This window comes from Saccopteryx leptura, chromosome X, assembly GCF_036850995.1.
Source record: "Saccopteryx leptura isolate mSacLep1 chromosome X, mSacLep1_pri_phased_curated, whole genome shotgun sequence".
Classification (NCBI taxonomy): Eukaryota; Metazoa; Chordata; class Mammalia; order Chiroptera; family Emballonuridae; genus Saccopteryx; species Saccopteryx leptura.
In genome coordinates, this window is record NC_089516.1 from 132125217 (window position 1) to 132232924 (window position 107708).

At 41.8% G+C, this 107708-nt stretch overlaps 1 protein-coding gene across 5 annotated transcripts; it reads left to right on the forward strand.

The window, feature by feature from the left end:
* The first annotated feature begins 29259 nt into the window (after window positions 1–29259).
* Window positions 29260–102562, forward strand: FHL1 (four and a half LIM domains 1). 5 transcript variants are annotated; one of them, XM_066357399.1, is made up of 8 exons: window positions 29260–29399; window positions 60310–60384; window positions 97703–97884; window positions 98325–98499; window positions 99101–99270; window positions 99739–99925; window positions 100492–100691; window positions 101074–102562. In XM_066357399.1, the coding sequence occupies exons 3-8, from the start codon at window positions 97729–97731 to the stop codon at window positions 101155–101157; spliced, it is 972 nt and encodes a 323-aa protein (XP_066213496.1). In that variant the 5' UTR covers window positions 29260–29399; window positions 60310–60384; window positions 97703–97728; the 3' UTR covers window positions 101158–102562. The 5 variants fall into 5 exon arrangements, with proteins under 5 accessions (XP_066213496.1, XP_066213497.1, XP_066213495.1 ...); XM_066357400.1 differs by lacking the exon at window positions 29260–29399 and adding an exon at window positions 46513–46530; XM_066357398.1 differs by lacking the exons at window positions 29260–29399; window positions 60310–60384 and adding an exon at window positions 90231–90378.
* The last annotated feature ends 5146 nt before the right edge of the window (window positions 102563–107708 follow it).

The window sequence follows — 107708 nt, forward strand, 5'->3', positions numbered from 1 at the left end:
AGACATCTACAGGACACTTCATCCCAAAGCGACAGAGTATACATTTTTCTCTAGTGTACATGGAACATTCTCAAAAATTGACCATATGTTGGGCCACAAAGACAATATCAGCAAATTTAGAATAATTGAAATTGTACCAAGCATATTCTCTGATCATAAAGCCTTGAAACTAGAATTCAACTGTAAAAAAGAGGGGGAAAAACCCACAAAATTGTGGAAACTAAACAACATACTTTTAAAAAATGAATGGGTCAAAGAAGAAATAAGTGCAGAGATCAAAAGATATATACAGACAAATGAAAATGAAAATACGACATATCAGAATCTCTGGGATGCAGCAAAGGCAGTAATAAGAGGAAAGTTCATATCACTTCAGGCCTATATGAACAAACAAGAGAGAGCCGAAGTAAACCACTTAACTTCACACCTTAAGGAGCTAGAAAAAGAAGAACAAAGACAACCCAAAACCAGCCGAAGAAAGGAGATAATAAAAATCAGAGCAGAAATAAACGAAATAGAGAACAGAAAAACTATAGAAAAAATCAATAAAACAAGGAGCTGGTTCTTTGAAAAGATCAACAAAATCAACAAACCCTTGGCAAGACTCACCAAGGAAAAAAGACACAGGACTCAAATAAATAAAATCCAAAATGAAAGAGGAGAAATCACCACAGACATCATAGATATACAAAGAATTATTGTAGAATACTATGAAAAACTATATGCCACCAAATACAACAATCTAGAAGAAATGGATAAATTCCTAGAAAAATACAACCTTCCTAAACTTTAGTCATGAAGAAGCAGAAAGACTAAACAGACCAATCAGCAGGGAAGAAATAGAAAAAACTATTAAAAACCTCCCCAAAAATAAAAGTCCAGGCCCAGACGGTTATACTAGTGAATTCTATCAAACATTCAAAGAAGACTTGGTTCCTATTCTACTCAAAGTCTTCCAAAAAATTGAAGAAGAAGCAATACTTCCAAACACATTTTATGAGGCCAACATAACCCTCATACCAAAACCAGGCAAGGATGGCACAAAGAAAGAAAACTACAGACCAATATCTCTAATGAATACAGATGATAAAATACTAAACAGAATACGAGCAAATCGAATACAACAACATATTAAAAAAATAATACATCATGATCAAGTGGGATTCATCCCAGAATCTCAAGGATGGCTCAACATACGTAAAACGGTTAACGTAATACACCATATCAACAAAACAAAGAACGAAAACCACATGATCTTATCAATAGACGCAGAAAAGGCTTTTGATAAAATACAACACAATTTTATGTTTAAGACTCTCAACAAAATGGGTATAGAAGGAAAATATCTCAACATGATAACGGCCATATATGATAAACCATCAGCCAACATCATATTAAATGGCGTAAAACTGAGGACTTTCCACCTTAAATCAGGAACACGACAGGGTTGTCCACTCTCTCCACTCTTATTTAACGTGGTGCTAGAAGTTCTGGCCAGAGCAATCAGACAAGACAAAGAAATAAAAGGCATCCATATCAGAAAAGAAGAAGTAAAGGTATCACTTTTTGCTGATGATATGATCCTATACATCAAAAATCCAAAGGACTCCACAAAAAGATTACTAGAAACAATAAACCAATACAATAAGGTCGCAGGATACAAAATTAACATACAAAAGTCCATAGCCTTTCTATATGCCAACAATGAAATATTAGAAAACGAACTCAAAAAAATAATCCCCTTCACGATTGCAACAAAAGAAATAAAATACCTGGGAATAAACATAACAAAGAATGTAAAGGACCTATATAACGAAAACTACAAGGCTTTATTAAGAGAAATAGAAAAAGACACAATGAGATGGAAAAACATTCCTTGTTCTTGGATAGGAAGAATAAATATAATTAAAATGGCCATATTACCCAAAGCAATATATAAATTTAATGCAATTCCCATCAAAATTCCTATGATATTTTTTAAAGAAATGGAACAAAAAATCATCAGATTTATATGGAACTATAAAAATCCCTGAATAGCCAAAGCAATCCTAAGGAAAAAGAATGAAGCTGGGGGCATTACAATACCTGACTTTAAACTATATTATAGGGCCATGATAATCAAAACAGCATGGTATTGGCAGAAAAATAGACGCTCAGACCAATGGAACAGAATAGAAAGCCCAGAAATAACACCACATATATATGGTCAAATAATCTTTGATAAAGGGGCCAACAACACAAAATGGAGAAAAGAAAGCCTCTTCAACAAATGGTGTTGGGAAAGCTGGAAAGCCACATGCAAAAGAATGAAACTCGACTACAGCCTGTCCCCGTGTACTAAAATTAATTCAAAATGGATCAAAGACCTAAATATAAGGTCTGAAACAATAAAGTACATAGAAGAAGACATAGGTACTCAACTCATGGACCTGGGTTTTAAAGAACATTTTATGAACTTGACTCCAATGGCAAGAGAAGTGAAGGCAAAGATAAATGAATGGGACTACATCAGAATAAAAAGTTTTTGCTCAGCAAGAGAAACTGATATCAAAATAAACAGACAGCCAACTAAATGGGAACTGATATTTTCAAACAACAGCTCAGATAAGGGCCTAATATCCAAAATTTACAAAGAACTCATAAAACTCAACAACAAACAAACAAACAATCCAATAAAAAAATGGGAAGAGGACATGAACAGACACTTCTCCCAGGAAGAAATACAAATGGCCAACAGATATATGAAAAGATGCTCAGCTTCATTAGTTATTAGAGAAATGCAAATCAAAACTACAATGAGATACCACCTCACCCCTGTTAGATTAGCTATTATCAACAAGACGGGTAATAGCAAATGTTGGAGAGGCTGTGGAGAAAAAGGAACCCTCATACACTGTTGGTGGGAATGTAAAGTAGTACAACCATTATGGAGGAAAGTATGGTGGTTTCTCAAAAAAACTGCAAATAGAACTACCTTATGACCCAGCAATCCTTCTACTGGGTATATACCCCAAAACCTCAGAATCATTGATACGTAAAGACACATGTAGCCCCATGTTCATTGCAGCACTGTTCACAGTGGCCAAGACATGGAAACAACCAAAAAACCCTTCAATAGAAGACTGGATAAAGAAGATGTGGCACATATACACTATGGAATACTACTCAGCCATAAGAAATGATGACATCAGATCATTTACAGCAAAATGGTGGGATCTTGATAACATTATACAGAGTGAAATAAGTAAATCAGAAAAAAACAAGAACTACATGATTCCATACATTGGTGGAACATAAAAACGAGACTAAGAGACATGGACAAGAGTGTGGTGGTTACCAGAGGTGGGGGGAGGGAGGACGCAGGAGGGAGGGAGGGAGAGAGTTAGGGGGAGGGGGTAGGGCACAGAGAAAACTAGACAGAGGGTGACGGAGGACAATCTGACTCTGGGTGAGGGGTATGCAACATAATTTAATAACAAGATAACCTAGACATGTTTTCTTTGAATATATGTACCCTGAATTATTAATGTCATCCCATTAACATTAATAAAAATTTATAAAAAAGAAAAAAGAAAAAAAAATTAAAAAGTGGAAAAAAACCCATAAATACAAACAAGAAAAATCTTAAAATTTCAAGAGCTATAAAAGAGAGAGTAACATATACAAAATTGTAATAATAGATTATAAAATCAGAATATAAACTAAGAAATTATTTCTAAAAAATAAGAAACCAGTTGGATGAAGAAGAGAGATAATACAACAAAACAAAAGAAGTTTCTTTGAAAAGATCAACAAAAATGAAAAGCTTTAGTTAGAGACAGTAAAGATGGCAATGGTGTAGGAGGACGTTCAAACTGCCACCTCCCAAGACCAAATTGAATTACAACTTAATTTAACAACAGTCTTCTTCTTTTTTTTTTTTTTTTTTTTTTTTTTGTACTTTTCTGAAGCTGGATACGGGGAGTCAGTCAGACAGACTCCCGCATGCGCCCCACTGGGATCCACCTGGCACGCCCACCAAGGGGCGATGCTCTTCCCATCCGGGGCGTCGCTCTGTCGCGACCAGAGCCACTCTAGCACCTGGGGCAGAGGCCAAGGAGCCATCCCCAGCTCCCGGGCCATCTTTTTGCTCCAATGGAGCTTCGGCTGCGGAAGGGGAAGAGAGAGACAGAGAGGAAGGAGAGGGGGAGGAGTGGAGAAGCAGATGGGCGCCTCTCCTGTGTGCCCTGGCCGGAAATCGAACCCGGGACTTCCACACGCCAGGCCGATGCTCTACCACTGAGCCAACCAGCCAGGGCCTAGAACAATCTTTTTAAAAAACCAACTTGTGACTAAACTAAGAGGAGTCTATAACCAAGGTTCACAGAAGAAGCCACACTAAGACAGGTATGAAAGGCAGAGACGCGGAAAGGGCTGCCCCGCTCCAAGAAGTGAGTGGTGGCCTGGAGGGACTCTCACAGCGGAGTGGGTTGCCCTGAGAGGTGTGGGTCCTCAGCCCCAGTCCCAGAGCCCTAGCCTAGAGCCCCAGAACCTAGAAGTGGTGCCCAGAGAGCATTTAGCTGTGAAAAGAGCCATGTTTCTCTTCGTGAGAAAGAGACAAAGTTCTCAGATGCAGGCTCCATCTTAGAGGACCCAGGCAGACAGGGAAGAGCTGAGAGGACTGGAGTTCTGTGAGGAGAGTGTAAAGTTGGAGACCCAGGAAGAGACTCTGTGGGGAGTGGAAACTGGAACCCCTGTGCTGAGTCATTCTCCAGTACTGCAGTCACCATCTTTCTTGGGTGGAGCAAGCCCCTCTGAGTGTCATCAGCCTGGGGAAAGCAGCTGCTCCATCCTCAGGAGTCTCTCTTACCCCAGTCATGGAGACTGGTAGTTCTGAGAGGCCAGGAAGCAGGGGATGTGTCAATGACTTAGTTTTTTGGTGTTAAGTCGGGAGTACCCCCCCACACACTCTCCCAAGTCTATGACTGGTGCTTCCACCTCACAGGAGACTCAGTTGAAACTGTGAGCAGGCAGACCACACCTCTGGGTCTCAGAGGCCACACCCACCACACTCCTGGGCCTCACTCCACTGAAATCTGTGACAAAAGTCTGGACAGACTGACAAGGGGGCGAGGGGCAGAGCCACCCATCACCATTCCTAATCCCTGAATTGCCACAGGCTCTAGATTCTAGCAGAGGCTTTTTCAGTGGCTGAGCCCAACAAGCAGACAGAGCCTGCAAGAGGCAGGACTCAGGGAAACTTCGCTGTTTGAGCAGACTTTCCCCCAGGACCAGAGTAGATAAAAGCCAGCCTAGGTGTGGAGGTTGGTATTTCCATGTACACCTGGGCCCAGCAGAGGTGGCCAAAAACTCTAAATTGCTTGTAACTCCAAGAAGGTTGCTGAGGGCCAGTCAAGGTCAGTGTCTCCCACTGGTCTACACTGGGCTTCTGCTAGGGAGGCCCAGGGCTGGCACATCCAAGTGCCAGCTGCAGAGAGCATTGGTTCAGGACCCTTGCTAAAGTGATATCCTGAGGAAAAGCACCTCACAACTGTCCCAGCTGAGGCGAGTTCAAGTCTCTGTGATCACCAGCAGAGCAGCTCATGTGCATTGGATAGGGTGGAGCTTTATAGTCAGCCAGCCTGGGCACTGGATATTCTGTCTAGCTAAACTAGACTCCACAGGAGGGAGAGACAGAGGCTTGGAACATAAACAGTTAAAGTGTGGGTCCCTGTGAGTCTATTGATGCATCTGGTCAAGGGGCTGAGTCACCTTCAGGAGGGGGACACAATCAGCCCCAGGAGAGGACTCTCTCAGGCTTTCTCCCTGAGAACCAGGGTCTCAACAGCTGAAAGAACTTCTGCAGAGGGGACTGTCGGCCACACTCGGTCTGAATCTGCTGCTCACCTTGTTCGGAAGAAATAAAATTTGAGTATCCAGCAGTGGCTGAGGATCAAGCTCTGGAATAGGGGCCACATTCCCAGTACTGAACTCCTGATCAAGAGACCCCTGAAGTAAGGGGTCCCACAAATATTATATTCACCTCAACTGCCTTAACCCACCAACTGTACAACCTGTAGAGGGGTTGGTTGGGGGAGGCCAATCTGAGCCTACATGATAGTCTTTCTACAGGAGACTCTGTGAGAAGACCAGGCAGCTGCAAGAGGAGGAGGAGCAGCTGAAAAGTGGAGACAAATCTTACAGAGCTTGGGGCTTTTACAGAGCTTCTGTCATCATTAAGCAGGAGGAATCTGATATTTATAAAAAAGGTTGGCCCCTCCCACAGTACTGAGGGACAGAAAACTCAGACATAAACAGCAGAAAGTGCAGTAGCTGCAGACAGGTAGCCCACAGCAGGTTACAAACAACTGCTGACACCATCCCAAGAAGAATCAGAGACAATACTACTGGAAGTGGGTGGCAAACAACACCAACCTTATATACAGCTACCTACACAAGCAACGTGCACAAAGGAGTCTAGCAGGCACCAGATACTGTAGAAAATAAATATGTCCAACAGGACATTGAACAATGGGTAATACATATGATCAAGGTTAACCCTTAGAGCCAGCCAGCCTGAAGTGATAACCATACCCACGAAAGGACCAACTGCATCTAATACTCACATACAACAAAAGGGAAAATAGTACCTTCAAGAAGCATGCCTAGAACAAGGAAAACAAGTGGACTTGAGGACAGTACCACCAAGCCCATCTTTATAAAGACACCACAAAAATTACAAAGTCAGACAGTGCTACCTAATACACAGATAAAATGGGCACAGAAGTGTGACCCAAATGAATCAACAAAAGAAATCCTCAGAAAAAGAACTGAATGAGATGGAAGTAACCAAAATACCAAATGCACAGATTAAAACAATGATTTTTAGGATGCTCAAGGATCTTAGAGCAACAATGAATGGACATAATGAGCACATAAATAAAGAGATAGCAAGTATCAAAAAATACATTGAAATCCTAAAAAAGAACCAGTCAGAAATGACAAATACAATATAAAAATGAAGACTACACTAGAAGGAATTAACAGCAGGCTAGATGAAGCAGAGTATTGAATCAGAGATTTAGAGGACAAGATAAACAAAGCACAGAGTAGAGCAGCAAGAAGAAAAGAGGCTCCTGACCAGGAGGTGGTGCAGTGAATAGAGTGTCAGACTGGGATGTGGAGGACCCAGGTTCAAGACCTCGAGGTCACCAGCTTGAGCGTGGGCTCATCAGGTTTGAGCAAAGCTTACCAGCTTGGAACCAAAGTCACTGGCTTGAGCAAGGGGTCACTTGGTCTGCTGTAGCCCTACAGTCAAGGTACATATGAGAAATCAATCAATGAACAACTAAGGAACTGAAATGAAAAATTGATGTTTCTCATCTCTCTCCCTTCCTGTCTGTCTGTCCCTATCTGTCCCTCTCTCTGACTCTCTGTTTCTGCCACAAAAAGAAAAAGAAAAAGAAAAAAGGATCAAAAAGTCTGAGGAAACTCTAAGAGAACTCTGTGATCACATGAAGAGAAACAACATCCAAATCATAGGGGTTCCTGAAGGAGAAGAGAAAGAACAAGGGATAGAGAATCTATTTGAAGAAATCATACCTGAAAAATTCCCTAAGTTGATGAAGGAAAAAGTCACACAGGTTCAAGGAGCACAGAGAGTCCCATTAAAGAGGAATTCAAAGAGGTCTACAGCAAGATACATCATAATTAAAGTGTCAAAATTAAGACACAAAAAAAAAGAATACAAAAAGCTGCAAGAGAAAAGCAGTTAATCACCTACAGAGGAGCCCCCATAAGGATAACATCTGACTTCTCAAGAGAAACACTTGAAGTCAGAAGGGATTGGCAAGAAATATTCAAAATGATGCAAAACAAGAACCTACAACCAAGACTTCTTTATCTAGCAAGGCTATTGTTTAAAATTGAAGGAGAAATAAAGAGCTTTTCAGACCAAAAAAAAAAAAAAAAAACCCTCAAGGAATTCATTACAACCAAACCAGTACTGCAAGAAATGTTAAGGGGCCTGCTGTAAAAAGAGCAAAGGAAAAAAAATTAAGAAAAAGAGGATTGTAGATTTAAAGAATAAAATGTCAATAAACAACAACATATCAATAATAACCATAAATGTAAATGGATTAAATGCTCCAATCAAAAGACATAGAGTAGCTGCATGGATAAGAAAACAGGACCCATACATATGCTGTCTACAGGAGACATACCTCAGAACAAAAGATACACATAGACTGAAAGTGAAGGGATGGAAAAAAAGTATTTCATGCAAATGGAAATGAAAAAAAAGCTGGGGTAACAATACTTATATCTGACAAAATAGACTTTAAAACAATGGCTATAGTAAGGGATAAGAAGGTCACTACATAATGACAAAGGGAGCAATCCAACAGGAGGATATAACCATTGTAAATATCTATGTGCCTAATATAGGAGCATCTAATTAAAGAAAGCAGATTTTGATGGACATAAAGGGCGAGATCAACAGCAAAATGATAATAGTAGGGGATTCTAATACCCCACTAACATCAATGGATAGATCCTCCAGACAGAAAATTAACAAAGAGCCTGACCAGGCAATGGCACAGTGGATAGAGCGTCGGACTGGGATGCGGAGGACCCAGGTTCGAGACCCCAAGGTCACCAGTTTTAGCGTGGGCTCATCTAGCTTGAGAAGAAAAAAGTTCACCAGCTTGGACCCAAGGTCACTGGCTCGAGCAAGCTGTTACTTGGTCTGCTGAAGGCCCGTGGTCAAGGCACATATGAGAAAGCAATCAATGAACAACTAAGGTGTCACAATGAAAAACTGATGATTTATGCTTCTCATCTCTCTCCATTCCTGTCTGTCTGTCCCTATCTATCCCTCTCTCTGACTCTCTCTGTCCCTGTAAAAAGAAAATTAACAAAGAAACAGTGGTCTTAATGACAAATTAAATCAACTGGATTTAATAGGTACCTTCAGAATCTTTTACCCCAAAAAAGCAGAATATACATTCTTTTCAAGTGGTCATGGTACATTCTCTACAATAGACCACATGTTAGGGCACCAAATGAGTCTCAATAAATTTAAGAAGATTGAAATCATATCAAGCATCTTCTCTGATCACAATGGCATGAAACTAGAAATCAACTACAATAGAAAAAGTGAAAGACATTCAAACACTTGGAGGCTAAATAGCATGTTATTAAATCATGAATGGGTTGACAAGATCAAGGAAGAAATCTAAAATTTCCTTGAGATAGATGAAAATGAACATACAAGAACTCAAAATTTATGGGACACAGCAAAAGCAGTCCTGAAAGAGAAGTTCATAGTATTATAGGCATACCGTAGGAAGCAAAAAAAGCTTAAATAAAAAACTTAATCCTGCATTTAAAGAACTAGAAAAAGAACAACAAATAAAATACAGAGGAAGTAGAAGGAAGGAAATAATAAAGATTGGAGCTGGAATAAATTACACAGAGGCTAAAAAAATAGAGAAGATCAATGAAACCAAGAGCTGGTTTTTTCAAAAGGTAAACAAGATTGATGAACCTTTAACCAGACCCATCAAGATAAAAAAAAGAGAGAAGACTCAAATAAATAAAATTAGAAATGAAAGTGGAGAAGTAACAACTGACATCACAGAAATACAAAGGATTGTAAGAACATACTATGAAGATTTCTATGCCAAAAAATTGGACCACCTAGGTAAAATGGATAAATTCCTAGAAACATATAATCTTCTAAAAATCAATCTGAAAAAATCAAAAAACCTAAACAGACTGATTACAACAAATGAAATTGAAACAGTTATCAAAAAATCTTCCAAAGCCTGACCGGGCGGTGGAGCAATGGATAGAGCGTCAGATTGGGATGCAGAGGACCCAGGTTCCAGACCCCAAGGTCGCCAGTTTGAGCGTGGGCTCATCTAGTTTGAGCAAAAACTGACCAGCTTGGACCCAAGGTTACTGACTCGAGCAAGGGGTTACTTGGTCTGCTGTAGCCCCACGGTCAAGGCACATATGAGAAAGCAATCAATGAACAACTAAAGTGTCACAACGAAAAACTGATGATTGATGCTTCTCATCTCTCTCCGTTCCTGTCTGTCTATCCCTCTCTCTGACTCTCGCTTTGTCTCTGAAAAAAAACAAAAACACAAAAAACAAAAAAAAACCTTCCAGCAAACAAAGGTCCTGGACCAGATGACTTCACACACTAATTTTACCAACCATTCTAAGAAGAACTAACTCCTATCCTTCTCAAGCTACTTCAAAAAATTCAAGGGGAAGGAAGACTTCCAAACTACTTATATGAAGCGAGCATAATTCTGATTCCAAAACCAGGCAAAGACAATACAAAGAAAGAAAATTATAGGCCAATATCCCTGATGAATTTAGATGCTAAAATACTCAACAAAATATTAGCAAGCCGGATCCAGCAATACATGAAACAAATCATATATCAAGTGGGATTTATTCTGGGGAGGAAGGCTGGTACAATATTCACAAATCAATCAATGTGATTCTTCACATAAACAAAAGGAAGGAGAAAAATCACATGATTATATCAATAGATGCAGAAAGAGTATTTGATAAAATACAACACCCATTCATGATCAAAACTCTCAACAAAGGAGAATACAGGGAACATACCTCAACATCAAAGGCCATCTATGACAAACCCACAGCCAACATCATACTCAATGAGCAAAAATTAAAAGCAATCCCCTTAAGATCAGGAACAAGGCAGGGGTGGCCCCTTTCACCACCCTTATTCAACATAGTTCTGGAAGTCCTAGCCACAGCAATCAGAAAAGAAGTATAAATAAAAGGCATCAAAATTGGAAAAGAATAAGTAAAACTATCATTATTTGTTGATGACATGATACTGTACATAGAAAACCCTACAGACTCAGTCCAAAAACTACTAGACCTGATAAATGAATTTGGCAAGGTGGCAGGATATAAAATTAATATTAAAAAATCAGTGGCATTTTTATACACCAACAATAAGCTGTCTGTTGGGTAAAGTGTCTACCTGGAATGCTGAGGTTGCTGGTTTGAAACCCTGGGCTTGCCTAATCAAGGCAGAATATGGGAGTTGATACTTTCTGCTCCTTTCTCCCATCTATCTGTCTCCTACCTCTAAAATGAATAAATAATATTTAAAATAAAAAACAACAAGCTGTCTGAAAGAGAAATTAAAGAAACAGTCTCCTTCACTATTGCAACAGAAAAAATAAAGTACCTAGGAGTAAATTTAACCAAAGAAGTAAAGGACTTGTACTCAGAAAATTATAAAACCTTGATAAAAGAAATCAAGGAAGATACAAACAAGTGGAAGCATATTCCATGTTCATGGATAGGAAGAATAAACATCATTAAAATGTCTCTATTATCCAAAGCAATCTATAAATTCAATGCAATTCCTATTAAAATACCAATGTCATACTTCAAATATATAGAACAAATATTCCAAAAATTTATATGGAACCAAAAAAGAACACAAATAGCCTCAGCAGTCTTGAAAATGAAGAATAAAGTGGGAGGTATGACACTTCCTGATATCAAGTTATATTACAAGGCCATTGTACTAAAAACAGCCTGGTACTGGCATAAGAACAGGCATATAGATCAATGGAGCAGAACAGAGAACCCAGAAAAAACCCCACACCTATATGGACAATTGATATTTGACAAAGGAGGGAAGAGCATACAGTGGAGTAAAGACAGTCTCTTTAACAAATGGTGTTGTGCCTGACACACAATATGAGGAGCCAATTCTTATCTTGATCGCCAAGGGGAACTTGAAAATAGGCAATATATGCACAGGTCACGAATAATGAAATATTGCACCTTTGACGTTGAAGTGTGTAACAACCACATATACAACAGAAGATGTCAGGACTGTTCTTACATTTACGCCTACTAGAATAAGCCATTATTCAATCTTAAAACAAAATAAGAGGGTGTTTTTATCAGGTAATAATTTTTTACATTTAAAAACAACTACAGCCTGACCAGGCGGTGGTGCAGTGGGTAGAGTGTTGGACTGGGATGCGGAGGACCCAGGTTCGAGACCCCAAGGTCGCCAGCTTGAGCGTGGGCTCATCTGGTTTAAGCAAAAGTTCACCAGCTTGGACCCAAGGTTGCTGGCTTGAGCAAGGAGTTACTTGGTCTGCTGAAGGCCCGCGGTCAAGGCACATATGAGAAAGCAGTCAATGAACAACTAAGGTATCGCAATGCGCAACGAAAAACTGATGATTGATGCTTCTCATCTCTCCGTTCCTGTCTGTCTGTCCCTGTCTATCCCTCTCTCTGTCTCTGTAAAAAAGAAAATAAAATAAAAACAACTACAATTATGTAAAAGTGATGTTTGTAAAACAGTAATTGCCTTGTGGTTATGTTCAATCTAAGAGTCATTGCCCTTTAACTCCAATTTAAAAACCAATGCATGCCATTAACTGTAACAAAAAGAAATTAAAATTGCATAAAAACTGGAGCATGCACCAAAAAATGGATTTCAGATTTGGAATCAGTGATGCAGAAATATATAGAAACAGTTCTAAGACCTCATGCAACAGAAAATGAAAAAAAAATTTCCCCAGTGTAATGCATAATCAAAATTTATAAAGAGCTTCTAAATCTCAACACCAGGAAGGTAAATAATCCAATAAAAAATGGGTAAAAGAAAAAAAGTGGGTAAAAGAACTGAATAGACATTTTTCCAAAGAGGATATACAGATGGCCAATAGGCATATGAAAAAATGTTCAACATCACTAATCATTCGAGAAATGCAAATTAAAACCACAATGAGATACCACCTCACACCAGTCAGAATGGCATTCGTTAACAAAACAAAATACAATAAATGCTGGCAAGGGTGTGGAGAAAAGGGAACCCTCCTGCACTGCTGGTGGAATGCAGACTTTTGCAGCCACTGTGGAGAAATGTATGGGGTTTCCGCAAAAATTAAAAATGGAACTGCCTTTTGACCTAGCTGTCCCACATTTTGGAATATATCCTAACAGTACCAGATCACTGATTCAAAAGAAGAAATGCACCCCCCCATGTTTATGGCAGCATTGTTCACAATAGCCAAGATCTGGAAACAGCCCAAGTCTCCATCAGTGGAGAGTGGATTAGAAAGCCACAGTACATATACACAATGGAATACTACACGGCTGTGAAAAGCAAGGAAATCTTACCTTTTGTGACAGCATGAATGGACCTGGAGATTATTATGCTAAGTGAAATAAGCCAGGCAGAGAAAGACAAATATCATATGACCTCACACATATGTGGAATCTAATGAACAAAGTGAACTGAGGAATGAAATAGAGGCAGAGGACGGGTCACAGGGAGCAGAGGGACAGCTGTCAGAGGGAAGGGAGATGAGGGGATGGGATCAGAGAAGATGAAGGGATTAGTGAAACTATATACACAACACAGAGATACAGATAACAGGACAGCAAATCCTAGAGGGAAGGGGGGAGGGAGTTAGTGGGAGGAGGTAAAGGGGGTATAAGAAGGGACACAGGGGTGGGGAGTAAGGGAGTTCTGTTCAGTGGGACATTTGAATCCATGTAAACATAATAAATTAAAATTAATAAAAATTTTTTTAAAAAGAAAAGCTTTAGCAGAAAAATACAAAAAAGAAAAAAAAGAAAAGCTTTAGTTAAACTGACCAAGGGAAAAATAGAGACGAGTCAAATTAATAAATCAGTATTGAAAGAAGGTACATAACTACTGACCTTACAGAAATTAAAAGAATTGTAAGTGAATACTATGAACAGATATATGCCAACAAATTAGATAACCTAGAGGAAATAGAAAAATTCCTAGTAAGACACAAACTACTGAAACTGACTAAAACACTAAATAAAAATAAATAAATAAAGGAAACCCCGAATAGAACTATAATAAACAAAGAAATTGAATTAGTAATTTAAAAATTTTACACAAAGAAAACCCCAAAACTAGATGTCTTCACTGGTGAAATTTATCAAACATTTAAAGAAGAATTAATATCAATTCTTCATAAACTCTTCCAAAAAAATAGAAGAGTAGGAAACACTAAGTCATTCTATAAGGCTAGTATTACCCTGATACCGAAGCCAAATAAAGACATCAAAATAAAATAAAACCATACACTGATATCTCAGATAAATATAGATGAAATAAATCCTCAGCAAAATACTAGTAACCTTAATCCAGCAACATATTAAAAGTATTATACATCTGATCAGCTGGGATTTATCCCAGGGATGCAAAGTTAATTTAACATAAGGAAAAACAATGCAATATAATAAATCAATAGAATCTATGGAATTGATAGAGAATGCCTATATTAATAGAACAAAAGACACACAATCATCTCAGTACATTCAGAAAAAGTTTTTAACAAGATCTGATATCCACCTAACCTGTGTGTGGCGCAGTGGATAAAACGTTGAGCTGGATCGCTGAGGTTGCCTGTTTGAAACCCTGGGCTTGCCTGGTCAAGGCAAATATGAGAAACTATCAGTACCAGTTGATGCTTCCTGCTCTTGCCCCCCTCCTCTCTTTCTCTTTTTCCTCTCTCTAAAATAAATAAATAAAATCACAAATACAAAGCAATCTCTATCAAATTCCCAGCTGGGTCTTTTTTGCAGAAACTAACAAACATAATAGTCACCAGGGGAATTCAAATCAAAACCACAATGAGATACCACTTTACACACACCAGCATGGCTATACTAAAAACAAAACAAAACAACCCCCCCCCCCAACAAACAGAAGATAGCAAGTGTTGGTGAGAATGTGGAGAAATTGAAACATTCATACATTCCTATGAGGAGTGTAGAATGGTACAGCTGCCTCAGGAAACAGTTTAGTAGTTTCCCAAAGCTTAAACATAGAGTTGCCATTTGATTCAGCAATTCCACTCCTTAGTATATATCCAAGAGAATTGAAAACATATGTCCATATAAAAACTTGTGCATAAATATTCACAACAGCATTATTCATAACAGCCCCAAAAGGGAAACAACACAAATGCCCTTCAACTGACGAATGGATAAATAAAATGAAATGGACAAAGTATCCAGACAATGGTCTATTATTCATAAGGTGACCAATCATCCTCCTTTAGGGAGGACAGTCCTTCTTTCGTAAGTTCCGTCCTCCCTCAAAAAGTGTCCTCCTGCATGTCCTCCTTTTTGATATTGGAAGACTAATCTATAAATGTCCGTATTTGATCGATGCAGAGTCGATCCATTGCATGTAATGTGACATATTTGTATTTGACATGACAATTCATCAAGGATCAGTACAGTGCGGGGAGATGGGATTAAGAGATACATGCGGTCTGCACGGGAGACCTTGAGAGAGTGTGCAATATACCGAGCGCAAAAATGGCTTTGTGTACTTCTTACTGAAACACAACACGGCACATACAACATTGTAGACTCACGATTATTTCTTTCTCAGTGAATACTCAATCATAGACAGATAAACACAATTCACATTTTATTAATTTATTATCTAATAATTTCCAAATACATATAATTTTATTTATAAATATTTTCCCAAAATTCAAGTTTTAAAGTGGAAATCTAACCTCAAACCATATCTATTAATACACATTTTGATTAAATAGCTGCATAAAACAGACTTTTTTAATTAGAAAGTGATAAATACACCTGAATATCACTCCAAATTAGTGGTTTTGTTTGATATTTAGTTCTACTGAGTACTTTTTTCTTACAACTATTATTAAAAATTAATAGGCGGCCCTGGCCGGTTGGCTCAGCGGTGGAGCATCGGCCTGGCGTGCGGGGGACCCGGGTTCGATTCCCGGCCAGGGCACATAAGGAGAAGCGCCCATTTGCTTCTCCACCCCACCCCCCTCCTTCCTCTCTGTCTCTCTCTTCCCCTCCCGCAGCCAGGGCTCCATTGGAGCAGGGATGGCCCGGGCGCTGGGGATGGCTCCTTGGCCTCTGCCCCAGGCGCTAGAGTGGCTCTGGTCGTGGCAGAGCGACCCCCCGGAGGGGCAGAGCATTGCCCCCCGGTGGGCAGAGCGTTGCCCCTGGTGGGCGTGCTGGGTGGATCCCGGTCGGGCGCATGCGGGAGTCTGTCTGACTGTCTCTCCCCGTTTCCAGCTTCGGAAAAATACAAAAAAAAAAAAATTAATAGGCATCTAACATAGTTACAACATAAATTATTACAAATGTTTTTATTACGCATTTATCACATTATAGTGTATTACTGTTGCAATGAATAAAATGTTTCTTTTATTTATGATATTGTTTTCTTCCATTTATTTTAGTCCTCCTTTTCATTGTAAAAAAGTTGGTCACCTTATCATTCAGCAATATAGAGGAAGAACCTTAAAAACTTTAGGCTGAATGAGAGGAACCAGACGCAAAGGCAACATATTATATAATTTTATTGACATGAAATATTCAGAATTGGCAAGCACATGGAGAAAGAAAGTAGATCAGTGATTGGCAGGAGCTGGAGAGTGGGGAGAATGGGAAATGGCTAGGGTGGGGGTGTAGCTACTAGAGGGGCTTGTTTTTGCATGATGAAAATGTCCTGGATAGTGGTAATGGTTGTACAGTACTAAATGTGCTACAGACCAATGAATCATACATGTTAAGATTCAACATTTGTTGAATCTTATGGTAGGTGAATTATATCTTAATCTAAAACAAACAAGTGTCAGCTAAGGCTATAATGGCAATTGTATCACAATATATAAGTGTATCAATTCAACCTACAGAAAACAAAACAAAACAAAAAAGTGGAACTAAAACCATAAACAACAAAAACACCTGAGTTTGGGTTGTGGTGGAAGAAATTGCTTGGGGAAAGACTAGAGATATTCATTACATTGGCATAAATGATATAAATAGAATCTATGACTTCTAAAATGGTGGGGGGAGTAGGGGGTTAAATAAAGCCATGATGTTGAGTCAAACAGATAAAAATAAGTTGTAGAAAGACATATACTAATGGTACCACTAATGTACATTAAACATAAAATTATAGAAGAAAATCAACTCATAATAATGGTTGACTCAGGAGAGTGAAGTAGGTAGGACTGAAGTCATTGGCCAATATTATATACACTGCTCGCAAAAGTTAGGGGATATTTCAAAATAAATATGAAGCAATAAAATATCCCCTAACTTTTGTGAGCAGTGTATTTATCTGCAATATTTCAATTTTTATTTTCCGAAAAGAAAGACTTAAAATAAATATAAACTGTTAACAGCTGTTAATTCTGAGTGGTGGGAACTTGAGTGTTTGTTAAAATATTTTTTGTACTTTTCGTTCATAAAAAGTCTGAGAGTTTAAAAAAAAAACAAACACAGGAAAATGCCCTGAATTTGATTTTCATCCCATTTTTATAATATAATTCTGGTAAAGTCATAACCTTTATTTAACATGCTTTCTAGACTGTAAAAAAAAGTTGTACTTGGGTAAAAATGGGCACATCAAGGCAGAAAGGTGGAGAGGGAATCTAATATTTGCTGAATACCTACTATCTGCCTGATAGTGTACCAGGTGCTTTACATGTAGTATATAATTTAATTCCATCCTCATATTAATGCTGTGATTTAGAGATTGCAAGTTTCAAACTGTAGATGTGGAAACTGAGATGAGGTAAATTAAGTCAAACTAAGTTTTGAATACTATTGGGAATACATGAAGAATGGCCAGGAATTGGTGGGCAAACTCAGTTGTAAAGAAATCAATTTCTAGACTATCAACTTTCTAAACACTAAGTCTTGGCAGGTGGTTCTCCCTCCCCACCTCCTCATTCTAAATAGCCCTTATTTCACTTTAAGGAAAGATTCTCCCACCCGCCTTCCCTAATCTGACTTTGGGCATTGCCCCCCAGGGGTGGAGTGGAGGCAGGACAGTAACCTCAGGGTTCCAAACAAAGGGACTTGCCTAAATGAGGGTAATGATGTGGAAAAAATGAATGAGCCTAATCACTGCTTAACAAGACCTTTTGCTTTTCTTTCAAGAAAATTGCTGAAGAATCTAATGGAATTGCCAGCTAAAAAATCATCAAAAATAATTTTTAATGACAGATTATGATCAGATTTTTGATACACAATGCGAGAAAAAAAAATTTAAAACACATGGAATCTTATAGTGATAGGAAATTTTAAATATTAATTTTAATTGCTATGGCTATTGGTAGGGCTGTAGAATGGTACAGCCACTATGGAAAATAGTATGGACGTTCCTCAAAAAATAAAAAATAGAACTACCATTTGACCCAGCTCTCCCACTTCTGGGTATTTATCCAAAGAAACCCAAAACACTGATTCAAAAGAATATATGCACCCCTATGCTCACTGTAGCATTATTTACAAAAGCCAAGCTATGGAAACAAACTAAGTATCCATCCACAAATGATTGGATAAAGATGTGAGAGACATATATACACAATAGAATATTATTCAGCCACTAAAAAGGATGAAGTCCTGCCCTTTGTGGCAACAATGGATGGACCTTGAAGGCATTATGCTAAGTGAAGTAAGTCAAACCGAAAGAGACAAATCTCTCTTGTGTGTGGAATCTAAATCAATCAAAACCAAGCTCATAAGGCCCTGGCCGGTTGGCTCAGCGGTAGAGTGTCGGCCTGGCGTGCGGGGGACTCGGGTTCGATTCCCGGCCAGGGCACATAGGAGAAGCACCCATTTGCTTCTCCACCCCCCCTCCTTCCTCTCTGTCTCTCTCTTCCCCTCCCGCAGCCAAGGCTCCATTGGAGCAAAGATGGCCCGGGCGCTGGGGATGGCTCCTTGGCCTCTGCCCCAGGCTCTAGAGTGGCTCTGGTTGCGGCAGAGTGATGCCCCGGAGGGGCAGAGCATTGCCCCCTGGTGGGCGTGCCGGGTGGATCCCGGTTGGGCGCATGCGGGAATCTGTCTGTCTCTCCCCATTTCCAGCTTCAGAAAAATACAAAAAAAAAAAAAAAACCAAGCTCATAGAGAACGATTAGGTGGTTGCCAGAAGTAGGGAGTGTGGGAGAAATATGTGAAGGGGGTCAAAAAAAATTTATGTTTATACTTTTATTGCAAAGAAGTATATAGAGTGATCAAAAACAGACTACAAAGTTCTGTGGGAGAATTGGAATGGACATGAATTTAGAAAGGAAAAAGAAGTGATGTAAAATTTCCAACTCTTAAAGATATATTAATCTTGTATTTTTTAAATAGCTGATGGTACAGTAGATGAGTGGATAAAAAAAAGCTGTGGCTTATTTACACAATGGAATACTACTTGGCCCTAAAGAAAAGAAGGAAATCTTATCTTTTGCAATGGCATGGACAGATCTGGACATTATTAGGCTAAGTGAAATAAGCCAGGCAGAGAAAGACAATTACCGTATCATCTCAATTTTATGTGGAAACTATATTGTCATGATAAACTATTTAGTGGGTTATAATTAAATTATAGCTGGGTTCATTAGGTAATTCATGATGTAAAATGAAAGTAATTAGGAGTCAATTGAATACTCAAAGACACTCATAGCAAGCTAAATAACACAGACTTTAATTCACTCATGGTTAAGATGAGTGGCTGGCTAAGTTTAGGTCCTCGCTTCAGTGGGGCCCCAAACGCACTTGCTTGGAGAGGCAGAGTGCTTCATGGTTGCTGGCAACGGGTCTCGGTGGGTGATGTGGAGTCTGTGTTGGAGTCTCAGGAGACTGCCTTGATCATCATCACAGCTACTTTTATCTGGTTTAGCCACTCATCATGTCATAGAGTTACATTATCACACTTCAAACATAAGTCACATATGGGCTTGGTAATATGGACAAGTGGAGTTATCAGAAAAGCGAATAAACTCATTACAACTCAGTAATCGGGTCTTACATAGTGGACTTTTAAGTAAAATATAGTTAATCACATTACTTCAAATATGGTATTGGCATGCAATTAAAAGATAAGGAGTTATTTCAAAATAGCATAAACTGATTACACCTAAATCTCTCTTAGTTTCCTTTTTACATTTTATATTAATTTGATTTTATGTTTAGTATAACATTAATGAACAAATTAAACTGATGAACCAAATAGAAACTGCAGCATGGATACATGGAACAGTGTGGTGAGAGCGGGAAAGGAGATAGGGATAGGTGGAGGTGGGCAAATGGGTAGGGGATGGTGATGAAAGAGGCTTTGCTTGCAGCACGGGCGCACAATGCAGTGTGCTGACGATGTTTTGTTGAGAGGCACACCTAAACCTGTACCCCAATAAATTCAATTAAAAACTAAATATCAAAAATAATGAGCCTAATCAGATGGTGGCACAGTGGATAGAGCGTTGGACTGGGATGCAGTGGACCCAGGTTCGGAACCCCAAGGTTGCTAGCTTGAGTGTGGGCTCATCTGGTTTGAGCATGAGCTCACCAGCTTGAGCGTGGGGTCACTGGCTTGAGTGTAGGATCATAGACATGACCCTATGGTCGCTGGCTTGAGCCCAAAGGTTACTGGTTTGAACGATGGCTTGAGGAAGGGGTCACTCGTTCTGCTTAGGCCCCCCACTCCCCCTTCAAGGCACATGTGAGAAAGCAATCAATGAACAACTACAGTGTCAGAACAAAGAATTGATGCTTCTCATCTCATCCTTTCTGTCTGTCTGTCCCTATCTGTCCCTCTCTCTGTCTCTGTCACACACACAAAAATAATCAATTTAACTATGGTCAAAAATAAATAAATAGTTGATGGTGGACATGTAAAGGCTATTGTATTCATATTCAACTGTACAGAGTCAAAAAAGTGATGTAATCATTTTATTTTAAAATGTCAGCCCTGGCCGTTTGGCTTAGTGGTAGAGCATTGACCTGGCATGTGGATTTGCCAGGTTTAGATTCTGGCCAAGACACAATGGAGAACTGACCATCTGCTTCTCCTCCCCTCTCCCTGTCTCTCTCTCTTCTCCTCCAACAGCCACGGCTGGATTGATTTGAATACATTGGCCCCAGGCACTGAGGATGGCTCCTTAGAGCCTCTGCCTCGGGCACTAAAAATAGCTCAGTTGTAAGCATGAGCCACAGACGGGCAGAGCATCGGCTCCAGACTGGGGTGGTTGGATGCATCCCAGTCAGGGCACATGTGGGAGTTTGTCTCTCTATCTCTCCTCCTCTCACCTAAAATAAAAAATACAAATAAAAAAAATGTTAGTATTTATTGTATATGAAAAATAAGTTCTTTTATGACTATTTAATCATGGGATGAAAATGCTTAGTTATCAACTTATAATATGTGAAAGGGAAAACCGGTTTTCAAAATTTATTTTAGAGATCATGTGATCAAACACTTTTTTGGGTTTTTTTAATCTTTTACAAAAACTTTTTCCTCCCTTTTTACTATAGTCGCCAGCAAAAAGTTTGAAGACACTTGAGTTTATAATTCATCCTGGGTCACATAACCAATAAGTGGCCAAGCTCAAACTTGACCCATGTCTGCAGAATTCCAAAGCCCATGGTCCTTTGAAAATGCCCAGGGGAGACAAAGGATTCTATGATTCATATTTGGTTTCAAGGGTGCTTTAAATTCTGTTGAAATCTAAAATTCTTCTCCTCATGCCTGTTTTCTTACTCAAATAGGAATAAAAGAAGATCAGATCTGAGATCTTACCATCTGAATTTAGTCATCCTGAAAGAAATTAAACAAATTTATTTTTGCTTCTTAGTGCTGAAAACATTATCAGAATGTAACACACAAGTTCACAATTTGGGCGGGCTCTTTCCTTTTATATGTTTTGCTTATTCTGCAACATAGTCCCTCACATATTTTCAATGGAACAATGTGTTCCCATGACCCGCATAAGTTGAGTGCAAATCCAAGGAGACGAAATGTTAAGAGGCAGGAAGGACTGACCTTCGTGTACCAGGCGTCCCCAAACTACAGCCCACAGGCCATATGTGGCCCCCTGAGGCCATTTATCCAGCCCCCCCCCCGCACTTCCAGACGGGGCACCTCTTTCATTGGTGGTCAGTGAGAGGAGCATTGTATGTGGCGGCCCTCCAACGGTCTGAGGGACAGTGAACTGGCCCCCTGTGTAAAACGTTTGGGGACCCCTGGTGGTCCGACCAAGCCCAAGCAATGTGGGACCTAACAGGAGAACATCATGAATATCTGAAGAAGGGAGGAAGGGTGGGAAGAAGTGGAGCAGGTGAGAAAGAAAATGGGAGGGGAAAGGAGGGGAAAGGAAAGATGGAGAATGAAAGGGGGGAGGAAGAAAGGGGTCTTGTGAGAAATGACCCACAACTAAAACTGATTGAGTGCCAGAGGATGGCCAGAAGGTTCCCTGACAGAAGGGCTTTCATCTGGAGGCTTCCAGCTTGGGTGCCTTTTGGCCACTTTGGGTTGCAGGTTGGGCTGATATTCTATTTGAGGAGTCTTTCTGGAACTAATTGTTCTCAGGGTCAGGGTGGAGCAGATCAGCTTCTTCTTTTCCCAACAAGTGTGAAGGATCACTTCTATTACCATCTAGCAAGATCAAACTTCAGGGCTTCTGAAGGCTTGAAATGGGAAAAGGAAGTGTCTAGGTCCCTGGCACCAGGAAGAGAGAACACAACTTTGCAAGGGCTTATACTCTCTCCTATAGGAGGCCAGTGCCCAGTTCATGAACCCCAGGGGTGGGGGTGGGGGAATAGGAGTTATCAGACTGGATTTGCTTGATTCGTACATACACAGTTGTACATACACAGCCGACTGCCCCCTACTCCATCCCCTGATCCCCATGTACCTTCATAGTCTTTACAGAGGAGAGCACCCTTCAGAAAGTGGAGAGCCCATCTTCCGCATCCAATCCAGCTCCCATTTCAGGTCACCTAGGCAGGGACTCCTTCCTTAAGTCTTTCTCTCTCATCAGCAATCCCGCCCTACTGATTTATTCATTGTAAGTCCAGTAGCTGTGGCCACCATCACAGCCGCCTGGCCCGTGCAGGTTCTCATTGAATTTGGACAGACGGTAATGAAACAATAGAGCCAAGAACTTGTGGGCCATCTTTTATTCTAGACTGGTACCAGCCAATGAGTAAAAAACAAACGCACGGGCCACCAAAACCCACCCACATGTTCTCCTGTTCTGCAACCAGGAGAATCTGTTTTTTCCTAGGATCAAAGGCTTTCACCTCACCAGTTCAGCAGAGCTTACAAAGTCCCTCACCTCTGTTCCCCTTCAGCTCCCCACCATCTTGCTTGCCCCTCTCCCTGCAACAATGTGGTCTTCTCTCAAAATGGCCTCCTAGCTCCTCCTTTTAAAACTTTTCAATGCAAAAGTCCCTCCTCCAGCACACAGTAGCATAACCAAGTCCCTTCCCAAACATGAAGGTAATCAACGGCCTCATGTGGGCAGCGCCATTTTTAACAATAAAAGTGAGCAAAACCAAATAACACAAATTTTACAAACTTATTTGCTCAACATTCCTAAACACACTCTCATCTTTTAAATTCAAAAAGGAGAAAGAGGACTTATTTTGTCCCTACTTGTCCCTCCTATTCTACCCTACTTCTGCTCCCCTTTATAGTGAAAGGTCTCAAAACAAATGTCTACACTATACTGTGTCTACTCCAACTGCAATTTCCTCTTCAAACCTATTCCATCACTTCCTACATAGGCACCATCTTAAACTAAACCACCATCAGTTTTGACAGGACTTCTGGGAAAGTTTTCTAACTAGTAAGGAAGGAGAAGTCAGGCTCCCTACCCCTCGTCCCTGAGGAGGAACAAACAAGAGGAACTCAAGGGAAGGTAGCCTGCAGGGGTAGCTGAGTCAACCAGTTATGGATAACTATTTCCTATAGTTCAGGGGTAGTCAACCTTTTTATACCTACCGCCCACTTTTGTATCTCTGTTAGTAATAAAATTTTCTAACCATCCACTGGTTCCACAGTCATGGTGATTTATAAAGTAGGGAAGTAACTTTACTTTATAAAATTTATAAAGCAGAGTTACAGCAAGTTAAAGCATATAATAATAATTACTTACCAAGTACTTTATGTCTGATTTTCACTAAGTTTAGCAGAATAAATCTTTATAAAACAACTTACTATAGTTAAATCTGTCTTTTTATTTATACTTTGGTTGCTCTGCTACCGCCCAGCATGAAAGCTGGAATGCCCAGTAGTGAATGGTAGGGACCAGGTTGACTACCACTGCTATAGTTCTCTGAAAGGGTGCCTGGGACCAGTTGCTACACAGAGTACAGAAGATAGAAGTTATCTGAAAACCCCTTCCCCTTTTCCTTTCTTAAAAGCTTTTAAGAAACAATGTTTACATGCCTTAATTTAAAAATGCCAACGCTTATCCTCTGAACCCACCTAAACTCACCCTCCCATCCTGAAGTCATGAGAGTGATGTATATCATGAAAACATGTATTCTGCAAAAGGTATATAACCTGTAAGAAAATCAACTTCGGAGAGAATGTGTCTTTGGAGCTACTAGTCCAGTGTGCTTCACCAGCTTTTAATAAATTCTCTTTTCCTCTAATAAAGTTGTCTGACTGTCTATTCTCCATTGGGTTGCTTCCTGCTACACTAGTCTCTTTGATTCTCAATTCCTCTGAACCTTTCTCTACATGATAATCAATGTGGTTTTGAAAAATGTAAGTCAGACCTGGAATACTATTCAGCAATAAAAAAAAGCTGAGTGTAAAAAGCCAATCCCTAAAGGTTACATACTATATGATTCATTTATACAACATTCTTGAAATGACAAAACTGTAGAAATAGAGGATGTAAGGGCAGTGGCTGCTGCCATGGCCATACAAATGCAAGTTCCCATTGGATTCCAGTAGAAGGTAAAGGAACAGTGGGGCCAGAAAATGATGGGCCATTCTGTTTGTTACAGTCTCCTAAGGGCAGATGAGCAAACAGGCAGGAAAGACTGCTTCCCCAGACTCAGACCCCCACCAGCCTCAGCAGGGCACCCAAGCCCCTCAGCACTGTCTGCCTCTCTCTGCACTCTAGCCAAAATGGGCTGAGGGGAAAGACTGTCCAGCAAACAAGAGCAAACAAGAGCCCCTCCCCTCAGCAGCAGGCAATCTGCAATTTGCAATCTGCTGCCCTGAAGGCAAGCACCCACAGCCTTCCACAGACTATACACACATGGGGCTGCCCCAACCTGCCCCAACACAAGCAAGTAAACGTAAAACAAAAGAAAACATGTGTTTACCCAACAAGAGATAAATTAATGGTTACCAATGGCAAGGGCCTGGGGGGACTGGGGAAGTGGTTGTGGCTATAAAAGAGCAACAGGATGGATTCTTGTAATGATCAAACTATTTTATATCTTGACTGTGGTGGTGGATACATGAGCCTACACGTGATAAAACTGTATAGAATTAAATCTACACATGTTGGGTAAACAAATGTTTTTAGGTATGCTCATCTGTACTGGGGCAGTGCCCTGTGTGTATAGTCTGTGGAAGGCTGCGGGTGCTTGCCCTCAGGGAGGCAGATTGCAAATTGAGGACTGCCTTCAGCCATGGGGAGAGGGGACTGTTTGCTATTGTTTGCTGGAGAAGGTTCTCCCCCAGCCTGTTTTGCTCAACAGTGGAGAAAGAGAGAGAAAGAGAGAGAGAAAGAGAGAAAGCGAGAGCGAGAGCGAGAGAGAGAGTGCTGAGGGGTTTGGGAGCCCTGGGATTTCAGTCCTGCTTATTTGGCTGGGGACTGCTGAGGCTGGTGGGGGACCTAGGATTCCAGAGGGAGAGTCTGGAGAAAAAATTAAGGTTTTGGGAGCCCTGAGTGAGAGGGAAGCAGTCTTCCCAGCCTGTTTGCTCGTCAGTCCACCGCCATTAGGAAACTTTAATAAGTAAAATGGCCCAGCCTCTTCTAGCTCCACTGTTCCTTTACCATCTGCTTGAATTCAATGCAAATCTGCATGGTCACTGGCCATACATCTGGTGTAGCCAGCAGAATTTAGATCAGATTGGTATGGAGCCGCAGCCACCCTTGAGGGGTGGGGTAGGGGAGTGGCCGTTGCTCCCCAGTGTATGGTTCCCCATGGCACTTCTTTTGGGGACCATGGGCTGGCTGTTTCTCACAGCCCTGTGAGAGGCTACCCAAAATCATAAGCTTCAGCATGACCTGCACACACAGTAGCAGCAATGGCTTGAACTGGAGAAGGAGGACGACTGGGTTTGAGAGCTGCAGATGCAGGCTGAGCACCAATGGTACCTGGAACTGAAAAGATCTCTGAAGAAGAACTCTCAAACAAGTTCTCAAGTTGCAGTTCCTCCTGGAAGTTGAACATTGGCAACGGCAGTTGTTGGAGGCACAACGGTGGATTCAGCTTCAGGCTGAGAGGCAGCAGCCACAGGAGCTAAAGATGGAGTTGTGCCAGCAGAGGGGCTCTGAGTTGGCAGGAGCAGGCATTTCCCACTCCTCTTCTGAGGATGAGGAGGCTTGGGTAGAAGCTGCCATCCACACACTCAGAGCCCGGCCAGTGGTTGTCCAGAAGATAAAAACCTAGCAGCAAAGAGTTCCTACTGAGCCCCTGGTAGGCTTGCTGCAATTGTGGGGCACAGGGGTGGATGGCATCATGCTCTCCAGAGCAGAGATGGAAAGGCTGACCATTGTTGGCATGTGCTACTCCTTCGGGCAGTGTCTTCAGAGTTGCCATGAAGGCGGGAATGAAGGGGGAGGCCTGAGGCCCTTTGTAAACCTAATTGCTTATAATGGACCTTTACCTTGGTGATTTGCACAGACAGCTGGGCTGTCTATCGTGAACTGACTCTTGGACTGCAACCAGAGGGGGACACTGGCTCCCTTGTTGGATGGACATGCTGCTTTTGGACAGTAGGAGAGGCCCTGATGGGGGGCCTAGGTCTGGTGGAGGCCCTCCTGCACTGGGAAGCTTTTCATCCAGTGGAGAGCTGCACCAAGGACACTTTAAGGTTTCCATAGACACAGCCTTGAGGCCCTCCCACCTACGGTGGAGTAGAGGGCTAGAGATGAGCCTCCAGTTTGCACCTTAGGCAGAGTGCTTGCTAAGGGAGACATTGTGAAAAGCACCTTTGTAATTGTTGCAATTGTATAACTTATGCTGTTGCTATGGGGTTTTTTTATATAATGTACACTCATTCCTGGCACAGCGATACCTGTGGTTTAGATTGTGAAGTGAGCAAAAGGGGTGGAATGTTGGGTAAACAAATGTTTTTAGGTTTGCTCGCTTGTATTGGGGCACTGCCATGAGTGTCTAGTCTATGCTGATTGCCTGCTGCCATGGGGAGGGGTGATTGTTTGCTACTGTTTGCTGGAGAATGTCCCCCCCCCCCAACCTGTTTTGTGCAAAGAGAGAGAGAAAGTGCTGAGGGGCTTGGGAGCCCTGGGATTTCAGCCCTGCCTATTTGGCTGGGGACTGCTGAGGCTAGTGGGGGGCCTAAGAGTTTAGAGCAAGAGCCTGGAGAATGAGTCAGGACTTTGGGAGCCCTAAGTGAGAGAAAAGCAGTCTTCCCTGCCTGTTTGTTCATCTGCCATTACGAGACTTTAATTACAGAATGGTCCACCATCCTCTGACTTCACTGTTCCTTTACCATCTGCCTGAATCCACTGAGAACCTGTATCTTCATGGCCACGACGGCAATGGCCACTGGCCCTACAACACACATACACACAAGTACAGTACAAGTAAATGTTGGGTAATCTGAACAAGATTGATAGTTTGTACATCAACATTCAGGTTGTGATCTTATATTCAAGTTATGCATTGGGGGAAAATAAGTCAGGGGTACCTGGGATCTCTATTTTACGTCTTACAAATGTCCCTGGGGTAAAGCCATTCATTCATTCAGTGGCCTCTTATTTTTTGGAATAAAATGGTTGGCCCATTGACTAGAATGGCCATAGTTCATGAACTCATGGTCCCTGCCAACCTGTCTAACCTTTTATTTGTTTTTAATTTTTTAAATTTATTTTTCTTAGGTGAGAGGAGGGGAGATAGTGAGGCAGATTCCCACATGTACCTCAACCGGGATCCACCCAGGCAACCCCCAGTCTGGGACCCCCAGTATCCATCTATTTTTAGCGCCTGAGGCTGATGTCCTCCAATGGAACTATCCTCATTGTCAGGGGCCACAGTTGAACCAATTTAGCCACTGGCTGTGGGAGGGGAAGAGGGAAAGAAGAGGAAGAGGGAGAGGGGGAGAAGCATATGGTTGCTTCTCCTGTGTGCCCTGACCAAGAATCAACAGGGGAAGTCCATATGGCAGGCTGATGCTCTATCCACTGAGCAATCAGCCAGGGATGTCCAAATTTTTATGATCTCACCAGTCTTCTGGTGCCCATCATAATCATCACCTTAGATCCAAGCCATCAAGATTTGCCCCCTCTTTCTGGCTTTCATGCATCTGTTCTCTATTTCTGAAAGGCTTTGCCCTGGCTGTTCTTATAGTTGCTCCTTTCATAACTTTCAGGGCTCAAATGCCAGATCCTCCTTCTAACCACACAATTTGCATCCTCTTTGTTCCTGCAGTTCTTATCCCAGGTTTGATTATTTTCCTAACTTTGTTTTTATTATCCGTCTGCCCTACTAGATCGCAAGCTCCCTAGGCAGGTTGGAGAGTGTTCTGTAGGACTTCGCGCTGTCTCCCAGCGCCTGACACCGTGCTTGGCACAGAAAGAGGCTCAGCTCAGTAAACTTAATGTTGAGTGAATGAACGAGGAGCCACATGCCATCAGTGTTTTTCTAAGTGATGTAAAGCCCTCTGGATGATGGCTTCGGACTTATGGATAGGGCTCTTTTCGCTTTCTCTTTTGCTTGCTGGGAAGGGTCGAGGGTGGGTCCCTTGGCGCCACTCCAAACCACAGGTTGTGCAGTCGCGGGCGAAATGCGGTAGGTTCCGGACCGAGGCCTCTTTGAACGGGGTACGCAAGTTAGCAGAGACCCCTCGAGAGGCCACCTTCGCTCGACTCTCCGTTACGAGGTTGCCTGCAGTGACTCGTGACGCCCCACCGAGCTCGAAGGCTGCGGCGCCAGGGAGGAGGGACCAGGAGCCCCTAGCCCGCCCTCCTCCCCAGGCCAGGGCCGGCTCCGCGGGGAAGCGATCGCTGCCACCGGCCGTCAGCCACCGTCTCCGCGCGCCCAGGCCTTGCAGGCAGCGCCGCCGCTCCCGCCTCCCAGCGGACTGGCCCCACGACCCCGCCCCACTCCGCAGCACCCACGGGCAGAGCCCCGCCCCGGGCCAGCCGCGCCCGCCCTAGCGCGCACTCCCTCCCCTTCCCTCTCCTCCCCTCGGCTCCCCGCCCCCTCCGCGCCCCTCCCGTCGCGTCCCTCCCGCGCCCTACATCTCGCGCCCGCCGAGGGGGCTCTGTCTGCAGCCGGAGCCGCCAGCGCCGCCACCGCGCCTCGGTCTGGGCGCAGGTAGCGGCCGCCGCCGGGACAGCCGCGCGGCCGAGCATCCCCAGGCAGTAAGCCCGCGTTCTGTCCGCGTGTGCATGCGTGCGTGTGTGCCTCCTGCCCAGCGGCCCGCGTCCCCGGGGAGCCTCCGTGGCTGCCGTCGCTCGGGGCTGCTGGGCCTTCAGGGGCCGGCTAGCTGCGGCCTCTCCCCCGCCGCCGGGGGCTGGGGACCAGGGGCGCCTCCAGCGGGGTCCCCTCCTGTGCTTGCTTTGGCCTCCCCTGGGCTCTCGCCGAGGTGGTGGAGGGTGATGGGCGGTACGGATGGAGAGTGGCTGGGGAGGGAGCAGGAGCGAGAGGGTGCTCTCCACATTCTCTGCGGAATGGTGGGGAGGTGGGAGGGCAGGGGGCTCTGGGTTTTCTCGCCCAGGGGGTCGGGCGGGGTGAGAGCGCCTCTCGGTTTTCTCCAGAAGGATAGCCAGCAGGGTTTGCGGGAGCAGATGAATATGAAATGGGGGCTTCCCTTGGCTTTCTTGTCCAGGATTAGGGAGGGAGTGACCGGGGACCTGTCTTCATTCTCTCAACGAGGATGGTGGCGGTGGGGATGCGTGGGAGCCGGGGTTGTCTCCTCAGGGGACGCTTGGGGTGTTGGGGGGGGGCGCTCTGCTTCTAAGGGGATGACAGGGTGTTGGCAAGTGGGGGTGGGGAGACTGGTGGATTTCAGCTCGGGCGTAGAACCCAGGGAAGCGAGAGGACGGTTCTATCACGTTGGTTACGCCTTAGAAGGTGGATTTTCGAAACTGTAGGGTGTGACCTTTCCGTCTCAAAAAGATTGAAATCCCTGCAAGGTGTCATCTGTTCTAGGCTTTGGGAGAGCGCTTTCTGCTTTCGAAGTTTCTATTTCCCTTCCATTCTTCGTGGCCCCCTCTCATCGTCCAGGACTAGGTAGACTTGGAAATCAGCAAGGGAAGACTGTGTGGTGGTTTGGGTTCAGTGCTGTATTATTTTCTGCATTTGAGACTGTGAGTTTCACAAGTTTGTTTTGATTTTGCCCTTTACAATAAAAACCGTAACAGGGAGACCCCTTGGGAAAAGAAGAGAATACGGTTTTTTAGGGGACTCCAGATTATTTGTTTTTTTAATTTCCTGAACGGCAAGAGATCCGTTGTTGTAGCATTTTGCTTAGCTTTCAGAAGAGGTAGAAATCAAATAAACGTCCTATGTCTTTGCTGGAAGTCCTCTATATTTATTTAAATTATTCCATCGGATTATCTGAACCCCCTTTGATTTGACTTTGGAATAGATCCAGTTTTTCTAATTGGAGGCATCATTTTGTAATTGCCAGTAATCCTCCCATGGGTTATCAAATGTATGGTAAGCTTATAAAGCAGTAGGAATAATTTTTCTGTTATCTTGATTAAGACAGTTTACTGTAAGTTTTATGTTGTTCCTTGGGAATGTGAATATTTGCAGAATAGCATAAATTTAAATTATGAGTCCCTTGGAATTTTGCAAAGCTTTTCCTTCTCCAGCTCATGTTTCCCGGGAACAGTAACCTCCCTATTCTTTACACTGAAGAAGCAAGGGCTTCTGGGATGGGAGCTTTGCCTTTGGAAACTCATGCTCTTATATGCTTAAGAAGAATACGTATTAAAGAGACTAAGGCCTTTCATGTGGTGAAGCTATATACTGCTTTTCTATTTTGGTTACATAAGGTTCCAATCTAGTCTTTACCTTCAGTCTTTAAAAATGCTTATTTAATGTTTTTAAGGGCAAAAATAATCTTTATGCAACAGGAAATTGGTCAGATAGGCCATTATTTGTACAAACCACCTCCCAATAATTACATAGTCTAATACTACCACACTGGTTCTGTAGTCATATTTTGTTTTTTGGAATTCTAAGCTACCATTCCCATATTGAGTTTTTGGAGAAGGAACGTTCTTTTTGTTTGTTTTTGTTTTGTTTTGTTTTTAACCAAGTCTAGATTTTTTAGTGAAATGTTAAAAAAATGTGTAAGATTTAAATTGGTAGAAATTTCTCTTGTATGCTACAAATGTATTAGAGCTAATTTAACAAGTATCAAACTAATGAACCACGGAAATAAGATAATTATTTGTTTACTGGAAATGTTTAAGTGGTAATAGGGATTTGGGTCTCAAAGATTAAGGAAAATACATTTAAATAAACACCATTATGTGCACCATTTCTAATGTTAATGTGATATGCATTCTATGCATAGGCAACAATCTGAAAATCGTACAGTTGACCCTTGAACAACAGGTTTGAACTTCAAAGGTCCTCTTATATGGTGATTTTTTTTTCAATAAATACATGTACTGTTTTTGGTTTGATCTTGGGAGTAAGCTGATATGGAGGGCCAACTGTATGCATTGATCTACACCATTTTATACAAGTGATTTAAACATGCATGGAATTGAGTACCTTTGGGGGTCCTGAAGCCAATCCCCCTACAAGATACACAGGAACAGCCTTTGAAGGGTCAAAAGTTATACACGGATTTTTTGCCTGCGCGATTTGTCTGATTTTTTCCCTCTCTTTTGAAAAGGATGCTGAAAGAGGTAAAGTCTTTTACAGGGAGAAGCAGTTGATGGGTGCTGGGCCTCAAGTTTTTTTAGACAAAATTGCAAATGGAGTTGGACTGAAGGACAAAAAAAATGACATTCAGAAATTAACAAATATACGATCAAATATCTTTCTAATAGTCTTGAAGGTTTTGCTAACATTAATTTGAAAAATAATTTGTAAATTAAGATTTTATGTAAGAAATGGACCCATCCCCCTAAAGTTCTGACATTTAAAAGAACAACAGTTTGTTGAAGACCTAGAAGCCAGCCTGTGACTGATCCCTGCTTTCCTGTTCTCTGCTTCCGGGTTCCCTTCTTTCCCCGGACCCCTCCCTTTTCCCCCTCTGGTGCCAGAAACATGGCTTTTATAACCTTATGGGAGTTGAACAAATGTTGGCACTTGCTTCAGTTTATCTCTTTGGCTGCTTTCCCCAACGTTTGCCTACAATTTTTTTTTTTTTTTTTTTTTTTTTTTTGTTAATTGAACGTTCCAATTGTTGGGATTCAGGGTAGAAGGGAGTTGACTGTAATGATTTTCTTTTAAAAGAGCTTTTTTTCTTTTTTCCAGCTCCTGTTGGATGAGAGAAAAGAAAGTTTCTTTTCTTTCTATTTTTTTTTCTTTTTTGCCAGTGGAGTACTTAATTAAGCAGAGTACATGATCATGCATTTATTCACCAAACATTTATTGAGTAACTGCCTCTGTCAGAGGTCCTGTGCTAGGTGCAGGGGTACACAGTGAATAAAAAACTGCTTCTGCCTTCTGGTGCAATTATTAAATGAAAGATAGATAGTGAATTTGTTGTGACTGATAAAGAGTTGTCCAGAGTCTATTGGACAATAACATAGCACTTTATATGCATTAAACATGCTTTAGTCATGCAAACAGTAGACTTATTTCTTTCCAGAGAATTGTTCATTGCATAAATTTTATCTCATCTCCTCAACTAAGACATACTTTTATTTTTTATTTTTTATTTTTTTTATAAATTTTTATTAATGTTAATGGGATGACATTAATAATTCAGGGTACATATATTCAAAGAAAACATGTCTAGGTTATCTTGTCATTAAATTATGTTGCATACCCCTTGCCCAGAGTCAGATTGTCCTCCGTCACCCTCTATCTAGTTTTCTCTGTGCCCCTCCCCCTCCCCCTAACTCTCTCCCTCCCTCCCTTCTGCGTCCTCCCTCCCCCCACCCCTGGTAACCACCACACTCTTGTCCATGTCTCTTAGTCTCGTTTTTATGTTCCACCAATGTATGGAATCATGTAGTTCTTGTTTTTTTCTGATTTACTTATTTCACTCCGTATAATGTTATCAAGATCCCACCATTTTGCTGTAAATGATCTGATGTCATCATTTCTTATGGCTGAGTAGTATTCCATAGTGTATATGTGCCACATCTTCTTTATCCAGTCTTCTATTGAAAGGGTTTTTTGGTTGTTTCCATGTCTTGGCCACTGTGAACAGTGCTGCAATGAACATGGGGCTACATGTGTCTTTACGTATCAATGATTCTGAGGTTTTGGGGTATATACCCAGTAGAAGGATTGCTGGGTCATAAGGTAGTTCTATTTGCAGTTTTTTGAGAAACCACCATACTTTCCTCCATAATGGTTGTACTACTTTACATTCCCACCAACAGTGTATGAGGGTTCCTTTTTCTCCACAGCCTCTCCAACATTTGCTATTACCCGTCTTGTTGATAATAGCTAATCTAACAGGGGTGAGGTGGTATCTCATTGTAGTTTTGATTTGCATTTCTCTAATAACTAATGAAGCTGAGCATCTTTTCATATATCTGTTGGCCATTTGTATTTCTTCCTGGGAGAAGTGTCTGTTCATGTCCTCTTCCCATTTTTTTATTGGATTGTTTGTTTGTTTGTTGTTGAGTTTTATGAGTTCTTTGTAAATTTTGGATATTAGGCCCTTATCTGAGCTGTTGTTTGAAAATATCAGTTCCCATTTAGTTGGCTGTCTGTTTATTTTGATATCAGTTTCTCTTGCTGAGCAAAAACTTTTTATTCTGATGTAGTCCCATTCATTTATCTTTGCCTTCACTTCTCTTGCCATTGGAGTCAAGTTCATAAAATGTTCTTTAAAACCCAGGTCCATGAGTTGAGTACCTATGTCTTCTTCTATGTACTTTATTGTTTCAGATCTTATATTTAGGTCTTTGATCCATTTTGAATTAATTTTAGTACACGGGGACAGGCTGTAGTCGAGTTTCATTCTTTTGCATGTGGCTTTCCAGTTTTCCCAACACCATTTGTTGAAGAGGCTTTCTTTTCTCCATTTTGTGTTGTTGGCCCCTTTATCAAAGATTATTTGACCATATATATGTGGTTTTATTTCTGGGCTTTCTATTCTGTTCCATTGGTCTGAGTGTCTATTTTTCTGCCAATACCATGCAGTTTTGATTATTGTGGCCCTATAAAATAGTTTAAAGTCAGGTATTGTAATGCCCCCAGCTTCATTCTTTTTCCTTAGGATTGCTTTGGCTATTCTGGATTTTTTATAGTTCCATATAAATCTTATGATTTTTTGTTCCATTTCTTTAAAAAATGTCATAGGAATTTTGATGGGAATTGCATTAAATTTATATATTACTTTGGGTAATATGGCCATTTTAATTATATTTATTCTTCCTATCCAAGAACAAGGAATATTTTTCCATCTCATTGTGTCTTTTTCTATTTCTCTTAGCAATGCCTTGTAGATTTCTTTATATAGGTCCTTTACATTCTTTGTTATGTTTATTCCTAGGTATTTTATTTTTTTGGTTGCAATCGTGAAGGGGATTATTTTTTTGAGTTCGTTTTCTAATATTTCATTGTTGGCATATAGAAAGGCTATGGACTTTTGTATGTTAATTTTGTATCCTGCGACCTTACTGTATTGGTTTATTGTTTCTAGTAATCTTTTTGTGGAGTCCTTTGGGTTTTCGATGTATAGGATCATATCATCAGCAAAAGGTGATACCTTTACTTCTTCTTTTCCGATATGGATGCCTTTTATTTCTTTGTCTTGTCTGATTGCTCTGGCCAGAACTTCTAGCACCACGTTAAATAAGAGTGGAGAGAGTGGACACCCCTGTCGTGTTCCTGATTTAAGGTAGAAAGTCCTCAGTTTTACGCCATTTAAAATGATGTTGGCTGATGGTTTATCATATATGGCCGTTATCATGTTGAGATATTTTCCTTCTATACCCATTTTGTTGAGAGTCTTAAACGTAAAATTGTGATGTATTTTATCGAAAGCCTTTTCTGCATCTATTGATAAGATCATGTGGTTTTTGTTCTTTGTTTTGTTGATATGGTGTATTACGTTAACTGTTTTACGTATATTGAACCATCCTTGAGATTCTGGGATGAATCCCACTTGATCATGATGTATTATTTTTTTAATAAGTTGTTGTATTCGATTTGCCAGTATTTTGTTTAGTATTTTAGCATCTGTATTCATTAGAGATATTGGTCTGTAGTTTTCTTTTTTTGTGCCATCCTTGCTAGGTTTTGGTATGACGGTTATGTGTTTGGAAGTATTGCTTCTTCTTCAATTTTTTGGAAGACTTTGAGTAGAATAGGAACCAAGTCTTCTTTGAATGTTTGATAGAATTCACTAGTATAACCATCTGGGCCTGGACTTTTATTTTTGGGGAGGTTTTTAATAGTTTTTTCTATTTCCTCCCTGCTGATTGGTCTGTTTAGGCTTTCTGCTTCTTCATGACTCAGTTTAGGAAGGTTGTATTGTTCTAGGAATTTATCCATTTCTTCTAGATTGTTGTATTTGGAGGCATATAGTTTTTCATAGTATTCTACAATAATTCTTTGTATATCTATGATGTCTGTGGTGATCTCTCCTCTTTCATTTTGGATTTTATTTATTTGAGTCCTGTGTCTTTTTTCCTTGGTGAGTCTTGCCAAGGGTTTGTCGATTTTGTTGATCTTTTCAAAGAACCAGCTCCTTGTTTTATTGATTTTTTCTATAGTTTTTCTGTTCTCTATTTCGTTTATTTCTGCTCTGATTTTTATTATCTCCTTTCTTCGGCTGGTTTTGGGTTGTCTTTGTTCTTCTTTTTCTAGTTCCTTAAGGTGTGAAGTTAAGTGGTTTACTTCGGCTCTCTCTTGTTTGTTCATATAGGCCTGAAGTGATATGAACTTTCCTCTTATTACTACTTTTGCTGCATCCCAGAGATTCTGTTGTGTCGTATTTTCATTTTCATTTGTCTGTATATATCTTTTGATCTCTGCGCTTATTTCTTCTTTGACCCATTCATTTTTTAGAAGTATGTTGTTTAGTTTCCACAATTTTGTGGGTTTTTCCCCCTCTTTTTTACAGTTGAATTCTACTTTCAAGGCTTTATGATCAGAGAATATGCTTGGCACAGTTTCAATTTTTCTAAATTTGTTGATATTGTCTTTGTGGCCCAACATATGGTCAATTCTAGAGAATGTTCCATGTACACTAGAGAAAAATGTATACTCTGTCGCTTTGGGATGAAGTGTCCTGTAGATGTCTATCATATCCAGGTGTTCTAGTATTTCATTTAAGGCCACTATATCTTTATTGATTCTCTGTTTGGATGACCGATCTAGAGCCGTCATCGGTGTATTGAGGTCTCCAAGTATGATTGTATTTTTGTCAGTTTTTGTTTTAAGGTCAATAAGTAGCTGTCTTATATATTTTGGTGCTCCTTGGTTTGGTGCATATATATTAAGGATTGTTATGTCTTCTTGATTCAGTGTCCCCTTAATCATTATGAAATGACCATTTTTGTCTCTGAGTACTTTTTCTGTCTTGTAGTCAGCATTATTAGATATGAGTATTGCTACACCTGCTTTTTTGGGGGGTGTTGTTTGCTTGGAGTATTGTTTTCCAGCTTTTCACTTTGAATTTGTTTTTATCCTTGTTGCTTAGATGAGTTTCTTGTAGGCAGCATATAGTTGGATTTTCTTTTGTAATCCATTCTGCTACTCTATGTCTTTTTATTGGTAAGTTTAATCCATTTACATTTAGTGTAATTATTGACACTTGTGGGTTCCCTATTGCCATTTTATAAATTGCTTTCTGTTAGTTTTGTATCTTGTTTGATTCTTCTCTTTTGTTTTTCTATCATTTGTTTTTGTTTGTTTGTATTCCATACTTCTTTCCTCTGTTGCTACCTTTTTTAAGTCAAGTGTTTTTGTGGTGGTTTTTTCATGGGTGGTTACCATTAAGTAATGAAAAGGGTACCTACCATATTCATTGTAGTACCCTTTCTTATGAGTATTACTGCGCTTCATCGTCCTTTGCTACTGTTAATCTTCATCCTTTCTCCCCGTTTTTTTCTTTTGTTGTCACAGTTTAAGTTTGGTTTTATTGTTTTCTTGGTGGAGCTGTTACTTGTGGTTATGTTTTCTTTTGTTCTTTGAATCTGGTTGGAAAACCCCCTTTAGTATTTCCTGGAGTGGGGGCTTTCTGATGATAAATTCTCTCATCTTTTCTGTATTTGTGAATATTTTTATATCTCCTTCGTACTTGAAGGATAGCTTTGATGGGTATAGTATTCTTGGCTGAAAGTTCCTCTCTTTCAGGGCTTTAAATATTGGGGTCCACTCTCTTCTAGCTTGTAGAGTTTCTGCTGAGAAATCTGATGATAATCTAATAGGCCTTCCTTTATATGTTGTATTCTTCTTTTCCCTGGCTGCCTTGAGAATTTTTTCTTTGTCACTGGTTTGTGTCATCTTCATTATGATGTGCCTTGGAGTGGGTTTGTTGTGGTTAAGAAAACTCGGTGTTCTGTTTGCTTCTTGAATTTGAGGCTTTAGTTCTTTCCACAGGCTTGGGAAGTTCTCGTCTATTATTTGTTTGAGTATATTCTCCATTCCATTTTCTTTCTCTTCTCCCTCTGATATACCTATTATTCTTATGTTATTCTTTCTGATGGAGTCAGACAATTCCTGTAGGGCTTTCTCGTTTTTTATTATTGAGTCTCTTTCTTCTTCTCTCTGTTGTGCCTCAAGTTGCTTGTCTTCTATTTCACTGATCCTATCTTCTATCTGGGCTGTTCTATTAGCTAAGCTTGTTACCTCGTTTTTCAGCTCTTGAATTGAGTTTTTCATTTGTTTGATTTGTTTTTATAGTTTCAATTTCCTTGGTAATATATTCTTTGTGATCGTTGAGTTGTTTTCTGATTTCCCTAAATTGCCTTTCTGTGTTTTCTTGTATATCTCTGAGTATTTTTAAGATTTCTATTTTAAATTCTCTGTCATTTGGCTCCAAGGCTTCCAATATGTTAAATCTTTTCTCCATAGATTTTTCCACATCTATTTGTGTTACCTCTCTGTCTTTTGTATCCATAATGTTCGATTTCCTTTTTCTTATTGGCATCTGAAGGTGGTCTTGATGATAGTGATAATTAGAATTAATAAAAAATAAAAAGGAAAAAAAAAGAAAAAAGGAAAACACTCCACAAAAAAAAAAGTAATAATTTATTATTTCCCCCTTTTTTCTTTCTTCTCTTCCCCTCCTCTCACCTCCTTAGGGAAATATCGTGATGACCTGTGAATTATATTATGCTAAATGGAACAAAAACTGCCTATAATGGAGGGCCTGATTTGGGGTGAAGAGTTCAAGGGGCAAAAAAGGGAGTAGGGACCTACTAAATACCAAAAAAAAGGAGAAAATCTTAGACAAGCATAAAATGATTTGCTTGTAAGTGATGGTCGACTAAGAGATATAATGAGAGGGATAAGAGGGAAACAGAAAAAAGGAGAGAAAAAACAATAATTAAAGAAGAAAAAAATAAAAATAAAAATAATAAGTACAAATCTGTTGTATTAAGTGGAGTGAAGACTAAATACAATGGAGACTTTGGGTTGGGAGGAATGCTAGTGAGTTAAAAAGCAATGTAAAAAGTGCCCAAAATGCCACAAAAGCAAACAAATAAAGGAAAATCAAGAACAAAAGCAGAAGAAAAAAAAGAACAACAAAAAAACAAACAAACAAAAAAAAAACTTGAGTCCCAAATTAAATATTTTGTTCGTGATTGAGGCTTAAATGGGAGGAAAAGTAAAAGGAGAAAAGAAGAAATGAATAGAAAGGAAAAAATAAGAATAAGAGAGAAACGAAGGAAGAAAAAAAGGAAAGGAAAAGAAAAACAAAAGGGGAGAGAGTGAGAGTTAAGGGTTTCGGAGTGTAACCCTAAAGGAGAGTTAGGATGAATAAAAGAAATAAAATGTAACACTCATGGGTAGTGTAATTCAAGAAAAGGGTAGCATAAGATGGGCAGAGAGTAAAAGGACCGAGGTGGAAGAAATAGAAATAATAATAAAGGCAATAAGATAGAAGAAAGAAACAACAACAACAAAGAATTAGTGGAACCAGTTATAAAGTCTGTGGATTTTTCTTGATTTTGAGAGGTTAACTTCTTCCTTTTTTCTTTTCTCTCCCTCTTCCTGGTCGGTGACTGTACTCCAGGTTCTGCCCCTGTGTCACTCTTAGGTAGGAATTTGCAGATGATGGGATTCTATGGCAATGTCATATAATTGGCTTTAGTCTCGCTGGTAGTCAAGGCTTGTTGGCATTTGCAGAGTCCAACAATGAGAGAGTTTGCTTTCCTGGAGTCTCTTTCCTAGTCTCCCCTTCCTGAATTAGCAGCCTGGTGATCCAGCTATGAGGCTGCCACTGCTTCTGTCTGGGGAGTAAGAGGCTCAAAGAGCTGGTAAATCCCCACTCTATCCTCACTCAGCGCAAGGCTCTGGGTAAGGCTCTGGCAGTCAGAGCCTCCAGCGTAATCAGGTGGGGCTGGGAGTCAATTGTTGTCAAGGTGACTGTTCAGCGCCTATCATTCAGTTGGACCACTCAACCCAGACTTTCCACACTTGGTAGCCTGTTTTGGCTGGGAAGAAGAAGCACTAGTCGCTGCTTGCTTTATGGATCTTAATATCTGCCAAGTCCCTCTTGTTAGGTATATCCCTGAGTATGGAGGCTCTGTCAATCAGAAGTTGCCCCCACCCCTTTAGCGAAAAGCACTGAAAAATATCACGCCTCTTGTCTTGGATCGCTGAACTGGGAGAGATCTTATCAATTAGAGCCCCGTGGGTGTGTAGATTTTGTGGGTTAAGCTAATTTCAGTGATTGGATCCGCAGCTGTGCTCCAGAAAGTATTTCAGGCTGCCTGCGCGCCCCTCCCCCCAACGCTTGATTGTTAGCTTGAATGGCTGGGTGAGGTGCCCCACCCACGGAGAGAATCTCCCGACTAGGAAAGACAGCCTTGGCGCCCCTCCCGGACTGCGGCTCGGGGCGCGCGCGCTCGGTTTCTCGGCACGCCAGTGGCCGGGGACTCTCTGGTCCATGGCACGGGGCGCGCGCGCGGTTTCTCAGGGCATGCAGCGGCCGCTGCCAGTGCCCAGGCTGCCGTTCCCTGAGTGTGGGCGGGCAGCTGCACGTGTGGGTTGACTCACCACAGGTGTACTCCCTCCTTGGCAACAGTCCTTTTGCTTTCAGTGTGTGTGTGGAACTCCGGAATGCTCCGAGGATAAATTTTTCTGTTTCTAGTTGATAAATTTGTTGAGATTTTGGGGAGATCTGTCGGACGCACTGCTCACGGCGCCATTTCCGTGACGTCACTCCTAAGACATACTTTTAATTTTGAGTAATAATTTGATTTTTAAGTCATCTTGAGGCCTATGCTCTTTAAAAAGAAAAAGATAAAGTTACGTAAATGAATAGGACATAGAAGAATTCCTGCTATTTCAGTTCATATTTTGTATCCCTGTGTAGTGAGAAGGCTAGCATTTTTCCTGTGACTTAAAGCGTCTTCTGACAGCAAATTGGGCAAAAAATTATTTGTCTGTGGTCAACTTTGAATTCTGGATAATAATGGATATTGGAGCCCGGAAGAGTAGCTAATACTAAGTAGTAGCTCCAGTAAACCTTTGACCTCCTATAGGGCTACCTTCTGAGATCTTTCAGAATCCCCCTTTTTACAAATAGTGCTAGGTAGACCAGTGGTTTCTAACTGGGGCAATTTTGCCCCTAGGAGACATTGAACAATGTCCAGAGACATTTTTGGCTGTTACAACTTGGGATTTGGTATACCTCTGAAAAGCAAGGATGCTGTTTTAATATTCTATAGCACACAGGGAAGCTCTCCCAACAAAGAATAATCGGAACCAAAAAGTCAGTAGTGCTGAGGTTGATGTAATTTCCTCGACAAAATGCGATAAAATGTAACTTCAGGAGAGTAGAGAACAATGACAGTGTTCTGGTGGGACTTGACTAGTTTGCTGAGCTCACTTCACTAGTCCTGGACCTGAATAATTAAAAGACCGTATCAGCCTGACCTGGCAGTGGTGCAGTGGATAGAGCATTGGACTGGGATGTGGAGGACCCAGGTTCGAGACCCCGAGCTTGCCAGTTTGAGCGCGGGCTCATCCATTTTGAGCAAGGCTTACCAGCTTGAGCCCAAAGTCGCTGGCTCGAGCAAGGGGTCACTCATTCTGCTGTAGCCCCGCTCCCATCAAGGCATATATGAGAAAGCAATCAATGAACAACTAAGAGCCGCAATGAAGAATTGATTCTTCTCATTTCTCTCCCTTCCTGTCTGTCCCTCTCTCTGTCTCTGTCAATAAATAAATAAATAAATAAAATGCTTTTTTAAAAAAAAGACCATAACAGCTACCATTGATGGGAATTACTGTACTTTGTGCCATGATATATTCTCTTCATTTTATAAATAAGGAACCAGGCTTAGAGTGGTAAAGTAACTTGCCTTGGGTCTCACAGCTGGTCGATGTTGGAAGTAGACAGCAAAAGATTGTATACTCCTCAGAAGTTCATGGTTTTAAGCACAATGTCATACTGTCTCCTTTGTGGTGTGCTCTATTCAAAATCTTACTTAACAAAATCAAAATTACTAAATGTCCTGTATACCATTGAGCTTGCTTGAGAGTAATTGAAACCATGAACATTAAATTTAATTATACTTGAAGTAGCCAGGAGTAAGGGGAGAAGGAGAACCAATATTACTCAAAAGCCTACTACAATTCTAGAAAATGCATGAGTTGAATTTATAGCCATTATGTAATTTTACCTTACAACAACTCTGCAAAGTAGTTACACACATTTTACAGATAAGATTAGTTAAGTAACTTGTCTGAGATTGTACAACTAATAAGCAACAGATTTGGGATTTTACCTCAAGTTCTATAACTAAGCCACTGTCCCCTGCTGCTTGATCTAAAGCTTGAGGTTGATGAAGGGGATGAGCTGAGGAACAAGTTGCAGAGAAGTGAGTAACCAGTCCTATGAAAAGTATTTCAGAGGTACTGTGTTGTAGATACTGGAATATATTCAGGTAGAGAATGGAGAGGTGAGTTATTCTACCTTCCTCAACTGATGAGAACTGACTGCAACATGGAATTTGTTCTGGAGATCTTTCCAAACTAAGCCTGTCAGTCTCATTTTGGAGAGCTTCATTTAACATCTTACTTACATTTTTGGAACTCATTTTTCATAACCGTAAAACTGGAAGTTAGTGAATTGTGTTTACATCCTTTCTGCAGCCCACCTTCTACCTGCCACAGGACTGTCACATAGAATTTAGTAATGGCAATATTTAGACTTGTCATCTTCTTACACAATTTAAACATTTGTTTGTTTTCTGTGGAAGTTATTTTTATTAAAAAGTCATAAATTTGAATGCCTTTTATTTCTTCTTCTTGTCTGATTGCTGTGGCTAGGACTTCCAGGACTGTGTTGAATAAGAGTGGTGAAAGGGGCCACCCCTGCCTTGTTCCTGATCTTAAGGGGATTGCTTTTAATTTTTGCCCATTGATTATGATGTTGGCTGTGAGTTTGTCATAGATGGCCTTTATCATGTTGAGGTATGTTCCCTGTATTCCCACTTTGCTGAGAGTTTTGATCATGAATGGGTGCTGAATTTTATCAAATACCCCCATGTTTATGGCAGCATTGTTCACAAGAGAAAAGATCTGGAAACAGCCCAAGTGTCCTTCAGTGGATGAGTGGATTAAAAAGCTTTGGTACATATATACTATGGAATACTACTCAGCCATAAGAAATGATTGGATCATTTACAACAACATGGCTGTACCTTGATAACATTATACTGAGTGAAAGAAGTAAATCAGAAAAAACTAAGAACTATATGAATCCATACATAGATGGGACATAAAAATGAGACTCAGAGACATGGACAAGAATATGATGGTAAGGAGGGGTGGGGGAGGAAGGAAAGAGAGGGGTTGGGGGAGGGGAGGGACATAAAGAAAACCAGATAGAAGGTGACGGAAGACAATTTGACTTTGGGTGAGGGGTATGCAACATAATCAAATGTCAAAATAATTTGGAGATGTTTTCTCTGAACATATGTACCCTGATTTATCAATGTCACCGCATTAAAATTAATAAATTTAAAAAAAAAAAAAAATTAATTTAAAAAAAGTCATCAAGGCCCTGGCCGGTTGGCTCAGTGGTAGAGCGTCGGCCTGGCGTGTGGGGGACCCGGGTTCGATTCCTGGCCAGGGCACATAGGAGAAGCGCCCATCTGCTTCTCTACCCCTCCCCCTCTCCTTCCTCTCTGTCTCTCTCTTCCCCTCCCGCAGTCGAGGCTCCATTGGAGCAAAGATGGCCCGGGCGCTGGGGATGGCTCCTTGGCCTCTGCCCCAGGCGCTAGAGTGACTCTGGTCGCGACAGAGCTATGCCCCAGAGGGGCAGAGCATCGCCCCCTGGTGGGCAGAGCGTCGCCCCTGGTGGGTGTGCCGGGTGGATCCCGGTCGGGCGCATGCGGGAGTCTGTCTGACTGTCTCTCCCGTTTCCAGCTTCAGGAAAAAAAAAAAAGTCATCAAATTCATACTTGTGTTTTTGGAGGTATGTTTTTGTTTTGACAGCTAAATATTTAATTTTTGATGTGTTGTGTTTTAGAGCATAAAAACAGAAAAAAATAAACAGTGCATTAGTGATCATATTTCATCTGGCAAGCTTTTTGTGCAGGTAGATGAAGGACCTCATGTTTCATTTCATTTACTTTAAATTGGAAAGTAATTTTAACCATGATTCTCAAGGGCCAGGATGCTGGGGGAGGGGAGGAAGAAATGTTGTTTAGATAAAATGCACATTTTGATTTTCATAGAAGACTGTGAACCATTGATTTTGATTGTAATAATAATGTCCTGTTTCTGACTACAGCAATCAGTCACTTGAGTAGTCAGCTACTGTGTATACTGTCTGATTTTTGTGTCCCACCCACCAGTGTTTTCAGAATAGACTTGAGAGACCTGATCAAACTGGTAAGAATGCACTAATATTTGCCTGACCTGTGATGGTGCAGTGGATGAAATGTCAACCTGCAACAGAGAGGTCTCAGGTCATACACTCCGGACTTGCCAGGTCAAGGCGCATACGGGAAGCAACTATGAGTTGATATTTCCTGCTCTGCCCTTCCACCTTTCTCTCTCTCTCTCTCTCTCTCTCTAATCAATAAATACAGTCTTAAAAAGCAAGAGTACACTAATCATTTTCAAAATGTTATTTTTTAATGATGAGTGGTACTTTTTCTTTGTAGAAAAATGCAGAAAATAAAGGAAAGTCTAAAGAAGAAAATAGAAATCAGTTATAAGCAACCACCAAGGAATTAGTGGCAAGATGTTTTGTATTTTTTTTTTTACAGGGACAGAGAGGGACAGATAGGGACAGACAGACAGGAACAGAGAGATGAGAAGCATCAATTATCAGTTTTTTGTTGTGACACTTTAGTTCAGGGGTCGGGAGCCTATGGCTCGCGAGCCAAATGTGGCTCTTTTGATGGCTACATCTGGCTCGCAGACAAATCTTTAATAAAAAAAATAATAACGTTAAAAATATAAAATATTCTCATGTATTACAATCCATTCATTTTCTACCGCTCATGTTCATGGTTGCAGGTGGCTGGAGCCGATCACAGCTGTCCTCCGGGACAACACCAAATTTTTATTGTATAATGCTTAACGTACATGGGTCATTGTATGGCTCTCTCGGAATTACATTTTAAAATATGTGGTGTTCATGGCTCTCTCAGCCAAAAAGGTTCCCGACCCTTGCCTTAGTTGCTCATTGATTGCTTTCTCATATGTGCCTTGACAGAGGGCTTTCAGCAGACTGAGTGACCTCTTGCTCAAGCCAGGGGCCTTGGGTCCAAGCTGGTAAGCATTTTGCTCAATGCCAGATGAGCCCACACCCAAGCTGGCAACCTCGGGGTCTCAAACCTGGGCCCTTCTGCATCCCAGTCCGACGCTCTATCCACTGTGCCACGGCCTGTATTTCTTTTGAAAGTGCAGTGATTCTGACCTGTGGTGGTGCAATGGATAAAGTGTCAACCTGGAACACCAAGGTTGCCTGTTCAAAACCCCAGGCTTGCCTGGTCAAGGAACATATGGGAGTTGATGCTTCCTGCTCCTCCCCCCTTCTCTCTCTCTCTCTCTCTTCTCCAAAATGAATAAATAAAATCTCTTAAAAAATAGAGTGCAATGATTTTTTAAATGATGGACTCAAAGTCTTTTGCAAAATCTCAAACCTGTAAGTATAGTCTATGTTATTTATTTATTTTTTTACCAATTTTTTTTTTTTTTTTTTTTTTTTTTTTGTGAAGAAACAGAGAGAGGGACAGATAGGGACAGACAGACCGGAGGGTAGAGAGATGAGAAGCATCAATTCTTTGTTGCAGCACCTTAATTGTTCATTGATTGCTTTCTCATATGTGCCTTGACCCCGGGGGCTTCAGCTGAGCGAGTGACCCCTTGCTCAAACCAGCAACCTTGGGCTCAAGCCAACGACATTTGGGCTCATGTCAGCGACCTTTGGGGTCATGTCTATGATCTCACTTTTCAAGCCAGTGACCCTGTGCTCAAGCTGAATGAGCCCATGCTCAAACTGGCAACCTCACAGTTTTGAACCTGGGTCCTCTGTGTCCTAGTCTGATGCTCTGTCCACTGGGTTACCATCTGGTCAGGTTACCAAAATATTTTCTGATTTATTGTTGCATCTCTAGATAGAAGTCATTGTCATGAGGAGTGAAATGAGAGCATTGCCAGGGAGTTGGAGAACTCTCCTGTGGCCGTTTTGTGTAATTCTCTTAAAATTTCTCCTCCACCTGACCAAGGTGGTTGCGCAGTGGATAGAACATCGGACTGGGATGCGGAAGACCCAGGCTTGAATCCCTGAGGTTGCTGGCTTGAAGCCCACCCAAGGTCGCTGACTTGAGCAAGGGGTAACTTGGTCTGCTATAGCCCCCTGGTTAAGGCACATGTGAGAAAGCAATCAATGAACAACTGAGGTGCCGCAATGAAGAATTGATGCTTCTCATCTCTCTCCCTTCCTGTCTTTCTGTCCCTATCTGTCCCTTTCTCTGTCTGTCTCTCTCTGTCCCTATCTCTGCTGTTAAAACAAAACAAAACAAAACAAAACTCTCCAATTTGAGTGATAGAATTTCAATGCCAGAAGGAGCTCTCAGTGGCCCCCATTTCATTTTACAGATGAGGAAACAGGCTCAAAGAAGTCACGCACGTGATACAAGGTCATATAATATGTTAATGTTGGAGATCCAGTTTGAAGTTGTAGGTCCTCCGTAGTAGGTAAGTTTTTATTTTCTAATTATGAACTTCTCACAGTCAGGAACATTTTGTTAGCTTCTCTTCAAAAAAAACAAAACAAAAAAAAAACAAGCTCTTATGGTGGAAGTATAGTAACTATACTAAAGGATACCAAAAAAAACAAGTATTTCCTAATTTCAGAAAATGATCAAACAGTTATGAGCAATACAGGAATTTTTCATATACTTTGTTTTATTGAAATTGAAGATTAGCCTGACAAGGCGGAGGCACAGTGGATAGAGCGTAGGCCTGGGAATCAGAGGATGCAGGTTTGAAACCTTGAGGTCACCAGCTTGAGCATAGGCTCATCTGACTTGAGTATGGGGATCACAGACATGACCCTATGGTTGTTGGCATGAGCCCAAGGTCACTGACTCGGTTGGAGCCCCCCCCCCCCACAAGGCACATAAGAGAAAGCAATCAATGAACAACTAAGGTGTCACAATGAAGAGTTGATGTTTTTCATCTCTTTTTCTCCCATCTATCTGTCCCTGTATCTCTCTCTCTCTTGCTACAAAATTATGTAATTAATTAAAAAAATGCTTCAGCTTTGCTTCCTCTTTCCCTGTCCTCTTCCGCCCTCTGTAGCTCACTCTGTCTCCTTCGTGTGTCTGTTTCACTCTTAGGGTAACCTGTTTTTTTTGGTCCAGCTGACTGCAGGAGTCTGTCTGACTGCCTCCCCGTTTCCAGCTTCAGAAAAATACAAAAAAAAAAGAAACTAAAGAGTACAGACAGACACAAATAGACACACACAGATGCACACACATGAATTCTAAAGTGTCAAATATTTTATATCACTAAGCCGTAGTAGTGGATTTAGACATCTGAATTAACATAATTTTGTTTTTAATAAACAGTTTCTAGGAAGTGCCCGGTAAAAATATTAGTTTTAAATACAGCGTGTCTTCGGGTTACAACAGTCTCAACATAGGACATTTGAGATGTGAGTGCTTTAGCATACTTTGTTAGTGTCAAACTTACAGACTGTGAGTGAACTAGTCTGGATGCATGGCAGACAAATACACAGAAACATGGTGTGTTTGTGTGTTTATGTTCTGGATTATGATTTTGCAATTGTTTTAGGATAGGTGAATGACTTAGGCTAGGATGTGTTCAGCTTACACCAAAATTTGAGTATATCACTGTCGTAGGAACAGAACTGTGTCATAACCCAGGGATGCCCTGTACTTGAAACGATAAAGTCCTCATCCACATAACTTCTTGAAGCTAAGGCTTCAGTGTAAGTTCCTTATCAAAGATTTACATCTCACCTGACCAGGCGGTGGCACAGTGGATAGAGCATCGGACTGGGATGCAGAAGGTCCCAGGTTCGAGACCCCGAGGTCGCCAGCTTGAGCCCAGGCTCATCTGGTTTGAGCAAAGTTCACCAGCTTGGACCCAAGGTTGCTGGCTCTAGCAAGGGGTTACTCAGTCTGCTGTAGCCCCACAGTCAAGGCACATATTGAGAAAGCAATCAATGAACAACTAAGGTGCCACAACAAAGAACTGATGATTGATGCTTCTCATCTCTCTGTTCCTGTCTGTCTGTCCCTATCTATCCCTCTCGCTGACTCTCTCTCTCTCCCTATAAAAAAAAAATTAAAAAGATTTACATCTCACCCTGGCCGATTAGCTCAGTGGGTTAAGAGCGTTGTTCTAAAAAGGCAAGATTTGTGGGTTCAGTCTCTGATCAGGACACAAAAAGGACCAGCTCAATGTTCCTTACTCTTGCTTCTCTGTCAAAAAAAAAAAAAAAAGAAAAAAAAAGAGATTCTATCCAGATGTCAGAGTCAATCTCAGTTTTCAGATCCCAGGACCATTCCCTTCTAGGCCACCAGCTTTCTCTCTCTCTCTCTCTCTCTCTCTCTTCAAAATGTTTATAAACCTGCCTGACCAGTGGTGGCACAATTGCAAAAGCATCAGCCTGGGACCCTGAGGACCCGAGTTCAAAATCCTAAGGTCACAGCCCCAAGGTCACTTGCTTGAGCAAGGGGTCACTCAACCTGCTGTAGCCCCCCCTCCCAGTCAAGGCACATACAAGAGCTGATGCTTCCTGCTCCTCCCCCCCTTCTCTCTCTCTTCACTAAGGAGAAGGAAGCATCAGCTCCTGTATGTGCCTTGACCGGGCAAGCCCAGGGTTTTGAACCGGCGGCTTCAGCGTTTTGGGTTGATGCTTTAACCGCTGTGCCACCACAGGTCAGGCATAAATATAATCTTTAAAAAATAAATAAAAATTCTTCTGGCACACTGGTTGAAAATTGCTGATCTATATAGATAAGCAGTTGGTCTTTGTTAGAGCCACTTATAAATATTTCCTCCTACTTTATTAAGGAATAATTAACAAGTATAATTGTATATATTTAAAGGGTAGAACATGATGATTTGATGTACATTGTGGAATGTTAATACCAAGTTTATTGAGCATCATTTGCATACAATAAACTATTTACTTAAGACATAATTTGACATGTTTTGGCAAATGTATGTACCCATGAAACCACTGCCACAATCCGGACATAGAATATTTTTATAACTCCCGCAAAAGTTTCCTCAGGCCCCTTTTACAGAACATTCCTCCCTCTGCACATGTCCCCAGGTGAGCAGTGTGCTGCTTTTGTGTGAGGGCCACTTTTTAAAAATTTTATTTTGAGAGTCACTTTCTAAACTTAGATTTGAAAATGTGTGGATCCTTCTCTATCCAAAGACCATGTTTATACCCAAAACACAATTTTCTTCTCTATGTTTAAGATAAAAAAAAATATCCTGATTGTCAAAAGATGAGTACTTAAGAAAATTGCCTGCAAGTATACTACCAGTGTCCTTATTATATCGTCTCTTTACATGGGATGGAAAGGAAATGACAACCAAAAGAGAAATTATTGTGATAACATGGAAAAGTAGTGTATGTTCTTCTGCAGTAGTTACAGCAAGATGTCAAATTCTTCAAGACCAGGACAAATAAAATAAGTTTAATTTTACTTCGTGTTGATTTGTAAAGTAAAAATGAAAAATGAGAATATTTTATAGATCAGTACCTCCAGCTAATGTGTGTATATTATCATTCAGAAATAATGCTATCTGTAGAGCTTTCCGAAAGACCTGAAACGGATTCAGAGTTTCCTGTGCGGTGGTGCATCATCTGTACCTGCTGGCACAGGAAGCGAGCTTTTACTGGGCTCAGCATTACTTTCCCGTTGACATAGTCAGTTGAACAAATAATTATTAGGCAATTTCAGGACCATACTATTCAGATGCAATTTGTCCCTTCCTCACTCAGCCTCTCAAAAAAATTCATGTCACTGTGCTGTCATGTCGATCTGGCTCTGTCCCCTTGCTGTTGCTGTCCTGTATCCAGGCTCCATCTGCCAATCCTGACTTCTGCCATCTTTCTTTCTGGATTTTCTTCCTCATCTTGTCTGTCTCCTGATGCCACTTCTTACAGTGTTCTGCTTTCTTATGATACAGCTGGGTTCTTTTTTGAGGGGGGTGGTTGTAAAAGCCCTTTTATAAAGCCATTTTAAAGCAAAACAAAAGTTTACAAAAGCAGAAAATATACAGAAAAATAATAACTTGCTTCATATGTCTCAAAAAGAAAAAAAAACCCAAAGAGGTCAGTGCCAACATGCTCAACAATAAAGGGTTTTCTTCCTTATGTTTTAATACAAAATACAAGCAAAGGATACACATGCTTAAAACAGCTCAGGAGCAGAGACACAGTCCTGAAAATCCTTCAAGAAAAGAAAAGGCTTTGTTTTTTCCTACCTGTGCAGGTACGTACAGAGACTGGGATAGGTATAAAACTAAGTATCACAAAAGATTATCACGAGGGTTAGTACAAGTTTATTAAGTATTATTTACATACATAAATTGCATTTATTAAGGAATATAATGTGTTGTATTTTAGCAGATGTACATGCCCAAACCACTGCTACAATCAGAACGTAGAATATTATCATTCCCACAGAAATTTCCTCAGTTTACCAGTACATCTAGCCTGACCAGGCGGTGGCACAGTGGATAGAGTGTCGGACTGGGATGTGGAAGGACCCAGGTTCGAGACCCCGAGGTCGCTGGATCGAGCAAGGGGTTACTCGGTCTGCTAAGGCCCGCGGTCAAGGCACAGATGAGAAAGCAATTAATGAACAACTAAGGTGTCGTAACCAATACATCTTGCATCTACATTTCATGAACATGGTCAAAATATCATGTTCATGCCTGACCAGGCAGTGGTGCAGTGGATAGAATGTCGGAGTGGGACACAGAGGACCCAGGTTCGAGAACCCGAGGTTGCTGACTTGAGCGCAGGGTCACTGGCTTGAGCCCAAAGGTCACTGGTTTGTGCAAGCGGTCACTCGCTCTGCTGTAGCCCCTGGGTCAAGGCACATATGAGAAAGCAATCAATGAACAACTAAGGTGCCACAATGAAAAACTGATGATTGATGCTTCTCATCTCTCTCTCCCTTTCTGTCTGTTCCTGTCTGTCTCTCTCTCTGTCTCTGTCACTAAAAAAAAAAAAATCATGTTCACTTTACCTCTACTTCATTTAAATTAAAAAAACAAACAAACCTTGGAATGACACTGTTTTTATAAACTTCACCAGACTAAGTCATCAACAGACTGACTAATTTCCCTCCGGCAGATACCATTTTGGAGACTTTTCTTACTTTTCGCTTTGTGGGCCATTGCATTTTTCAGACTCCTTTGAAGTTTGGAGCCAGGCTAGATAGAGGGTTGAGAGTTGTGAATGGTTGGTTATCAGATAATCAAAGTTAAATAAGTTTGCAGGGCTGTGTTATAGGCACCACAAATTATTTGGAAATAATTATTGAAACCACTAATTATTAAAAAGAAATGAGTGACTTACACTGTAATATTGCAATGAAATTTTCTTTTATAAAGCTAAAGTAATGAAAATTATCTTATTTTTCCTCAGAATGTACTGTAAAGGATTTTTAAAACACCTACAATATTTGTCAAAATCTATGGAATGCACAACATAAAGAGTGAAGCCTCATGCAAACTGTGGACTTGAATTAATACTTAATTTATCAGTATCGACTTACCAGTTGTGACAAAGATACTACAGTAATGCAGGATATTAATAACAGGAAACTGAGAGAGCATGTTGAGTATATGGAAACTATTGTATTTCCTGCTCAATTTTTCTATAATCTTAAAACTGCTAAAAATCTATTAATTAAAAAAAAACACCTTTGTACATTTCAGATTCAGAAATACAAAGAATATATGAGGTAATTTTTATTATTAACTTGTAGACAAAAGTGCAATGTTTATTTTTAAGTACCAGTAAAATAAGAGAAGTGCTTCTTGAGTAACATAACTTTGTATCTTTGTTCCTCTGAAAAGTGAAAGTGATTTTTCGGAAAGAGCGGCCCAGTACTGCTAACCACTGTTGGTTATTGTGAGTATTGGGTTTGGCTTGGGCACCTTTGTGCCATCTTTTCAATGAAGTGGGTCTCCAAAGTTGACAAATTCCCTGCCCTACAACCTAGTGAGCCCTTTTTACCCTTGCATTTGTGCTGCCACTGGCAACAGTGACAGTGAGTTTATGCCAACTCTGTGAGCTAATATCCAGGCCAGAGTTTGATTGCTGTGGACCAAAGGCTATTGCAGGGCTTGTAGAAGCATTGACCTCTGACACCAGAACCTCCATGCAGTTACTCAGTGTGGGCTGCTCTCCACTAAACTTGTGGGAAAAGATTATAATTTTAAAGGTCTTATTGTAAATGGTCTCCATATACTGGAACCGGGTGATTATTATGAGCAACCACAAGTTGCTGCTTTCTTAAGTTGTCTGTGAAACAGAACTTCTATGGTAGGCAGTAGTCAGTGTGGGGCAAGGGGTGGGAGGTTGGGTCTGAGAGGGACATTGAGACTGAGGGAGGTAAGTAAACATTATGGTGATGTTAAAGTCATCGGAAGGAAACCTGAAAGGGCATCAAGGATTAGAACATAAATGAGGGTGAAATACATCACACAATTACTTGAAAAAATACTAATGAGAGGGGATTTGGTTATTGAGTTCACCTATTTAACATAAAAATTTTAAAATTATTTTATTGAATTTATTGAGATGACATTAATAAAATACAGTTTTTTATTTTTTTAAATTTTCTTTAGGAAATTAAGTTTAGCAGGGTGACATTGACTAATAGAGTACATAGGTTTCTGGTCAACATCTCTATAGCATTTGAACTGTTGATTATGTTCTAATACCTATCACCCAAAGTCAAGTCATTTTCTGTTACCTGGTATTTGTTACTCTACTCCCTCCCACCCCTCCCCGACATCCCCCTTCCCCCAGGTAACCACTTCACTTTTACCTATGTCCATGAGTCTCAGTTTTCTGTCCCACCTATGTGTGAAATCAGCAGTTCTTAGCTTTTTCTGATTTACTTATTTCACTTGGTATAATGTTCTCAAGCTCCATCCATGTTGTCGTAAATGGCAGTATGTCATCATTCTTATGGCTGAGTAGTATTCCATTGTATACATGTACCACTTCTTTATCCAGTCCTCTATCGAGAGACACTTTGGTTGTGTCCATGTCTTGGCCACTGTGAACAATACTGCAATGAATATGGGGGTGCATGTGTCTTCACATACCAGTCTTTTTGAGTATTTGGGGTAGATCCCCAGTAGAGGGAATTCTGGGTCATATGGTAGTTCTATTCTTAATATTTTGAGGAACCACCATACTTTTTCCATAATGGTTGTACTATTTTGCATTCCCACCAACAGTGAAAGAGGGTTCCTTTTCCTCCACAGCCTCTCTAACAATTTTACAACACATCATCTGTATGTTGCATTGCGTGTTGACCACCCCTATTCAAGTCTCAGAAGTAATTTTTTAGGTATGGCTCTGTTGTGTATATTCATTATATACTTATTATCACACAAACCATTATGTATCTTTTCTTTACTTCACTGCTGGCCAGATTGACTATACTGTGCATGTGGTCCTGTGTCTGTTAGAAGCAGCAGATTTTAACGGGGGGGGGGGGGGAGAAAGAGATGAAACAGGAATAACCTCTCCCTGGAGGTTCAGTCCATGATGGAGGCTGGGATTCCATTTCAGTTCCCAAGATCACAGGTTACTCTGTGCCAGTGGTGAACCAAATAGTGGAAAAGCTAGTGCATTCTTGTGGTCACCTTCACAATTAATACCAAGTTCTGCAGCTGACTTGATTATACAGCAATTCCTGTCCATTGTAGTGATGGCCAAATTATCACTCTGGCCAAATTCACAAGGTAAAGATAGGCTTCGTCAGTTGTGAGGCCTATCATAATCAGGCTCCTCCCAGGGAAGCTGCTGGGAATAGCTGGAAGGGCTGGGGAGCTCCGATGGCAAAGATCTGCAAGACCAGGTGTGTGACAATGCCCTCTTGGCCTTTGTGCTCCCCTAACCACTTCTCTTAGACCTTGGGCTACTCTCTATCTCCCTGCCCCTCTGGCTTCTCTTTGCCCTTAATTCAGTTACTTGTGCATTTCTGTTTAGGAACAAGGAGGGCCTCGCCACTAAAGAGTTCTGGGGGACCGTTGGCCTGAGTATTCTAACTACCAAAGCAGTGGCCTTTAGACTTCCTTAACTACTGCATTTTTACTGCTGTGCTGTTTTGTTAGGTATAAAATGGAACTTAGGGTATGTTGTAAACAGTTTTTGACACGCAACTTGGGAATTGAATTGTGTGACATTATAAACTTATTATTCCTGCCACTTTTAAACCCCTATAATTTGTCTTTCTGTGCTTATTACTGTCCCTATAGCGGGTATCAGCCATGTGGGTGCTGTGGGGAAGGCTTTACTCTTCTGGCTAATGGATTGGAGCAGAGCTGCCCAATTTCCGGCACTGTGCCAACCCCAGCCTATGAACTATGAGGCTGAGTGCTTCACACAATGAAATCAGCAGATGTTCATTGAATGCTCACTCTATGTGCTAGGCACTTTGCTGGGCTTGCTGGATGCTGGGGGGAATATTAAAAGCAAAAGTGACCTCTTCAAGAAAGGAATGTTCATTCTAATTGGAGAAACTGTTAAGATGTTTTAAGGATGTTGTAATGCCGGTGGCCAAGGCCAGGCAGGTTCACATTGGATTTGGGCAGACGGTAGAGAAACTGCGGAGCCAGAAAGTGTTGGGCCATACCGTTTAATAGAGTCTTCCAAGGGCGGACAAGCACGCAGGCGGGGGAAACCGCCTCTCAGGCAAACACACAGCAAAAATGGCCCCTCGCCTGACCAGGTGGTGGCGCAGTGGATAGAGCGTCGGACTGGGATGCGGAAGGACCCAGGTTCGAGACCCCGAGCTCACCAGCTTGAGTGCGGGCTCATCTGGCTTGAGCAAAGAGCTCACCAGCTTGGACCCAAGGTCGCTGGCTCCAGCAGGGGGTTACTTGGTCTGCTGAAGGCCCACGGTCAAGGCACATGTGAGAAAGCAATCAATGAACAACTAAGAAGTCGCAACGCGCAACGAGAAACTGATGATTGATGCTTCTCATCTCTCTCCATTCCTGTCTGTCTGTCCCTGTCTATCTCTGCCTCTGTAAAAAAAAAAAAAAAAAAAAAAAATGGCCCCTCACAGTGGTGGGCAGGAAATTCGTGCATCCACGATCCCCCTGAGCACAAGTGCCCATAGGCTCATATAGGCCACGCACACATGCCTCTGCCACGTGCTCACGCACTAATTAAGCAAAGTGCTCGCAGCTGGTAAACCGGTGAGCAAGCCTAACACAGCTGCCCCACAGATGTGAAAAGTATTGAACTGAGGGGTAGGAAGAGTCGGCAGTTTTGAATCTTAGCCCAAGTTCTGGCAATAACCATCTGATCCTTTGGGAAAATCACTTCATTTCTCAGGATTTGTTCATAAACAGGGAATTGGAGTAGACAGTCTAAAACATTCTGAGGATTGGTTCATAAACAAATTTGTTAAAAGGTTAAAGTAGCAGTACAAGGCAATAATGAAGAGATTCCAGAAGATGCTACATTCTCTTTTGCTAAATCAAGTATGTATATAACAGTTATTATATGTGCAGTAAGTCCTCACTTAATGTCATTTACAGGTTCTGTAACTTTTAGTGAAACAACATATAAGGAAACCAATTGTACCATAGGCTAATTGAAATGAACGAGAGTTAAGTTCCTATGGCATTGTATATAACAAAGTGACTGTGGAGCAGCTGTGTTAGGCTTGCTGGTGGGGTTACCGGCTGCAAGCTTTTTGCCTGATTGGTGAGTGCGTTGCTGCGCCACGTGTGTATAGCCTATATAAGGCTACGTGTGCTTTACTCGAGAGAGATTGCGGATTGCAGGTGCATGCATTGCCTGCCCACCACTGGGAGCGGCTGTTTTTGCTGTTTGTTTGCCTGAGAGGTGGTTTCCCCTGCCTGTGTGCTTGTCCGCCCTTGGGAGAGTCTATTAAACGGAATGGCCTGACACTTTCCAGCTCCACAGTTTTCTACAGTCTGCCCGAATCCAATGTAAACCTGCCTGGCCTCGGCCACTAGCATTACATGGATATTACCACTTTATCAGATATATGATTTGCAAACATTTTCTCTCATTCAGAAGAAGCTTTTGGTATGATGTAGTCCTTTTGTTGCAAAAGTATTCTCAGTGTTCTAATACTCCATTTAAAAACTAAACAAATATATTTTATTGCTTATTTCCCCCTTTGGACCAAAAATATCTTTAAATTTGCATCCAGAAATGGCCCTGAAAACAGCCCTTTCGTGTTTACTTGGGCATAGTGGGGGCACTGCTCACCTCCTTACCTTTAGTGAGTTACAGATTTTGCCATATCTGCGGGAAAGACACCTTTTATTGACTTAGTTTGGAAGCTTATAAAAGCAAAATCAGTCATTTTAAAGGGTTGCCTATATTCCAATGCAATGTTTTTAAATGGTTCACCACGCTAGCTTTGGGAAATCTGTGCACTTTTTAAAAAGTTTTCTAAAGAAACTGTAAAAATCTAGGGGAAAATCTAGATGAATCACAAATATATGTTATATCTAGTAGATATAACTTAAAAATATAACATCTTTTCTCAAAATGAATAAGGAGAAAGCTTTCTTTTCCAATAGTGAAGAATATAATGATTGCATCATATAAAATAACTATAGAAACTTGTGTGGAGTAGATGATCTTCTAGACATAGTACAGAGTATATCACCTGGTATACATCACCAGATACACTCTATGTTAATTTCTTTTTTGTTACTGATTTTAGAGAGAGAGGGAAGCATTCATTTGTTGTTCCACTTGTGCATATACTAAATCTTGATATAAGGACACAGAATTAGATTTTATTATATTTCTATAGTGTAATATCCTTTTGATTTTTGTTTATGTATTACCATAATGTTAAAGATTTGATTATTTTGCAGATCTTGATTATGTTTAAATTATTAAAAATGAGGTGTCATTCATCTGAATCATTTATTTATGCCAATAAATTATTTTGCTGTATGACAGTTTATCAGTTCTTCTGCTAAAAGAAATGAGCCAGTGGCCATCTCATTTATATTTATTATTGCATTTTATGGTAGCATTTAAAATGTGCTTTTCAAAAGTGCATATGCCAGTTTCTCTCATAGTGTATTTGAATAAAAGTAGGATAAATGAGACATCTAAGCTGCCTGTTACCATCACAAGTGTATCTAATTAAGAAGATATTTGGAGTTTACTGCTCTTTGGTTTCTTAGGTGGGGGAGAATAGTCTGAAGGACAAGATTAAAGAATGGTTACCATGGCAGTCACATTCGAAGAATATAAAGGAGACAAAGCATCTGTAGGGCTGATCCACGTTGATTGATTCAACTGGTTGTTTAGGCTCATTCAAATAGCTGTTGTCTCTGGATTTTATTTTTCCACATAATTCACCCACTGATTGGTGATTTGGGGACCATTTAAACTTGGCTAACAGTAGTGATAGGATCACCAGTGTCTGTGACCACAGTACTATTATTGTTAAACCCGGAGAATGAGTGTGTATGTTAAATGTGACAAGAACATAGCTACTGGCTTCTTCTGGAATAATATAAATGATTTCTCTAATTTCACTTACTCTGTCAGGGTATGATAAGATTAACATGATTTATTTAAAGGCATGACTGACCCTAAAGTGTTTGGGTTTTATTTTGGATTACTTTGCTGTCATCATATTTTATCCAGTGTGTTTGCCTGCTGTTCTGTTTGTATTCTTTGACTTGCACAATATTGTCAGCACTATTTGTATTACATCTGGTCAGAGGTATGCTGCAGACTCAAAACTATATACAATTCTATCTGCCATGAGTGTTATCATCCTTCCAACCCAGGTAAATATTAAGTGGGACACATTAGCACAGACAATAAAAGTGAAACAGAACTACACAGGTTAAAATCTTGCTGTCCATTTTTATCCTTCTTTGTAGTCGATTAAACTATGAACTCTAGGACCACCGAAGACTGCCCTGCTCAGCCTTTGGGCCTGTCTCTCTTCTGCCCTCTGGAGGCTGTCAGGGAGCTCGGCATGCAAGGACCTCCTTTGGAAGGGAGAGCCAGTCTTGTGGCAACTAGGAAGGTTCTCCGCCACCCTACCTCAAGTGGCCTCTCAGAGCCTGAACTTGGAGAGGTGGGGCACACAGAGAGAAGGCAGGGAAGGTACTGGCATGGTTAGGGTCTTCAGCGGGAAGCTCTTCTTGTTCTGTAAGTAAAGAACTGGATACCTTCAAGTAGAACCCAGTATGTATCAAATCCATCTCCAGAAAAATTAGTTCCAGAAGGGTGAGTGAAATAAAATAGTGCACTAACCCTAGAGTAATGGATTCAGGTTTGAATTTGAAGTTGGGTTGATTCAAAAGAGGGGTATATTTGTTGGTAAGCATTTGTGGCAGCATATGAAATCATTACCCAGATTTGATAACATTTGTACTCTGTGCCGGCTGTAATTATTACGATAATTATATATCTGATTCTGAGTGTCCTTTCTGTGGGAGGTACTGTTCAGTGCTTCCATGCAGTGCCGCCTTGCCGCCTAACAGCTCCTCTGAGGTCGGTTTGCACTGTGCGGCCAAGTGAGGTTGCACTGCTAGTCTGGGGTGGAGGCTAGTATTTGAACCTAGGCATTCTGCCTCTGGCATCCTTGCTGTGAACATCTGTGCCATGATGCATTCTCACTGCAGCTGCAAAAAGGGTGTGGCACCTTGATTTTAATGAGTGGGACGTGGATGTTAGAAGATGAGACTGAGCAGAGCCTTTTGTATATATACATACCGTGCTAGGTACTGCGAGACAGAAAAGAAATAAGGGATTCTGTCCCTGACACCACAATACATGAAGTCCTGTAGGACAAATAAGACATAACATGAAAGCAATAGTACATGTGCATATGATAGAATATGAAAATATTCTCCCTACTTACATATAGTGGGAAGAGGACTAGATGTGCCTTTGAAGTCAGTCACTTTCAAATATTTACTGTTGAAGGTTAGCTCTTCACTGCTGGCACAAATTTGCCTTCCCCTGGGCTTTTGAGCTGGTAGACAAGAACCCTGACTTAGTCAGCAGACTTGTCCATTTGGATTTTGGAACGGTTCTCTTCAACAATGATAGTTATCCATTAAGATCTCTGAAATGATGAACCCATTAGCCCATTGAGCTAACTGGATCAACTATTTTCTAGTATATTAACATTTAAAAAAATTTCTAGTACTGCTTGTTTGAAGGTAATCCTGGAAACAGTTGGGGGTGGTAAGGGACAGTCACTAGCCTCATTATAATGAATCGTTGCTTTGTGTTGGCCCTGTTTTATTTGGTAGGTACTTCTTGAGAGCCTCCGATATGGCAGGCACTGTTGTGGGCATGGGGTTAGGACAGTGAACAGGACAGACAGAGCCCTGCTCTCCAGAGTCTGTGTTTTCCTCAGGTTTCAGTTGTTCTGTGCACATTTTCCAGTTGATCTACAAGTGCTTTGGGTACACTGAGGGTTCCACACATTGGGGATAATACAGTAACCACACTTTCTCTGTCCTTAGCCCTGACCAGTTCTTTCTGAATAAGGAGGGGCGGGTAATAAGGGGATGACCATGCCTGTGGGAGGGCAGGAGGTCTGGGTGTGCTGTCCTTATGCCGTGCTGGGAAGAGCACAAGGCACACCTGTTTCCTGGCGATGTGATGCAGAGCCATCTACATGGGGGGGGGGGGCGCCTGTCCACCAGCCTGCATCCTAATCCTGTTGTTGATTGGAGATAACTTCAGCGGTCACAGGACATCTTATCTCCATGGCAACCCCTCTAACTATTCCTCTTGTGACTTGTGCTCTACATTCTGTGTGGATCTGAGCCCTCCCGTGGTAGAATATTCTAAAGATGTTTAAAAGGGGAAAACGGCTCAACTAATACATCTATTCAAAACGACTGAGTCATTTGTTTTCATTACCCGGGTGATTGCCAAATGTTAATTTAAAACTGAAATAGGCCATGAGCTCACTCGGCTAACAATGCTGAGTGTTTGTGCTAATATAGTTTGATAATGAGGTGGCCCGATCCACTGCTGGTGTGAATGTTACATGATAAGGAGACTTTTGGGAAAATATGCAGAACACTTTGGCAGTTTTAACTTTAAACATAAATACAAAGAGTGTGATACCATGAACCATTTCAAAGGAAGTTGACCTTTTATTTATTTATATATTTTTTAGAATTTAAGACTTTTCTTCTGAAAAGGTAACTTTGCCTCTTGATTTTCATTTTTTCCTAACTTAGGCACATTGGAAGTTGCTGACAACCTATATCCACCCCTTGCTGAATATATCCCATTGTTCACACATCCAGGGTGAGGTAAGTATGACTAATTGTCCCAGATTCTTACACTGATCTCCATCCTTCCAATTTGTGGTGTTAGGGTCGACATTGTATGAAGAACTTTATTAGTACAGTAGATTCAAGAGGATTCACTTCCATTGACCCAACCGTTTTCACTGTTTACCCTAAATATTAGCTCTCTGGGAAATGCCTTTTCATAGGGAAAAAAAATTTCACTTGCTTTTAATTTGGGGGCATGAAAAGTGAATGTGCCAAGCGCGACAGAACTGTTCTAGGGTCTGCTTGAAAAGAAGGGTCTGCTCATGTCACAGCATGAACAGTAGGGAGCAGGAAAGCTGCATGAAGCAAATATTAGGATGGAGGGGAAAGACTTTTGCTTATCACTGTGAGGAGGTCAGGCTGACCCAGTCAGCTGCCAGAGAAAGTGGCCAAAGTACAGGATGCCTCTATAAAATCAGCTGGTAGGAACACCAAAGATTGCTTCCACTGGGTTACATTAACAGGGGCCAGAATATACTTTTCCAATTAGTATTGAAGTTCAGAGCACTGCTGCACTGGTTGGAGCAGCCTGGTTGACCAGTCTTTGTATAGAACACATTGACTAGGTGTCCTCTGTCCTCTGTGTTTAGCCACGGTGGTTTGTGTCTTCTCCGTGATGACCCAGGGTTACCCATTTCTCTCTTTGAGGGACTGATCTTTACCCTTGCAAATAATGAAAGGAGGGAATCTCACATGAAAAGGACCCCCAGCCTCCACGCATTTAAAAAGAGAGGATGTAGTACTTGCCAGTGCCAGACTAGCCAGGATTTCCAGTTCCATCTGTCGGCAGGGTTTGTCTACCGCTCCACCCGGCCCTGCCTCCACACATGGCCTCACATTTAGTGTGGGCCCTTGTATTTCATGTTGGACAGACACTCACTAGGTAGCAAGAGTTGTACTTCTTACATCTACTTGCTGCAGAATAATTCACAGATTTAAATGTAGATATATATATATATTTGAATATATTTATTGAATATATATTGAATATATATTGAAATACCTAAGTATATTAAACCTTAAAGAGTAAGAAAAAGTAGGACAGCTTTTTGGAAGTGTTTAATCGGAATCCTTTTCAATTTTACCAATGATGGTCGAGGTCAGAAGTCCTCCCCAGGGCCTGGATCTTTCCACTGGCCTCATGACAGAAGCTTTAGGAGTTTCTGTCAGCTGCTAGAGGTTGACTCTTCCATCTTCAAGTTGAAGCCCTATCATTCTTGCCCTTTACCTAAAACTGTTGTTTTCATAGTTTTTTTTAACGGTAGAAGCCTGTTTTCTGATCAAATCTTAGGTGAGACCCCAATAGGGAATACCAAAGCAGAACTGCTCTGGCTCACGAAGGACGTGGGGCTCTCCCCTCCTCTGAGGAACCGTTCCAGGGCCAGTGGAAGGTGCTGCTCTGCCTCAAGCTCTGAGGTCTTTCACAGCTCCTAGTTTTCTTTTCCCACAGAAACAAGAGACTAGAGTGTTCCAAGAGATATGCAGAAGGGGAAAGCATCCTCCCATCAATTTAGTTAGAAATGCTGCTAGGTGAAACTTGGCCATTCACATGCAATGTTTGCCTTTAGTCATTCTCCAGTGATCTGCCACTTTGACAAACTTCATCAATAGAAAACTTCAATATACAGATCATGTATCATAGAATTGTACACTCAAAACCCATGTTATCTTATAAACCATTGTTACCCAGATAAATTTAATTATTTTTGAAAAAGGAAAGAAACTTCAATAGAAACTATGAATTCAAGACTGTACTCTTAAAATGGAACCTTTTAATTGAAGCTTTTTTGAACATGTATTTGTGATATTAAGAATACCCCAATGCCATGTTTAATTGGACCAAAATTTGGGTTTTCTTTTAGTGCAGTGAGTTTCTCAACTGAGTTACTGAATTTAACCTGTTGAATTCTGTTCCATCATGACAGAAATATACATGATTGATGTAAAACAATTCAAAGTTATGATTCCATGTGTCCTGTGATCTTTCTTGTTTTCTTTCATTCGTTCATTCAGCCCTGCTTTGTGCCAGGCCAGGAGTATGGGAGAGAGCAAAACAAAATTGTCCAGTATTGAGTAGGCCAGTCTGGGTTCTGGGGCGCCATTCACAATCCCTGCATCCAGTCTGCTGTCTGAGCCCGTGCTTGCTTTATGCCGCCTCCAGGGGCGCAGGCGCAGTGAGACTGTCAGACCCAAGTGCCCCCAAGTGAAACCAAATAGAACAGTGGATTTCACACTCGACTTTTTAAAATTTTATTTAGAATAATTGAACAATTGAAGAAAATGAACTTTACAGTTTCCACAGGAGGGTATTTTGGCTTTTTAAAATGATATGGCCCATTTTATGTTTAACGCAGCATTTATCACAGGTAAAGTTTATAATTCAAGAGTTGGAAATTATTCCATTTAGCTGCCTTTTTGTTGTGGAATTTTTTGGAACAATCTTAAACACAACATAATTTTCTTTAACAGGCAAATCCACTTTTATATTCAGAGATATCAACAATCCTTCAAATAATTGATAGAACCAATATATATATAAAACTTAGATAACAGTGTCAACTATCTTGACATTTGTGGAGCCCTCCACCAAACAAGAATACAGTATACATTCATTTCAATACTCGAGAGCCACAAGATAGCCCATATTCTGACCACATAATTCTTAACGCATACATGAGCTGGGTACTGTATTTGCGTCTATGGCAGAAATAGTATTGTTAATTAAACACATCTTCACACTCACGAAATATTTGTATCACTGGCATATTGTCACTTTCATTACTGGTTTGGCAGTTTTTAATAATCAAAAAGCACAAAATATCAAAATACAGTAGTCATAATGATCTGATGTGACTTCTCGGTGCAGTAGAAAATCAGAGCACAGATGGATTACACAAATTTAAAGAGGTTGCAAATCCTTAGTCTAGAGCCAAGGTCTCAAACTGGTGGGCTGGATCTGGCACACAGAGATGTTCTTTTAATTTTTAAGTGAATTGCCAGCATTTTAAAAATTGAGAGATTTCACATTTTCAAAAATTCAGATTTTCAGCTTCTCCTGAAATATCAGAAGATCTGGCAACATTGAGCCTGCATTCCGATTTAGTAACACTAGGCTGGAGCCAAGTAGCTGCTGTATCTTTAAATGGAACATGAACTCTGAAATTTGCCCCAGGTCTTCACCACTCATCTCCTTGACACTGAGGACAAGGGCGGTGGCCATTATCTGAATGTGTTCCTCGTTTATAGGAAAAAATTGCTCGGCTCTTCCAGCCATGTATCTTCTCAACCCCAGGTGCAGATGAAATTGGGGTTGCAAACTTAGATCTGTCCTCTCAAAGTATAGCTTGTTACTTCTCAGGTGTGCAGTGCTGGATAATGTTCGTTTTAAGAGGGTGCATTAAATGTGATGAGAGGAAACATTTGAGGGGTGGGATACCTTCTGATGGTGCCTGATTAAGAGAAGGAGCATCAAGAGAGTTTGGAGGACTCCTGTGTAGGGTCAGGGTCAGGGTCAGGGTTAAGGTTGTAGTGTAGCCCAGTGCTTCTCTGACTTGAATGTGTAGATTCGGATGCAGCAGGGCTGGTCTACTGTGTGAGCTGCTGCTGTTCCAACAAGCAGTGGGTTGCAGCACTGCTAGTCTGAGGACCTGTCTCTCTGAGTACCAGAGGGACTCGACCCTAAAGTGATCCTAAAAAAAGGCAGTCATGCAATGATAGTTCTAAATATATTTTTCTTTGGCCTGAGAAAGAGGAGGCTATCTTATCCAGACTATTTGGGACTGAATCTTTATAGATAAACCTGTGTTCACTTTTATTTCCAGCATCGTGGTTAAAAGAAAACACATTTTTTTCTTTGTGACAGAGACAGAGAGAAGGACAGAGAGGGACAGACAGACAGGAAGGGAGAAATGAGAAGCATCAGTTCTTCATTGTGGTTCCTTAGTTGTTCATTGATTGCTTTCTCACATGTGCCTTGACAGGGACTTCCAGCAGAGCGAGTGACCTCTTGCTCAAGCCGGCGACCCTGCGCTCAAGCCAGATGAGCCCACGCTCAAGCTGGCGACCTTGGGGTCTCAAACCTGGGTCCTCTGCGTCCCAGTCCAACGCTCTAACCACTGTGCCACCTCCTGTTCAGGCTGAAAAAAATTATTTTTAATACAACAAAGTCCATATACATATAAACAACAAACCTAACCTAACTTTTATTTTAAAACATTTCAAATTAAGTACTTCTAGTAAAACAAAAAGAAGCTACATAAGTTAAAGCTCAAGAATCATGAAGTAGGAATTAGAGCTTTAATTTTATAATTATAGAATAATATATTTATGAGACTCATAGAAAACTTATAAATAAGACCATAGAAGGTAGATAATTATCAAAGCCCTGGATATATATGATAACCTTGTAAGCTATAAAATGATAGAAGAAGTCAGAAAGGAAGAGATCAACAAATTCAGATCTGTAAAAATTTGCTAAGAGAGTAAATCTTAAGTATTCTCACCACACACACAAACACACACACACACACACACACATACACATACACACACACACACAGGTAACTCAGGTGATGGTTGGCTAACTTAATTGTGAGAATCATTTTACAGTGTATATGTATGTCAAACCATATTGTATCTTAAATATGTACAATTTTGTTAGTTATACTTCAGTAAAGGTAGGAAAAAATAACTAATGAGATGGAAAACCCACTACTAAAAGTTTATGGTGATTTTGACAAGATAATTTCCATATTCTGCACAGAACTCGTATAGATCATAAATAAAGCCTGTCACAGGCCTAATCTATGGTAGCTGTGCCGTAACTGTTGGTTGAATGAACTCTGCAGTAGGTCGTCAGGTAAAAGACACTCAGGTTAAAAAACGAAGTAAATACTGCGTGGGAGAACTGTTCAGCCTCCCTGGTATGTAAAAACAAGCATATTCAAATGGCCACAAAGTACATTTTTCATCTAATAAATCAACAAAACCAAAAAGAAAACCCTGTGTTAATATGGTTACCTTGAAACTGATAAACACTGACTCATTGCTGGTAACACTGTGAGTTGGTTGAAAGACATTTGGAACGTTATTTGGCAATATATGTGGCAAAAGTGACAAAGATTAGTGGTACCCCTTGGTTCAGTAATCCTGTTTTGGGAAACGCATTCTTTTTTTGTGTGTGAAAAGAGAGTCAGAGAGGGACAGATAGGGACAGACAGACAGGAAGGGAGAGAGATGAGAAGCATCAATTTTTCATTGCAGCACCTTAGTTGTTCATTGATTGCTTTCTCATATGTGCCTTGATGGGGGAGGGGGGGCTATAGCAGAGTGAGTGACCCCTTGCTCAAGCCAGTGATCTTGGGCTCAAGCCAGCGACCATGGGGTCATGTCTATGATCCCACACTCAAGCCAGCGACCCTGTGATCAAGCTGGTGAGCCTCCATTCAAGCCAGTGATGTCAGCTTTTGAACCTGGGTCCTCTGCATCCCAGGCCAACACTCTTACCAACTGCACCACTGCCAGGTCAGGTGGGAAATGCATTCTAAGAAAAGAAGAAAAAAGTTGTATGTTGTGGGTATTCAGCACAGTGTTATTTATAGGCACACAAAATTAGAAAGAATATAAATGTTCAACATTCGAGTAATGGTTCATTTGTTCCTCAAATATTTTTGGTTAAGCAATTTTTTTTTTTTGTATTTTTCTGAAGCTGGAAATGGGGAGGCAGTCAGACAGACTCCCGCATGCGCCCAACCGGGATCCACCCGGCACGCCCACCAGGGGGCAATGCTCTGCCCATCTGGGGCATCGCTCTGTTGCCACGAGAGCCATTCTAGCGCCTGAAGCAGAGGCCATGGAGCCATCCCCAGTGCCTGGGCCATCTTTGCTCCAATGGAGCCTTGGCTGCGGGAGGGGAAGAGAGAGACAGAGAGGAAGGAGAGGGGGAGGGATGGAGAAGCAGATGGGCGCTTCTCCTGTGTGCCCTGGCCAGGAATCGAACCCGGGACTTCCGCACGCTAGGCCGACGCTGTACCACTGAGCCAACCGGCCAGGGCCTGGTTAAGCAATTTTGATACTCTTTGCGGTGAAATTCTATGAATCTGTTCAAAATTATAATTCTGATGCTTGCAGAGCAATATGCATTCATATAATGTAGCCTTACTTAAAAATGCAGGATGCAAAATTGTGTATTTGCTGTGATTTATAACCTTGTAAAGAGATGTGTACCCATGGACAAAAACTAGAAGGCACACGGACAAATAAATGTAAGTAATACTTTATTTGAGGTTTTATTTGTATTATTGTCCTATTGTTTGCACATTTTACCATAAGTATATGCCTGCTTAGAGGTTTAGGATCTTCAGTTTTTACCTACTTAAATCGACTCCATATCACAAACAGCAATATTCCCACTGGTCACTCAGTGGGTGTTTAGTAAATTAATACAATGACGACTGAGGTGCAAAGCCTAAACCAGCAGTTCCGATGGTATAGTTCCTAGTTGCTACTTTGTTTCATCATCCTCAGCTCCCATTTTTCTTTCTTCTGTTTCCTGTGGTTGGTATAGAAGCATCTGGGCATCCCACATGACAGAGTATAAATACTTGTCTCAGAACTTTTCATTTATCTTGCTCTGAAGTGCCAGAGAGTGAATCTTATGTCTAAAGCCTGAGTGCACCTTAATGAAGCCATGATTCAAGGGCAATGCCTGCTTCATCTTCTGGTTTCATTTCAGTAAGTAACGAAAACGCACTTTGGTACAAGGAGCCTTCTTTCAGCACCCTCTTCCCTCCAGTCATGGTCCCTGTTTCAGATATACTTGTTTCCCTGCTGTAAGGATACTTTTTCCCTTTAATTAGGTCAGTTACTTCATGTCTGTTTTTCTTTTTTGACATGGTTTCCTCTGGCTTTCACACCACATATTTTCCCCGTATGTCATTGCCGCTGGGGCTTCATGTTGCAATCATTTTTCAAGGGGAACAGAGAGCACATTACGAAGAGGGTAGCTCTTGACTCCTTGCCTGCCCTTTGCCTGCTTGAATGTTTCTGTTTCTTTTGGGCCCAGTTCTGCTTGGCTTTGTAGTCTTCGTCGTCAGTTATGTTTGGACTAAAAGATACTTAAGTAAAAATAATGGTAAGTCAAAGATATGTCTGGCAAAGGTGCAGCACATTTGTTAAGGTTACTGGTTTATTTATCTCTCTCTCTATGGTGATGAAATCTGGGGCTAGGATTTAATGGACTTCATTTTGACCTCTTGTACATCTCCTAACTTTCCCAGCCTCTGAGTAGAAGGAATTTATTTTCACTGTAGGAGAAAGACTGCCCCATTTAGAGAAAGGGTCCTAACTGGACTCTTGAAAAGTGGGGTCTCCAGAGTCTTCAATTTTTACCCTGTCTTTGATCAGAGTTCCTATAGCACTTGGAAACACAGCTAAGAATTCTTTCTTTGGTGGGGGACAGAGAGAGGGACAGATGGTACAGACAGACAGGAAGGGAGAGAGATGAGAAGCATCCAGTCTTCCTTGTGGCATCCTAGTTCATTGATTGCTTTCTCATATGTGCCTTGACTAGGGGGCTACAGCAGAGCAAGTGACCTCTTGCTCAAGTTAGTGACCTTGGGCTTCAAGCCAGAGACCATGGGATCATGTCTATCATCTCACACTCAAGCCAACGACCCCATTCTCAAGCTGGATGAGTCCACGCTTAAGCTGGCGATCTCAGGGTTTTGAACCTGGGCCCTCTGCATCCCAGTCTGACACTCTACTGCGCCACCACCTGGTTAGGCGAGAATTCTTTTAGATACATGTGCACACATGCACACAATATTGCTAATGGCCCTAGGAAGTTTTTTTCTTTTCAATGAAATAAAATATTTAGTTAATGTGAATAAAGTGTATGTAAGAACTTTTTTTAAAAAGACAACCTTTTATAAGAATATTAAATCAATGGGAACATTGATTGATATTATATTTTTATATAGTATCTACTTTATTGATTCCAGGATTATAAATTTGCTTGCATATATATGTTCAAGCCATATTTCAGAGTTCAAGTGGATTAAACTGTGATATAGAAGTCTACAATAAAGGTTGGGTTTAACTAGGATTCCCATGGAAAAAGCCACATCTGGACACTGAAATTCTAAAGTAGGTGGAGTAAAGTCATTTTGGACTTCAGTTGGTTCAAATGACCCTTTAAAACGTTTTATCCTCTCCCATATGATCCTTTGAGATTTCCAAGGATACTCCAGTTTTAGAAATTTAATAATTTATCCAAAATCAAGTCAGTGTGCTTTACTTTATTTAAGGCTAGTGTATCTTGTGCTAATTTACTCATGGGTAATTTATTTACTTGTAAGTCCTTTCATCTTCTGTAGGAACAGACTCACATATGTGAATTTTCTTTAAAATCAGAACAAAAGAGTCAGTAAATGATAAGAATTGCACGAAGACTGAGACAAGGAAAGCAGCAAAAGTGCCCTTGCATCTTTATACCCCAGGACACTATTAGAGTTCAGAGCTGTCACCATGTTCAGTTCAAGGCTGATAGGAACTTGTGAATATTACTAAAGTTTATTTTTTGTGTGTGTGACAGAAACAGAGAGAGAGTCAGAGAGAGGGACAGATAGGGACAGACAGACAGGAACAGAGAGAGATGAGAAGCATCAATTCTTCATTGTGACACTTTAGTGGTTCATTGATTGATTTCTCATAGGTGCCTTAACCGGAGAGCTACAGCAGAGCCAGTGACCCCTTGCTTAAGCCAGTAACCTTGGGCTCATGCCAGTGACCTTGGGCTTCAAGCAAGCGACCTTTGGGCTCAAGCCAGTGACCATGGGGTCATGTCTATGATCCCACACTCAAACCAGTGACCCCACACTCAAGCTGGTGAGCCTGCACTCAAGCCGGCAACCTTGGGGTTTCAAACCTGGGTCCTCTGTGTTCCAAGCCAATACTCTATCCACTGTGCCACCGCCTGGTCAGGCATTACTAAGATTTCTTAACATAAAACTCAACGGATATGGAAGTTATTTTAAGATTTTTCTCCATCGCCAACTCTTCTGTTTATAAGGGCAAACACTTGAGAAGCCAACAGATACTCATTAAGTTCTGGGGTTGAAACCGTGGCAGATGTGTCTTATAACTGTGATTTTAGAAAATGTGTTAAGGTAATAGCTCAATTGTATAAATCTTTTTATGGTCAGTACAATAAGCATAGCTGAAGTCAGAACTTTTACAGAAATCAAAATGTTAAGGTCCAGAGCCTAATGCTTGAGAATTGCACTTTTATCATTACCATTGTCATCATTCTTTTCTTATCAACGTTATGTGTTGAAAGCCCAGTATGGAGAACTATGCTAATAATTGTTATAATTTATTTACTATTTCTTTAATTTTAAATATTTCAGTTTTGTTTAAATGGCTCTAAGGATCAAATCAATTTAAATAAAAATGTATTTAGACTAGTAGCCTCATTCTCTTGTTCTGTCAGCCAGATAAGCTTCACCCTTTGTAAAGCATCTCTCAATGAGGGATAGCCATTTAATGGATAAACAGGTAGTTTACAGTTCTTTACCTAAGTAGTAAAGCAGTGGTTTTAGGTAGTTTGATGAGAATTTGTGGTTTTTGCGAGTCTGCAGATAGCTCTTAAACCATGTGATATGACCATTTTTATGCATTCTTTAGGGTTACAAATTAATAATTTAAGATATTCCCACTCAATAGAATGTTCTTATGATTCCACACATATGTGGGATATAGTGAAATACTGAGACTCATGGACATAGATAAAAGTGAAGTGGTTACCAGGGGGAGGAGGATGCAGGGGGGTTAAGAGAGACACATACACAGTGAAGGAAAATGATTTGACTTTGGGTGATGGGTATACAACATAATCAACAGTTCAAATACCATAGAAATGTTTACCTGAAACCTATGTATTCTTATTGATCAATGTCACCCTGTTAATTTTAATTTTCTAAATAAAAATAACTAAATTAAAAATATATATATACCCAGTGTTTCCTTCCCAGAACCAGTGGAGCATCTTCTTGGGGATTCATAATCCGTGGTGTCCTTTGCTCACTAAAGTGGTTCAAGTGCGGACTAACTGGAGAGATTGAGCTGCACCCTTGGTATTGGGTTCATGTGATCGTTTGAATCTGAAAAGAATACAATATGTTTCATTATTTTTAGCCCATCCCTTATGTTCCAGCTGTGTCCTCTGTATTGTCAGTCCTCATAGACTTTATACAGGATCTTGACCAGATCTCTTTGGTCCTCTCCGAGGTATTTTTCATTTTTATTGCAGGGGCAATCTAAGACAATCTAAGAGGGAGTCAGGATTTGGTTGGGATTACTGCCTTAAATTGTACTCTGCTTTCCACAGGAAACTGGAAGCTCCTTGGAAGTAAGAATACTGATGCTTTCTCTGGTGTCTTCCATATCATTCATTATTCAATGCCAGAGGTTTAGTAGGCATTTACTAGAGATGCAATTAATGAAGTGAAAGGCATTTTATACATTACAAACTATAGCATTACTGTGGTGTTACACCAGACAATATCGGGGTCTTTGTGTGACTCCCTGTTGCACTAATATCAGTATGCTGACATCACTGAAGCATATTCAAGAGTGGAACAGGCCCTCCTACCACATGGCTTCATTTTCCCCAGTATTTTATTATGAAGTTTACAGACTGTAAAGTTGAAGTTATACAATGAACACTCGTATTTCTACCCCCCAGTTTCTACAATTGAACGTTTTACTATATTTGCTTTGTCACATATTCATCGATCCATTGGTCCATCTTAATTTTTTGGATATATTTCAAAGTAAACTGCAGGCATCTGTGCACTTCACCTCTTAACACTTCCTTGTGCATATGATTATGTGGCTTCAATTTTGACATGCTTAGAGCTGCTATCAAATTTGCTAAGATTCTGCACCGATTTTGGTGGTGGCTAAAAAGAGATGGCAAGTTGAATGTGAAATGATCTGTTTTTACGATCAGGGCAGTTTTTGTTTGTTGTTAACTACCAGCAAGCAGACAAACGCAGATATAACACTGCCCCTTTACCCTCTACCCTCACATTGCAGTCACATTGTTTGTATTGTTGAAACTTTAAAGGCCAGCCTAGGATATAGAGGATCTTGTTTATATGAGTAAAAAAGGGAGATTTGGTGTTCAGGATAGTGGGGCAAAATGTCAGCTTTAGCTTCTATAGGGAGAGGGAGAGATTCACAATCAGGAAGTTACCTGTAAGATACCACTTATACATATAAGTCTAGAGAGGGTTTAGTGGTTGTTTATATTACCTAAGGGTCATGGATTTAATAAACACTAACAGTACAAGTAGCCCTGGCTCGTTGGCTCAGCAGTAGAGCATTGGCCCAGCATGTAGGAGTCCCAAGTTTGACTCCTGGTCTGGGCACACAGGAAAGCATCACCCTGTAGGGGACTTGCTGGGTGGATCCCAGTCTGGGTACATGCAGAAGTCTGTCTCCCTGCCTCTCCGCCTCTCACTTAATTAAAAACACACAAAAACAAACAAACAAACAAAAAAGTCCAAATAGAAGGTTCTTCTAGTCTAGTGGTTTTCACATTACAGTACATGGTACCCTAGAATTCTTGGAAATGTTTCAGAGGTTTTACCACCATTTGAGTTAGAGTTTTAAAGTGTATTGAACTATTTCAAAGAAGTAATAAAAAACAACATCACATATTTCAACTGTTTTGTAGTTCATGTTGGCATACTGGAGAACACTTACTTTAAAATAAATAAAGGTGATTAATGTCAGCTTAAAATATAATTTTGAATAACACTTAGCTGTCCTTCATCAAAGCCAGGATAATATTTCTGCTGTGGGGGTGAAGACAAAAGGCCTTCAGCAAGACTATTACACTAAAGCCATGGTGTTAAGGAACTGACCTGCAAAAGCTGAAGTTACATTTTGGTTTCCAGTTACCATGAGCACTTACCCATCTGTTATATTTAGATTTTTTTTATAGTACCTTTAGAAATTTGGAAACAGATGAGTATATGCTTTCAACTTGAAATGACCATAAAAGGGGAAAGGTAGTTAAGAGGCTGGAGGCTGGTTCCAGCGTCATCCCTGAGATGGGGCTGTGTGGATGGATTAGGGAACCTTCAGAAAGGTCTCCCCTGGCCCGTAGCTCAAGTTGCTTAACAGTAGTCTGAAACTGTATGTGTGCAAGTCGTTCATTGTGAGAAATTTGTGGCTCCTCTGATTCTGCCTGAGAAGTCTTACAACAGCTTTGGCAGATGACTTCCACTTGGAAGCTGTGCTACTCCCTTTGGTCCCTTCATTCAGATTGTACCACATTCTGCGCCTATAGTCTAAAATGCCTTTTGGAAGCCAGTACCTGCTTGTGTAGCTGGAGTCAGTTTTTTAAAGGATTGCTTATCTATATTTTATTTTCTCCCGAACATTTTATTATGTAGATTTTCAAAGTTGAAATGATTTTACAGAGAACACCTATATACCAATCACTAAGTGTCTACCATTAAAAACATTTTACTATACTTGCCTTATCACATATTTATTCATCTACCTGTCTATCCATCAATCTACATTATTTTTGGATGCATTGCAAAGTAAATGTAGGTTTTAATTATTATATTTTATACACTTGGAGTCTGGTGTTTCAAACATTATACAGGTGTGTATAAATTATCATAGAGTCCAGTGAAAGATATAAAATAAATGCCTGTTTTACTGGGGAAAAAAATTATGGGCCTTAATTTAAAAGTAACGGATTTTCTGGAATTCTGGCATGGAGTTGGAGAAGAATGCTGGCTTATTTTTTAAATCTGAACTTTATAATGACTCAGACACTGCTGACCCCTAATAAAGAGGGTGACATACTTGTAAATTTTGTTATCATCTTTGAGTCAGGAGCCAAATAACTTCCAGTTCTTGTAGAGAAGATGGGGTTATCTTTAAAAGTGTTAGAAACATCAAGTATTGGTCACTGCAGCAGAATCAATTGGATTTGGAAAGCAGAAGAGCAAGTTAACTGAGGACTAAATTGGTCTATGCTGGATCTGTTCCCAAACCCTGGTGTCAAGATGTTAAGTGAAAATGATTAAAAACCACTCTTGTTAACTCTTGTTACCACTGGAAAAATAAAACCAGGGTGGAGCTGAAAGGTGCTAGTATATGGCTTTCGCCCCTATTTATGCAGAAAGCACTCCCCGCATTCTTGCAAAGCTCCAGCTGTTGTTCTCTTTATTCTCAATCCCCAGAGTCATGTTCAAATGCTCTCCCTTGGCCCAGGGGGTTGGCTGGGTAAATTTCCTTCTGGAAGTCTTCACTTGCACTCTGGAGTTAGCTGGCAGGAGATCTCAGAAAAGCACTTCCAAGTTGTTTTTCCCACTCCCTTATTGGGGCTAATCCTGTAATTTCCACTTCAGTTTCAGCTGCTGTTGCTTGGGTAGAAATAGATTGCTGTGTTCCCAAACTCTGGACCTTACAAGAAAATTTAATGTGTAACAAAAAAAGTTAGAAAAATTTTTGGGTCAGGGGTTAGGTGGGGAATATGGGTGGGGAACTTTACGAACCTCCTCGGACAAACACACAACCATTTAAAACCCATAAAAACTCCTTGGTACCATGAAATAATAATGTATTTTGTTCTTGGAAGAGACTATTAGGTTGCAAAGGTTTGATTCCTCCATCACTGGTTTGCTCTTTGATCTCAGAGAGTGGATGACTTGTTTTATGATGGTTTCATAAGCACTGATCGTAAAAGTGATTTACTGGATATAGTATAATAGAGGAGTTGAAGATTGTATCTATCTACTTGCTGTTAGGCCTCAAGCTTTTGTAATTATTTTAGAATTTTTTAGATATTAACATTTATAAAATTAAATATCACTTGAAAAAGTTGTTATGTGTGTAAGTACTTTATAGTTCATATACACAGGACTACCCTTTATTAAATATTTCAACAAATCAGTTTCAAGAATTCTTTTTATTGAAAAATGTGTTTAAAACATGGAAATTGATTATACTACGCACTTATTGCTAGCAGGAAGATGGAAAGTGTCCTAGATTTATGATTAGGACAGGTGACAGGATTTGAACTTCTATTCTTAGCTTGACCTTGCCCCCCCTTAAGGGAAGACACTTAATCTTTTAATGTCTTATTTTATCTACCTATAGCACCTGTAGTCTTATTTTATGAAAACAGTACCTGGTTTTTATTTTGATAGCATTTGAGAACTTGATGTAAAAAGTGGAATTGGTGTTCAAATTATTATGTAGAAATTATTTGTATGTTGAGTGATAATCTTGACAAATTAGTAATTACTACATTTAGAAAGTTACAACTCCAGAGGGAATTGATATTTGATATTGTTGTCCTATGTGTTCTAAGTTACCATCATAACAGTAGGAAAATAAACTCTGTCTTGGCTGTGTTACAAAGGGATTAACTCACTTCTTCAAGTTGTTACTAAATCTCCAACCCTCTCTATTGATACAACAGAAATAAAAATTGCTCCTTGTTTTACTTAATTTTTCTGGAATAAAAGTCTTCTAACTCTCCTTATCTTAATTATTTTTTCTTTAGTTGAGAGTTGTCCAAGTCATTTAAACAATGAAGGATAAACCCTGTCAATTACTTAAAAGCAACTAAAATTACCAACTACAAATATGTAGAGGAATATGCTTTTGATTTTTAGATCAAAGCAGAAAACTAAGATTATGTGGAGCTTACTTATTGTACATTTGTTCCCAGCTACTCATTTGTGCCTTTGCGAAGAACTAAATATTAACTAAATATCAAGAGGATTAACTAGCTAGCTATACCCTAAGTAAAACTAAAATACTCCTATGACTATTTTCTCAATTCTATATCCTTAAAAGTTTGGAGATTGTCAGTATTTTCATAATGATCTCAACTTTTATGGTGCATGATAAATATATGTGTTTATTGTGAAAGTTGTGAGTCATGTCCAAAATTGTATCCACCTGAAAAATAAGCAGACACTACCTACTTAGGTACAGAGCCTGATTTATATAGAGTTGACCGTCAAACATCACAGGTTTACAGTGCACAGATCCATTAATAGGCAGATTAAAAAATACTGAAAATGATTTGACTTTGGATGATGTGTATACAACATAATCAACAGTTCAAATGCTATAGAAATGTTCACCTGAAACCTATGCCTTCTTATTGATCAATGTCACCATGTTAAAGTTAATTTTCTAAATAGAAAAAATACTGAAAATGTACTTTCTCTTCCTTATGACTTTTAATAACATTTTTTCTCTAGCTTACTTTTTTTAAGAGTAATATATATGTATGTAATATATACAGCTTCAAAATATGTGTTAATCAGTGGTTAACGTTAAGGCTTCCAGTCAAGAGTAGGCTATTAGTAGTAATGTTTTCGGGGAGTCAGAAGCCATGCATGGATTTTCGATTGTGTTGGGGGTCAGCGCCCCAACCCCCACATTGTTCAAGGATTAACTATGTATGTGAGCGTGCGCGCGCGCATGTGTGTGTATGCATATCTATATATATGTATTATTTTACAAATATATTATTTTGATATTACTTTTCAGTTCAAACATTACTTGGACACATGATTTAATTTTCTTCCTAAAACAATTATATAGGGAAAGCAGGATAGTATTAATGTTCCCATTTTATCAATGAGAAAGAAAAATTAACTTAGTGAGCAGCTCACCTGAGTCAGAGATTCCATCCGGGTTTCTTGACTCCACATCTATTGCTCATTTCTTGAGTTACAGAAGAGTCAAGTCACCCAGCATTCACAGTTGTTTTCATTAAATGAAAGCTTAAAGTTCATTTAACTTTTACAATGTTATCTGATTTTATTTTTACAAAGTTAACTTATAATTGGTTTTGTACTTGCTAAAAATGTTTCAAAATTAAATGGCCGGTTTCAGAGCTCCTGAATTATTAGTCTCTTCTCTGTACACTTCCTTGTCCAATATCCCTTAGAAAGGCTTTAGCATTGATTTGTGACATTAGATGAGCAGACCATTTGAAGTGAATGAAAATTAATTCAGTTTTATGATTTTTATAATACTGGTGGTTCACCACACTGAATTGTCACAGCACTATGACTGAAGAACCCAGTTTTAACATCGAACAAAAATAGCTGGTAGGCATACTTTTAAAATGACTTACATATACTGAGCTGATTTACAAACATCAACCCCTTTTCCTGAGAACCAAAGAGTTGACTTTTTATGTGTTAGCTGTGAGACTGGAGTGTGAATGCTAGTGACATTTATTTTTCTTGTTTGTTCAGAGAGACAGGGAGGTACAATTTAAGTTGGAGCTTGAGACTTGTTTGGAGGTTCTAGTAGGGGAGTGCATCTACTCATATACCCTTGACTGAAGAATAGTCCTCTCTATCGGGGAAGGTCGTCCTCTTTGACCGAGCGCGCAGCTTCGGGAGGGACGCACATGGAGCGGTGAGGGAGGAAGGGGACACCTGCCTAGCCAGCCAGATCAGCCGAATCAACCCTGGCGATCAATGGGGTGACAGATGTCGCAGCCAGATCGCCCTCACATCCCAATTTAAGTTGGTAAATCAGTGACAAATAGAACACGAGTCACTTGGCTTCAGTTACTTATAATCTTTAAAAAAAAGTGTCCATTACAGAAAAGACTGGTTTTGAGGCTACAGATATCAAGCTACTGTTCTGCTTTAAAGAAGGAACACTTACAGGTTTCATTTGAAACTCGCATACAGACAGAGTTGAAAAGTTGAGAAGTTCCCTACTAGGTCTCTAGAATGAACAAGTATGGTGTTTTGTCCTCCCAGAGGCACTTAAGGTCAGACCTGTGAGTCAGAGCTGTGCGCTTGGTTGATGATACACAGCGCTGACATGCTGCCAGTCTAACAGTCCAAAAGGACTGTGCCGAGTTCACATTGCTCCATTATAATCCCCAGTTGAGAAGCCACCTTTCATTTTTAAACTAGCTAAAAAATAATAATAATAATAATAAAAAGAACATGAACAGTAGGAAGTCAAATACCTTATGTCCTTTTTAGCTTTTCAGTCTAAAGACTTGGTAATTACTAAGTTTGAGAGGTAAATTCTTCATTGCCGCTAATCTGTCATGTTGCCTGCACTATGTGAGCATATGTGCACTTTGTCAGGGTAAGTGTTCTACTGAGTTGTTTTTTTTTTGTATTTTTCTGAAGTTGGAAACGGGGAGAGACAGTCAGACAGACTCCCGCATGCGCCCGACCAGGATCCACCCGGCAAGCCCACCAGGGGTGATGCTCTGCCCATCTGGGGCGTTGCTGTTGCAACCAGAGCCACTCTAGCGCCTGGGGCAGAGGCCAAGGAGCCATCCCCAGCGCCCGGGCCATCTTTGCTCCAATGGAGCCTCGGCTGCGGGAGGGGAAGAGAGAGACAGAGAGGAAGGAGAGGGGGAGGGGTGGAGAAGCAGATGGGCGCTTCTCCTGTGTGCCCTGGCCGGGAATCGAACCCGGGACTTCCACACGCCAGGCCGACGCTCTACCACTGAGCCAACCGGCCAGGGCCTATTCTACTGAGTTTGTTTGTAATTCACTGGCGAGGCCTTGTGGTTTGGTGCAAAGAGCACTAGACTTGGAATCAGGAGCCACTTCCTGTCTGGGTGGCTTATTAACTGAGAGTAACCTCAGCATAGTTGGCATAGGATTTCCAGATGGCATTAGCCCTGCGTGAACAAAAGGAACCTGCCATTTCAGTAAGCATCACTGCGTTCCACCTCACCCACTAGAGACCCTTTCATCATTTTCCCTTTTCTCTCTCCCTCCCCTTGGACATTTCACAATTCTATTCTTTTAGTGCACAAGACGCCTGGTGGGAGCGAGAGGAAGGCAGTCTGATTCAACTCACTGCCTCTTTGAGTCGGTCCATCCCATTTTAAACCTGCTATATTTCTTATAGCATTGTTTGTAATAACAGACTTTAAGCAACTTAAATGTCTGTAAATAAGGGACTGATTAAATTAATTGTGGTATATCTACACGGTGGAATACTATGACATGTTACAAAGTAGGAAGTCTCTGTACTAACATGGAAAATTCTCTAAAATATATGAAATAGACAAGACAGAGTGTAGACGAGTATGCATAGTATATCACCATTATGTTTTCGAAAAAGAAAAAGATGTATGCAGCCACCTGTTTTTTGTATGTCCAGTATCTCTGGAACTAAGAGACTGGCATGGAAGGGGAGAAAGATATTTTTAAAAATAGTTTATTGATTGATTTTAATGAGAGAGGTAGGGAGAGATGACAGGAACACCGATCTGTTCCTGTCTGTGCCTTGACCAGGGATCAAACTGGCCACCTCTGTGCTTCGGGATGATGCTGCAACCAACTGAGCCATCCAGCCAGGGCAGGAAGACTTTTCACTATATACTCTTTCAAACCTTTAAAAAACACCAAATTTAAGAAATAAATCCAAAAACAAAACTAGAATGTTTATAGCAGTGTTATTCATAATGAGTAAAAAGTAGAAACAACTCTTGTCCATTAACTGATGAATGAATAAATAGAATGTGGCATATCCGTACAATGGAATGTTATCTGGCTAGAAAAATGAAGTGTTGACACACCCACAACATGCACAAACCTTGAAAACATGATGTTCTAAGTTAAAGAAACCAGCCACGAAAGGTCACACCTATATGATCTCATTTAAATGAAATGTCCAGAACAGGCAAATCTGTAGAGATGGAAAGTAGATTAGCAGTTGCCAGGGACTGGGGGGGGGGGGGGATAGGGAGTGACAACTGAGAGGCCCAGGGTTTCTTTTTTGGTGATGAAAATGTTCTGAACTTAGATAGGGGTGATTGTTGCACCACTTTATGAATATATTAAAAACTACTAAAGAGTGTACTTTAAAGGGTGAGTTTTATGGTGTGTAAATTATATCCCATTAAATAAAATGAAAACCACTCAGTGAAGTCATGGAAATGGAAACTTCAAGAATTACTGTGAACATATAAAACAATGAACAGTTTTCTAAATTTCTACCTGAGAAATATTTCCATTATAAAGTATTTTACATAGTATCACTGGTAACTGGAGGACTTCATAGCTTCTTTCATTAACACTCACCAGTGACCTGTTCATTTTATAGTTAACCCAGATAAAGTCCCGATTTTAGAATTATAGTCAAAATAGCCAAGTCAAGGAGGTTGAACGATATGGGCCTGAGATGATTGTAGGCCACTAGGAGAGAAGGCTATGGGAGTTTCAAAGGAACCTCAGAGAGTCTTTTGGACCAGTCTGTCCTTTTTCTCCTTTCTCCCCCCACAGCTGATCCCAGAGCTGCCCCGGCTCCTATCCTGCCTCCCTGGGTGGTGACCTGCCCCTGCTCCCTTCTCTGTATTCTCTTGGGTTGAGTAGAGATCACAGGGTTGAAAGAGCCCTTCCTCCTAGGGAACCAGCTTTGGGGCTCACGGGTCATGGGTAAGATCAGTGGACCTGACAATACAGTTTCTCTCCCCTAGTCACTAATCGTTCATAGGTTCTGGTTCACCATGGATTATTTTCCCGCAGCACAGTTGCCATTATAGCACATAGTCTGTCCACGGGTTGGTCAGATACCAGTCTGTTGGTCTTTCCAACTCCAGGTGTTAACCTGAATTCATCTTGGGCTGCGCATGACCACAATGTGTCTTTGGTCAGGAGTGAGGTACACGATGAACATTTTAGTTTGCCACCGATGAGATCTTAGTCATTTCTGTGCCCTCTGAAGCTGAGTCTCCTCACAAGCAACCTTACCTCACCTGAGCTGACCGCTTCCTGTCAGTGGCCTAATAGGGCAGGGTCTTTTAGAGCATGTCTTTGGCATTCATTACGAACTAACTCACATAATACAAAGCTAAAGTTCTCTCTGACTGGAACTACTCTTCTCATAGTATAGGTAGCCTCTTTTATTCCTCCCTCCCTCCCTCCCTCCCTCCCCTCTTCCCTCCCTCCCTCCCTCTCTCCCCTCCTGCCTCCCTCCCCTCCCCTCCCCTCTCCTCCCCTCCCTTCCCCTTCACTTCCCTTCCTTTCTCTCCTTTCTTCTTTCCTTCCTCTTGAGAGGAGGGAAGATAGAGAGACAGACTCCCACATACACCCCGACTGGGATCTACCCAGCAAACCCCATCTGAGGCCAGTGCTTGAATCAACTAAGCTATCCTCAGTGCCCAGGGCTGATGCTCACACCAGTCCAGCCTTTGGATATGAGAAGGGAGGAGAGAAGTGGGAGAGAAGCAAATGGTTGACTCTCTTGTATGCCCTGACTGGGAATCGAACCTGAGACATCCTCTCATCAGGCTGACGCTCTATCCACTAAGCCAACAGGTCAGGGCCAGGTAGCCTCTATTCAGTGTTGACCTTCATAGGCCAACCTGAGATAAGAAATGTGAAACATGGGTGGCCTGCCTCATTAATTAGTCACCTCATGTTAGAAAGTCTAGTCATCCACTGGGCTCACTGAGCCCTTACTCGGTGGGAGGAATGTAGGGAAGAGCCTTCCTCACCCCAGGCCTGAGCAGGTGACCTCGATCTAGCAGGTCTTTCATTTGCACTAGAGGATCAAGAGAGCAGAGTTTTGTTCTCCCTAAGTTTCCATCACCTGTTCCTGAACCCTCCTTATCTGTGTGGGACATACAGCTCTCCCTCTGGGCTGTCCCACTGCCAGAGGCTGAGTCCTCTGAGTTACTAGGATTTTTAGAGTTTCTGTCTGGTGCGCCAAGCATTCTCAGGCCCATAAGCCTTACAGCTGACTCTTGGCCAAAATCCTGAGCTCTTATCTCTTCTCCACATATCCTCTGTGAACTGGTGAACTTGAAGATAAATTCCTCTTTTGCAGAAATCTTCTACTTGGGACAGCCATATTTTTAGAGTGTACTTGAATAAATATTTTGTGCTTACAGTGTGTCAGCTACTGTTGTTTTAAAAAAATTTTTTAAAGATTTTGTTTTATTGATTTTACAGAGAGAGGAGAGGGGGATGGGGCTTGAGAAATATCAACTCATAGTTGCTTCACTTTAGTTGTTTATTGATTGCTTGTCATGTGTGCCTTGACCGGGCAAGCTCAGAGTTTCAAAATGGTGACCTCAGCATTCCAGGTCAACACTCTGTCCACTGCACCACCACAGGCCAGGCCATACCAACTACTGTTCTAAATGTTACAGATATTTACTACTTTATTTCTCCAAACAACCTAATATAGGTATTGTTATCCCTATTCTACAGGTGAGCAAACTGAGTCACAGAGAAGTTAAGTATAACTTGCTTGCACACAACCAGTAAGTGGTTAGAGGAAGGATTCGATTCTGGACATTTTGGCTCCAGAATCCATGACCTTAGCTACTACTCTACATACCTTTGGAACTTAAAAAAAAATGGATATAGCCATATTAAATTCATGGCAGGTTTCAAATTATTTGTCTTAGAACAATGTTAGTTATTCAAACAATCTTATATAAAATTAGGCTTTAATTTATTTGGGGGAAATTTTTCAAAAATAGCTGTAATCCAGTCTTAACCATTTAGTCTGAATTCCATTGGAAGCGATAATAAGCATCGATCTTTGTTTGGTTTCCATACCTTAGAAAATCTGGTCTGGTTTACAGTAGGTATGTATTCACATATTTGTTCTCTTTGAGTATCACAGTGCTTGAAAACGAACAAGAAAGGTTGGGATTTGAAGTAAACGTGTTGTAATCTTGTCAAGTGCATGACCTCTGGTAGTTTCTGCCTCTCTAGCTGCAGACTCCTCTCATGTTCTGTTTGCTGGAGTTCGTGTTCCTGTGGTTCTGTTCATGTCCTTGCTGCCTGGCGTAGTGAATATATTGCCTGACTTTTTAAACACCTTTGAAACCGCTCACTCGTGTTCCTTGAGTGTCAGCTATTTCAGGCTAACCCTCTGCTCCTCCATCATCCTGGTCCTTTTTTCTCTTGGTTCTATCTCAGCTGCTACTTCCCAGTTATCTCCACTGAAGTCTGTGGTCTCTTTGACTCCACTTTGGCTGTAGCCTGAGAAAATCTGCAAAGTGGTCATCTACAGATCTTACAGCTGTCCCTTAGTCTGGGTTCTTTGACCCAAACACCTAGCCTCTGCTGCTGATTATCAAAAGTCAAGGGATCCTGAACCCCATTGACCATAAAGCTCATGTTTAGGTTTTATACTGTCATGAGTAAAGATCCATTACTGGCAGCAGCTTGATATGGCGTAAGGAATAGTGCTCGGAAGTCTGGACATTCGAGTCACAGAACTGGAGCTGCTGTTAATACAGTGAAGCAAGTTCACTTCCATCTTTGGGTCTTAGTTTCCCCATCTGTAAAATGAGGTGATTGAACTAGACGGTGTCTGTAATTTTCAGTCTGTCATTATGAAGATGGAGACACCCACAAACTTCCCCCCATTATACTCTGTCTGTCCTAGCTAGGCACAGACTGACGGAGAGCAAGCTACCCACCCCAGCAGTGGCCTCATGGCAGGCCACACACACGAGCACGCTGGCCTTTATTCTGATCTGCCACTGATTTTTCCCATAATGATGCCTGTCTTTGCAAACAGAAAAGCTCCTTTCTCAGAAAATTATTGGTGTTTGTTCTCTTAGTTGTGACTCACTATGGACTACCACCCTCCTGGATCCTCTTGTGAATATCTACTTTGAATCCAAATTGAGATTCATCTGCTCAGGCAGACAAATAATGGCCCTTGGGAAAAATGTGGCATCTGGGGACCAAGTGAGGTTTTCACCTTAGGGACTGTCAATCCTCTAAATTCCAATTGCCCCGACTATTAATCAACCCTACTGCCTAAAAAAATCTAGACTTCTGAGTGACACCCAGCTCACTGCTTGGCCTCTTTCCTTTTTCTGTGCTCCCACTTCTGCTTCTGTTCACTTTTACCAACCTTCACTCAGAATTCTAGGGCTAGTCCCTGTTTAGGAATTGAAAACACCAGTGCATAATAACGTTACGTATTAATTAAAGCCCTTTGGTAAATGAAGACAGATTTTATATTACTAGTTGGGATCTCAGGCCAGGAAGTGCAGGGGTCATAAGGTACTGTGATAATATCTCTGGTCAAGGTGGTTGATCTTCATTAGTAACTTTAAGAATAAAAAGATTGAACCTGCCCTGGCCGGTTGGCTCGGTGGTAGAGCGTCGGCCTGGCATGCAGAAGTCCTGGGTTCGATTCCTGGCCAGGGCACACAGGAGAAGCGCCCATCTGCTTCTCCACCCCTCCCCCTCTCCTTCCTCTCTGTCTCTCTCTTCCCCTCCCGCAGCCGAGGCTCCATTGGAGCAAAGATGGCCTGGGCGCTGGGGATGGCTCCTTGGCCTCTGCCCCAGGTGTTAGAGTGGCTCTGGTCGGCAGAGCGACGCCCGGGAGGGGCAGAGCATCGCCCCCTGGTGGGCAGAGCGTCGCCCCCTGGTGGGTGTGCCGGGTGGATCCCGGTCGGGCACATGCGGGAGTCTGTCTGACTGTCTCTCCCCGTTTCCAGCTTCAGAAAAATACAAAAAAAAAAAAAAAAAAAAAAAAGATTGAACCTGACCAGGTGGTGGTGCAGTGGATAGAGTGTCGACCTAGGATGCTGAGGACCCAGCTTTGAGACCCTGTGGTCACCAGCTTGAGCGTGACCCCATGGTCACTGGCTTGAGCCCAAACATCACTGGCAAGCCCAAGGCGGCTGGCTCAGTTGGAGCCCTCTGGTCAAGGCACATATGAGAAAGCAATCAATGAACTAAGGTGCCGCAACAAAGAATTGATGCTTCTCATCTCCCTTCCTGTCTGTCTGTCCCTGTTTGTCCCTCTCTCTGTTTCTGTCACACACACACACAAACACGAGATTGAAGCTTATTTGATTTGTTGGATTTTTTTTCTTGTTAATGGATATTATCAACCAAGTAAATCATAGATGAAAGTCATGCATGTTTAGCATTCAAGGATCTATCAGAGGCTTTAAATGTCCACAACAGGTGGGCTTGGTGAATGCCAGGACTTAGCATAATTGAAAGGGTGTTTTGAGTCATGGCACATGGCAACATGGAAATAAAACAGATATGTCACAAGTGGGTGGTAGAAATAGACTGGAAGAGAATTTTAACACCTAAAATATGACAGATTTATCCCTATCAGCTTCTCAGTTTCATGATACATTCATTTTCCCTTGGTCTGAGATTCTGTATGTGTATTATATATTCCCTCTTAAAACTTTCTGTTTTCTGTTTGTTTTCTATTATTTTCTCTGTATCTTCTTTTTTAAATGCCGCTTTAATTTTTTAAATATCCAAGATCATCAATGTGGCTTACTTTGAAAGTCACTTGTTCAGTGTTGTTCTTATGGTGGTTTCTGGTTAGAGATCCATAAACGTCTCTGTACCATGTGGTTAGGATAGTTCATACATCTTGATGAGAGTTCCATAGCCATGTAGAAAGCGGTCAACTTTGGGGACAGGAGACATTTGAAACTGTTACAAATCATGGGATGACATTTCCAAAAATCACATGGCAACGGCCATGGTAGGTGTTTAAATTCTTAATCTCTGTGTGAATGTTACAAGGAAACGTTTAAATTCTTAATCTCTGTGTGAATGTTACCAGAAAACCTTCTAAACCCTGTTTAATTGTGAAAGGAACAGGTCTTCATTGGAATAAATTAGCATTTTCAAGGTGTTTTGCAACTTGCAGGGCTCTTTGTTTCATGTAACAGGTCTTCGCTTTTCATAGCCACACTTTCCTCTGCTTTGAAACTCGGAGACCCTTTGGGGTGGAAGAATCCCAGCTTTGCTTTCACTGGGATATTGCAGGATGAAATAGCCCTTCAGGTGGTTCTGGGGGGCTCCTTTGTTTTACCCTTTGACGGATATGCCCTGAATTGGGAAGTTTAAGCAGTGACTTTGCAAAATTTGACTTGTCAATAAGAGTAAGTACTCTTCCCGCCATAAAGATTGACAGGAACATGAGATGGCAAGAGCACATAGGACGAGAAATCCTTGGGAGAGCTTAGCATCGAATCCCATCGTGTCATAGTGCATGACTAGATAGATACCTGATCTCTTGTTGGCGAAGGGACGAGTAGTCTGACAAAGTTATATTGGGAAAAAACTTACAGTACATTAACTTAATAGAAGGCATGAGGGGAAGAAGAATGTAAAAAAAATGAAGCTCAAACCTCTGGTAAACCCACGAAGACTCCATTCCAGATTGTCATCAGCCTCTTGCCTCTGGCCGTGACGAATAGCCAGTAATTGTCAGAATAAGCTTTTCTTTTTTTTAATGATTTTTTATTTTTCAATTACAGTTGATATACAGTATTGATATTGGTTTCAGCTGTGCTATCAGTGATTAGACATTACGTAGCTGAATACATTTTTAATCATTTGGAAATTCCCTCAGTAAATGAAAAGTGTAGTAAAGGAAGAAGGGTCAGAACAAGCCAAGCTGTGAACGAGGAACTCCTGAGATGCAGGCCAACTAGGTCACTGAATTTGCTGTGTTCGCCTCTTAGGCTGCGTCTCTTTGAACTCAGGAAGTTTGATCCTCCAGGCGGCGTTTCTGAGGTACGGACTCAGGGATTAGATTGCAGTGCGAGAATCCCTATAAACCTGACTCCGCTGTAACCTCACCAGTAACCTTGTTTCTCTCTTGTCTTGACCATGTAGATTTCATTAGAAGAATTTAGTTATTGACATCTCAGAAGAGCCTCATTTGAAAGCCCCCAATAAAGTCCCACTCTTTTTTTTTTTAATAAACTTTTATTTTATTTTATTTATTCATTTTTAGAGAGGAGACAGAGAGGGAGAGAGAGAGAAGGGGGAGGAGCAGGAAGCATCAACTCCCATATGTGCCTTGACCAGGCAAGCCCAGGGTTTCGAACCAGCGACCTCAGCATTTCTAGGTCAATGCTTTATCCACTGCGCCACCACAGGTCAGGCCTAAAGTCCCACTCTTGCCAGACCATACTACCTCCCAGATTCCCCCATTGTTTCCCTGAGCACCCAGAATCACCACATCAGAGGGATCGCCAGCTCCTTCCCCTCCGATAAGTCAAACCTGTCCTTTCAGTCCTGCCACAGTGGCCCTTACATCTCTTCTTTTACTTCCATGTCCTTTGTCCCTGTTGCTCTCATTCGTTCAGTGCCCCCTGTGGCTCATCTGGACAACCATGATACCTTCCACACCTCCCTGCTTCCAGACTTTCTTCCCCAGCATCCACCCTTCTTCTCACCACTCACATTGCCCTGGCATCACCCCTCCTTTGGACCAGTCACAGAAAGGCCCTTCACACTCTGGCTTTTCCTTTCTTTGTACCTTGATGTGCCACCACTTCCGAATCCCATGTTCCTGCCCTCACTGGGCTATGTTCTGCTTCTGGGGCAGGCCCTGTGTTCTTGCCATATCTTTGCTGACATTGTACCTGTTGTTGCAGTTCCCTCTCCTCTTATCCTTGTGCTAAAGTCTTACTTGTTCTTCAGGGACCAAGTCAAATATTATCACATTCATCAAGTCTTGTTTGATCCCCCCCAAACCTGATATGACCACTGCCTGTGCTAAGTTGCAGTACCACTTTATATCTTTTATAATACCATGCTCTGCCTTGCCTGACACTCATTTGTATATTGATCTTGGTACACTTAGAAGGAAGGATCTTACTGTCTATGAGCAGCAAAAGACCCCTCACCACGTACTTAGCAGGGTAGGACAGCTGTTCCGCAAGTGTCATCTTATAAAAGACATCATTGGATAAGGTGCTATCATCTAGAGATGGGGACCAAGAATAGGTTAAAATGTAACTGCTTAGCTGAAGACAAGAATGTGTACATAACCTCTGAAGTAAATGTTTCTCAGAGGATCCCATACAAGGGGGCGCCTGGGACATTTGTTGCCTACAACTCACTGAAAAATCATCCTGATGTACACTGGAGTGTGAAAGACTAAAAGGTTGAAATGTGGCCTTCATCCACTGAAGAGATTTGTTAATCAAACACCAGCCAGCTCAACCAACAGTATGTAAAGGCGACTTGTAAACAGTACAGTGATTATTAAAGGTATTACTAACATCATACTGTTAATGTGTAATGAAGTTGGCTCAGACGCTACTGAAACCAGTGATTGTTTGGGCATGCGCTAACCGTCAGGGGTTCTGAAGTCCTAGTCCAAGATGGCAAAATTCCTAGGTATTCTTACTGAGAAATTGTGTTTCACCTCAAAAGGGTCTTTTGTGTTTTGTTTTCGTTAGAGTTGGAGATTTGGGACTTGAAGCCATGAGTGTGGGCACAAATGTGAGTAGGCAGTGGTCACGCTTCCTGAAATTTTTAGGAAGGCAGAGTTAACCTGGTTGAAGTAAGTTGCAGATGGAATAAATGCACTGTTGTAGTGCCGAGCTCTCAGCTCTCACTGACTTGTCATAATAAACTAATTAATTAATGGTCAAGAAGTAATGATCTTGGTTTTTGTATTTTACCTTGTTTCAGACAAAATAGATTTATATTTATTTGCTAACTTCTTAACAGTGTCCCTCTGTCCATACATACTCTCTTGTTGCTTTTAAAATTGATCGGATGGCTAATGGAACTACCGCACTTGCTAAAAGAACACACCTCTTGATGCATGGCTTGAAATGTACTTTTTAGAAGAAAGCATTTGGCACTCTTGTTTTATTGTTCACCGTACTACAACCTGGGCATAGAAGACCTTGGCTCTGCCTAAAAATTTACTTCACTGAAACCTAAAATTTAGGGTTCATAAAGGTTAATCATCTAGTAGAGCATTTCCTTGGGGTGAAACATTTAAGTTTATTTTAGGGGTGTGGTATTGTTCAGACTGGCCAAGCTCCCTGCCATAATGTAATCAGGCTGGATAAAAAGCAGTCTAGAGTCATGGGGAGAACAGTGTCACTTCCCTTCTTTTCCCAGGCTTTTTTTTACATTATCATGTAATTTTCCTTTAACATAGGCCAGCTTTTATTGTTATGACATTTTTCAGCTAACTAGGAGTCACTGATAATTTCAGCTGTTATTTATTTCTTTAGTGACAGAGACAGAGAGAGACAGAGAGAGGGACAGATAAGGACAGACAGGAAGGGAGAGATTGGAAGCATCAGTTCTTTGTTGTGGCTCCTTTGTTCATTGATTGCTTTCTCATATCTGCCTTGACCAAGAGGCTATAGCAGACTGAGTGACCCCTTGCTCAAGCCAGCGACCTTGGGCCTCAAGCCAGTGATGTTTGGAATCAAGCCAGTGACCATGGGGTCATGTCTATGATCCCACACTCAAGCTAGTGACCCCACGCTCAAGCTGGTGACCTTGGGGATTTGAACCTGGCTCCTCTGGGTCCCAGTCGGACACTCTCTATCCACTGCGCCACCTGGTCAGGCTCAGCTGTCTTTTAGATGAACTTTTCACTAAATGTTTGAAGACAGTAAGAATTGTGAAACTCATTCACTGATTTATCTATGAAGCACGTATCACTTACCTGCTATATGCTGAGAATAGGAAGACAAGTAAAGCAAGCATGTTGTCAGCCCTCACCCTGGCAGGGGAGATGTATGAATGGGGCCGAAACCAGTGACATTCCCTGGATGAGATAGTGTCTTTAAGGTACTAAGCTCAGGGCCTGATGCAGAATGAAGGCTGGCTGCCTTCCTTAAACTTCAGTGGCCAAAGCCACTTTTAGGGTTCCAGGTGGAACCATGTTTTGGTTTTATAGGAGGCTTGATTAACACCTTTTGCTTCTTCTAATTCATTTTTTCAACAAATAATTATTGTGGAGCCAAACTGGGATAAGGGTTAGAAAATGCAAGGGCAGGGAGCATGGTTGCAGTTTTAAATAAGGTGGTCAAAGAACACATCCCTGAGAAAGTGACTTGGAGGAAGGCCTTGAGGATGCAGAGAAGCAACCGTGAGAGGCTTGGTGCTGAGGGAATCAGTGTTGGGACCTTGAGTTGAGCCGTGTCTGGAGGGTGTTAGGGATAGCACAGAGACCAAGGAGGCTGGAGTTGAAGGGAGTGACGGTGAGGGGGACAGGAAGGAGGCCAGAGAAGGAGCTAGGCAGCTGATCATGGAGGGACCCACAGGCCATCCTGAGGACCTTGTCTTTTCCTAGAGCTTGTTCCTAATGACCAGCCTCCAGCGATTGGATGGCCTGTTGAGGTATTACAGCATGATAGGTTGCCATCTTCATGCTCATCCAGATCTTCACATGTATTGTCTCTATAGTGAAAAGCAAGATACTTCATTTGTGGGACATCAAGTCTCTTTCCTTGTGTACATGGTGGGTATAGGCGTGTATGTTTCTGTCCTACCCTGCTGTGCCTGACACTAAGGAGATATATATGGTACTAGAGTTGTTCTTTTCAGTAATTCAGCTAATCTGGTCCATAAGAAGGAGGACATAAATAATATCCTTGATGTTTATATTCATAATGTCTAATTACTTACAATTATACGGGTCGCATAAGTCTATCTCTTATAGTTACTTTGACCATTAATAGCACAAAAGTAAATTATTTGTAGGGCCAAATACAAGCTCCTTCGGCATATAAAAGTGGGTTAACAAGGGTGGCTCAGCGTTAAGCTATGCCAGGGCTGAGTCCAAATTTTATTCCGGTACAGGGATGACTTTCTATGTGGCCTCTCTGGCTCTGTAGCTAATTTGGATGCTGAGTAGCTGCACAGGTATTTATATGTAGTGTTTGGTATTTTTACTGTGTCCTATTCTTCTCCCTTGGATCACCTAAAATGGTTAAGAATTTTCTAGTGGGATTAAGGTTGTGATCTCTGGGGAGGGGTGGGCCATCTGCTCTCAGTTATTTTTGTGGTGGCTGCTTCCCCTTAAATGTATGTTCACAAATGAGCCACAGCCTTATCAGCTGGGGTCCAGGGAGGACTGGTCTAGGTGCCGCTGCTGAACTCGGTCTCTGAGCCATGGCTTCCCACAAGCATTCAGGTAAAAGCTTCATATTCTTCATCTCCTGAGCACAGGTCTGTTAGGGAAGTGACTCTGTTCTTTGCCTGAAGGATACTTTTTGAAGAAATGAATTTAGTTTTTTTTTTCTAAATAGTAATTAAGACATAACTCATCTCTGTTCTGTCCTTTCCTTCTAATGCTGTTTCAAAGGCAAAAGATTATTCTTAATCAAGTAAAACTAGCAGTTTGAGTGGCTTAACTTTTAAAAATATAAATCTGTTACTATAGTGTACCTCTTTTCAGGACATTTTATGAAACTGTAAGAAATTGTGTGAGAAAAGAAGATGGTTTTGGTTAGAATTTTCAGTTATTTAGAAGATACAAATATTTATGTTGACAGTACTTTAAGTTAAATTTAAGGTGTTTAGAAAAAGGTCAATCAAATATGGAGCTGGAAGGAGGATCTATAACTAAGAAAGTCCATAATGACTTACCACATATCTTCCCTTTTTCTGAGCAGTGTTTTTAGTCTTCCTGAAGAAGCAGCTTTGATCCTTTTGATATAACACTTAGGTTATTAATTGAGAAGGGGGCAAAAGTTCAGAACCCTTAGATAGTCATTACCATAAGACTCGTCCTCTTGTCTTGTAACCTGATGGTAAGGAAACCCTTTGGTCATGGACAAGACTGCAGAATAGGGGTCAAAGGATGAAAGGCCAGGCAGTCTCCTCAGAGTGCTCGGTGCTCTCCAGGCAGCCTGCTGCCCGTCCTGCCTGCGAAGCCAGGACTGTTGTCATTGCTTTGTTGCCCTTGGCCTGAATCACGGTCCCCTTTCTTAGAAACCAAGCACTTTGGCCTGTCTCTCGGTTTTCAGATGAAGGGACAAAGGAACTATTAGTGGCAGTCTTTCAGAAAACTTATTTTTGAAAGCTTGTGATTGCTTGTCAATATGCAAACAATGGGGATACTTTTAGAAATGTCTCCTCGGATGTTATAAGACAAATGTGCTGCAATAAAATTTCCTGCTGTAGTGAATTAATCTGTAGTGTCTTCCTTGTTTAAGATCAAGGGCTGCTTGTTGACCCCCCCCCCCAGGAGCCATTTTACAACATGGAACCACACGCCTGAGGTTGTGGTAATCAGCCAACATATACATTTTGTTGGTGTAGACAAACTGTTCAGCTATACCAGTTGTTCCAGTGGACCTTGAATACATGTTAACTGGGAGAGTAACTCCCCATTTTATCTACTAATTAAGAGACAAAATAAGGACATATGTATTTAAAAGGCGAAAGATTTATGCGATCTGAAGAGAAACCAGAGTATGGGGGACATATGTATTTAAAAGGTGACATAATTATAGCACATCCAGCCTTTGGTTTTAAATTGTACCCAATCCTGACTTTATTCTTGCTTATATGAGTCTGGAGGCTGTAACTGTGACTAAATTAGACACAATAATTGACACCTTTTAGATGAGTTTTTAAATTGCGAACTATCATTTTGTACTGCATTGGATTGACAGGTCCATGAAAGCAAATGAAAGGGACATTCACATTGCCTAGAAATTGGCTTTGTGGGGACAGAATTGGATCAGAATCCATTTTTAGTGACCATTTGCATACATAGAGGACATTTCAAGAACAGGAATTTATACTTTTGTTATTGAACACTTACTGTCTGCAAAATTATGTAGATTCGAGATCCTTTACCCTTTGGCCTTTCAAGTTGAGGCCTGGGGGGAGGAAAATAAGAGCATTTGCCATGTTGTATAGCAGTCAGTTCCCTTCACCAGCCACTGCCCAGTGGGTTTCACACCCCCAGCAGTGTATTCTCAGGGCAGGGATGGAAAGTGAAAAGGGGGCTTCGAGGGAACAATCAAACTGGACAGGTTTCTTAAAATAACTGAAAATGGTAGTCAGAAAATTTGGTCAAGGGTGAAGCTGAACGCTTTGTATTTTTAATAAGCACCAAATGACTGCCTACCACTTCACCACGACCAGAGACACTAAAAACACATGCTCTATTGCTGTTGGGTGGGAAGTGCTTTTTTCCTTTTGGGAAGATGAAATGTGCTGCCCATAATGTGTACAGCATTAAGAAAAGCTTCAACTAAGGGCCAAATAGCACTAGAATAGAATCTGACCTGGTGGAAATGCAATGACACAGAGTTTTTTATTTTAATAATCTGTATGCACCCCTCCTGAAACCAGATAGAATCTAAATTGTGTTATGTGGCTATCAGGGAGCCAGAAGAGATTTATATGGGTTTTTCTCCTAAATGCAACATACAAGTGAAGTTGCTAATAACAGCGAATCATTCTGCACCTACTCGGTTTTTAAAGGAAAAAAACACTTTCTGATTTTCCATGAAAGACTACTTTTCAGCCGTGGCTCATGAATTTCATCTCATTCCAGCTACTAAGGTGTTTATTCCCAAGTGTCTGATGACACCTTCAGGTGTGTGAGCATGTCAATTATACAAGCGTCCTATTCATCTGCTAAGGCTCTATTCCACTTGTTGAGTGTCTCAGGAAAGCAATATAGCCATTCTCTGGAAGCCTGTATTTATACATGGAGTGACTGACATACCAGTATGTTGGACTTAGCAATTAGTAGGCCAGAAATAACCTAAACTTTTCTTTTTCCTTTTGGGTTGCTGCTCATGGTTTACACTGTACATGATACCACTCAGCAGAAGTATATAGCTATAAAGATGCTACCTAGTTATAATATTCACACTTTCCTTAAATATTCTTCTTTTGAGCCACTTAGGCATGCGAGTGAAACTGAACATTAGCATTAACTATGGGAAAAGATACACACAAAAACACAAGCAAGATTATTAAATGTAAATTGAATCTTCACTTGTGACAGGTGTATAGTTAAAACAAAAGCTTGCAGTGTTATTACTCGTATATGTACATGACCAAATCAAAAGCCAGCACTTTTTACTGAGATATTGAGGTTTATTTAGGTACCTTGTAGCATGCTGGAGATATTTCAGGAATTGTCTGAAAGAGGGAAGTGGTTTTTTAAGTAAGAAAGATGTGCCTTTGAAGCAAGCATAGCTTGGAAAGTCAGGCTACTACTACCTCGGAATAAATATCTAAAGCTTGATCACCCAGTCACATTTCCAACAGATTCTAATCTACTAAGTTTATAAGGGACTGTCGGTGACATATCAGCACCTTAGAGTCACAGGGCCCTTCCCCTGATTTTCTAAAACAAATCTTTAGCCTTCAAAAACTTCCAGGTCTGTTTGCCTGGAAACAATAAAACACTATTAATAAAAGATGTTTTAGAAGCTTAATGATGGTGAGTTATCTTCATCTGTCGTTCATAGGCATGTACTATGTGACTTGAGTGTACAAGGCCCTGAGTTAGCGGCCCTAGGTTCCTAGCGTATTGGCAAACTTTTCTGTGATAGCCTCATCACCACGTCTGGATGCGGGCCATACTGTGAGGGTTAAATTAGTCAGAAAGCTACCCTGCAGCAAATATGGCCTGGATGGAGACAGGCGCGGAAGGGAAGCAGTGCTGTTCTCACATGTTTCCAAGTTTCATTTCATGACTGATGACATACCCTTTCCCAGAGAACAGCTATATGGCAAGGCAAACAGACCTGGAAGTTTTTGAAGGCTAAAGAAATTAGCCTTTCAAATGTACTTAGAAATTGTTAAAGGGATAAAAAGTACTCCCTATGAGAAACACCCAAATATCTGTCATTCATTAAGGTTAAAGAGAGCCCCAAATCAAAGATAAATGCCACCATTACTTTTCTCTGTTCTCTTATTTCCAACAAAGGGAAAGAAAGGAGAGTGCAAAGCTTTTCTTCCATCATGAAGTCAGTGCTTAACTATGGCTCATTTTGGTGGAGCCCAGAAATCAGGGTATTTGCGGTCTTTTCAGAAGCTCTCAGCATTGTTACTTATAAGCTGTTTTCTACAAGTTGTTAACCTCTTTGAAGATAAGTAGTAACAAAATATTTGCTCTTGTACACATCATTCATATTTGATGCCAAGTTGTGACATAACAAGTATCTCATCAGCAGGAATGTATCACTCCAGCATCCTCCTAAGCACACTGTGTGATGACAGTCTGAAATAGTTTGGGACCAAATAATCATAAGGTTAGAAAAACATGAGTTAAGCTAATTCAAGTTGCCCAAAGTTCCACTTAATTGGATTTATTGCAAAAGAGTACTAAAGTTCATGAATTTGCCATCGACATTGTTAACATGCTTTGAGTATTTCCAGCCTGTTTACTTATTAGGCAATAAAGCCAGAATTCCTAGAAGTGCCTATTTTATCTTGACAAATAAGTGTTTCCACACACATGAAAAAGGCTTGAGTCCACTGTGGAAATCATTTCTAAAAGGATGAACCTGGATCTTTCACACTTCAGAAAGAAAAAGTAATAACGCCTAAAGATAAAACCCCAAAACACCATTAACTTCAGTGGATTCATTTAATTTTAATTTTTGCTTGATTTAAGACTGAGTCCTAGAAGAAAAATAAAATGGTGAACAACTTCACTGTGACTCCGTGTTCAACATTCTCTGGCACTTCCATGTTCATGGGTGACCCATGGATTATTTCATCATTTGTTTGCCTAGAAGAAGGTGATATTAAAATGAGTAGTGTTCAGGCTGGCCAGGTAGCTCAGTTGGTTAGAGTATCATCCTGATATGCCAAGGTTGAGGGTCCGATCCCCAGTCAAGGCACATACAAGAAGCAACCAATGAATGCATAAATAAGTGAAACAACAAATTGTTTTTCTCCCTCTTTCTTCCTCTCTCTCCCTCCTTCTTCTCCTCCCCCTTCCTCTCCCTCCCTCCCTTCCTCTTCCTTTCTCTAATATCAATAAATTTTTTAAAATATAAGTAGTGTTCCAAGTTTTATTCTATAAGTAGAGACTCTGGTAAAGCACGAGGGATTTTTAGAGCCAGCTGAGGTTACTAATTAGTGTTGTCTAATCTTATAGATTCTTATTTCTGGCCAAATGGCATTTAGGAGCCACTGATAATTTAATTTCCTGGCATTTACTGTTACTAGAGATTTATTTGGTTTCTCTACTCACCCCTTAACAAGAAAGTATATCTTTGTTGAGTGCACAATTTCAATATGGAAAGCCAGTAAGAAAAAAATTTATGTGACACATGAAAGACTAGCAAGAATGAATTAAGAGTGATTTTCAATCACTGTGACAGGCACATTTTTGTATATGCAGAGGCTAAAGGCAGTTTAAAAGCTGCCTTATATAAACTGCATAGTTCAAGGAGATAGACCCTGATTTCACCATGTCTCTACTTTCGATTTCTAACCCAGTTATGTAAGGGAATATCCTGCTTTTCTCTTAGGGAAAAGTGCTAGTAAGAACCTTCCTCTTGTTTTGATAAATCTCTTAACTGTAATAAAACTGTCTCGAGCAATTATCTTTGCCCAAGAATGTCACTTACTTGCTTCAGTCATCGGTTATGGAGATAAGGGGTCATTTGTACGCCAGCACAAGCTTGAATGGGCTGGCTCGGACATGATGCTTGTCAGTGGTCTGATTGCCTATTTTGGGGGGCTGGGTTCAGAAACTGACTCAGTTCGGAGTGACACTTCACCAGCCTTCTCCAAGGCAGGGTCTGAGACACAGGGTGTGGTTTCCTTAGCTCACACTCTGCTATTTGGTTGCCTATGGGAACAAGATCCAAACAACTTGGCCATGTGTTTGTGTTTGTGTGTATGTGTGTGTGTGTGTGTGTGTGTGTATGTGTGTATATATATATATATATATATATATATATATATATATATATATATATATATTTAAAAAAAGACTAGGAATGAGACCCAAACTGGGAGTTCGGGGCTATTCAGTTAGTGGCAAGGCTGCGGTGAGTACCGGGCAACTGCTTACTGCCCTCATTCTTTCTCTCTCCATCACATTGGGGGTGTCTGCTAGCGTGCATGCTTGTGGGTAGCTGGGGAAAATAAGCTTCATTCTCACATTTCCTGTGTACATTAAATAATAATTATTTGCCCGTGTACGTTTCTTTTTCAGGGAGAAAGGAACAAGCTAGCATATGTTTAAGAAGTTGAGAGCTTATAGATATTCACATTTGGTAACTTTTTGGCGACAGGGTTTAATAGAATGCCTTACCAATGCTTGTAATTGCAGGTGGGTGGTCCAGGGTCGGGGTGGGTGAGTGGAGCCCAGGAGGGGGAACAAAGGGACTTGCTCATATGAAGGTGGCAAAAGAGGTTCTTGAAATAACCAGCTTAACTCTAAAAGTCACTGCCCCCCCATATTTTGCTTTAAAACTGTAATTTTTCAAACAGCAAGTGTCCTCAACAGTAATACTCATTGACTATATCTATCTTCACTGGCTTGAACAAAGGGGATATAATTTTGACCTGCCACAAAACTGCACCTCACTATAACAAGTAATTCACAATTGCAAAACTTCCCAGTACTAACTGAGCATGAACTGTTAGTAAATCCTCTCTTGCTTGATTGTTTGGGTCTGAAAAGTCCGTAAACAACCTTGGACAAAACTCCTTAGGACCCATTTAGGGATATAAAGGTATTCTGCCAGATTTAATGTAAATGCAAACATTTTAAGCAAATTAATAGATTGCTTGTGTGCCTAGTGTTGTCTAGAGTCAGCAGTAAGCCTTTGTTCAGGTGAACTAAATTTTATAGGCAGGAGGAAAATGAGGCCGCTAGAAGATGCTCCCCCCCCCCCACCCTACCCCGTCTCTCCTTTCCCTGCTAGGAAGTTCCGGAGAAGCTGGAAGCTGGTAGCTGGCTCACTGTCTAGAACACAGCCCTTTCAGCAGAGGCTCTGGGTACCTCCGTCCTCTGCAAGCTGGCTGAGCCAGCCAGCCTGTGACCGGCCAGGCGAGCATCCCTCTCCTGAGCAGCTGCAGCGTGCGGGCTGTGCCAAAAGCTGTCCCTTTGTGTAAAACAATGCCTTCTCTCCTGCCTGTTCCACCACAACCCTGCACTTGTTCACATCACTGCTCAGCAGCGCCACAGCGCCTAGAGCCCCTGGCAGGCTAACACCAGCTCTCACCCACTTGTCCAAAGCCTACCCTCCCGAGCTCCCTCAGTGTTTTGTGAAGCAGCCCAGTGGGATATCCAAGCAGGGGCTTCTGCCAAGTTCCCAGGGTCTTCACTGGCCATTGGCCTTCTGATCCTTGGAGAGCTACCCTCAAGGATTCTTTCTTCACAGGAGTCTTAGTGAAGTAACTGTTGCCTTGGGAGCCACAGGCCCCATACAGCCTTGCACCGCTGTCCCCTGAAGCCTTTGTGGCAGAGCGTGCTGGTCTTGACATTGGTCATTCGTTCTGCCTGCTTGCCCCTGTAGGTCCCTCCAGGTACAAGGTTGGCACCATGGCTGAGAAGTTTGACTGCTATTACTGCAGGGACCCCCTGCAGGGAAAGAAGTACGTGGAGAAGGACGGCCACCACTGCTGCCTCAAGTGCTTTGACAAGTTCTGTGCCAACACCTGCGTGGACTGCCGCAAGCCCATTGGTGCCGACTCCAAGGTAACGGTGGTCCCACATGGGATGGGACAGGGTGGCTTTCCTGTGGCAAGATAGCAAAAGCCTACCCTGTCATGAGTTCTCATGAGTCAGCTGCCATTGTGGAAGGCAGGACAGGCAGTGGCATGGAAACAAGGGGAACAGGCCCTGGCCCGAGAGCCAGCCGCCCACCCTTGCCTCCAGCACTTGTTCCGCTCAGTGTCCTGAGCTGTGTGGGACCTGAACTGGCTGGTGCTGTGGCCCGGGCCAGCTCTTGGTGTATTGTTACTCGTTTCAGGAACTGGGAATTTTCTGTCCTCACCTCCTGTCCTTCATGTTACTCACTAGAACATTCGCCTCAGGGCATCCCTCGGACTGAGGGGTGGGGCCAGCTCAGCACGCAGTCCCACCCCCAGCGCTGCCAGGTCACTCATGGTGGCCACCCCCTTCTGCTTGGTTTCCAGGAGGTACACTATAAGAACCGCTACTGGCATGACACTTGCTTCCGCTGCGCCAAGTGCCTGCACTCCTTGGCCAACGAGACCTTTGTGTCCAAGGACAACAAGATCCTGTGCAACAAATGCGCCACGCGGGAGGACTCACCCAAGTGCAAGGGCTGCTTCAAGCAAATTGTGGCAGGTACTTCCCACACTCCTGCTGGCTGGGGAGGGGGCCTGTGGGCAGAGTCCACGTGGGGTTGCTTGGGACGATGGGGCTAATGCTGCTGGGAGCTGCTCTTAGCTTTCTGCATATATATGCACGCATATATATATACACGTATACATGCGTACACATATATGCTCGCACACACGCACACACGCGGAAACTAAAGACCACTGGAGAGAACTGTCTTTGGCAAGAGAAGGAAGTGAAAAGTATGTAGCACTCTCTCATTTGGGTAGAGTAAGTGATCAAAGCATGCTTCTTCCTTAGGGTATAACTCTGGGTAGGCCAGGCCCCCACAGAATCTTTTAAGTCCACAGAAGGTGTGGGAGTGGGGACTCAGGTATCTACTCCTCACACACTACAGCTGGGGGCCCTCCCCGACAGGTCTGGGGTGGCATATCCACAAGTAGGTCACTGTCGAGAACCCCCAGGGCTAGGTTCATCAGAAGTCTGAGGCCAGCGACTGCAGGGCCTGCACTCCCTCACCTCCGGAGGGCCCAGGGTGGGAGCTGAGTGGATGCAGCCCCCTGCAGAGCTCTGTCAGCGGGGCTATCCCATTGCTCCCCCCCCCCAGGAGACCAGAATGTGGAGTACAAGGGGACCGTCTGGCACAAAGATTGCTTCACCTGCAGCAACTGCAAGCAAGTCATCGGAACCGGAAGCTTCTTCCCTAAAGGGGAGGACTTCTACTGCGTGACTTGCCATGAAGCCAAGTTTGCCAAGCATTGCGTGAAGTGCAACAAGGTACGTAGCCAGGGGAGTTCTGTGCGGACTGCTGTTCCTAGAAGCGTTTGAGAGCTGGCAGAGCACCTGCACACACACTATCCCATTCCATCCCCACTGTGGCCCTGTGATGTGGGAATTATTATGCTCGTTTTGCAGATGAGGAGACCGGTAGTAGTAAGCAGTGCCCGAGCCAACTCAGGCTGTCCGAAAGGTGCCCACAGGGAGGCACAGGCAGCCTTGGCTCTAGAGGCCAGCCTCTACCACCTAGTTGCTCTGGAACTTTGCACAGGGCCTCACCTTTTCTGAGCCTCGGGATCTTCATCTGTCACTCGGGGATAATAATAGCACCTGCCTCCCATGGCCATTGTGGCGATTAAATGAGATACTGTAGACCGAAGCGCCCAGCACAGTGCCTGGTAAGCACATAGTAGGCATTCAACAAAATGGTTGTTGAATCTGAATTCGGTGCTACACTCCCTGGTCTAGGCCATCACATCTGGAGGAATCACTTACCAGGATCAGCCCTGGCATGCCGAGTGCTTTGTGTGTGTTACCTGCTCTAAGAAGCTGGCTGGGCAGCGTTTCACCGCTGTGGAGGACCAGTATTACTGCGTGGATTGCTACAAGAACTTTGTGGCCAAGAAGTGTGCTGGATGCAAGAACCCCATCACTGGTAGGCTAAAGAGTCCTTGCTAAGTCGGCCAGGCTAGATTTTGCGCATGGTAACCATCTCTCATTTTCCTACGTCGGTTTCATCCACAAAGGCCCCAAAGAATGCCCCATCCCCTTGCCATTGTGGTCCCAAAACCCCCCAACTAGTGTGACTTCTCTGGCAGGCCAGGTTAGCCTTTGCAATACAGAACACTTCCTGACTGCTGCTGCCTACAGATGCTGTGCTGCGAAGTTCATGAGCCTGAGACCCGCACCTCGGGCAGGCAGTGCTCTCGGGATGCTGAGGCGGAGGGGTGGCAGAGGGAGAGAATGGTGCGGGGTGGGGACAGGCTGGGGGAGGCGGGGGAGGCCGAAGAGCAATAGGCCAGGATCAGAAGAGCCCATAGTTGAAGGCTAGCTCAGAGGTGCCTGTTGGCAGCTGTGTTGTGATCAGAAGTCGAGCTAATCACTTCATTCCTCATCTCGCGGCCGCGATCCATGTGCCCTGGGCCCTTCCCCCACCTCCACTGTTCCCATCTCCTGGGGAGCCTTGAAATGTACATTTGAGAAGACTTTTGCCATCCTCAGGGAAAAGGACTGTGTCAAGAGTGAGCCACCCAGTCTCTAAAGCTAGGAAGCCCCCAGTGTGCCACGGGAAACGCTTGCCTCTCACCCTGTTTCCCAGCGCCAACCTCCGGGGCAGGCATCCGGGTGGAGAGAGGACTTGTCCCTCGTGGGTGGTGGTTCTTTATAGAAAAAATCGAAGCTTAGCAGCTCCTCGAGGCCCGGTAAGTGCACACCCCACAAACAGCCCAAGTTTGCCTCCTGGTGGCCACTTTGATGCCATGGTCATGACCTAAAAAAGAAACTGGTTATGCTGGGAGGTCGGTGCAAGCATCACAGGGCGATTGCAGTGGCATGGGAGTGTGGGTTCTTTAAATTAGAGAAGCCCTTGGCTGAGCTCTGGCATCCTCTCAGGTCCTTGTGAGCTGTAGCAGGGTCACGGTGGCATGGTGTGGGTGTCAGATTGCGGTGGGGAGGGGTGGCCTGGGAGCTGGGCACACGCTGCCCCGGTGTGCTTGCTGGCTCTGTGAACGGGCAAGGCAGTGGTCTATTTGTCACCTGTATTCAGTCAGCTGTCTCTTTTGTTCTCTTTTGTGTTTTCCACAGGGTTTGGTAAAGGCTCCAGTGTGGTGGCCTATGAAGGACAATCCTGGCACGACTACTGCTTCCACTGCAAAAAATGCTCCGTGAATCTGGCCAACAAGCGCTTTGTTTTCCATCAGGAGCAAGTGTATTGCCCCGATTGTGCCAAAAAGCTGTAAAATGACAGGGGCTCCTGTCCTGTAAAGTGGAATTGAGTCTTGTTCTCTGTGTCCCTCCCTCTGCCCTGCACCATCCATAGGGAATGAGTAGCCTTTCACCTCTTCAAAGCTGTCCCTTCCATGTTTTCTCCCATTTTACAGTAGTACTCAAATAAGGGCACACAAGCGATCGTCCTAGGATTTAGCAAAAAGCAACCCGCAGCACAGTGAAATTTTCAATGGCTGGAGTTAAAAAATGAACACTTAGATAGACTGACTCTTCTGCATGTTTCTCATAGAGCAGAAAAGTGCTAACCATTTAGCTGCTTAGAGATGTAAGCAAAAAGCCTGAGATAAAGCCCCACTGAGGCCCTTTGTGACTCAGCTGGGACCCACCGTGTCATCACATGACATACAAGAGTTGCAGCGGCTGCTCCAACTCACTGCTCACCCTGTTCTGTGAGCAGCAAGAGAACAGAAATGCATGGTTTAACTTCCTCATCAAACCTTCCATTTGTTCTTTTGTGCTTTTGATCAACTAATACGAATTTCTAGAAAATTAACATTTGAGCTTAGCTGTGATTCTAAACTGACCTTTTCTCTATACTAACATTTGAGTTCCCCGTGTGCCGTGTTTTCTGAACGTTCCTACTTTCAAGCATGGAACACACAGGTGATTTGGAAGCGTAGGCAGGCCTGAGGAAAACGAGCCTGTTTCAGAGGAGCATCGTCACAGTGGATGCTTCTGGAAGCTTAACAGCACTAACCCAGCAGTCGTTTTTCTTTTTTTAATTAATAGCAACATAGTTTATGGGTTTGAAGACTTGCATGAAAATATTTGAGCCCCTTCAAATGTTCCTGCAGTTTTAAAATCATCCTAAAGAAGTAACCATAACACTCTAGAGGGGTAGCTGAGCAGGCACCGGGACTGTCATTGCCATGATTGTGACATTTCCGAACAGTGGCAACGAGTTGAATCCCTTGTAACATAGTAGTTGTCTGCTCTTGGTCTCTGTGTTAAAGAGGCCTGCTCCATTCCATCTCTTGTGACTCTGAGGACCGTTCCTTAAGAGATTAGCTGGGTCTCCGGGGCAGTGGGGCGGCCACCGTCCTCACAGGCAGATGTCCATGTAGTGCTGACATGAGATGCAGGATCACCTACTTACTGTATTCTATCTACGTTGTTATATTACATAGAATGAGAAATCAAAGTGAACATGTAATGACAATACTTATTAACATTCTTTCGTAGCGGTGCTTAGAGGAGCCAATGCCTCGTTTCTGCATTTCATCATTAGCTATTATCATCTAACGTTTCAGTGTATCCTTACAGAAATAAAGCAGCATATAACTAACTTGCCTCCTGTCTTTTTGTTCTGCCCACTGGAATTGCTATGAGGTGATACTACTTGATCCAGAAACCCGAATGACTTTTTTTCCTTCCTTCAAGGACATAACTCAGTTCAATGTGGTTGCAGAGAGTATAGAAATTACAAACAAAACAAACCTATAATAGCACTTGGACCCAGTTAAAAACAATATAAAAAAAAAAAAAACATTCTGACCCAAAATAGCATTTCTCAAATGTTCCCATACCTTAAAAAGGGCACATTGATTGTTTTGGGCCAGGGGATGGGAGGCGGGAAGGGAACTATGGCTGAAGCAATGACACTGAGAAATAGTCACGATCCCTCTTTTGTTGGCTCCCCTTTCCCTGCGCCCTCTGGAGCCATGAACCCCTTGAACAGGACTGTTCTCAATGCTTCCCCCTCCACCTTTGGGCCTTCAGGAGAACCTCATTTCCCCTTGTGGACAGTGCTTATTGGGCAAGCTGCTCATCTGGGCCGTGGACGGGCAGGGCGGGTAGGGAGGATGGGCAGGGCAGAGGTGGCAGCTTCTAGATCAGTGGTAGTCACTAGGGGGCGCTCCAGCTTTCATGGTGGGCAGTAGCAGAGCAACCAAAGTATAAATAAAAAGATTTAACTATACTAAGTTGTTTTATAAAAATTTACTCTGCCAAACTTAGTGAAAATCCGACATAAAGTACTTGGTAAGTAATTATTATATGCTTTAACTTGCTGTAACTCTGCTTTATATATCTTAAAAAGTAAAGTCACTTCCCTACTTTATAAATCACCATGACTTTGGAACCCGTGAGTGGTTAGAAAATGTTACTACTAACAGAGATACTAAAGTAGGTGGTGGTATAAAATGGTTGACTCCCCCTGGTCTAGATCATTGCACACCTCTGGGGCTCATGTTCTCGAGCCATCGCCCTGAGCACCCTCACACGGCTGTTGCAGGGAGGCACTGGAGGTCCAGTGAAGCAGGTGTTTGTTGCCCTCTGCCACACAACGGGAGGGTCTTCAGGCCATAAGGGCACCTAGTCACACTACATTTCAGCTCCAGGAAGTCGGGAGGAGAGAGCAGTAGCCTTAGATGAGCTGCAGGCCCAGGGCAATAAAAGCAAAGGGCAGAACCCCTTGGGTTCTAATATATATTTATTGTGATAGAACGGAATCAGAACCTGTCAGCAAGAAACTAGGAGCATTTTTATGAATGCTGAACATCCCCTTGTGTATCCCTGGAGAAATGAGCAACCCTTAAAACAATGAAAAAGAGTACTTCGTTATCTTCTGGGGTCCCAAGAAAGTGGGTGGGAGGCAGGGAATTAAGATGACTCTCTCTACTTCCTGAGACCCTGACAAGGGGTGGAGCCTAGAGGGGACAAGCCTTGGACAGAGAGGGCCTACTTCTTCCTAACAAGCTCAAGATTTGGGCATCAGCTTACATGCTCTTCTCCACAGAAAGAGACTGTGACACGTGTCCACTGCCCTCCACTTCTGCAAACTCTGCACCTTTGCAGCATCCAGCTTCCCTGGAGATTTAACCACCCAGTCTTTCTTCCTGGTCCTCCTACTTGATTGCCCTACGCTCATTCTTTGTCTTCCAATCCACTGACTGCTCCAGCTTCTTCACTCAGCCCCTGCAGACCTTGACATCCCTCCAGATCTGCCCTAGATTCTATCACTTCAACCATTCTTTTCCCCACCCAATCCTATTATCCTTTTGCCTTCCTTTTCTACTTGACCTGCAAAACCCCAGCCCACACCAGGGACAACGGGCTCTGCTGAGAAAAAGCCAACCAAGTACAGACGGAAGCCGCTGATACTCCATGAACTTCTGCCAGGCCCTCAACCCTGTATCACAACTGTACCACTTCCTCCATATTCTTAACAGACTTCCTCCACTACCTTCCTCGCCCAGGAAACGGACCAAAGGGAGTCAGCATCTGGCTATTGTTTATCACAGGATGCCTGCTCTTAACATTTGAGCATCTTTATTTTTTAAAAACCTTTACTGATTTTACAAAGAGGGAAAGGAAGCAAGATAAACATCTATTTTTGTTGTTCCACTTAGTTATGCAGTCATTGGTTGATTCTTCTATGTGCCCTAATTGCAGATGGAACCCTCAACCTTGGCGTATCGAGACAACACTCGAACCAACTGAGTTACCCAGCCAGGGTAACACTTGAGCATCTTTAGAGATAAGCACCTCAGCCCTGGCCAGTTGGTTCAGTGGTAGAGTGTCGGCCTGCCGTGAGCATGTCCCAGGTTCGATTCCCAGTAAGGGCACATCTCTCTCTCTCTCTCTCTCTCTCTCTCTCTCTCTCTCTTTCTCTCCTCCCCTCCTGCAGCCTTGGCTTCATTGGAGCTAGTTGGCCCCAGGCACTGAGGATAGCTCCACGGCCTCCACTTCAGGCACTAAAAAAATGGCTTCAGTTGCAAGGGAACAACGCCCCAGATGGGCAGAGCATCACCCCCTAGTGGGCATGCTGGGTAGATCCCGGTCGGGGCGCATGTCGGAGTCTGTCTCTGCCTCCTCCCCTCTCACTAAATTAAAAAAAAAAGAAAGAAAAAAGAAATAAGCACCTTGCCTGGCCAGGTGGTGGCACAGTGGGTAGAGCATCGGAATGGGATACAGAGGACCCAGGTTCAAAACCCCGAGGTCGCCAGCTTGAGTGCGGGTTCATCTGGTTTGAGCAAGGTTCACCAGCTTGGACCCAAGGTCGCTGGCTTGAGAAAGGGGTCACTGGCTCAGCTGGAGCCTCCTGGTCAAGGCTCATATGACAAAGCAATCAACGAACAACTAAGGGGCAGCAGCAAAGAACTGATGCTTCTCATCTCTCTCCCTTCCGGTCTCTCTGTCCCTTTCTGTCCCTCTCTCTGACTCTCTCTGTCTGTCACAAAAAAAGAAGGAAAGAAAGCAGCACTGTATACACATGACATTGTACCAGCACAACCTATACAGCACTCTTGCCCACGTCTTCCAGAAGAGAAAACTGAAGTTCAGAAAGGTTATGAGGTTTGCCTAAGGTCACACAGCTAGTAACTCACAAACGGCACCCTGGACACACCTGTAGCCTATCAGTTATGGCACTGCATTGCCATAGAAACCCTTAGGGCAGAAACAGTGTCTGACATATCACAGTGGAGAAACTCATGCTCAATACTTAATTTTGAGTGACATAACCATAAAACAGGAGAAAGAAGGGAAATCTTTAGTTACCAAATTTTAGCAGAAAATTCCTTTCTCCCTCATAATTAAGGGGAGCAGGATATCAAGAACATACCACCTGACCTGTGGTGGCGCAGTGGATAAAGCGTCAACCTGGAATGCTGAGGTCGCTGGTTCGAAACCCCAGGCTTGCCTGGTCAAGGCACATATGGGAGTTGATGCTTCCTGCTCCTCCCCCCTTCTCTCTCTCTAAAAATGAATCAGTAAAGTCTTTAAAAATGTTTATAAAAAAAGAACATACCTATTTGTGGTTAACAGGGTTCAGGAGCCCAACTGCTGAGGTTTGGGGTCCAAATCCTGGCTGCCCTGCCGTTTGCTAGTTGTGAGCTATTGGGCCATTACTTAAACTCCCTGAGCTTCCTTCCTCGCCTATAAATGAGACTTAGAACTCCCACCCTGCAGAATTACATGCAGATTTCATGGTAAAAGAAGGCGACTTGATACCCAGTAAGAGCACTCAATAAACTTCAGCAGTTATTTTATCTTCATCACAAAAGACAGTATATAAACTACCTGAACCCTGTTAACCACAAATAGGTATGTTCTTTTTTTATAAACATTTTTAAAGATTTTATTGATTCATTTTTAGAGAGCGAGAAGGGGGGAGGAGCAGGAAGCATCAACTCCCATTTGTGCCTTGACCAGGCAAGCCCGGGGTTTTGAACCGGTGACCTCAGCATTCCAGGTAAGCCACAGATCACTGTTCCCACTCCTCAAGCAGGATAGGGTGTCAGCTTTGGAATCAGACAGACTTGGGTTTGAATCAGTTCTGCCTCCTTCTAGCCAAACTAACTTGAGCATATGCCAATCTCCACAAATCTCAGTGTTCTAGTTAAAAATCAATACCCACCCTCATCGGATTGTTGTGAGGGCTTAACGCAATGCTTATAAAGTACCTGGCATCTAGTACGTGCCAGCTTACCCACAGTTTTACACATAGTTTGGAAATTAGATACATCCTTCTGGAAACACTGGAACTGGATTGGTGTGGAAACCAATGACAAGGCGGCCTTTCTGGGGCCTGCTTCAACAAACCAGGCCTGGAAGGGCACTAAAAGCAACAGGGAATTGACCTGATAAATGTGAGTTTGTCTCCAGGCTTTTGATTCTTGACACTAGCAACTATTTTTAGTCCCAATCCTCCAGCTCTCACCACAATGAGTTAGTGACTCCTCAGAACCAGAATGAAATCAAGGGTCCTCAGAGATAGCAGTGTAGCCTCCTTCAGCTGCCAGGTAAGAGGCTCAGAAGAGCCACAGTGTAGTCACACAGATGGCCACCTTGGCTAAAATTCAGGTCTCGGGTCCTTGTCTAGTGTCTTTTACATTATTCCATACTGTACTTTTGTGGTTGCCAGGGATTGGAGCCTTTAAAAAGCTTCATTCCACAGTGTTCATGACATAGGTAGAAGAAATGTCCTTATCCTGAGAACCTACTAGTAAGGACAGGGACCTGTTCCTCAGGGCAGAGGCCACCAAGAGGCTCTCCAGAGAGGAAGGGAAACTGTGGGCAACCAATGTGTCCCCCTAACAGGTTCAAGGGTACCAGCCCAGGTGACAGGGGAAATCTAGATCAGTGCCCATCACTTTACAGCTATAAACAGGCTGCTGTGACCACATTTCAAGTTGTATGTGCATCAGGGGACATCCTGGTTCAACAGTTCCAACAGAAGGACTGACAGAAAAAAAATGCTAAGTGGGGAATGCCTGCCACCGTTCTCATCAGCATCAGACCTCAACAACCGAGGATAAACAGGACCTCATTTCATCAAAAACAGTAACTGGTGCAATAGAACAGCTTTCAAGACTGGAAACGAAACCTCTACAGGCAGGTCAGAACACGGGCTTCACCACGCACAGTAAGCGATGTCATGAAGAGACGGGTGTGTTTGAGTATGATCATTGGCTGAGCACAGACTTTAA

Excerpts from the sequence above, each read along its gene's own strand:
- FHL1 (XM_066357398.1), top strand. The coding sequence starts at position 90,357 with ATGGCTTCCCACAAGCATTCAG. Across the intron at positions 98,500-99,100 it reads CTTCAAGCAAATTGTGGCAG|GAGACCAGAATGTGGAGTAC; the intron begins GTACTTCCCACA and ends CCCCCCCCCCAG. Across the intron at positions 100,692-101,073 it reads TAGCAGCTCCTCGAGGCCCG|GGTTTGGTAAAGGCTCCAGT; the intron begins GTAAGTGCACAC and ends TGTTTTCCACAG.